This window comes from Coenobita brevimanus, chromosome 60 (assembly GCF_032717465.1).
Source record: "Coenobita brevimanus isolate Jiangsu-jjx chromosome 60, ASM3271746v2, whole genome shotgun sequence".
Lineage (NCBI taxonomy): Eukaryota > Metazoa > Arthropoda > Malacostraca > Decapoda > Coenobitidae > Coenobita > Coenobita brevimanus.
In genome coordinates, this window is record NC_137013.1 from 40,250,977 (window position 1) to 40,395,155 (window position 144,179).

The window sequence follows — 144,179 nt, forward strand, 5'->3', positions numbered from 1 at the left end:
CCTAGAATCTTATTACATTTCCATCCAGCTGTGTTCTCTTTAACTCAGTGAGTCAAAATTTACCTTCAGATTTCTTACCACATATGGAAATGAAAAATGGGATAGTGGATTGGAGGAGGACAGTTCCAGCCTGCAATCCACCAGGTTCAGCAACAAAAACAAACACCAGCATAACTGTACATTATATGACATTACCATTAAAATTATGAAATCTGATTCTGTAATGCCACTCACTGTACAGAGTTTTCCTGGCAAAAGGATGGCAGTTCTTGCCCTCTGAAGACAAAAGTACAGTATATTAGAAGTTTTTCCGAAAAACTGGAAATTTTGCAATATTTCTTGTTACTTGTAAATACAGTACAGCACAGTATTTTTGTCTGCATAGGTCAAACCAACAGGTTATAGTTACCTAATCTGACACTTCAATCTTGCCATGTAAAGACGGTTTATTCAGCTTAAGTGCAACATTTTGAACTGGAAAAGTTTGGTAATGTATAGCCTCCATTATTTCTTTCACTACAAGGGCATTCTTCCAAACTGGGTAAATCAGTCTGGATAAAGAAGGGAAAAAAGATGGGAGCAACTAGTTACCTCCAATGATGTACTTATGTTTTTGCTACCACCAGACGGTTTTATTCAAGCTAATCATGATCTTTCACAGTGAATTGGGATAATAAAGGCATTATCCAGCCCCTCCAGTTTGAAAAGTTTAGTTCCAGGAAAAAAAAAAAAAAAAAAAAAAGTTTATGTACCAAATCTCAGTGTATAGTGTGGCTAACCTTTGTTACTGTGGCAGTGTGTGATTATATGGCACAGCTCACAATGCAACTGCCTTGTTATTTGGTTCCTTCCATACAATGCAGTAGCACAAACAGCTCTGTACAAGTTTCATCTCAGTGCTTCCTAGGCTTGATAAAAATCAGTTTTATAATGTCTACCTCTACATACCAGAACCTCAGTGCATAGTAGTATGCAAAAAATATGAATACATCACACTGTATTCTATAAATAAATGCATTAAGATAAGATATTATACATCGTTCCAACTCAGTTCCACATACAAAGCTATTAGTCAGCACTTCCCTGGAGCTGCATAGTATTTATTGCATATGATGCTTATGGCGACCAAACGGCAGCCATTACAAAAATTAGTGAATTCTGGCATTATATATATGTATATAGGCCTATATATATATCATCTGCATACAACAACAATTAGTTTTTAAAGTGTTTTCTGTAAGCCAGAGTAAACCTGCATTGCTCTGAAAACCAGTGAACCATGTTTGGTTGGCAATTCATGGATTTTGCTAAAATATTGGATGTAATATTTTAAAAACACCAAAGAAAATTAGATGAACTGTATGTTTGAGTGATTATCAGTACTTTAAAATGCTGCTTCATCAGGTCTGATAACCAAGTTCCTAGGTTGGTTAGACTGATTCATCAGGTTTGCTAATCAAGATCCTAGGTTGGTTAGATTGATGGTGTTATGGTGGTGACATATTCAGTAATGAATGGGAACATCATGCCTGTATTAAGCATGCACTATTTAGTGTACATGATCACAATCTGATTAGCAGACTTTGTTTACTCTTAAAACTATCTAGACTGTAGACTGTAGACTGGCTTGGCTACAAAACACACAATTTTATCATGAATCAGGAGATATACTGCTCCTCCTCCCTTTTGGGGTAACATCTGGGAGTCAATACAAAAACACCAAGAACAATTATAATAATGATACAATATTTAAATTACAGAGCTTGATGCAGTGTGAGAAATGCAGATTTATCTGTTTTTGAATGGAGTACAGTAGTGTTAAAAATTAACGCTTGCCCTGAGAGATAGGTTGATGAAATCAGCTCATATTAAATTTTTCTATTCCACATCGACATTGTATGATTTGTGTGGTACAAAATACAGCAAATACTGTACTAGACAAATGTTCAGCTAAGGCTTACATGAGGGATGAATTCTCTAACTAATCACATACTGTATTACAGTAACACAAGCTACATCACGCACCTATACACACAATGTTTAAGCAATATAAAAGGATAATTCTGCTGTGAAATAGCAAATCATAAATAAATAACACTGCCATCTAACTTCATTTAGATGTTACTTTTGACAGCAGTACATATCCTTGAACTCTCTCTCTCTCTCTCTTTTTTTTTTTTTTTTCTTTCTTTAAACAAGGTACAGCATCATACTGCACTTTATCTCTGGCTAACACGGTATTCTTACATATCCCTCACATTTATTTACTCACAGCTTCAGGAAATTCTTTTTTATCATCCCCTTCAATATGATGATATTCCACTGAGTTGCTTCCTTCTACTTCCTGAGTTATATTCAGCTTAAAGTGACTTTTTGGACTGGAGGAGTTAGGTACGATCTTTATTTACCTCTTTATAGCAAAAGATCTCCCTGAAGCTGAATAAAATCATATGCAGGCAGCAAGCATAAATCAATAAAATACATACACTGTGTACCAGATTAAACTGGATTGATGAATTATTCAACTTAACATTTCTGCCCCATTGATTGTGTACAGTATTTAGAAGCTTATGTAAGTTTTGAAGTATGAGTATCTGATCTGTCCATCCGACCACCAAGTACTTAGAACAACATAAGCGCAAATCAGTAAAACATTAGTGTCAACAAGAGTGTATGAAATATCCACCACTCTTTGGGCCATAGTCTAATCAGCCTAGGAGGCTTTGTAGCAATTCTTCCTCAGCAGTTTATTTTTGTATAGCTTATTATTTACCTGCATATTACTTTTATTTTTTTCAATGTAGCTTATATTTGCATAAATAACATACAAGTCACTATTAATGAGCCATATGCAGAAATAAACTGATAAGGTAAAGGTGCTCGTAGGGCTCTTAAGCTGACAAGAATACAAACCTTTGGCTTAAGTAAGATTACCACCATCATACTGTATCAGCACTGGCATTAGAAAAACATGAGTCAGAAATTATGTACATGTTATACTGTATTTGTACTCCAGACGTAACACATACTTCCTTGTCCTTCTGTGTTCATAATTTCATGGATTACCACTGTTTTCATTCCTTCCATTTACTCGTACTTACGGTTACTTCTTTATTCAACCACATGCTGCTGCAGTAGCTCTTGTAACTGAAATTTGCTATAAAGTTTTTATTAAGTACCAGTACAGTACTGCACTGTAACAAAGATAAAAGCACGTCTAATTATATGTCTGTTGATTTATTACTGTAGTTTATCAAATGCTGTCAGTGTTAGTATTGTAACTTTTGTACAGTATACTCCATACTTATAAATGCCAGATTAAAATTATACACTGAGCGTTAGATGAAACACTGTCTGATCCCGAGCAGAAAAGTAGTATACTGTAGTATCTTTAGTTGGGTATTTAATGCTTTTTCTTTGAAAAATTTAAAAGGTTCTTCCTTGTTTATCAGTTTATGAATCAACCTCATCAGCATCAGTGTATTCCTGTTTTCCATGGCAGAAAAATATTTTTCAATAAAAACTTCAGGGGCTTACTTATAAACAGTGGTAGCAAAACCTAAGATAATGGGCATTCCAGTCAGTAGTTACCTATATCCTGTGGTAGAGGAAGGGAAAATGGAAGAGAATACAGATGATGTTCAATGTACAGCTGAATCTCCGCTTGCACTTCTTGGAGACAGAAATACTATATGCATGGAAAACTGCACACTTCAAACGTTTTGGGGGGGTGGGGGTTGGGGGACGACTGAGACTGTAGCTCAAGGGACCTTGATACATGTGATTTTGAATCCCCATTTACTCAAAACTTTAGCATCCTACAGACTTTCCTCATATATAAGTCATATACAAGACTTATGAAAATACTGGAAAAATTATTCCAACATATAAACTAATAAATGATGGGTAAATGGAAGATTTCCTTACTCACTGGAGAGGGCATGAGTGGGTGAGGCATTCCAAAGCAGACAGCTGACAGGATGGAGGAAGGGAAGGAGGAAAGGGGTAAGGGAACTTCCTGCCACTTTTGTGTTGGTGGGACAGTGCATCCCTACTACCATAAATCTGGAAGTAAAGAACTGTGATACAGGATAAGAAAAAAAGGTTGATTGCAATATTGCATATCCGCACAAGTGGGGATCTAACTGTAATTGTTTATCAGCTTTTTCTTGATGGTCTTGGGGTTCCTCCGCTTAAAACTGATGAGGGTTAAGGCTGTCACTTTCAGTATAATAATGAAATTGGGACATGATAAAATCTGAACAAATTCAGCAAAAGGACATGCATTATTCCTATTCTAAAATTAAGGACACATGTTGTAACTCCTCCACTGCAGGTCCTGTTTTTAATTGTGGTTCTGAAGGGCAAAAGAGTCCCGTTCCTAACCATTTGTAAAACTATGGGTAGCCTAGGACATAGGGCAGCATGACATGGCTGCTTAACTGAACAGAGTGCAAGTGAGACATGTGACAGGCCTGAGGTCCCTGCTTCATTCTGAGATGGTTAAAATGACTGAACATGTTATTTTATCTCCCACAACCCTGCTGTTACTTTACCTTGAGGAAAATGGTTGCAAACCCTAATGAGACTGAATAGATTTTGCTGGATTTAAGTGGAAAAAATTGTTCATTAGTAATGAACCCAAGACAGGAAATGATTGACATGGAAAATACTTGTTTATCTGTCAGAAGTGGCAGAGGGTAGCATGATGGGGAAGGGGTTAGTTGTCATGCCTGGGAACAAAGGAAACTTTATGTTGCATGGATGCCATATGATGGGTCAAATTTCATCCCTCCTAACTTTCCTGACTGACTGCCATCAACAAATAAACAATGTTTTCATTATTACTTATTTTTTGATAATTCAGGGTGAATTTCGTTGAAAACTATGATAAAACATATTGCGTTTCACCATGACATCTAAAAGTGTTTCCACAGGGTGAATTTGGTTGAAAACTATGATAAACCAAATTGCGTTTCACCATGCCATCTAAAGGTGTTTCCACAGGCTGCTGCCACACATGGTCTTACCTCTTGTTCTGGCCCCGAAGCAGCAAGTTGATGGTTAGCTGGTAAGTAAATGCATTTTCTTTTTAGTTCATCATCCCTAAGCAGTATATAAGCCCATGCAGCAACTTGAAATAATATTGTATGATAGTCTGAGACTGATTTATATTTAGCCTGCAGTGGAGGCATTAATGGAAACAAAGTGCTCAATTTTAATAAGTGACACCTTGCAAAGAGTACTGATCTGCCGCATGATTTGTTAAGTAGTGAGAAAACTTAAATTAGGTAAGCCACAACAAAACTCTTACCATATGTTCGTTTCTTACAGATTTTATAGTGTACCTTAAGCTGGGAACACCCTACTACAGTACTGTATATAATAACAAGGCTTCATTTACCGGAATGATATTGCTTAATTAAATGCAGTCATTACTCCATTACACTGCACAGCTTACAATGAAAAATTTACATCAAAGCATGAACCATACTGGTATTGGGCAGCAGATATTTGTAATTTACTCTTTATTTGTTGCAGTCTGTGTTTTTCAGGTGCTGATATATTTTTGAGTTATTTAGACTTCATGAATTCTATATGTCAGACTAAAGATTTATCTGTACTTCTGTCCACTGGTATTATTCTGACTGAAGTGGAACAGTAACATGTTTTGATGGCTCTAGAAATGCAGTACAGTACTGGAAAAAAAAAAAAAGGCAAAAGTACAGGGTTAATTATACAGCCCATCTTACAGTAAAAATGTTATACATAATATACAGATTTATGGTACATGCCATAACATCCATATGTAAAACTCTGCACACCAGGAACAGCTGCATTATTGAGCAGGGTTGGCAATGTGTGATAACAATATTGTAGCGAATGTAACTGATTACTTTATTACCTCCCTCGTTCCAGACATCAGTACACTGATACTAAAATCTAAGTGATTAACTACAAATGCAAGAAAAATAAAAACGTATTGGCATGGGTGATGGTAATGCATTTAACACTTTAAGAATGGTAGCTGCAGCTGTTTCCAGCATCCAAAGTCTTTCATCTGATATTGGCTTCTCTTATTACAAGTGTTCTGCAATAAAAGCTTACATTATTTACATTCATGGAGAGTGACAGAACACTCCCCATCCTATCCACATTATGGTATTGCTCAAGAGTCGGGTAGCCTGGGCTCATAAAGAGGGCAGAGGGGGATGCTGGTGTGATACCAAAGATGAGGATGATGACAGAATTGACGAGAATGTATAGTAACATCATTACACCCAATTTACTTATGACTTAATATTATTCAGGGCTGCATAAAATACTGAAAAAATTTACACACGTTACTCTGTACACTTGACAAGCTAGCATATAATGATTATAGTACACTGTTGCATTATTTATCCAAATGAAGGATGGCTAATTTCATGCCCATAATCAGTCACTGTTCCCAAACCAAAAACAAACTTTGGATTCTATTCTGGCTGATGTCATGACTTTATGTTTTTTCTCAGAGAAATCCACCCACTACTCAAATGATTAAAACCAATCTTCAAGCCTTTCACAAGTGGGTGATACACTCAGGATACTGCTTTAGTTCATACCAAATTATTTCATTCTGCTGAGAAATATTCCCAGTACTCAAAGAGTTAATATTAAAATAGTAACAACAAGCAGGAAAACTGTAGTGTAAGATAATACAGTACCACTACAGTCCGGCATTCATGTTGCCAATAAACCAACACCCTTTACGTGGACCTTATAAATTTGTCCTTCTTTTATAAAATTCTGAGACTTCCCTCAGTCTTATGATTACCATTATAGACAAAACTAGAACCTTGTGCCTCCGTTTGGCTCAATTATGTATGACTTCTATGCAGTTAATATTACCATTACAGTATTTTTAAAATAGTATACAATACTTATGCTTCAAAAGTTGCTATGTTATTATATAGGTCTGTCCATTCATATTTACTTCACACTGGTTTAAGTATTAACCACCTGTCAAGCCAATTAGAGTACGATTTTGGAGATGAATGGAAAGTTTATTTTGCAGTGGAATTATATATATATGCTGCAAAACATTATTTTGAATTGGATGATTTAGGGATACAATTCCCCCCCCCATGGAACTGAAAAAAAAGAACACCACCTGTGTAATTAGTTGTGCTGCCCAAGTGATTTCAGTGGCACAAGAGTATGGTATGAGGTTGGTATCCTCTCCTGTTTGTGTAATGATGTGGCAACCCCAACACAAAATATTGCTCCAGGTAATTTTGTAACTCCTATAGTACCTAAATGGGGAGAATGTACCTGGACTTCTCTTTTCTTCAGATACATTTCCCTATAGCCCTGTCCACATGAGCGGGCAATGCCCGCGGGCACAAGCGAGCAGTTTGCCTGTTGACGGGCTCACCACTTGTGCCCGCGGGCAAATGCGTAAATTGCCCGTGGCATTTTACGCATTTGCCTGCGGGCACAAGTGGTGAGCCCGTCAACAGGCAAACTGCTCGCTTGTGCCCGCGGGCATTGCCCGCTCGTGTGGACAGGGCTTAAAGTACCAAAGGAGCCCTGATGATCATGATGATGCTATTTCACAATGGTAGTAGCTCATAATGGTGTGATTCTAGTTCTGGTATGTGACTGGTTGAGGCTGACTGAGATGGTGATGGAGATGCTAATGGTTGTGGTGATATGGAGAAAGACAACAAAAGAAAAGATTGAAGATAGGTTGTGAATATAAGAATGAAATACTTGATGGCATGAAATATGATAAAATATAAATATAAAAATACATACCAGTATTGGAAAAAAATATAAACAAATATATAAATATAAGGAATGATGTGATGAAATAGCCCCCTCTCCCTTTAAAAAAAAAATAATAAAATAAACAAATTAAAAAAAACTACCTGTTTATATCATTCTGATACATGAAAATTTTTAGAACAGGTGTACTGCCACTACATTCAGTTATCAAAAACACTTGTAATTTCAAATCTAATTACATTTAATTGTAGCTTTTGTACATCATGCACACTGTATGAATGTATCAGATCAAGGAAGAAAAATTTATGATGAGAAGCACAGAAAACTTACAGATCACACATCCTGCCTTTGCAGAAATGCAAAAGCTCAAACCTCCGCACATGAATCCTGAACATTAATTCCTTGAGATTTCCAGCTAATATTGGGGTACTTATAGTTCCTAATGATTTATTTGAACTAAATTCCTGAAGTGGTACAAGGATATGTCCTGGTGTTACAAGTGATGCCTGTATTATAAACGACAAACAAATAAAGTACTGTAAACAATCACATAGTCCTGAAAATTACCATTTCTTTCTTGGGTACCTTATGGAACACACATTACGGCAGGTCAGGTTGTATAGATGTAATATTCACAAGTGAGGGAACTATGTAGGGGTTTATGATGCTGTATACTGTACAAGGACTGACTAATACAATTCATGAACCTGCCACATAAATCACAACTGAAGTAGGTGAGGGGAATGATACATGTGATTTGCCTATAATAACCCTTTAAAATAGTGATGAACAAACATGGTTTGTTAATATTACTTTTGGGGATCTAAGTTTATGTCTATCTTGACATTTCCCCGAGAGATTTCTACTCGTAACGTCTGTCGCCACTCCTTGGCACAACAATTAACAGTAAGTTAAGTTTTTACACTATACACAGAACTCTACCAGACCAATTATCTTTGATTATTCTTTACTCCTGATTTGAAGCAAGGGATGGGTAGTTTCTCTAGGACAAATATGAGAATAACTATACAAAATAATCCAAATACAATTTCAGGAGAATTAAGAATACTGTAAAATCCTAAAATCACCTGGCACACTTTAAAAAAATCTATTTGCCCTTGTGCTAAATGAGGCTATTCTTAAATTTCAAATGGCAAAGGGGATGGGAAGCCTCCAATGTTTTTTGAATAATTTCTTTGATGTGAACAAAAATGACCTTTCTGTATAATTAAATGCATTCTGCAATATGGGACGCATGCTGATTAAGTCTGACAGCCATTGGCATTCCACAAAAATATGTCTGTGAAGACCTGGAGACTTGTCTTCCCATGCACAATTAAACTTTAAGAATATGGCAGTACGCAACATACTGTAAGATAATTTAAAATCACTCACTACTCCTTCTGAGTAATTCATCTTTTCTGATTTTTGAACTATGATAAAAACTGTATACCCAGTATGAAAACCTGCTGGTGTATTGTGCAAATTGGTTTATCATTGCTAGCCAGTATATATGGTAATGTACATAAGGGTTAAACCCTTCAATTATGTATTTTATATTTTATTCTCACTATCTCCAGACAGTTTACTGAGAGAGGTTTCAACCTGCTGTAGTTAGTTATGGCCTTAATGAACTTCTTAAATACTAGAGTAGAATACGACAGTTGAATAAGATCATCTGGTGACAACAAGAATAAATTCATTATGTCCCTGGGATGAAGGGGGTTGGGTAACTTTATGGCACCAGGACATAACCTAAAAATATGGGTGAGTCAACAGCAGTAGGCAGTATACAAAACTACAACATTACTTGTATTAAATAATGACTCTCAACTCAAGACTTGCATTGGTCTATTTCCAGTCTTGCTCAAAACAGTTGCAACATATATTCCAAATTAACACTGTATGTACTTCTGTACAAAAGTTAAATGATTTTGTGAGAAAATATTCATTTTTACCCTCAAATCTGCAAGTGATTTTATATTAATTGCTGTATTCAAATACTTTCATCATTTTAAAAGGATCGCTTATACATGTAAATGTCAGAGATGCATGTGTGCAATTTACTCCAACCTGAAGAACTTCTTCCCATCAGTCTGGATTAAAGAAAAATAGTATCATTACACTGTGTATTAGCTATTCTGTGCTATTCAGCATTAACCCCTTCATTCCACAAATGTCATTTGTATTACATTAGTGCCACCTCCAAATGATTTTACTAATGTTAAAGACTTAATGGGCTGGAGAGGTTAAATATAAACAGCTTCATTTCACCCCCTAAACTACTAATGATCCTACTTAACTTTAACAAAATTGTCTGCAGGCATGAAGAATTTCATGAAGTAGTTGTCCCATGGCTGAATGGGTTAACCTTAGAAGGGGGAACATTTTACAGTACTGGATTTGATATAATTGGTGGGTATGCCTCAGTTACGGGAGTGTACGTCTGTTATGTTTAAACACTGTATGATGATGATGATGATCTGTTATACAGTATTCATTCATTCATTCATCCAATCCTACATTGCCCCATGAGGAGCGTAGGAGCCTGGGGCTAAGCAAGTTGGTCCTGACATTTAAGATGAAAGTGACCAGCCTCACTCATCCCTGAGTGGCATTATATGAGCAATAAACCCCAACCACCCCTTGGATATAAATCTACACAGGTTCAATTCGACTGATGCGCCGTAATTACTCACTAAACCAACAGGTGCCAAAATATGCTTATATGGTTACCACCCAGCATAGCAAATGGTTTCCTGGTGTACAGGAAACCATTTGGCTTGTCACTCAGTGTAGTCACCCACAGGCAGAAGGAAAAGGAAGGAAGGAAGGAAAGAAAGACAGAAGAGGGAGTGTAAAGTCACCTGTAGGCAGAAGGACGAGGAAAGAAGGAAGGAAAGAAGGACAGAGGAGTAAATGTTAATAAAAGGTTACAGATCTAGCCCTCATTAGTCTCACTACTATGTATACTGTAATACAGCATATACAAATATGAATGCTATTAAACCAATGAAAACCAATTTGCAGTAAGTTTAGATGTGTAAGCATGATACTAACAGGAAATATGGATCATATGCTGCGTTATCCCACAACACTTTTTATTTTCTTGCTATAGTAATTTCAGCCTTCAATGGTACATCACAACAATGCATGACAGTGAACAAAAATAGGAATGATACATGAAAACAGTTATATGATAATCCTACTAAAAATGTTGCCTTTTATCAATTTGCTGCCATAATGTTTAAAACAAACCAAATTTAATGTCAAGTCTTGAATGAAGTATGTAACAAAAAAAATAAAAAAAATAAATAAATAATAACAATAATAATAATAATAATGTCTGTCAACATGGCATAATCTCATACCCATACTTACTGAATGTATCTATGTATACCCTGATGTAAGTGTGATTTATGATGCTGAATGGTTTGTCAGAGATGAAGTAAACAATGATCACCACCCTCACCCCACAGCTCTATATTGTTTTTATCAACTTGTCTTGTACAGGTTTATTCACCAGGCAGCATTGCTGTTGGTGCTCATACAAAAATATCATAATGTGGTTAAGTATTTTGGTTACAGTGCTTTCTGAGTGTACACATTGGAAATCAGAACAAGTTCAAGAGGAACTCATCTAACCATGGTCATAACATTTGGCAAAGCAAGATAAGTTGCCACACTACTGCTGCGAAGAATGCTAACAAACTAAATGTAGTGCTTTAGCAATACTATTTATGATTTTTTCAGACTACTGTACTTTTATATAAAACAAACAAGTTCTGTTACGAAATTTTTAAAATCAAATATCAGGAAACTTTCACATGTTCTTGTTACTGAGGCACTTACATCATGTATGATTTGAGAGTTGCAGAAAATTTCAGGACTCCCATGACAAAATTATGCCCCCTGTTCCTCATTCAAATACTTCACACCTTGCCACTTAAAAAAAAATAAATAAAAAAAAAAATAAAATAAAAAAATAAATATTGAATAACTATTTCCTCTAAGAGTTCCTGCAATTTTCTGCAATTCAGTGATTATGTGTAATTTTCAACTAGTTTTGTGAACTGTTCAAAGAAACTGCCACTTACCCTACAATGACCGTCCACTGCCAATTAGCTAAAAATGGATAAGACTACTATAACATGGCTACTGTAGTTAACTGTGGCTGGTCAACTCCTTACCTGACTAGAAGTTTACTTACATGTGTCTACCCTACAGACTCTACCCTCCTTTGACTGAGGTGTTTGCCTGATGCAGTTTGGCTGTGGTGTTACATTTTACTGTAGCATTAAGTGAGGAGAGTGGCATATGCCTGTGGTGCTCTGTGAAATATTTGGCTGTACAGTACTGCACTGATTAGCAATCTGCAACAGAAATAGCCAGTGTACCCTGGAAACAATAGTACCTCATCAACAAAACTGTGTACACTTTCAGTTTTCCTTGGAATTATCAACTTTCATCAATATCCATGCTATTTTATAAAAGTACAGTATTTATCACCGTTACTTTCTTGAAAATATTCAAGCTAACTTGTTGTTAATACAATCAACTGTTCAGAAATTTAAAAATCTGGTGTATAGAGTTACTCGGGTGTCCTGTAATTTATTATCATACTCCAAATTTATTGAAATCTTGAATTCAATGGAGTATCCATACTAAAATAAAATTTCAGTAATCAAGATTTTTTTATGAAAACAAATTAATCAAGTTATTCAGAAAATTTCTACTAATGTACACTTAATCTTACTCCATTTATTAGCACTGACTGTAGTTCCTAACATACTAACCCATCACTTTCATAAAGATAATTCTAATTAAAAACTCCACAAGTCTTAAGTGCCAGAACCTGCTGGAAATTCATTCTTGGGAGCAAGGAAGTTGTGAAGAGTTGGCATAAAAGGGTGGGTTATTCAATGCATGACTCCTGGGGAGATCACACTGTCAAATGAAATATGAATTCACTACCAAAAAGTGGTGTGTCCTAAAGAAAAATTAACCTTTCTGTTTAGAGCAAACCTACCATAGTTTATAATAAAGCATATAAATACACTTTTAAAAATTGTTTGTAAAATTTTTTACTGCAAGTTTGTGCAATTTAATCCTAACCAAACTGGAAAAATTCTGTTAGGGAATGAGGAATGGCAGAAAATACTGACAGACTGATTAGCTGATCTTTCTCACCAATTTCAAGGGAATCACATCTCTCTTGCTGGAGGAGTAATTGGTTAAAGTTATCTAGGTTAACTCACTGTTGATAATACTGAACCACCACAAATACTTCTAGGGCTAACACACCTGACATCCCACAGCACTGGGAACTATCCATTTGATGTCAGACCACTGAGGCAACTGACACCTGATACACTGGCCTTAGCAGATGCAACTTTCATACAAAGCATTTGATGTATAACACCAAATCATATTAAGATTATACACTCATACATACTCCAACTTTCGATTACAGCAGGATTGACTGAACACATCTTTCAAGCTCTTTATGACAAGCCCAAACATACTCTAGGACAGTACTTCACAGACTAGTCTGTACGCCACCACGGATGCTTTACCTTGAATTAATTAATCAGTAGCAACAACACAACTGGTTTAAGCTAATTACAAGTCTGTATTTTAAGTATCAAGAGATATGCAGCTCAGGAGGATTTGAACCAACTGCATCACATGGCACTTGAACATGTCACACCAAATACTTTTCTCCCGACTTACAGTACCCTCAATCAAACATATCATGGGGGTTAGGTTGTTACAGTGTGTGTGGGTGTATGTATGTATGGTATATATATTACACCCACACCCATACACAATATATTAGCATCCACTATATGGTTCAACAGGGCAGTTACCAATCTGAGGTCAATGGGAGAATTTTCTGCCCCAGTAATATAAGTGATCACAGAGTATTTTGCTTACTATTACACTTATACAGATATTTGGCAATTCAGCAAACATGCTTTGGCCTACTTAACAGATTTTTCCAGATCACATTTTTCTCCCAAACCAAGCAACTGAAGCTTTGCACTTCACCATCATATCACTTTTCATATAAAACTTCAAAACTTTTCTCAAAACAAACAGATCTTGTTTCAAACTCAGGGAAAAAATATTTCCTTTTGGCAGTGGCAGTCAGTACATCACCTCATTCTCTAAGTATTAGTACTCTGAATTTTGTACACACACCACAGCAACAAATGGGATGCAGTGAGTTCTAGTTCAGAGTAATGATTACTTCTTTTTCACTGAATGAGTATCAATGCTATTGAAAGTAATGATAATCTTTTTTTCTAGAATGATCATCAATACACTCCTACATTCTTGCACTTCAAAAACCTGGCAACAATATCAACAAAATCATGTGCTAGGTGTCCAGTATGCTAGAAGTTCTGCTGCCTCTTGCGCTTCTGGTCCATGGCATCAAGGATGGGTTGCCTCTTGGCCTGGTAACGTTGCCGCAGCTCATCTATCTCACGCTCCATCTCCTGGTCAAGGGTGGCCATGCGCTGGTGCAGTTCATCATACGTCAGATGCTTCAACTGCAAGGTAGGGAATTATAGCAGTTGCTGGGAGGGCATGGGAAATTACTGCTGCAAAATAGGGAATTATAGTAGCGGTTAGCAGACATGGGAAATTAGTGGCTTTGAATGTCACATATTTCAGCTGCAAAATAAGGAATTGTAACACGTGGTTGGGTGGACAAGGGAAATTAGTGGTTATGATATACAGTAACATCTTGTTATAAGTAATCAGTCTATCTACAGCCTGATGACTTAATACCGTAAGGGGTGGCCACAAACAAATTGCCTTCATGTCGCCCTGTCCCCCGGTATTTCGCAGCTTTGCTCCCAGCTCACCCCCCCCTCTCTCATATACCTCTCCACTTCATCCCTCCATCTCATCCTTGGCCTTCCCCCCTCTCTCCCCCCTTCCGCTTCATTAGTGTACACTCTTGTTCTTGGTCTCACGCTCTCCTTCCTCTCCAATGGACAAACCTCATTTCTTCTAACAATTTCTATAGCATCAATATCCACACCACAATGCTCCTTCACTTCCTCATTTGTCAGTCTGTCTCTCCATGCAACTCCATATGCTCCTCTCAAACAACTCATTTCCACTGCTCTCACTCTTGACTTGCGTCCTTCCAATAATGTCCAAGCTTCACTTCCATACATTAGAGCTGGTATCACAATACTGTCATGCAGTGACTTGCTCACCTCCGTGTTTCTTATCACTGCTTTCAAAGAACCAGCAACTTTTCTTCCTTGCTGTACCCTTTCAAGCACTTCACTCCCCAAACTTCCATCCTTACTCATCACATTACCTAAGTACTCAAATGCACTCACATTTTCCATTTCCTCATCATCCACACTTCATTTCTCTCAAAGACCATAACTTTACTCTTCCCTACATTCACCTTGAGATTCTGTTTCTTACTCTCCTAAACTCATTCACCAAGCATTGAAGTTCCCCTTCGTCTTAACAATACAGTATCATCTGCAAACAACAGTACGGGCAGTTTCCAAATTCTGTGCTCTCTCATTAGGGCCACTCCAATATCCACTGCCTTACCTTGTATCTCTTTTATTACCCAATCCATATACAGATTGAACAACAATATTCACACGACACATCCCTGTTTCAATCCAACATTCAAACAGAAAAATTCACTCAATTCACCATCCATACACATTGCCTGAGCACCCTCATACATACTCTTTACAGCATTTACTCCATCCATCCATCATCCAATCCTACACTGCCCCATGAGGAGCATAGGAGCCCGGGACTTGGCAATTGGTCCTGATATTTAAGATGAGAGTGACCAGCCTCACTCATCCCTGAGTGACATTACATGAGCAATAAACCCCAACCATCCCTCGGATATAAACCTTCACCGGCTCAATCCGACTGGAGAACAATAATTACCCACTAAACCACCAGGCGCCAAAATTTGGTTATATGGTTATATATTCTTAATATTTTCCACATTCCATGTCTATCCACCCAATCGTAAGCTTTCTCTTAATCCACGAAAGCCACACACAACTTCTTTCCCTTCTCTAGAAACTTTTCCACTAAAAACCTGAGAATGAATATTTGATATACACAACCTCTTCCCTTCATAAAATCTCCTATTCCTCTCCAACTAATTCCTTTGTTATTTCTCTAACTATGTCAATAAGAATCCTACAATATATTTTTGCTACTACACTAAGAAAACAAATGCCTCTATGATTACCACACAATTCTTTTTCAGCTCTTCCTTTGTACAGGGGAATAACGATACCTGACTTCCAATTCTCCGGGACTCTACCTTCCTCCCAGGCCCATCTGCACAACATCCACATCCATTCTACTACCATTTCTCCCCCATGCTTCAGTATTCACCACACACTCCATCAATTCCTGAGGCCATCCCCATTTTGACTTTCTTCATTGCTTCCAAACCTTCCATCCTAGTGGTTTCTTCCTCTCTTCTGTCCTCCCTCCTTCTCCCAGCCATTCTCCGGCCATTTATACTTGCATTACATTCATTCTCTGTGCCTAACAGTTCCTTAAAGTTTTCTCTCCATCTGCTCACTTTTTCTCCCTTCTCCACAAGCAATCTATCATTTTTATCTTTCACTCCCTGACTAACTTCTTTATCATCCTGTTATTTCTGACATCTGGTGAGAGAGTTCAAATACCTGGGTACAGTGACAGAAAAGAGAGGAAAATGTGCAAAAGAAGTAGAATGAAGGGTGACACATGGAAGGAAAGTATCTGGTGCAATGAAAGCCTTGATAAGAAACAGAGGCTTGAGTGTTGCAACTGCACAAGGCTTACAGGAAGGAGGCGGTGGCTCAATCGGTAGAGAGGTGGCCTGCAGTCCCACCGGACCCAGGTTCGAATCCCGGCTGGGGCAGGGAACAGTTTAAGGATTTGAATTTCATTAAAATCAGGCTTTACTGATCTACCAGAAGACCCGCCGACATGTCGTAAAAATACCCCCGCTAATACCAACACACCACTCCTGTATGAGACAGCCCTAGCATGTATTCAATATGGACGGTGGGTGTTAGCGCCGAAGTGGTTGACATGTAGAGGTGTGTGGTATGTAGGAGGACTGCTGGGCCTTGATAGCAGGCTGTGAAGCCTATGCCCAGAGTCGGACACATAAAAAAAACAAAAAAAACATGGATGTGCGACTACGGTGTGGCATGAAAATGAAAAATCAAGAGTGACAGCAGTGGAGATGGGACTGCTGAGGAATGTACATGGAGTACAGAGAGTGGATATGATACAAAATAACGTGATTCGTGAAAGATGTGGAGTGAGGAAGTCTGTGGACACCAGAATCGAAGAGTGTACTGAGATGGTATGGTCGTGTGGAGAGAATGGATAACAACAGAGTGGTGAAAAAGGTGTATCTGAGTGAATTTGAGTGAGGGAGGTGTCAAAGTAGGCCGAGGAGAAGGTGGAGGGATGTGGTGGATGAGTGTGTGAGGAAGAGAAGTTTGGAAATTGGTGAGGCTAGGGGACTGACAAGAGATCGAGATGGCTGGATGAATATTGTAAGATGTGCATAATCAGGGATTTGGCACCCCTTTTTAACGTGACAGCGTCCACATTGACTCTATCGGATACGTTTATGTGAAGCTACAGAACATGGTGAATGTTTTTGGTGTATCAGATAAAGCCAGGATTCCAGGGGCTTGAATGGTGAGTGAATGGAAGCATGGCCCACTGGATTGGGCAAATAAAGGCTGCCTGGATGTTGCTACACCTCACCCTGCCCTAGGGTGGGAATGGAGGTCCAGATGATGCTGATGATGATGTTTTCCTGGTAATTCTACAGTTAATCTCAGATCCATCCATCCATCATCCAATCCTACGTTGCCCTATGAGGTGGGTAGGAGTCTGGGGCTAGGCGAGTTGGTCCTGACATTTAAGATGAGAGTGACCAGCCTCACTCATCCCTGAGTGGCAGTATGTGAGCAATAAACCCCAACCATCCCTTGGATATAAAACTTCACCGGCTCAATCCAATTGGAGTGCCAGACATTTGCTAATTACACTTCCACTGCTACCTACAAAGCTGATATGCCAGTTCTCCCAATTTACAATAATAGTAAACTATTACAGAAAATATATAAGATTTTGAAACACTTCTCTTGCTTATAATAATTAGTGCCTGTAAATACTGCTGATGATAATGGGTTATGCACAAAATAATATGCAGTATACAACAATTCCTCAGTTAAAATGCATCACATAACACACTTTTCCCAATTAAAGATTTAATTAACTTAGGATTTTTTCACTACATGCCACTATTCATTACTATGTGGTCAATACGTGCGGGAAATAGTAGGTATGGAATAACTTGTACAAATATTTAAACCACTCATTCACATGGTCCCTTCAAAATGGAGAGAATCTGGCATTTCAGAAGTTCATCACTGATGGAACCCCAAGGCACTGCCTTGTAAACTTGGCAAATGTTAGCTGACAGGCAGCAGATGGTACATTTATGAACCTGCAAAATCCCATACACGGGATCCTGGGCACTGATGGGTTAAACATTGACAAATTTATCAGTTTCTTTAACCCAATGGTCCTTTAAAATGGACAGAATATAAGAAAAGGTTCCCCCACCCTGCCCAGCTTTCTGAGTGTGAGATAATTCCTCATCATCATATCTAATGCCCATGTGCTATATGACATGAAACCTTGTTCTTGAGGGTGTCTCCAAATTCACTTGTTAAAGGAAAAATGAGTCTGGTCTTGCACAAACGGGTTCCACAAACATCCCCCAACTCCCTCCCTATCCTCTAAGAAAAGGACTAGGAGGGAGACTGAAGGATGCAGAAAGGCAATTTCAGCCAGCACTCCACTGATCCAGGTTCAGATGAGCCTATGGCCACAACAAGAACAAAGGAAAATTAATCCTAAGGATTTTCTTGTATAACTGCATCAGGGGATTATTTTGTCATTTGATTAGGGCTATTTTCATTTCTAGCACACACAGAAAACTTCTACTCACAAAATCGAAGTCTCCATCAATGAATGAGCGTTGGAATTTTGGCTGGTTCTCAGCTGCGACCCCTCTAGATGGTGGTGGCTGGTGATGTGGATGGTGTGGCAAGTGGTTGGCTGGGTTGTTCATCTGTACCAACTGTCTCTGTAGGTCATTCTGGGAAGCAGATACTGGTGCCTGTAGTTCTGCTATATAAACCTTTCACTCTGATTACATATTTTTCACACTTTTCATACTGTACTTCCTCTAAACACCTTAATGAGGGTTTGGATATCATCTGAGCTGGAGAGGTTAGTTAAATCCTTCATTAACTCCTACAGTATGAGACATCTTTCTTGCACTGAAAAATAAATTGTTCAATGGCAAGAATTAATTTTAAAAATGCATCACCTAGTCATCTGGTTTGGGGATTGTGGTCACGACTTTCTTGAATGAATGGTTAAAGGATGAATGACTGATAAGAATGAGATTTAGGAACCTAAAGAGAAAAATAAGAACAAGGCTTAACAATTTCAAGAGTACTGATACCACAGAATTAAGGGTCTACTCTATATAGATTACAGTACTCATTGCAAATAGTACTATCCTTAGCTGAATATGTGCCTGAATGATGGTAACAGATCCACTTCTATGTGTACAGCACTGTGCTACAAGACCCTGTTCATTTCAATATCACGGGCAACTGGACACCATGCACTTAAATAAATAAACTTTAATCATCATCATCCTGAATCTTTTTTCTCACCTAGAGATGATGTGAGGTAGGATCTACAGACAAAGAATGAAAATGTATGAATGTAAAGGAATTGTCGGCAACACATCCAACGGAATAGGCCACACAATCATTCAAGCCATTGGAATCCTGAATCCATGGGAGTTTCAATGATTAAGTGTACCATTTTACTGGTTTTGTGCTGCTGATAACTCTCCCTCTCTCATACTTTGTCTCTGTTTCTGACAAAACTAAAAGCAGGACTCACAAAATTAGACGTAATTTGTAAAGAGAAGATTACATCTTAAGAACAGAATGCTGAAAATACTGTACACTGTATAAACAAACAGTTGCTGAGTAATCATGAACTGCAAGAAATTTCAATGCTTAGAAATCATTCCAAAAATCTATCAAGCTTGCTATGTTTACATATTTCATGCTAACCCAAAACAACACCACCAGCATAAAAACAAATGTCTGAAATCAACAGACATCACACATAAACTTGGTAAAATCAACATAAAGTGCCATCCCAACATCGCACAACACTAGAGATGTATTTTCTACTTACATTTTTCTCCTCTACATCTGCCTGCTGCATCGATGAATAACAAATATACAAATTACCAGTCAGCCAAGAATAGCATGAGTTTTTCATTACACAATAATGACACTTCTTATTAACAATTATGATCAAGTAAAATGTAAAGCATAGCTGCAATGTATGACCTGGCAGTACAGGTGCAGGCTGCTCTTGAGCCCCACATGGTGATGCTGTATTATTCCATGTTAATATTTCCTGCGTCTAGATTTAACACAATGAGATTTGAAGGTGGACAGGTTAGATTTAGTATCCATCAACCCCATCACTAATGAATATTATCACCTGAAGGTAGTAAGGCTGAAATAAAGAATGACATCAGAGTGAAGGGGTTAAGAGTGGCTACAATGCCAGAAAACTACAATATCAATATACTGTGTATATTATTAACTGTCAAACTTGTCAATAATGAAACAGGTGACTTACTTTGTCTAGTTCTTCTCTGTAACTGCAATAGCATTCAGGACAGTGGTCGGAACATTTTGGTAGTCAATGGCACACTATTTTCCTTTCCACAAGAAAACCTCTTGTCATACATAGGTAAAAATATTTCTCAACTGACCACTAAATGGCTACTGATGTATTTATTTTACTCTGGTTAATGTTTGGTAATTTTACCTGCTACATTGAACTTCCTGTGGTTCCAGTCAATTTTAATTACTGTATTAATTTGACTCTAACTTGGCCCACATTTTTGTCCTTCTGCAGCTTACTTTATGTAGGTCACTGGTAAAATAAGACAATACTGTGGCTCTAATCCCTACCATTGCAATCTTTGCGATTATCCTCATATTCTAGTGTTCAACTATTGTTACAATTTTGCATTCACAATGGAGAGAGAACAATTTTAGGCCAAGTTAGCATAAAAAGGATGTAGTATTTTACTTGCAATACTAGAAGCTGATGAAAGAAAACTATAACATCACCTCCCAAACCTCAAATTTTCTCACTAATTTCAAGCTCCTGAGGTTTACTGATAATTCAGCCAACCCTTGATCAATGCTCTTATTTCGCAAAACAGACCCTTGTTTTACGATGAACCATGAACCAGTATGCGATGAAACACTTGTACAATGACTAAAGAGTTTTTTTTTTTTTAAATACTGTACAATATTTTCGTCTTCTACAAAGCCTCACTGGTCGATGCAAAATTGCTATTTTCACTATATGACAACCAACATGCAACAACCATCCAACTGTACGAGTCATTTATTTGCTCCAAGATGGTCTCTGAACACTGTAACTATCGGGTGTTAGTGTCCATGATGGAACAAATGTGGTGTTGGAGTTCAAGCAGCAAGTGAAGTGCAGTGAAGTAAAATAACTACCAGTTTAGGTGATCTGGAAACAAGTTTTTAGATTTACTTTTGGTAGTAAGCAGCAAGTGAAATGGAGAAACAAGAAAAAACTACCAGTTTAGATGAGCTACAAATTTGTTTAGACTCTGTTGGGAGGGTGGCCCTTGGCCAAAACCGTATCCCCAATGAACCCACATTATAAATGACTTGCTATATGATCAATCGTTATATAATGGATTTTTTTTTCCCCCTCCCCAAATGCATCCTCACTATAAAACAAATGAGTGCTGTATTGTACTCCTCTTGTTTCATTCAGTCATAATCACTGCTCTAACAATCAAGTACCACACTTCTCTTGCTCCACCCAAATAAGCAGTCTGTCTCTCTTCATAACCAACTTTAAACCTACCTCTGTTTCGTTCCTACTCTAATTCCAGCTCATTTCATACTTGCACTCTACTGACAGTGGTTCTTTATCTATCTCACCTCAAGCTTCCAACTAACCCTCAACCTTACATCTTTCTTTTGCTGACACACTCTCCCTTCACAAGTTCTCTCATATCTCTACTTTCTCCCCAATCTTCCAGTTCACTCACCTCAAACTTGCGTCTCTCCTCTGCCGACAGCGGCTTGGGCTGTGGGTGTATGAGCGCCGTGGGAGAATAGATCATCGTGTTGTCCCCTGTCCCTGTTGTTCCCACTTTCTGCTCTTGCTGTTGATGTTGCTGCTGTGACTGCTTTTGGTTGTTCTGCTGCTGTAATTGTTGCTGGAGGTGTAGTTGCTGCTGCATGTTGGACTGTGCTTGTTGTAACTGCTGCTGTTGTTGTAGGATATGTTTTTCATCTAACGTCAACTGTAAGGGTGGAAGTTTGGAAAAAGGTTTGTTTATTCCACTTTGATCAAACCACCAATCAAAATATACAATAATATAACTACAGTAATAAAAACATTACAGATACACCAGGAACCTGGTGAGCAAAACAATCCCCAGAAAAAGTTATACTACAGCAATCATCAGGTTGTCTCAATCAGTACGGTAATTAAGTTAATTTTTTTTTTCTCTCTCTCTCTCTCACACACACACACACACACACACACACACACAATGATTAGGTTCGTAATCTGTCATTGCTCGAGTTCTCTGTTCTCAACATGAACAACCAGTACCAGAGAGATAAATGTTCTACAGACTAAATGTACCATACATGTGACTACTTTCACTCAACACACTAAGTCTTGTGCTACAGTATACTATAGCTAATTTAAAGGCAGTCATACAAGGCACTCCCAGTGGTCCCCTCATCCAAATACTGTAATTCAAATGAAGACATGTAGTTCAAAATTTAAATATTAACCAATATTAACAAGATGGACGAGATGTAACATAAAATGGAAGGTATATTCAACATGATGGTCAATTAACCTCCTTTCATAGCAGTAGGGGTAAGGGTTGCAGATTTCAAATTTCAGAATAAGAGATAGTGTTTCTTGTTTGTAAAAGAAAGAAAGAAAATCTATTATCCTAGGTAAACATTTTACTATAAGTCATGAAGAGTGAGAATTCACAAAAGAAGTACCATAATGAGTTCATGCAAAATAAAATTTTCACATGTTTTTCCCCTTCAACTGTTTCCCTCAAATTTTCAAATGATATTCTCTAGCATACCGTACTTAGTAACTGACTGTATAGGAACAGGGTACAGTTAGTCTTTTGCAAAGCTGTTTCATTATGAAGTTTTGATGACTTAACATCTTTCCAGGGATTAAAAGTTGATTCTGATTCATTATTGGCTGATTTAAATTTCTTATTATTATGTTTTGCATTTAACCTCAATAAAGAACCAGAAGCATGTTTAATTTACAGTTCTTTCACCTAAAAGTAACACACTTTCTGTACACATCCTAAACAGTGTGAGGACTGACTAGCATAAGACATGGAAGCTGGGACAATCTCATACTGTATATACTTGATCTCTAGCAACTCTATTAAATTAGAGTGTTCAATTCCAATACTAATGGAAGAGCAGTGTTACTGCCTTTCTTCTGGGGTACAGTATAAGAAAAGCAATCCTCACACAAATGGAATGGCTGCAGTGAGCACACGAGTTTAAATGCACAAACTATATATATATATATATATATATATATATAGACAGTAAGAAGCCTCTGTGGTACAGTGATAAAGTGTGCATTTTCGTACACAGAAGAACAAGGGTTTGCACCCCGCCAGGGTAATAAACTTTGGGAGCGTTCTTCAGGCCATGTACTGCTTTGGCAGACATAAGGGGTGCTGTGGTTGAACCAGTGTCGCATACTATAAAGTATGCTTGCACCCAGTCGGCTTGCGCAGGCCGATTACATTTGAATCACAGACTACACACACATCCAAAGCCACTCCAACACTACACTTACAAGCACTTCTCACCCTACATACAATCTCTACCAGAAAGCCTAAGCCACTTGGTATAGATACACTGGCTGTATCATCCCCACTTTGGTCGGGATAGGCCGGTCCTTCAGTGGACACTCAAACGGCTGATGAGATGAGATGAGATGAGATATATACAGTATGTACAGTATATAGTTAAACCGTGTACTGCGCAATTACTCTTTTTTTATTCCGCCCTGTGGTGGTGGTGCACAAGAAATGATTTTTTGTTGTTGTTGTTGTTTATTATAAACTTGAAGACAAACATCCAGGGCATCATCTGGTGTAAAAAAAAAAAAAAATAAAAAAAAAAAATAATAAAAATAAAAAAAAATCCGTCTTTGCATAGCGCCTTGAGTAAGTTTGTGTAGGGAAGTAGTGAAAAATTTTTTTTCTTTTTTTTTAGTTTTTGTGTAATATAAACTTGAAGATAAACATCCAGGGCATCATCTGATGAAAAAGAAAAAAAATCTCTCTCTCACTCTCTCCCCATCTTTGCAAAGTGGCGTGCGTAAGTTTGCGTAGGGGTGTAGTTAGTGGTGATGCACAACCACTGGAAGGTTAGCACAGCCTGAGCTGTGGCTTGCAACGCAACGCTACCCAGCCTATGCTGCAGCACACAATCAATGGGTTAATAGGTGGGACAAGGAAAGACAGTGCACCCTTTGCAGTGCCTCAAATTATCACCAGACATTAGAATCTGCTTGTTTCAAGCACATTTACAAATGATTTAAGATCACAGGTTATTGAATAATCCCAAAACACACTTTACTTTACTGTATTCTGAGATGGTTTATAATAAAAACCAAAACTGGCAAAAGTAAAACCATGAAAAGTGGGAATGACTGTAACAGCAACCCTCTCAACTCACAGGGTTTGAACAACTCTAGTTCTCTCACTAACAACAATTTTATTCAGCCATGTGAGCCATAGAAGCCTGAGTGTTAAGATACCTAATCCTTATGCTAATGGGCTGGCTGGAGTAAGCAAGCCCAAACAGACTGTCTTTCTTTGTGTGGTATGGTAAAGGGATGTATGGTAATCCTAATGCAAATGAAATGACTGGAGTGAATGCATCCAAGTAGATCGCCTTTGTGTGGTAAAGAGACCTGATCTTCGTGCAAATGGAATAGTTGGAGTGAAGACATCTGTGAGAACTATCTTTCTTTCTGTGTGGCAGTATCATGGGACCCATTCCTTCTTTCTGAGAGTGCAATTGTTGGAGTCAGCATACCTGAGTAGACTGTGAGGTGGGATGCTGCTGTGAGATGATAGGCCGCCCAGTGCCAACATAAGGCTGGGCAGCAGATGTGACAGGTTCATTGCTCTCTTTTACACCTTTACTCCGCGCCTGGGGGGACATACGGTAGGTTCTCATTATCATCATCATTATTATGCCGACCCTTTCTCCATCAAGAGATCTTCATTACACACTGCTTTTCTTTCAACATTCCTTTTTGCCATTAACCCACAGAATCTTATTATTACTGATATTTTTTTTTTACTGTTCTTGCTATCTCCAAATGATTTTATTCAGCTTAAGGCAGACTTCTAAACTGGAGAGGTTAGAAACAGCCTCATAAACTCCTTCAATGAAATGGTCTTTCCCAAACAGAATAAAACTCAATGTAATAATAAAGAAAGAAAGAAAAAAAACATTAAAGTATGTTATCTAATTCAAGAGATTAATGTTTACTGGCCATAAGAGGTGTTGCCTGCAAAAAGAATGAGTGTGTTACTCTCTCATTATTCCATTTCCGGAGGATTCGAGTAGCCAGTACCTTCAATTTTTGTGCTGTGTATCAAGCCAGGCAAATGCTGCCCTTCAAGTGGGTGGAAATAACATCCAAAGTTACATGTGTTGGTAGTGTAACTTGGACAGGCACATTTTTCTCAAAACTACAAAAATGCACGGTCGCCCTTGGGGACGGCAAAACTTTACATGATGTCAACACTTCCAAAACCACAAAAAGCCATATACTGTACAAATATTTAAGATGAAAAAGAACATGAAGAAAAAGTATGGTACAGGTATTCTGCTGATGACTGGTGAAAAAAGGGCTCCAATTGGCTCTTGAGTTAACAATATAATAAGCACTTGCTCCACACAGTCCAAGGAGAGGTTCTTAAGTACAGTATATACTGTTCTAATCTCTGCCCCATAAGTCTAAAACTGCCATCTTTCCATGTTGAAAGCTGAGTTCTAACAAGAGATTACCATTAGAATACTGTGTTAGCCATAAAGAAGTTTTTGAGGTAAAGATGTAGAGCTGTAGTACTGCCACTGAGCTACAGGATATATGCTGCAACATGACAAAAATCTACATCAAGTTACTTACCCTTTTCTCCTGCTCTTTCTTATCAAAGTAATCAAGGAAAAGTGGCCGATCCACTCTTTCACCAGGGGCTGTGTCGTGTCCTAGGGAGAGATAAACCAAACCAAGAGATCATTATGTAAAACATGATAGACATATGTTGTTTGTACTATGCATAATGCTGTACATGAAGAATTTTGTTACTCAAACACTAAGACATATGATATATGAAGAAAAAGCTATAACTTTCCACCACATTCAGTCATTTATGAAGCTAGTGGTGTCAATAGGAACTTATCGATGCCTAAAATACTTCAAAAACAATAAAAATGGCCTAAATAAATATATACGTAACTGTACATAAAGATACTGTATCTTTAGTTACTCACTTTTCATTGTGGAATCTTCATCATCTTCCTCTCCTTCATTATCTGAATTTATGACCATTGTACCAAGGTCAGTGCTAAGAGTGCCAGTATTGGTGATGCCTGGGATATTTTGTGATTCCCGTAATGTGGGAGAAGCCTTGAGGGTGTCGGACACTGCATCAAGAGGCGCTCTTAGGGTTCCATTATCATCTACTGGCTTCAGAGTGCCGCTGTCTTCTCGAGGATATCTTACCATTGTGCTACTGTCTATGTCATCATCATCCTATGGAGATTGAGTAGTGAGAAAGAAATTACAATGACATACATCATCATCTTGACGTCTCTCCCCCAAGTATGGGGTGAGGTAGGCTCCTGAAAACAAGGCAAGAGAAATTACAAAAGCAGAACTACCAATAGCATTCATTTACAAGTCAGTGGTATTAAAATATATAAACGAACTCTTAGAGACAGAATATCTGGAATGCTTCCAGTATGTGTAGCAAAATAGGGAAATAATATCTGTTCAAAAATTTTTGGAACCTATATGGCTAAATATGACTATAACATGATAAGTGGGGAATAATTTAAGGAAACTTGGAGTACAATGGATGCAATTTAATCACTTTAAATGTGGTTATGGTACTGAAAAAGTACGACAATAAATTACTGTAATAAGTGCTTCCTGAATGACAGACACTATAATGATTAAGGCCCGCTAAGTGTGGCTTTAACCCCTTCAAGCTATCAAACATTTTACAGTATATTCTTGCTATCCATAAAACTGTATTCAGCATTGGAGACTTCAGAACTGGAGAAGTTAGATATGCACATTATTTACCACTTCATTACAAGAAGTCACCCACAAGCTAAATAAAAGTATCAAGAAGTAGCAGGAATAAAATTAAAGCACATCATTGTACTGAGACAGTTGAAGGAAAAAGGGAAACGTTGTTGAGTGTATGAGCTACAACAAAATTCTGCTCTAGGGTTAAAAGATGCCAAACATACAAACAAGGCTTAAATACAAGTATTAGAAACAAATTTTATGTAACAACACATTAACTTATCTACATTACATATAAAATGGATACTGGTAAAGTTAATTCCTTGTCATGGCTTAAACTCTTTAAGCTACAAAAGTTAGTAGGGAATTGGGATGCAATTAGTAATAATGATCTTCCTTGGAAAACAAAAAACATGCAGTTCACTGTTGGGCAGACAATAAATGTTAAGAAAAAACAATAACATACAGTACAACATGCCTAATCTGACATACTCAAATGCTTAATATTACTCCAAAAAAATACTTAAGTTTAACCCCTTGAATCAGATGACATCTTTTATTAGTAAATTCTTGCTACTGCCAGATGATCTGATTTTGTTTAAAGAGATCTTTTGCACTGAAGGGGTAATTTAAGGCTGTCTATGACCTCTCCAGTTCAGAAAGTATCTCTCAAGTTGAATAACATCACTTGATGACAACAACAATAAAGTATATGATACCCTCTGCTTCAAGGGGTTAATCACACATCTGAGAATTCTGCTGAAACTGAAACTTTAAAGCCTTAAACAAATATTGTTAGTACAAAAAAAAGGTACAAGAAAGTTCAACCTAAGTAGGCAAAAACAAAAATACCAGTTATTCATTTGTGCACATCCACCCACACTGGCAAGCTTAAAACTGAAGTATGAGCAACAATATAAAGAACCAACTCTTGGAGGACAACATGCACACATACAAGTACTGTACACTGTGACCCATGGTCACTTGCCCATCCTGGTTGAAAAGCAAGTGTAATCCATGGATGTTTCAGCACAGCTCACCCTGCCAATGCACAGACACGCAACCTAATAAGTAATAAGCCTCAACTGCACATCAATGCATGGTGGGCTGTTGTGTAGAAACACTCTGTATTCAACTCGCTTTCCGATTATGGCAGGCAAGAAACCATGAACATCACTGCACATACTAAAGCTATATACAGCACAATATAAATTCTCTATCCTAGATTCATAGGAGAAAATATTAAGCCACAATTAACTACTAACAAAGTCAACAAGTGACCGTGCTTTCCCAAGACAGGATATATATACTTGTCAAACCACAACCAAACCACCAAGATGGCCGCCACAACAAACACAACCTCACCTCTGTGCTGGCAAGGTTGTGGTGGTGGTGGGTGGTGGACTGGTGGTGCATTTGGTTGTGTTGGTTATTTTTGTTATCCTGTTCTGCTTGAGCGTTGGTTGTTGGAAGTTGCAGCTGCGGAGACAGCTGCTGTGAGAACTGCGACGGGTCGAGGGTGAGGGTGGAGGCAAAGATGGAGAGGTCAGGTTGGAGGGTAAGTTAGAACAAAGTGAAGCTGGAAGATGTTCAGCAAGAATGGAATGGAATGTAATACAATACATGACGGTATTCAAAACATTGAAGAAACAAAAACAGTAAATAAAAAATAATGCCCAAAAGCTCTCAAAGTTACATGTACATGACTGAAAGGGGTGAGAGTTGGGGATTAAAACCCCCTTTCACTACTGACACACAGGAATGTAGTGACCTGCCCCCTCCCCCCAAAAAAAAGGTGGTTTAAGCAGCTTCATAGCTCAGATAAAGGATGAAAGACTGTACTTGGAACTTCCTTTATATTCTGGTTATATTCTTGACGAGAATGGACAACAATAGAGTGGTAAAAAAGGTATATCTGAGCGAATTTGACGGAGAGAGGAGGCGAGGTAGGCCAAGGAGAAGGTGGAGGGATATGATGGATGAGTGTGTGAGGGAGAGAGGTTTGGAAGTTGGTGAGGCTATGGAACTGACAAGAGATTGAGCTGGCTGGATGAATATTGTATGGAGAAGTACATGATCAGGGATTTGGCACCCCCTTTTCAATGTGACAGTGTTCGGATTGACTCTATCAGATACAATTATGTGAAACCAGAGTACGTGGTGAATGTGTTTGCCGTATTAGATAGAGCCAGGATTCCGGGGGCTTGAATGGTAAGTGAATGGAGGCGTGGCCCATTGGACTGGGCAACTTTGGGCTGTCTGGATGTTGCTACTCCTCACCCTGCCCTAGGGTAGGAAAGGAGGTCCAGATGATTATGATGATGATGATGATGATGATGATGATGATGATATTGGCATCTATGAGATTTAAGATGTGCTCTAAATCTTCCCACCCATTACAAACATGGGAATCAGGTTTGGGGTGACACTGATGATGTGATGCCATGATAAGCAGGGAATATAACACAGAGGAGATAGCTAGGAAAAGAAAGAGGTAATCAAGAAATGCTAGGAAAAGAAAGGGATAATCAAGAAACGCATGGGCTGAAACCAAGATATGAAAGGAACTGTGATGTGATTAGAGGGCAAGAATCATAAAGACCTAGCATCAGCAGAAAGGGGGAAAAAAAATGGTATGAACTAAAAAAATAAAATGTCCAAGTTTGAACAGAGAAAAAAAAGTAAAAGAACTCGTTTAAACAGAAAATCTAGAGGAACATGTATACAGAAACAAGTAAGGTATACACCAGGAGGGAGTAAAGAAACTGAGACAGGAGTAAAATAGGACACAAAGGGTGTGGAGGACAGCAAAAATGGGGAAGGAACAGGACAACCTAAAGAGGAAACAATCCAAAAAGGAGCTGCAGATAAACTGGGAGAGGAAGAGCAAAACAGCATTAAAAAAATAAAGGTGAGAGAGAGAGAGAGAGTGTACGGTACAAGATTCACATGTTTCTTGTATGCCCAACCTTTATAAAAATCCTCAATGTCCATCAAGTCAATTAGTTTCCCTCCACATTTTTAGCTTACACATGCATCATCATCCAACAACCTCAAACCAAATACTCCATAAGCTTTACTCTACTAGTCAAAACCACACGACCTTAGTTAACACATAGTAGATGAAGTTGATTCCACATTAAAAACTGTTTTACAATGTATGTGACTATAAAAAAGTCTGTCCTGAATGTTCTGTATAAAAAATTATGGCAAAAATGCAATGATATGTAAAAACACACGTGAAATTTCCTTCATCTATTTTGTATTAGAAAAAAACACAAGATGTAAATACCCTCCTGAGTCCTCCTGAGTCTACGACATCTTTTTTCATTTATTCTTGTTATCCCTTGATAATTTTATTCAGCTTAGGGCAGAATTTTCAAGAAGAGGGGTTAGATGTAGCATTAATAAAGCTCTCCAATATGATACACCCTTGTATGTCCAATAAAATCATCCGCTGGCAACAAGAATAAATGTCAAAGGATGTTACCCAGTTTCAAGGGGTCCCAATTATATGATGACCCACCACCAGCTACAGTACTATTATTAGAAAATAATACACACGTAAGTGAAACATGTTCTTCTATACCCAAAATAAATACCTATAATCAGTAACAGTTCTGGAACTATTCCACTATCTAAAACAATTTTTTTTTTTTTTCACTTCATCCATATACTGTATTTAACTCTTCTTCTATTTCCTCTAAATCTTTTATTTTCCATCTACCCTTATACCTCCCTTACTTAACTCTTACAAACCAGTTGCCTTTCTGCTGCTATAGGGCAACACAACAGTATGGCTATCCAACTACTAACAAAATTTTCACAATCTGCAAAATGCAGCAGCAATCCACTATGAAATGATAGCATGCACAGCTACTACAATACAAATCAAAACCCTTTATTCCCATGTTATTCTTCTTGTTTTCTTTTCTGTAGTTATCACGACTCATAATCCCTCCATGTAACTATCACCTCTACCCATCTTTTCTAATCACTAACTATAAAACGAAAACCTTCCCCAACGTTTCACAATACTGAACTAATGATAACAGTGATGGCAATTCCATGTTAACCCTCTCAGGAATGATGACGCAAATTGCATCATATCAAAGTTAAGCTGAAGAGTAACCGATGATGCAATTTGTGTCATTATTAGTTTTGGGCTGAAAAGATACCGATTAGGCAATTTTTGACAAAAATATTCACCAAAACTTAAAATTTAGCATGAAGTGTGTCAAACCTTGGTGAGTCATAGGGGAAAGTGCCTACTTCAAGGTCAACACTCTCCAACAGTCAGTGTCCTCATGGCTTTCAGTAGTGTGTGTGTGTGTGTGGGGGGGGGGTGCATACACAATTTTTGCCTATTTACTCGAAAAATATTGGTTGCATTGAAAATCTGAAAACACCACAGGAAAGCTTGTGAAATTCTGTGACTAGACATATACTTTGCTCTTGCACAGTGCTGGCAAAATTTTGCGCTAAGAGGTTTGGAAGCTATTTATACTCTGGAACTAATTTATTTTCACTCCATTTCGGTACATTTACTCATCAGTTTTGTGTGTTTTTATTACCTTAGTATACACATAAGCAATGATGATGGTATACAATTTATACCAATATAACCAATTTCCAGGGCAAATAAAATCCATGAGAATGTTTTCCTTGGTACATGGTCAAAGGCTGCCTTCACTCCATTCTCTCTGATCATGTCACAGAAACTTATCAAAAACTTATGGTTCCCATGAAGGTTAAGCCATTCATGACACATGAAGCTGAGGTTAATCTGCCCCGTCCCGACCGACTTTCCATCACTGACTCCCCCCAATCCCAACCAATTTTGGAAAAAATTTTTTTTTGGCTCAAACCTCCGCTTTTGGTGAGAAACATCGAAAATTCATAGAGAAATCGCTCACCTGAGGTTTAAAATACTCGATACAGCTATGGTCCTTTCACAGCAAGAAGTCCGTTCAGGGTGTGGCAGAATTTGGAATTCCCCCGAGTGCGACATTGCCAATTTGACCACCAATTATCGGATTATCACTCTGTCTCCCAACCTACCCCCATCACACCTGTTTCTCGCTCGCTCGCTCGCTCGCTCTCTCTATCTATCTATATATATATATATATATATATATATATATACATATATATTGTATATGTATTATTTATTTCCAATTTTTTTTCCACACCACTTATGAGGTAAAAGTCTAGGCGCGTTTTATTTTTAAGAGGTTTCCCCTGTAGGCCTAATCCTCTCTCTGATCTTTAATCATAATTTTCTTCGTCATCAGAACTTTCTGTTATATTGACGAGAGAGAGAGAGACAGGTGGGATGGCGGTAGGTGATAATCCGATAATTGGTGGTCAAATTGGCAACTCTACGGCGTAGCAAAAAAAGCACTGCCACGTGTCATAGAATTCATTCAAATCGTTGTTATAATTCTAAAAAGTGATACTCAATGTACTATATAGTTTCCTTTACTATATACAGAATATAAAAAACAATTTCAAATAGCACATAGATGGGAAATAAGAGAGAGAGAGGCATGTACTACGGCTGATTTGGCAGCATCGCTAGAGGTGATTCACCAGGTGGGCCCCACCCTGAACAGACTTCTTGTGGTGAAAGGACCACAGCAGTACTCCTTACCTTACTGGGTTTTCTATCAGGCTGGCTCCAAAGAAAACGAGTTCTATGGGAGGGTAACTATTCCACACCACTCATAAACGGTATTTATTTATTTATTTGTTATGAATTTATATGTAGTACGAGAGTATATTGGTTTTAAAACAGTAATATAGGCAATATAAGCATTATTTCACTCACTAACATATCAAAATACCTGACCTTTTTTGGCAAACATTACCTGATCATCATTTCTGACTGTTTCTTCCTCTAATGCTACGTAAACTTTGTCCTCCACATTGTCATCGATTGGGGAATCACTCTGGCTCTTAAAGTCTTTATTGGCCAGGTCACTGATAACAGGTGAATTGCTGAGACAATGGCGTGGGGGGGGTCATGCAGGGTAAGGCATTGTCTCTGCCTGGCATCTTGTAAAGGTGTCCCGTGTATACGTACCAAAAATCACGCGCGAAAATTGAAATCGTGCAAATTATGAACCTTGCAATTTTGCGACGTACTGGTACATCAATGGGACTAGCTGTGACAAAACGTTGCGACATACCCATACGTCAACGGGACGTCTCGGGTTAAGCTACCATAGTCCAGAACATATATGGGTAGGTGGCCAACCTACACCCCTCCTAGCACCTAAGTGATCGAAAAACCTAAGGTCACTTCTGAGAGTGTTCAACTTTGTGTGTTACACAAGGTCATCCAATCTGACATAAATTCTAACACCAGACCATGAGGCACCTCCTCAACACTGCATTCATTAAGCTTCTTTCTGTTTTCTCAATCCCTCTCTCTTTTTTTAACCATCTCTCTTCTCTTGCCATGCTGTACTTTCTCTAATCCTCTGTCTTAAACCCAACTTGTTACCTACCTACGTTCTTATTTAATACCTGATATGTAACCTATATCACACAACCTCTTTCACTAATCCCAGTTTCTTTCCCACTGTTCTATACCATTCCTTTCATCTACCTGTAATATACTTCTTTAACCCTTACATGTTATTCAGGCTAAAACTGAGGGATATTGCTCAACTGAGAGAATTCTTAGTAGATAAATATAGATGCTTTAACAATTACTCCCAAGTAATTTTTTCTGTTATTAGAACACAGAGGGATTATATTTAGGATAAACCAGATGATTCTGTACTGCTGAGAGAGGCAGTCATTGAGTTAAACACAACTTCTAGTCTCCTCTACCAACTATGTCTATGACCAAAACCCTCTTGTCTCAACTACCTAATCTTTAATCCTATCAGTATACTGACATTTTTCCTCCTACATTCCAAAATGATTGCTTCTGTGATGGTCTTGATTTAGTTCTGTTGATCAGAATTTCAACACTCTATTTCAGATACCTCTACTTACAACCCAATCTCTTCCTCTTTTCGACTGTATTAATTTTTCACTACCTAATCTCTCTTCCTATAAGCATCTCAACGTTTCTTTCACACATTCTCAACTAACCGATTCTGTGATAGTCTTGATCTGGTTTTGTCGATTAGAATTTTGGCTTTCTCTGATCTCCATAGCCTCCTCCAGCATGGTGCGCAGAATGGATGATGGTTGTGCCCCTCGGATGAATGGATGTTGTAACAGTTCGGTCGCTGTTGCTCGCTCTTCAGGATTTTTCACTAAGCATCTGTTGTATAGGAGAATAGAAGAAACTGTGATGGAGTATGCTGGGCTTCAAAGGAGGGTAAGTGGATAAATGTCATGATTTCTTTTTAAAAATCAATAAATAAAAATATCATACAGTACTGAATAAGTATAGCTATCGTGTCTGTTCACACCTGACAAACATAATACATAACATTTTTAGCTAAGCTGGTGGCCAACTATAGTAATTTTAGAGGGTAAATTCATTTTTCATTCAATCCAGTGTTGCCCCATGAGGAGAATCTGCCTAATAATCAAGAAGTACCATTCCTACTTTCTAATTAAGACTTGATGAATTTCATGCACCATGAGCTAATAGTACAGTCATTGCAGTAAGTCAGTTCCATCAGGTAAAAACAAGCTGGCTATAGAACTGTGCCAATGAGAGGTGGGTAAGTATACAGCTGGTCTAATTTTCAAGAACATTCCAGAACACAAAACACCACACTGACCAATCTGTGGCAATGAAGTAACATTAAAACATTTGAACACAAAGCTAAAGTCCAAAGGTTACATAATACTGTAATTCTATTTCTGCAAGCTTGTAAGGAAAACTCATTCTGCGAGCGTGTTGAGTGAAATGTTGCCTAAATCAGTTACCAGGAGAAGATGGTTCATGACACTCAAGGCACTCAAAGAACCTGCTAATATGCCAACAGATTCCCATATATTTGCAATAATACCAAGGAAGTTAGTACACTCTGCTTATTCAGTTAATTCATGAGTGTGAGGAAGACAATTTGATGCAGAGTAAACATCATTATAATCTAATCCTGTGTTGCCCCACAAGAAGCATAGGAACCCCGGGCTAGGCAAGTTGGTCCTGACATTTAAGATGAGAGTGACCAGCCTCACTCATCCCTGAGAGGCATTACTTGAGCTATAAACCCCAACCATCCCTTGGATATAAACCTGTACAGGCTCAATCTGATTGGAGTGCCTTTATTACCCACTAAACCACCAGGCACCATAATATTTGGTTATATGGTTACCACCAAGCATAGTTAATGGCTTCCTGGTGTACAGGAAACATCAACTTCAGTTAAAAAGTGAGATGACCATATGTGGTGAGGAATATCTTGTGTATCTATATCTGGATTTTTTTTTTTTAATGCTATCTGCAACTAGCATCAAGGTTGGTGATTTTTTTTTTTTTTTATACAAAAAATACAAAATCAATTATTTTTTTATTTATTTGATTTATTTGATTTTTTTTTTCTGTTTATAATATAGCTAATATTTCAAAAGCAGTATAATGAATACTGTTAACTTCATGTCCTATCTATCCACTGGTGGTTCAGGCTGAAAGCCACTGCCCAGAATCCATATACCGTACATACCTTTTCAAGTCCTGTCTGCACACTACTGGTTAAGGCTGAGTTGCCAGTGGTAATCAAGACAGTATATTCCAAAGCTGATTATATTACCACACACAAAAATCTTAAGCTATTATTATTATTATGACATGGCCTTAAGTGACCAAGCATAGCCTACCTAGTCTTATGGCTTTGCTTTTTGATTTATGGCTCATTATTTCAGATGTACAAATACATTCAATACTTAGTTACACAAATGTAAAAATATTTTTTCTGTCATACAATGCAGCAATTCCTAATGGCACCATTCTCCAAAAACTGCTAACTTAATGCTTAAGTATCTGAATAAATGAATGCCAACACAAAGTTATACACAACTTTTACAAACCTTCAGATTTTATTTTTACCTTTTGGATTTAAAAATCAATAAATAAATAAAAATATTTTTTAAGCAAAAAAAATCAATGGTTTGATCAATTTGATTTAATCAATGCCAACCCTAATTAGCATACAGCTTCAGAATCTCAAACTCATTGAAGTCTCTCATTATGACAGACAGCACATGCAAAGATGTTCTTTAGTGCCAAGTAGCACTGGTAGAAACTGCCTGGCATTGTATGGAATGCCTGTGGATGATTCATATTGTTTGGATGAATTAAACATTTTTACCAATTAATACCTCTTCAATCCACATACAAAGTTTTCCTTACTACCTCCAGACCATATTACTGTATTCAGTTTGAAAGAGTACCTCTGCAGTTAAAGACATGATGGATGCTATACCTAACACCTAACTACTGCAGTTAGTAACCTATCAAGAACTATATGACACCAATATTACTGAGAAATTTGGAACACAGAAACATTAAAGTTATTTTATATCTACACTGGCTCACCTGGACACAAAGTCTATAAATTCGGGTTGCCACTGGTCTGGTTCTCTAAAAGAAGGTGGAGGTTTGGTGGGGATCATAAATATGGCTCTCATAGGATGGATGTCCCCATATGGTGGTTTTCCTTCTGCCATTTCTAATGCCGTAATTCCTGCAATGAAAAGAGCATATGTAAATTACTTTCTCTTCCCTTGTTTCTGGATCCTACCTCACCCTATCCTTAGGTGGAAAAAAAGGTCAGGATGATGATGATGATGATGATGATGATAGGTTGGGGAAACAGTACTGATTTATGTGTGTGAGATCGATGTCGATTAAAAAGGGATGACTGAAAATTAAGAGGACCTGAGAAATAGAGATGCGATGTAAACATGACACATAGTTCTCCATTAATAACAAAGAGATGTGTGATAGAGAGATGGCAGACAGCTCTGCTTTAATGCTTTATTTTTCCTATTTCTTGATCTTGCCCACCCCAATGTTTTGTGGTTATGATGATGATGACGATGCTAACAGAGATTTGAATTGAATGAACTGAATAATACAAACTTCATTCATCATATTTAAGACTGACTGTGATTTAATAACTATGCTGAAGTTCTTCTCGCAAACGACAAAATTTACTCTGCGTAGAGAACTCTCTATGGATGAATATTTAAATTTCTGTCCCATCTTCATATGGTTTTGCTTATATAATCTAAGAAAATTTTGCTGGTAATTCCGAGTCAATGAATGTGTCAAGTCAGCAAAGAAGACAATATCATGGCACAATGGCCTACAACTAATGGTGGAGTATGGCACAAATGAGAGTCCCACTGACCTAAGCTCCAGATGTCTGCTACACAGTCATAGCCAATTTCCTGTATCACTTCTGGGGCCATCCAAAATGGTGTTCCAATCACAGTGTTCCTCTTTGCCATTGTGTCCTGCCCAAGGGGGAAGCATTAAGTTCACAATACATTCCATATTACAAGGCTATCTAATTTCTGAGGAGTGGGTCATGCTCAAAAGCTACTTATTTTGTTGTACTTCAACATTATTAGAGCTTGCTCCATGACATTACTGCCCAGACTCTGTACTGGATTAAGAGACTGGAGTCTCAAAAATGTTAATGATGACAGCCAATTAATATTGCCCCTTAAAGAGGTTAGGGGCATCTAAGGCAAAGCTACCAGTTGAGATCATCTATACCATAGCAGTATCACTGTATGCAGTGCTGTGACTGATTCTGTTAATATATACTGATAGAGTTCAAAAGGCAGAGTTCTGTGCATGGTTGGGGGGGGGGGAGATGAACTCTGACGCCTTTTCTAACAAGTGTATACTTACCGAGAGCTGTCCCGCAACTCCAAAGTCTGCTAATTTGGCATGTCCCTGAGTGTTTAGTAAAATATTCCCGGCTTTGATATCTCTGTGAATTTTTCGCCGCAAATGTAGGTACTCTAGCCCACGTAATGTGTCATGGACTACTGTGGCAATCTCTTCTTCCGTCAGCGTCTTCTTCCGGAGTCGCATAATGTCCGACACTGACCCCGCACCACAGTACTCCATGACAATCTGGTATGGAGACAGAGGACAGTGTTAGTGTGATAATCATGTCAATACACTACTCTCAGCAAAATATGCAGACTGTACTTCATCTAACCTCAATTTTATTGCCCCTTCTTTTCCGTCACCATTTCATAATATCTGTATGGTATTCTTCTTCATTCAAATCTTACACTGACCAACAAAACATCTCTCCATAACTCTTTCTGCATGATAAAGTTTAGAGTTAAACTCCCTAAATTATTATTATCACTGTCTATTCAACCTTCCTAACATTTCAGGTGTACTGTACTGTCAAAGTATAATTCGTGTGTGTGTGGGCATGTAATACCTAAAACAGTTTACACTGCACATGCTTTTCAGCATGTGTCCCTAGACTGCTGTTGGGAGCTCCCAGATTCAAGCACAGCCACTTCCAAATGATAAATGTTTTCTTTCCCCTGCCCTTCATGGATGCCCATGCCTGTCCCTCACCTTGATGAGGGATATGTACCAAAATATCACTTAATTTTTCATACAACTCGCAAATCAGCTTTACAGACAGCAATGGAACTTTATTAGTCAAATTTTCTGTAGCTTACCCTTAAGGGAAATGGATGGTTGTTGCTGATGAAGGTACATTTGTTTTTCTCAGATTTGTCTGATTTTTAAAAATGTTTTGTTACATTATATGAGCAATAACATCCCAAAGTTTGAATTGATTTGGTCAATTAGTTTTTACAGAAAAAAAATTATATATGCATAATACATATAAGAAAAGAGACGTGAGAAATGGGACACTAGGGGAAGAGCGTTCATCTGATCTCTATGATATTTGGTAGTTTTACCGTACTAATAAAACCCTCATTAATAAATTGCCCTATCAGCTTTACAATATTCTTCACCATCGCTGAACAAAAAAATTCCCCAAATGCCTATATATTAATCCCAAATTTTACCCCCTTTTTGCCATGTTCAAAAAAATAATTACAGTCATGTTTGTCAGTCTCTGAAAAAAATATAAGCACAAAATATTTCCCTTTCATTTCTCTTTTTGTAGGTATTTTGCTTTTTGTCTTACGTTGAAAACTAATGCAGTTAAATCACTCCAATGGACAGTAAGTTTAGTTCTGAGATATCACTCATTTTCTGTTTACTTGCAGTGTCTGTACAATTTGAAACACGATTAGAAACAATTTCAGTACTTTTTTCTTATTTTATGAGTTAGGATTAGGGATGGCTATGAAGGGGTAGAGGATGTTGGAGAAGACAAAGTTGAAGAAAAAGACGTAGATGGTTGGGAGTCATCAGGTGAGGGGGGGGGGGGGGTGGCGATGGTGGAGAAAGAACTGCTGCTTCAGACATGTTTTTCTTCCCTCGAAATGGCGTCAAATACTTCTCTACTGCTTTCTAACGCTGCAGCAGCTTCTTAGACAGTCACCCCATCTTCAAAAAGTGTCCCAAAACGATGAGAAATGGCCAAGATTGGCGCAGACTGAGAACAGGTTGAGACCGAGGCTGGCATGTCTCACCCCTCCCAGTGTCATAGCATCTCTGTCGTTTCCCGCCTCGCTGCCACCCCCCACACACACACACACACACTCCCACTGCCAGACGTATGACATAATTTTTGCAGAAAAAAGGGGAAAAAATCTGAAAAAAGGTGTTCATACTATACATTGCATAGAAAATGGAGATTTCTACAGGTAAGTGACCTCAAAATTGGAATTACAAAATAATTTTTTTGAAGGGGAAAGAATTGTCATACAGATGCCAAATTTTTACAGAAATGAGTGATCCTCAGAGCTATCTTATGGGATAACTTTTGCAAAATGCCTTTGTCAGTCGAAAATCAATCCCTGCTGGCGTCCACTCCCCTAATACACTGTAGCAAACAGTAATTCCAATTAAGCAGCTTATAACAAGGACTTATTGTATTTATCTTCCTAACCCAATTTCTATCTATCTATCTATCTATCGCCAGACGCCTCAATCCCGTTTGGGGTGGCCACAAACAAATCGCCTCCAAGTCGCCCTGTCCCCCGCCATTTCACTACCCTGCTCCCAACTCACACCCCCCTCTCTCATATACCTCTCCACCCCATCCCTCCATCTCATCCTCGGTCTCCCCCTCCCTCTTCCACCCTCCACCTCGCTCACATACACTCTCTTCGTCAGTCTTTCACCCTCCATCCTCTCCACATGGCCAAACCACCTCAGTGTGTTCCTCACAACGCTTCCTATCACATCCACATCAACACCACAACGCTCCTTTATATCCTCATTCGTCAGCCTGTCTCTCCACGTGACTCCACAAGCTCCTCTTAAATAACTCATTTCCACTGCTCTCACTCTTGACTTGTGTCCTTCCAACAACGTCCAAGCTTCACTTCCGTACGTTAGAGTTGGTATCACAATACTGTCATGTAGTAACTTTTTTACTTCCATGCTCACTTCCCTGTTTCTTATCACTGCTTTCAAGGAACCAGCAACCTTTCTTCCCTGCTGTACCCTTTCAAGCACTTCACCCTCCAAACCTCCATCCTTACTCATCACACTACCCAAATACTTAAACGTACTCACATTTTCCAATTCCTCACCATCCAACCTCGCTATACATTCACTGACTTCACCTCTCTCAAAGACCATCACTTTACTCTTCCCTACATTCACCTTTAGGTTCCGTTTCTTACACACTCTCTCAAACTCATCCACCAAGCCTTGCAGCTCCCCTTCATCTTCACTCAACAACACAGTATCATCTGCAAACAACAGTACAGGGAGTTTCCAAACACTATCCTCTCTCACCAGGGCCACTCCAACATCCACTACCCTACCTTGTACCTCTTTTATTACCCCATCCATGTACAGATTGAACAACCATGGAGACATGACACATCCGTTTCAAACCAACTTTCAAAGAGAAAAATTCACTTAGTTCACCATCCACACGCACTGCAGCCTTAGCACCATCATACATACTCTTCACAGCATTCAACAACTTCCCATCTACTCCATATATTCTTAACACTTTCCACAATCCTTGTCTATCCACCCTGTCATATGCTTTTTCCAAATCCATGAAAGCCGCATACAACTTCTTTCCCTTCTCTAGAAACTTTTCCACTAAAGATCTAAGAATGAATATCTGATCTACACAACCTCTTCCCTTCCTAAAGCCTCCCTGTTCTTCTCCAACTAATTTCTCTGTTCTTTCTCTAACTCTGTCTATAAGTATCCTACCATACACTTTTCCTATTATACTAAGAAGACAAATGCCCCTATGATTACCACACACTTCTTTTTCCCCTTTTCCTTTGTACAAGGGAATAATTATACCTGACTTCCAATCCTCCGGGACTCTACCTTCCTCCCAGGCCAATCTGCACATCTTCCACATCCATTCTACTACTATCTCTCCCCCATGCTTCAGCATCTCACCACACACTCCATCAATTCCTGGGGCTTTCCCGATTTAACTTTCTTCATTGCTTCCACAACCTCTATCCTACTGATTTCTACCTGTCTTCTCACCTCCCTCCTTCTCCCAGCCATTCCCCAGCCACTTATACTACGCATTACTTCCATCCTCTACGTTCAACAATTCCTTGAAGTGTTCTCTCCATCTGCTCACTTTTTCTCCCTTCTCCACTAATAATCTACCATGTTTATCTTTCACTCCCCTGCTAACTTCACTTCCACCCTGTCTTACTCTTTTCACTTCTCTCCAGAACATTTTCTTACAGTCCCTCCACTTTACACTCAAATTCCTTCCAAATTCCTGATCCACTCTCTTCTTACTCTCTCTTACTAATCTTTTCACCTCTCTCTTCCTTTCCACATATAACTCTCTCTTCTGCCTCTCAACTTCTTCCACGCCCCTATTTCTCATCCATTCATTGTATGCTTTCTTCTTTTGTGCCACAGCCTGTTTCACCTCTTCAGTCCACCACGCTGTTCCTTGCACCCCCTCCGTCTTCTCTTCCTTCCACACACCACATCACATGCTGCACATATTTCTTCTGTAAATATCTTACACACACCTTCCACGTCTCCCATCTGCTCCAATTCATATTTGCCCAATCGTTCCTCCACTTCTCTCTTATACTCTGCCTTTTTCTCATCCTCTTGTAACCTTTCCACTCTCCTTGCAACTACTCCTTCCTCTCGTCTTTCCCTTCTTCTATTCCTCCATCTTACTTGCATCCTAATTCTGGCCACCACCAAGTAGTGGTCAGAAAGGCCACTCCCCCAACCTCTATAAACTCTTGCATCCAATATACATCTTCGCATCCTTTCATCCACACACACATAATCAATCATTGCCTTCCTTTCATTCAGTTCACCACCCACCCTTCTCATCACTCGCCATGTATACCTGTGGATCATTTTATGCCTGAAGAGGGTATTGGCTATTACCAACCCCTCCCAGCACAGATGTCCACTAACGCACTCCCATTCTCATCTATCTCAGCAGGCACACCCCACTCACCAACTATTCCATCCACCTTCACATTACCAACTTTACCATTCATATCACCGATCAAAAACACTCTCTCATTCCTTCCAAACTTTTCCATGCACACTTCCACATTTGTCCAGAACTCTTCTCTCACTCTTCTAGCACGATCTTGCGTTGGCGCATACACACACACAATCGCCCACATTTGTATTCCAACTTTCAACTTTACCCACACAATCCTTGACCCAACTGATCCATACTGTCTTATGCTCTTCTTCCATCTTTTACTCACAACTATACACACTCCTTCCTTTGCCCTCTCATTCTCATCTACTCCTGCACATATACCCCATCCATACTCCCATTCTCTCACACTTTCTCCTCTCCATTTTGTTTCAGTTATTCCACATACATCCACTTTCGCATCCACAAGCACCTGGACAATCTCTCTCTCTTTCACCTCATCATTCGCTCCTCTTACATTCCATGTACTCATTACCAAGTCCTTTGTCCGGTCCTGGGTCGTCAACGTTTGGTCAGTCCACATTTCCCCTCCCTTCTTTCCTGGTCTCCTCCTTGCTCCCTCTGTGCTTGACTCACAGGTTTGCACATTTCTATACCTACTCACTGACAACCCTTCTTCCCAAGACAAACCACCTTTCTTAACATACCATACTTTCACACTCATTTTCCCCTTCCTTCCTTCTTTCGTCACTTTTTCCTTCTCTCCTTCCTTCATCCCTCCCCTTTCTCCCTCTGTGCATGACTCATTTTTCCCTCCTTCCCTCATAACTCCCTTCCTCCCTGTGTCCATGACGTACCCAAAGGTCGGAGTCCTTGAAATATGAGCCATAATACTTGACAACATGGTGAGAGTCACATTGCTGCATAATAGAGATTTCCTTAATGATCTCCTGCAGGTCAGTGTCAATGGGCACCTGCTTGATGGCCAGCACCTGCCCCGACTCCTTGTGTAATGCCTTGTAAACACTGCCATACGACCTAGAGGATAAAGGAGGCTAGAAATACAGTACTGCACTGAAATAAAGTTAGTAGTAACAGAATCAACAATATGGAAAAAAAAAAAAAAAAATAATAATAATAATAATAATATACAAGCAGGAAGACTACGTAAAATCTTGTACAGTATATCTATCTATACTGTATCTAAATCATATACATATATCTACCTATCAATGAACTCTTTATTGCCCAATCAGAAGCAGAGGGACCAAGGGCTAGGTTAAGATATTTTAAATGAGGGTGAGTAGCCATTCTTCCTTGAGCAGAACTGTGTGAGAAATAACCCTTGATCACCTCCACACATATACCTATAAGGGCTACATACAACTGGAGTATCTTAATCCAGCTGGCCACCTAGCATCCATCTGTTAGTGCCTGTATATGGCAACTTAGTACAGTAAATGTTTCATTGGTTCAAACAAATGCAGAATAGAAAATACAGCAAAAATGATATACAAAGAGAAACAGGGTCTTACTTATTGTCTTAAAACTAGATATACTGTACAGTGGAAGATGAAATATGCTATGGAATACACCCCAACCCACATCATGTACGACAATTCATTACTATATATCAAATAGCTATGAAGACTGAGTAAAATCACATACAAAACTGACAATAAATGTACTGTACAGTTCAAGGTAATGTAACAGAAAGTTTATAACTGCAATGTGTTAAAAAAAAAAAATTATTTTAAGAAACAAATAAATAAATAACACATACCCTTCTCCAAGTTTACATATGATATCAAAGACTTCTTCAGGTTGTCGCATCAACGACTCCTCACTCAGCTTCACTAACTCCCTGCAAGTGTAAATTGGCATTAAAACTCAAAATGGCAAAACCTTTAACTTTCTTGTTGTGTCTGAAACCCTAAGAAGGGTGAACAGCTACAGCAATACGGTACTGCCATACTGTACTTGCCAAACTAATATCAAAATTTTTATCCCAACAGACCCTTAACGAAGATGCAGTTTTATGCCATGCAGTTCCCTCTTGCAGAGGCTACAGCACTGCTCCTATTAAGGTAACCCTGACGGATGCATGTATCCATAACTGACAGCAAAGAATGGCCTCTCAATGATGCCATTATATTACAGGTATACAGTGGCATTGTATACAGTATACTACATTCCATAGTGTAAACACATTTAAATATGCCGGTACATACATTTTAAAATTCAAGTACTGGTATTTTTTCATCACTAAGTCTCTACATCAAAGATTGTTGTGCTATACTTACCGTACCAACTATTACTACTATTTATACAGTAGTAACAACATTTAAAAATACATAGGTAAGTCTATCTATCTATCTATTGCCAGATGCTATAACCCCGTACAGGGTGGCCATTTGACTCTGAGTTATTTGTTTTACAGGGAGGGGTACTAACCCTCCACCAACCCACTTGACACGTAGGGAGCACGTATGGTTTGGTTATATGGTTACCACCCAGCGTTGTAAATGGTTTCTTGGCTTACAGGAAACCATTTGGCTTGTCACTCAACGTAAAGCCACCTGTAACGGAAAGAAGAGCATTAAGTAGTGACAGGAAAGATAGGAGAAATAGGAAGAGAGGAGGGCAGGAACAGAAAAAGAATGATAAAGGCTAAGGAAGAAGTAGGCAGCACTACATCAAGTGAGTGGATAATGGTTGATACCACCTACCACTAGGAAATAAATAAATATGGTGAATAAAAATAAAAGATGTACAGGCCTAAGTTGTGTATAATCCTTTGTTCACTACCCTGAATAAAAAAAAAATAATAATACGGGTAATGTCACATGAGTAAAAGAATTATTGTCCACTCTATGAGACATCATCATTCCCAAGCTGTACGTCATGATTTCCTGCCCAGGCTGTGATGTAAAAACCCATTGTAACATTTACTATAAAGTGTATACAGTCCTGACGTCACTTGACTGCTTCAGGATCATTTCAGTCCCAGCCCTGAGAATTCCAACACCAGTAAAGGCGCACAATGACACTGTTTACTTGAATACAATGCTATATTTGCATGTGTGTAATATACAGTATACAGTATATCTGTCTGTCTATCTATTGCCAGATGCCTTAATCCTGTAAGGGGTGACCACAAACAAATTGCCTCCATGTCACACGGTCCCCTGCTATTTCACTGTCCTGCTCCCAGCTCAGCTCACATCCCCCTCTCTCATATACCTCTCCACTTCCCCCCCTCATCTCATTGGGGATACTCCAACATCCACTGCCCTACGATGTAATTCTTTTATAACCCCATCCATACACAGACTCAACAACCATGGAGACAAGACACATCCCTGTTTCAATCCAACACTCAAACAGAAAAATTCTCCCAATCCACTATCTATACACACTCCAAACCTAGCCCCCTCATACACACATTTCATGGCACTCAATAACTTCCCATTTACTCCATATATTCTTAATATTTTCCACATTCCTTGTCTGTCCACCCTGTCATGTGCTTTCTCCAAATCCATGAAGGCCGCATACAACTTCTTTCCTCTCTCTAGAAACTTTTCCACTAAAAACCTAAGAATGAACATCTGATCTACCTAAAATCTCCCTGTTCTCCACCAATTAATTCCTCTGTTATTTTCCTAACACTGTAAATAAGTATCCTACCATACATTTTTCCTATTACACTAAGATGACAAATGCCCTTATGATTACCACACACTTTATTTTCCCCATTTCCTTTGTACAGGAGAATAACTATACCTGACTTTCAAGCCTCTGGGACTCTACCCTCCTTCCAGGCCAATCTGCACATCTTCCATATCCATTCTACTACTATTTCTCCCCCATGTTTCAGGATTTCACCACACACTCCATCATTTCCTAGGGCTTTCCCCATTTTGACTTTCTTCATTGCTTCCACTACTTCCATCCTACTGATTTCTTCCTTTCTTCTCACCTCCCACCTTCTCCCAGCCATTCCCTACCCACTTATCTTAGCATCACTTTTGTTCTTTATGTTTCTTCCTTTCTTCTCACCTCCCACCTTCTCCCAGCCATTCCCTACCCACTTATCTTAGCATCACTTTTGTTCTTTATGTTTAAAAGTTCCTGAAAGTGTTCTCTCCATCATCTCACTTTTTTTCTCTACTAGCAATCTACCATTTTTATCTTTCACTCCCTAATTTTTTTATCACCCTCTCTAACTCTCTTTACCTCCTTCCAGAATAATTTTCTTACATTCCCTCCACTTTACACTCAAATTCCTCATCCAGTTTCTTCTTACTCTCTTTTACTAATCTTTTCACCTCCCTCTTCCTCTCTACATGTAACTCTCTCTTCCATCTCTCAACTGCCTCCACACCCCTGCTTCCCATCCACTCACTATATGCTTTCTTCTTTTGTGCCACAGCTTGCCTCACCACTTCATTCCACTATGCTGGTCCTTGCACCCCTTTTCGTCTTCTCTTCACCCCTCACACCACCTCACGTGGTGCACAGATTTCTTCTGTGAATACGTTACACACACTTTCCACCTCCCCCGGCTGCTCCAAATCATATTTACCCAATCGCTCCTCCACTTCTCTTATATTCAGCCTTTTTTCCATCCTCTTGCAACATTTCTACCCTCCTTGTATGGACTACTTCTTCCTGTCCTTCCCTCCTTCTATTCCTCCACTGCCTTTGAACCTTGACTTTCACCACCACCACAAGGTGGTCAGAAAGTTCACGCCCCCAATCTGTGTATGCTCCTGTATCCATTACACACCTTATCATTCTGCCATACACACACACATAATCACTACCTTCCATTCGTTCAGTTCACCACCCACCCTTCTCATCACTCGCCATGTATACCTGTGGATCATTTTATGTCTAAAGAGGGAATTGGCTATCACCAACCCCCTCCCTGCACAAATGTCCACTAGAGCACTGGCACTCTACTCCACTTCTGCAGGTACACCCCACTCACAAACACTGTATAATACTATATTAATACTCAAAATACTTATGACTACACACACACACACACACACACACACACAGTATGGTAGGTATTAACTCTTTTCTTAGGTCTACAGTAGATTAGTAAATTTTCTAATGTAGCAAATTATAATAATGGCATACAGTACAGTAGAATGTGTATTCCAAATCCCTAAATCCATGATATATATATATATATATATATATATATATATATATATATATATACAGCATGGAAGTGAAAAAGTTACTACATGACAGTATTGTGATACTAACTCTAACTTTTGGAAGTGAAGCTTGGACATTGCTGGAAGGACACAAGTCAAGAGTGAGATCAGTGGAAATGAGTTATTTAAGAGGAGCCTGTGGAGTCACATGGAAAGTAGGCTGACAAATGAGGATATAAAGAAGCACTGTGGTATGGATGTGACAGGAAGTGTTAGGAGGAACACACTGAGGTGGTTTGGCCATGTGGAGAGGATGGAGGGTGAGAGACTGGCGAGGAGAGTGTATGTGAGTGAGGTGGAGGGGGGGAGAGGGAGGGGGAGGCCAAGGATGAGATGGAGGGATGGAGTGGAGAGGTATATGAGAGAGGGGGGTGTGAGTTGGGAGCAGGGCAGTGAAATGGAGGGGGACAGGTGACGTGGAGGCGATTTGTTTGTGGCCACCCCGTACAGGATTAAGGTGTCTGACAATAGATAGATAGATAGATACAGTACTTGTAGTTTTCATTATAATACACAGGATACCATTATTTCTTCACTATTAATTTATTGATTTACCAATTTTTTTTACAATCCAGCTTCCTGTTTTATATCCAATACTGTATGTTAAAACTTTGAGTTAGTAAGCATAATAATGACATGGGATGATGTTTAGTATGCATTATGGTAATACTATATCATATTCTTGTGCTTTAGAGTATATCCCAGTTCTATACACTGCAAAATTATATTACAGACTACATGAGTATTACTGTACAAACTGAAAACCTTTACAACAAAATTATTTCAACTCACCCATTTTCATTCTGTTCTTCACTGTGCTTTGTGTGCTGGTCACTGCAATGAAAGAAAATGCATATTAGCAATCATACAATGAAGTACAGCATTAAAGCTCCAAAACTGTAGCTCTGGTATCATACAAGAACATGAAATGTTCAACACAATCAGTCTGTGGATGTACTGAGGTTACTTCAATCATCCTATCTCCAGACATCTTTTTTTCTGCTCTGGAGAGATTCTGAAAATGAAGGGCTGGAAATAGCCTTTATTAATCTCTGCTACACAAGATCGACTTTAAATCATCCAGGGGAAGCAAAATATGATAAAAACTCCATCATCAGAGTTAAGCAGTTGAGTACACAAATAAATGCAATGGAAGTTCTACCACTAGTATCAGTACCTCTGCTTAGCTCAGCAAGGTAACTCCATTTACACACATTTTACATTTCTGAAAAGCATGATGTTTCCATTTGTAAACCTAGTTCATTCTTAGTGATAATGTTACTGTAACAGCAGACAGCCCACCCATCACAGTAATATAATAACAATAAAAGTATGCAACTGCAGACCCTTTCTATGCAGCAAAGTATTGGAGTCTTAATCTCTACAACCAAATGGTGTACTTTTCATTATATTCTTGATACCTTCAAATAATTTTATCCAGCTATGGTAGAGAACCACCTTGTGAAGGTGTTAATGGAGATTTTTCTCTAACCCCACCACTAAAGATACTGTAGTTTCTCCAAAACTGATAAAACCTAGTGCTGGCAACAATAAACTAAACACAAATAGATGAATGAATAAATAAATAAATAAATAAATAAACAGCTGGATTCAAGGAGTTAAAGACATGCAACAATGATAAAAAATGAAAGAGAGAGAGAGAGAGAGAGAGGGGGGGGGGGAAGCTTGTGGGAGGAAGTAACTGAGGGTGGAATGGTTTGTAGGAGGCAGTATCCAAGGGAGAGAAGCAAGGGTAATGAGAGGAGGGAACTAAGAGAGGGAGGGAATGGTGTGGGAGGTAAGACTATACCCACATCCTTGTGTCTCCCCCACCCACCTGTCCCTCCTCCTCACCCATCCTCTCAACACCGTCATTCATTTCAAAACACAAGACTTCATACAGGTGGATCGTTAAAAGGTTCTCTCTTTCTCTCACATGTACACACACAATTCTCTCTCTCTCTCTCTCTTTCTCTCTCCTGCATCTGACTTTGAATAGTGCAATATCATTATAAGAATACTGTGCATTTATATACCCTCCCTGCACTACAAGACTACCTGTTCTGTCCAATGACTTTTTGTTTATTCTTGAACCCATCAATAAACAGCATATATCATACTCGAGTAGTATATATGTTACAAAAGGCTAAGAAAGACATAACCTTCAATATGATAGCAGAGCAGAAAGTACTACACATTTCTAAAGCTGAAGTGTCAATTGGTCAATTTAGGTCTTACCTGGAACTACCACGGAGGAAACTGATCCACAATGAATATACAGTATACTGTAAATAAATACACTACTATGCACAGGCTATACTCTAAAAGGTTTTCTACCTCACTTGAAAATAAACTAATAAACATACTACTGACATGTACCGGTACCTCTCAATGAAGTCTGTGGTCAGCTCTTGGGTAACATGGACAAAAGCACTTTTGTCAGATAATCAGTCACATTTGAAAGTGTATCATACATATCAATAAAATCAACCAGTTATGAATAAACAAATGCTACAGAAAATGACAATAATATTCTGCCTTACTTTGAACTGAGGAGAACTGAGATGTTCCCTGAGATGAAAGTAATACCAGCTACAGACTTTTCTTTTATTACTTTGATAATTTGTTTACTAAAAATCATAATATACTGTACTGGGAAGCTGTACATGCAGCAGCCAATGTACAGTACAGGTATATGAAAAAAGTGTGGTGTGTTACGAAAGTCTGGGAAGTTAAAGTATACAGCCTCAGCCAAAAGATGTCACTGCTAGGATGCAAAATGTTTTGAAGGAACACCAAAATATGGTACAATAGTTTATTTGGACTGACAAATAATTAAAATATCTGGCTGAGTGGTTCTTGTACATACCGTATGTAGGCCATTACTAGACACAGGAGGTATATACATTTATAAGTTTCAGGTTAAAACTGTATTACAGTACTGTAAAGGGAAAATACCAAAATGCACATTGTTTTGCTTAACCTTGAATTATTACAAGCTTTCTCTGAAAAAGTTACTGGTATTTTCCGAGCATATTTCAGACATGGTCAAGATCCAGAAACAGTACTTTCAGGTTGCTTTGATAAGAATGGGAAGTGGATTAAAACTAAGTTGAATTATCCTGACATTTAGCTACTTTTCCAGTTGCACTAGAGATTATGCATGAAAATAAGCAAACAGTACTGGCAGCCTATACTGTATAAAATGACTATGCCATGTAAATATACCAGGTTTCAAAAACTGCCATTTTTCACCTATAAGAAAGCAAAGTGAAATACTGTACTGTCCAGTACTGTAATTTGTGCCCTCCAAAGAAGATGGCCCTTTCAACTTCTTAGAGGCGACCCACAAAAATATTCTTTTAGTAGTAATATATCATATTCTTCCACAATAACAAGTAATGCTCAGTATCAGTTTGTTCATTTATGTTGTATATCTGTAAATGTTTCAAAACTCCAATGGCATGTCCATTTACTACAGCTAGAAACATATATTATCATCATCATAAATGTGCTGATCATGTTTCCCACTGGGTGAGGAGATCCTTGGTATGGGTCCTTGTTTTCTCAAAGGACATGAGTCACAAATGCCCCAGTTCATATCTTCCTTCCAACAATATTCTGTAACAACTATAAAGTTCCTTACATTACTAATGATGAGTCGTGGAGTTGCTATATCGTTAAACTAATACCTGGGGCTAGGAGGTTTCTAGTCCTCTATTCTATCCTCTTCTACAAGATGAAAGGAATATTACATAAGTAACTAGCATTCCTTTTCCCTTAACACCAAGGCTATCATAATACAGTACATTATATCTATAAAGGTACAATAATTATGTACTTCCTAGGTCAAGTGTACATCCTATACTTGTACTATTCATATAAAGAGGCTGCCAAATTCATAAGTGGTGCACTCTGTACTTATGGTACTAAACAATTTATGCACTGGAATGTGTTTTATCATAGACTGCAGAAATTAAGTGCTATTATAAACACCAGCAAATGAGTAATATGTCTGTATTAAGAGCAAACTACAAGTGTGTGTGGGTGTAAGAGACAGAGCAAGAGAGAGAGAGAGAGACAGAGACAGAGAGAGACAAGGCGTAGAGAGGAAATACCCCAAGCCAGGCATTATCATCGGATGTACCGCTATCACACGAATGTCCTGTCCCTTCTAAGGCCCCATGGGAGTGGGAATGGTGGACTGTCTACCTTCTGTTTACTTTGCTGTTACTCTACCTGTCCGTGTAAGTATTTCTTTGTTAATGTTTTGTCATGTTCATCTAATTACAACTGAATGTGAGTACTTGTATGAGTATTTGTTTATATCTTTAAGTAAAAAATAAAGCTACATTATGTTTTGTACAACTTTAATTACCATGATTGTATACCGTACTGTACTGCTATTCAACTTGATTAAAATTATCTATACAGATGGTACTGTACCATATTCATATGTATGCAGTCACCGGGATACTATTATGGATGTAATGACATTATTTTTGAAAATATATATCCTTTCATATTTCCAGACTTTTAATGTTATTAAAGATAAGCCCAATAGTTACAAATCACATGTAACCATCAAACATGATTAATATTCTTAATTTCCCTGAACACAGCTGACAAGCATATCATATCTCACATCACATGCAAGACTGAATAAACCAAGAATGTATTGTGAATCTAAGAATTTTTGTTTTTGTTTTTGAAGGATCCAACATGCTTGCATGCATCGGCCTTGGTCGCCTAATGGCAGCTCTCCAGGCTGCTCAATCTCTGGCAGCTTCCCTATGTAGTTTAACCCTGAGGTCATACTCAATAACCTCATCGGAGGTCTTTTTCGGTTACCTCTAACTACCCTACTCCAACATTAACACTTCTCACTTTCTGCATCAAATTATCATCTCCCATCCTCTCCACATGCCCAAACCGTCTCAATCTCTCTCTCCTCATCACAACACCGATACACTCCAGTCCCATCCTACCTCTCAACTCTTCCATTGTAAACCTAGTCCCCCCAAGCCTTGCACTCAAGGACGCACTGCACATCCACCTAATCATTGCCATTTCTGTATGTCTGAGCCTGTGAATATCCTCTTCCTTTATTGCCCAGGTCTCACTACCATACAACATTACACTCCTAACACATACTGCAACAAAAGTTCCCTTAGGACGGAGGAAGAGCCCTCTCAATGTCAGGAGAGGCAACAGCTCCCTGAACTTCTTACAAACACAGAGCTAGCTCCTGCCCCACCTTCAGCATATAAAGTCTCCCAAATAACAACTCTTCCACACACTCAAGAGACTCACCAGCAAGTTCAATCCTTTTATGCCTTACAATATCCACATGCTCTCCCCGATACACTGCACACATGAAATCAGCATTATCTCACAGTCTACCTCTAATAGCATTACATCTCATCTGCACCCACTTATCACAAACACTGGACAAGATGGAATTACTTCCCACGCCCTTGTGACAAATCGCACATGGCCACTCTCCCTATTCTTTGACAGTACCACCTCCTGCCCTAGATATCATCATTTTTGTTTTATGTGCATTTACTCTTAAGCCCTTGTGCCCCACACCATCTCTCCACTTCCTAAATCTTTCCTCAGCTTCCCTTTCATTTTCTGCAACCAACACCAAATCATCAGCATACATCTCTCAGGAGTCCATTTCTGAAGCCACATGAGAGGGCTTCAAGTACCATGATAAACAACAAGGGGTTCAAGACTGACCCCTGATGCACACCAACATTCACGGAAAACTCAGCATTCAAATCTCCATTCACCCTTACCTAGGTGTGAGCATCCACATACATGGCCATATCCATCCTAACCAGCCACTCTTCGATCCCAAGCTTTCTCACTGCCCACCTCACCACCTCTCTAGGGAGTCTTTCAAAGTCCTTCTCCAAATCAACAAAAACAAAGTATAGTTCCACTTTCTTTCCTATATAATTTTCATGAAGCTGTTGAACAATGAATATGGCATCAGTGGTCCCTTTGCCTGGCATAAATCCAAACTGTATCTCATCAATATTCACTCTTTCTCTGATCATACCTTCTAGAACTCTCTCTGTTACCTTCGTTATCCGGTAAAAAAAGATATATGCCTCTATAATTTCCTCTTTCCAGGGTATCACCCTTCCCCTTGTAAACATTTACAATTACACTCTTCAGCCAGTCGTCTGGGACAACACATGCATATACTATATAATCATATTTATCAAGTCAGTGACTAACCTCACTCCTGTATCTCCTGAGGTTTTCAATATTTCAGCAGTCAACCCAGGCACATCTGCTGCCTTCCCCACCTGCATCCTGCCTATTGCCCCACTCACAGTAGTAGCGTCAATCAAAGGCCAAGAGCCAAACACTGGATCTGCTGGATCCAAACCTTCCCTGTCCCTGTCATACTCCCCATTCAACAACTGACTGTAATGCTCTCTCCATACAGCTTTAATATCCCCACTGTTCACCACAACCCTTCCTTCATCATTCTGACAAGCATATCATATCTCACATCAAATGCAGTACTATTTAAACCGAGAATGCATTGTGAAGCTAAGAATACGCACAGCAGTATACAGTACATCTATCAATCTGTCCATGTATCAACTACCATGCGCCTCAATCCCTTAAGGGGTGGCCACAAACAAGTTGCCTCCAAGTCATCCTATCCAATGCCACTTCACTGCCTTGCTCCCAGCTCACACACCCTTCTCTCACATACCTCTCCACTCCATCCCTCCATCTCATCCTCAGCCTCCCCCTCCCTCTCCCCCCCTTCCATCTCCCTCACATACACTCTCCTTGTTAGTCTCTTGCTCTCCATCCTCTCCACATGGCCAAACCACCTCAATGTATTTCTCCTAATGCTTTCTATCACATCCACATCCACACCACAGTGCTCCTTCACTACTTCATTTGTCAGTCTGGCTCTCCATGTAACTCTACATGTTTCTCTCAAGTAACTTTAATGTTCACAGTCAGTCTCACACTACCCACTGCAAGGCACTGGAGCCCACAACTGAGCTACGGTAAGAGCTATCTTAGTTCCGAATATTATTGGGTAGGTAAACTGCTTACATCCCTGGTGACATTACATGAAAGAAAAAAAAACTTCAGCTACCTCTTAGAGATTAAAGCCAGCCCACAGTACATACCCATCATCCTTCTCAGACCACCACCCTGACTGGTGCTTTACAGCCATTTCTACAGCTGACTTCTTTTTCATCTCAAGGGTTAGAATCCCAACTGCACTAAGCTTCTCTGATGAGGTATGGAATTCACCATGGAGTCCATGGTACTCATTGTAATAATGCCTATCTTAGCGATTCTTGTGTTCCCCAACAACACAACCGAGGGTGGCCATGGGCGCAGAAATAGAGGAATAAAAGTTTTGTTGTTTACCATCACAACAAAAAACAGTGACTGGAAGGAACTCTCAGACCACTATGGCACCAGTAACACAAAACCAAATCCGGATCATCCATCCATCCATCATCAAATCCAGACAACCATTATAAAAGCTTACCCATTCTGTGCTCCGTACGGATATGGTGATGAGAGGGGGCGTGGTGGGTTCTGTTGCTTAACCCTGCGGCGAGGCTTGCACGTGTTGCAGTGGATGGTAGGGGTGATGCCGGGGTACAGCAACTTCTCACGAAATTCCAGGCTTGCCATCATCTCTGGCCATCACACGAGCACTACACGAATATACAATCAGTCTTCACTACAAGTCAGGATGTGCTCCAAAATATCACTTTTTTTCCATAAACTAGAGGATTTTGGCAAATCAACATTGTAGAAAGCAATGATTGCGTAACAGGCAACTTTTCTGTACCTAAACTTTATTTGGACTTGATACGAAAGAGCACCAAAACAGGTGACTTATAATGAGGACTTACTGAACTGGCACCCTCAAACCTTTTCCAGAACAGTGAACAAAATGAATGATGGAGGCTGGCACTTCTTAACGATTGTAACTGCAATGCAGAGGTACCGGTATTACAACCAGCTTGTGATAAATTAATTCTTACTTCGATCACACGGTTTTCGCTCAAGTTTTCTGCTTTGGTCATCAGAATGTGAATTGTTCTTAATTCTTGACTACACGTCACTACTGTATGTACACAAAGCAATTTTCTGTTTTTCTGTTCCTTCTCCTTTTCTACAGCTTTACATGCAATGTACTATGGCACTTCACTACAAATTTGTTTGCACAGTACAGTATACAGTAAGCAGAAAATGTTCCAGATATTGACTGAGCTCTGAAAATTAATCTTGTTATACTGTACATAATTCTTTACAATGAAGCCCTGTTATACAGTATCTATGATTCCTAAAATATATCACTGTTCTGATAAGACATAACATGCAAAGACCAGTAACAGAAGTCTGTCGTACACCTTTACTCTAGCATTTCACGTACAATTTGGAATTAAAACAGCCTTCACACTATCCTGACTTTTTTTCTTACTTTTCTGACAAATATAAACTTTTGCTATTTTATTTTTCTTTTATTTCATTCTTATCACTCTCATCTTAAATGTCAGGACCAACTTGCCTAGCCCCAGGTTCCTGCGCTTCTCAAGGGGCACTGTAGGATTGGATGATTAATGGATGGATGGATTACTTTATCAGCAGCAAAGGGACACAGGGCTATGCTACTCAGTCCAGACATTATAGGCAAGAAACCAGTATCCTATCCATAGACTGTAAACCTTCATGGACCACGTCAGGTTGGAATGCCTCAACCCACCACACTGTGAAAAATCCATTGTTGGGTATACTGTTATCACTCAATATATTACATGGTTTCCCGGGTTATAAGCAACCATGTGGTTTGTACAATAATTACAGTATTTCAAACAAGCACAAATATTCCCTCTTCACCCCCAGCCTCATCTGCCCATCACTATGCTACTCCCTGGCCACAAGCTCTTGCACACACTGGCAGGCAGGCTATCAGTTACTGTAAACCTTATCTGGTCACTTGTTTTGCAGCTCACATACCCTACCCAGTGCACTAACAATACAATGCTCAGTATGTTGTTAAAGATAAATAAGGCTTTACAACACAACAGTTTAGTTATATAAAGAAAATAATGTTAACAATAAAAATAATAATAATAATAATAATAATAATAATAATAACCACAATAATAATACCAAGAATAATAATAATACCTAATAATAATAATAATAATAATAATAATAATAATAATAATAATAATACTGTAACAACAATAAAAATAAACTGAAAATCACTGTAAAGATTAAACCAGCAGACACATTTCAGCACAACAAAATCACAATCTTACCAATGCATCTACACTATGTATAGAACTAGAACACCAATTATACAAGCAGGAGTATGACTCAACTGACTGGTCTGGGGAAGGGGACAGCAGCATCAATCATCCTCATCCAACTACACACAAAATAGTAACTAACACAGGAATATACATTACCAGCATAACTAGCTTTTGTAAAGATTCAGCCATCCATCCATCATCCAATCCTATGAGCCCAGGGCTAGGCAAGATTGTCCTGACATTTAAGATGAGAGTGATCAGCCTCACTCATCCCTGAGTGGCATTACGTGAGCAATAAACCCCAACCACCCCTTGGATATAAATCTGCAAAAACTCAATCTGACTGGAGCACCTTAATTACTAAGCGCCATAATTTGGTTACATGGTTACCACCCAGCGTAGTAAATAGTTTCCTGGTGTACAGGAAACCATTTGGCTTGTCATTCAGTGTAGAGTCACCAGGCAGAAGGAAGAGGAAAGAATGAAAGAAAGACAGAAGAGGGAGTGTAAAGTCACCCGTAGGCAGAAGGAAGTGGAAAGAATGAAAAAACAAGGGCAGAAGAGGTAGGAAGGACATAAGGAAAGGGCAGACACCCGAGGCAGCACTACACTGAGTGAGTGGATGGTGAGTGCCTCCACCTACAATCTGGTAAAAACAATTAGGCCACACACACACACACACACACACACACACACACACTATAGTATGTGTGGAATAGTAACAGATGTATCGGTACTGTTGGATGCAGACGTAGAAGTACAAAACAGGGTTGAACACTTATTTATCCAGTGTATAAAACAGAAGAAAATTCCCAAAACATGGTGTAATGCAATAGTCATTTTACTTTACAATAAAGGCCACTCAAAAAAAAAAAAAAAAATCTTGGTAACTATTGACCCATTAGTTTACTATCAGTTATTTAAAAGCTCTTCACTAAAGTCCTTAAGAACAGAATAACAACTAATTTGGAAGAATTCGTGAACGGCAGGATTCTGAAGCGGGAATTCGACTACCAATCATCTACAAACAATAAATCAGCTGAGAAAACTAGAGACTATAATAAAAAACTGCATTTAGGTTTTTTTGATTATGGAAAGGCTTTCGACCAAGTGGAGCACCAAGTAATGATAAATTCACTGTGAGAACAAAGAGTAAATGAGCACACCGCAAAAGTGCTCGAAAACATAATTATATAAAGAGGGAACTGCTACAATTAAATCATGGTACATAAAGACTCGGAAATGATTAACACTGAGAAGGGCATCCATCAGGGAGATGCATTTTCCCCAAAATTACTTACAGCATGCCTAGAAAGTACTTTCATAAAGTCAGACTGGGAAAACAAAGGAGTAAACATAGATGGAGAAATGCTAAACCATTTTAGATTTGCAGAAATGTTAAACGACCTGAACGTAGAAAGTCTCAAAGTAGGGCTTAAGATGAACCAAAGTAAAACTAATGTTTAATTCAAATACACCAAACAGCGTCATCAGAATAAGCAAAGAAGTTCTTGAAGAAGTCGAGGAGTACAATTACTTGGGGCAAATACTAAAATTAACGAGAGGCCATTGATAGCGAAATAGAAAGACACATTACAACTGGATGGAAAGCTTTCTGTAAATACAGACATAATGAAAAGTAGCTTACCAATATGTATGAAATGAAATGTATATAATGCATGTACCGGTATAATTCCAACTACAACGTACAGTTGTGGGACCTGGAAGTTGACAAAATCAATGGAAAATCCACTAATCCATTCTCAAAGGGCAATGGAAAGGTCATTGTTGGGAATATCTTTAAGAGACAGGAAAAGATCAAATTGCGTGAGAGAGCGGGCTAAAGTAAAAGCATCACAGAAGTTATAAAAGAACAGAAATGAAGGTGGACAGGTCATGTAGCAAGAATAAGAGATAACCGATGGAGCAACAGGCTGACTGACTGGACTGCAAGAGATAGTAAGCACAGCAGACAAAAGCCAGACAAGAGGTGGTGAGATGGGATAGAGATGTTTGCACGAAAAACATGGCAGAGATTGGTTCAGCCAAGGAGTTCGTGGAGAAGGTTGGGGGGAGGGGGCTCTGTTCAGCAGTGGACATGCAATGGCTGATGATGATGATGATGATATACTCTTTGTGTGTGTGTGTGTGTGTGTGTGTGTGTGTGTGTGTGTGTGTGTGTGTGTGTGTGTCTCTCTCTCTCTCTCTCTCTCTCTCTCTCTATATAACAAGGTTAAAATAAAATTGCCTTGGGTCAAAGACGTATGTGTGGGAGGGTGGGTGTATATATATGTATATATATATATATATATATATATATATATATATATATATATATATATATATATATATATATACACACCCACCCTCCCACACATACGTCTTTGACCCAAGGCAATTTTATTTTAACCTTGTTACAAAATCGTGCTCACTTTAAAAGTCTTGATATGGGTCATTCTGTTCTCCGGAAGTGTTCAATTCGATGCAGACACCGGGAGAGATCCTTCCCTCATTCCCCATGTCGGAAAGATGGGAAATAATGGGTGATAAACTGTAAATTTATTTTTGGGGTTCGGTAAAGTCTAGATTAAACTTAGGACAGTTCAATTACACTGGTATACAGTTTGGTCTGTAAAGTGCATTTATCAAGACGTGTGTAGGGCTTGAACGGGAGGAGGAAAGACGGGGTACGAGAGCAAAAGAGGTGGACAAGGGGTTAAACGAGAAAGTGTTGAGGTAAGAGGGGAGGGGTGGGGTGGAGATTTGGGCAGCTGACTCACCACACACACACACACACACACACACACACACACACACACACACACACACATCAATACCACCCACCGACCACTCTTTGTCCTCTATACAGCAACGTGGTCTGTGTATGGGGGGGTGTATGTGTAACTGGATAGGTGTAGATTCTTAGGTGTAACTGGGTATCCATGAGGTAAATTTACGCTCAAAAATGAAAATACATGGATATTTTTATTAACACACCTGCTCGCTTCTCTCTCTCTCTACAGTATACTGTACAGTATATATATATATATTCATTATTCCTAACGTCAGATGATTTTATTTCGACATCCACAAGGTTCAGGATGTTACTACTGTCGCCATTAACCGTCTCATGGTCAGGACAGTCCTTGTATTCTATGCCTACTCACACCAGACGATTATAGGTGAGTCAGGAGCCTGTGTGTGATAATGGGTTGGCTACAAGAGTGATGCATGGGATGAAATGATGAAAAAAAAGAGAATGCGGAAAGACGAGACTGAGAAAAGGAGAGAGGATGGATGGATGGATGGAAGTATACAGTATATGGATGGAAGGAAGGAAGGAAGGAAGGAAGGAAGGAAGGAAGGAAGGAAGGAAGGAAGGAAGGATGGACGGAAGGAAGAAAGGAAGGATGGAAGGAAGGACGAATATATGGATAGAGAAACGGTACAATGGGGGAGTAGAGAAGAATTAAAGAAAGGCATGAGTAAACGCAGGAGAGTAATAAAGGAAGAAAAACAAGGAGACTGAAAAGAGGGGGAGGGAGGGATTGTGAGGGGATGGAGAGAAAGGGAGAAGGTAAAGGGATAGGGAGAGAATCACGTGCTTTTGTGAGAGCATCTGCGAATGTGTGGGAGGGTGGACCCGGTGGAGGAGGAGGGCAGGGTGACTCAGGGTAGGAAAGAGGGAGAGTGTGTGGGAAGGAAGGACTGGGGAGGGAAGGAGGGAGTGGGAAGAAGGGGGAGAATGTGGGAGGGAAGGATGGGGGAGGGAGGGAGGGAGAGAGGGAAAGATTTGAGGGGGAGTGGAGGGAAGGAGGGAGGAGGACGGAGAAGGGGGAATGTGGGAGAGATGGGGGAAGATAAATGGAGGGAGGTAGGGAGGGAAAAATTAGAAGGGGAAAGAGGAAAGGATGGGGGGAAGGGGAAGGGTATGGTTGGAAAAATATTTAGAGGGGGAGAAAAGAGGGATCAGAGAAGAGATGACATACAGGAAAGATGGAAAGACATATAAAGGGAAGAACAGATGCTGAGAGGAAGAAAAAAGATGGAAAGAGAAAAAAGAAAAGAATGAAGGGCGGGAAGAAAGGACGAAGAAAGTAGCAAAGGCAAATGTACAGTGGGAAAAGGACTGGAAAGAAAATAAAATGGGAAATGAAGAGACATGGGGAAGGAACGAAAGGCAAAAAAATGAAAAACTGAAACAAGAAAGGAGAAGATGTAGGAAAGGACAGAAAAAAGTGAGATGAGTGAGATATAAAGGGAAGAGGAGGCAAACAGAAGGAAAGAAGGAGATAACGAGGACGTAGAATGGGGACATGAAAGGAGTGTAATAATAAATGGTGAGAGAGAAATGAGAAGGAGGGAAATCTATCTATCGATCTATTGCCAGATTCCTCAATCCCGTAAGAAGTGGTCACAAACAAATCGCCTCCATATCGCCCTGTCCCCCGCCATTTCACTGCCCTGCTCCCAGCTCACACCCTCCTCTCTCATATATCTCTCCACTCCATCCTTGCATCTCATCCTTGGCCTCCCCCTCCCTCTCCCTCCCTCCACCTCACTCATATACACTCTCTTCGTTAGTCTCTCGCTCTCCATCCTCTCCACATGGCCGAACCACATCAATGTATTTCTCCCAACGCTTTTCTATCACGTCCACATCCACACCACAACGCTCCTTCACTCATCATTTGTCAGTCTGTCTCTCCATTTAACTCCATATGCTCCTTTCAAATAATTCATTTCCACTGCTCTCACTCTTTGACTTCTGTCCTTCCAACAAGGTCCAAGCTTCACTTCCATATGTTAGAGTTGATATCACAATACTGTCATGAAACGACTTTTTTACTTCCATCCTCACTTTAGTGTTTCTTATCACTGACTTCAAAGAGCCAGCAACCTTTCTTCCTTGTTGTACCCTTTTAAGCACTTCACCCTCCAAACTTCCATCCTTACTCATCACACTACCCAAGCAATTAAATGCACTCATATTATCCATTTCCTCTTCATCCAACCTCATTGTACATCCGTGACTTTATTTCTCTCGAAGACCATAACTTTATTCTTCCCCACATTCACCTTTAGATTTCGTTTCTTACACACACTTCCAAACTAGTTCACCAAGCCTTGTAGTTCCCCTTCGTCTGCACATAACAATACAGTATCATCTGTAAACAACACAGGGAGTTTCCAAACGCTGCCCTCTCATTGGGGTTGCTAAAACATCCACTGTCCTACCATGTATTTCTTTTATAACCCCATCCATATACAGATTGAACAACCATGGAGACATGAAACATCCCTGTTTCAATCCAACACTCATATAGAAAAATACTCTCAATCCACTATCTATACGCACTGCAACCATAGCCCCCTCATATACACATTTCACGGCGCTCAACAACTTCCCATTTACTCCATATAATCTTAGTATTTACCACATTACTTATCCACCCAATCATATGCTTTCTCCAAATCTATGAAAGCCGCATACAACTTCTTTCCCTTCTCTAGAATCTTTGCCACTAAAGACCTAAGAATGAATATCTTATCTACACAACCTCTTCCCTTCATAAAACCTCACTGTTCTTTACCAACTATTTCCTCTGTTATTTCCCTAACTGTCAATAAGTATCCTACCAGACACTTTTCCTATTATACTAAGAAAACAAATGCCCCTATGATTACCACACACTGCTTTTCCCCCTTTTCCTCTGTACAGGGAAATAACTGTAACTGACTTCCAATTCTCCGGGACTCTACCTTCCTCCCAGGCGAATCTGCACATCTTCCATATCCATTCTACTACTATCTCTCCCCTAAATTTAAGCATTCCACCACACATTCTATCTATTCCTGGGGCTTTCCCCATATTGACTTCATTGCTTCCACTACTTGTGTCCTACTGATTTCTTCCTCCCTTCTCACCTCTCTCCTTCTCCCAGCTATTCCCCAGCCACTTATACGAGCATCACTTTCATTCTCTTTGTTTAACAGTTTCTGTAAGTGTTCACTCTATCTGTTCATTTTTTTCTTCCTTCTCCATTAGCAATCTACCATTTTTATCTTTCACTCCCCTACTAACTTCTTTATCACCCTGTCTTACTCTCTTTACCTCTTTCGAGAACATTTTCTTACATTCCCTCCACTTTACACTCAAATTCCTTCTAAATTCTTCATCCACTCTCTTCTTAATTTTTTCACCTCTCTCTTCCACTCCACATATAACTCTCTCTTCAGTCTCTCAACTTCCTCCACATTCCTGCTTCCCATCCACTCACTATATACTTTCTTCTTTTAAAGGAAAGAGGGAAATACGAAGGAAAAATGAAGGTGGGGAAAGGAGAACAGATGAAGAAGGAGAGCAGAGGAATGGAAGAATAAGGGTGGTGAAGTGATGGGAGAAAACGACCTATAACAGCCTCAAGCGGACCAAAAAATATGTTGGTGTTTATTTTCGTTTGTAAAGGAGGGGAAAATTTAGCAAAGGAAAGAAGAAAGGGGAAACACAAGGGAAGAACAGAGGAAGGGAAGGAATGGAGTGGGGAAAAAATGTTGGTAAGGAAGGCAGAGACGGGAACCAAAGAAGAGGTTGATGAGGAGGGAATAATGGAGGGAGAAGGGGAAGGACAGATGAACAGCATGATTAAGGAAAAAGGGTGCAGGGAGGAAGTGTAGGAAGTGGGGAAAACAGGGAGAGAACTAGGGAGAGAGGGGAGGAAGGAAGTAGGAAATGGGGGAGAGAGGGAGGGAGGAAGCAGAAAGAGGTAATGCAGGATGTGAACGATGAATGAAGAGAGAGAGAGAGAGAGAGAGAGAGAGAGAGAGAGAGAGAGAGAGAGAGAGAGAGAGAGAGAGAGAGAGAGAGAGAGAGAGAGAGAGAGAGAATTGAAGGATGTTAAGGGTAAATGAGAGGAAGAGAAATTATGTTGGCTGGGTGTGGGTCGCTTAATACACCATGATGGAGAGAGAGAGAGAGAGAGAGAGAGAGAGAGAGAGAGAGAGAGAGAGAGATGGGGAGGAAAGACAGACGGAAAATGAGGAGGGAAGAGAAAGAGGGAAGAAATATAAGTACACAGGACTGGAGAAGGAAAAAGAATGAATAGGAAAGTTGAATGAAAAAGTGAAGAAGAAACGCTGTATATGAAGGAAAATAAAAAAGCTCAAGAGGAACAAAATGAATGAATGAATGAATGAGTGAATGAGTGAAATGAAGGAAGAACGGACGGACGAACGGGAAGGAAGGACGGAAGGAAAAAGGTTGACAGAAGCAGAAATGTTTAAAAGAGAGGAGGATGGAAGAGGAAGAGGAGGAGGAGAAGGGTGGGAGGATGATTTGAGAGAGAGGGAAAGCTGAGAGGACGGGAGGACGATAGAGTGACAGAGGGAGGGGAGGAGGGGAGGGGAGGGGAGGGGAGGGGAGAAGGGAGGGAGGAAGGAGGCTGAGAGGGGAGGAAAGGATGACTGGACAGACAGCAATGAGAGAGAGAGAGAGAGAGAGAGAGAGAGAGAGAGAGAGAGAGAGAGAGAGAGAGAGAGAGAGAGAGAGAGAGAGTCATACATACATTCGCATGATTTAAAACTAAGACCCCTTCCCCTCTGTTAAATCCCTTGATGATATTTCCTGGGTCTAGTGTCAGATTGTGATTAGCGGTGGATAATGTTGGTAGCTGTGGTAGATGCTGGTAGTTAGGGGTGGTGTAGTGGTTGCAGTACTTGTGGTGGTGGTGGCAGTGGTGGTGGTTGAGCTGGTAGTTTTATTATGTAGAGGTAGATGGTAGACGGTGGTGGTAGTGTGGCTGTGGTGGTAGAAAAGCAAGTGTTGGGGAACGTACAGGTGGCAGGACAGACAAAACTTCGTGGGGTGGATGGTGGTTACTGTGGTAGCTAGGGTGCTGATGGTGGTGGTGGTTGTGGTAGCAGCTGTGGTAAACGTTGTGGTAGTAAATGGGGGGTGAAGGCAGTGGTATTCACTGTGATGAAGGCAGTGGTAGTAAATAGGGGTGGGAGTGGTGGTAGTAACTGCGATAATGGTAGCTGTGGTGGCGGGTATGTACAGCGAGGAACATAAGTTAACACACCATTCCACTGCGTCAATTTCACACTCACCGTAGACCGTAACTTTCCTCCCAACGTATAACACAGGCTATACGGACAGAGAAACACAAAAACCTCTATCAATGTAGGAATATTTGCAAGAAGACGACAGCAAAAAGCAGAAGAGGTGAGACATGTTGAAAGAATTTTGTTCCGTACTGTACTGATACTGGCAGTAGTCTCTTTAAAGTACCCCCCCCCCCAAACCTTGGCTACATACACGCGACCTCAATGACCTCACACCCAACCTATCCCAACTACTCACATCGTCTTAGCCACTGCTGTTGGGGGGATGATGATGATGATGATGATGATGATGATGATGATGATGATAAGCGGTGATGATGATGATGATGATGATGATGATGATAAGCGGTGATGATGATGATGATGATAAGCGGTGATGATGATGATGATGATGATGATCATGATAAGCGGTGATGATGATGATGATGATGTCCTAAGCCACAATGCTATTTCCTGAGAATGTACAATTGGCCGCATATAAACCTGGGACAGCATCAATGTATAGCAGAGGTCTACCAATTACCATTCAATACACCTGGCAGCCTTGACGTAATGACATGTTTGTTGGTGGCAATGACATGAATAAAGGACGGTGTCAAGTGTCTGCTGAAATGGCCAAGTAATTGTGATGCATGAACGTCGTAAACTGTCATTATCCCAAGTTCACGTGTGGCCAACTGATTTCCCTTCACCTCACATGATCGCGACCTACCCACCCCTCCATTAGTCACACTGGTGGTGGATGGACAGAATGTGATCTGGGTAGAGGATAGGGGCTGGATGGTGTGGCAAAGGGAGGGATGGGGGCTGCTGATCCCTCATTGTGGTCTACCTACACAACCATCACAACACAAGGCTTGGCGAATCTCAACTTCCAGCCAACGAAACACACCAAAACATTGCCACCATTACCTCATACACTGCCATACATACTGTGCTTCTCCTGCCACCATTACCTCATACACTGCCATACATACTGTGCTTCTCCTGCCACCATTACCTCATACACTGCCATACATACTTTGCTTCTTCAGTACGGTGATGTCATTTATTATTCTTAATATCACCAAACACATTTATAAAGTTTTGGTGAATACATGATAGTGAAGATGGTCCCAATAATCTCAATTATGCCTTCAGCAAGATATTTTCCTCTCTCTCTCTCTCTCTCTCTCTCTCTCTCTCACACACACACACACACACACACACACACACACACACACACGTTTTCTTCCAACCATCAGACGGCTGTATTCGGTTTTGGGTGCAAAGGGGGTTACATTTTGCACACCAGACCAATATTCAAAAGCACAGCATCGGTATCATATACTGTGCACCATTTCTTCCCGCCACTAAGTTAAATCCTTCCGATCCATAAAAATCCTCGTCCCTGTTTCAACACCACGACCACTGAATCCCATACAATCCTGGACTTTCATGCATGCTGTGTACCCTACCACCCTGAAATCCAGAAAAAAATGTAAAATATATATATACAAAATTCGCGGGACTTGTTTGCCAATGTCCATGGCTCTTTAGCAAAATAAATATTGGATGCCGAGAGTAATATTCGTGGTAAAGACAAGGACTGTTGCACTAATCTCTGTATATATACCGTAATATTACTAACAGCAGCCACTTCGCAACACAGTCTGAAACGAGTAAAAAGAGTTATATTCTGGATACCGGTACGAGAAATAAGAGAAGTTATATTTTTCATTGGAGTAAAGAAAGAAGTTATATTTTTGATACGAGTAAAAAGAGAAGTTATATTTCTGATAAGGTACAGAGGTAAGTTATTTTTTTAATGAGATAAACGTTACCGGTATATTTCTAATACAAGTAAAGAGATAAGTTCTATTTTTGATACGAGTAATAAGAAGTGATATTATTTATAACTCCTTCACTGATCTAGGTCCACTTTAGTCATTCTTTCAAACTAACGGTCAAGCAGTTCTCGCTAGGACACTCATATTTCATATTTTTCAATCCCTTCTAAGCTGATTTCACTCTTTAGAAACGTCGTTCCTTTTCTATTATCCCTAAAAAAAAAAAAAAAAAATCCCCATTCCCATATAAGCTCCTAACCATCCCCTTACCTACATGACGTGCCACCCCCCCCCGTCTCTCTCTCTCTCTCTCTCATACACACACACACACACACACACACACACACACACACACACACACACGACTACAGACAGACGGAATACATAAACCCTCCCAGCGAACTTCGTCCCCGCGCCAACGCTCGTCAACCTTCCTAACCTCCTTTCCTTTTGCCCCTGAATTTCCCGCCAGGCGTGTCAGGAGTGCGGTAGCGTCTGTCCTAAAAGTTTTATCCTCACAACTGTCCACCCATTGTCAGAGGCCCTTTCCTTCCCCTCCCTCTCCCCCCCCACCCCCTCGTCTTTCCCCAGCTTTGTGGCGGGTGACGTGGGGAAGGAGGAAAAGGTTGGGGCTGAGAGAGAGAGAGAGAGAGAGAGAGAGAGAGAGAGGGAGCGGGAAGGGGAACTAAGCTGCCGCAGGGTCAAGCAAAAAGAACAAAAGGCTGTCTGCAAAATCTGTTCCTTGCAAAATGAGACTGAACAAAAGGAGGCATAATCAAGATCCAGTCCAAGTGACGGTATTAGGATGTATATTACGCCATAGTTTATGTACAGTGCGGAGCTTATAACCCAGTGATGTATGCTTAGTCAAAGATATTATCCCCTTCAATATGGCGACGTACTAGTGACTTGTTCTTGATACCAGCAGATGAATTTATTTTGATTTTTTTTTTTTTTTTACTAAGCGAGCCCTAAGTAATCCCTTTGTGAACTTCTAGAGGCCTTTCCTATACTGTACTGAAAATAGCCGAGAGCCACCAAGACTGCAACATTACAAGCACCCTCTGACAGAACACGCTAGCTACAGGAAACAGCGAACACCGGACCAAGAGATGTGCGTGTGGCAAAACTGTAATCGGTGGCCAGATCTCGGGGACGGTGGGAATGTGCTGCAATGCTCTCACGTCCCCATCAAAAAAATATTAACAGACACAAAAACGCATCAATGACTTACTTTCACCCAAACCCGACAAGATCACTGCTGGTGGCCCAAGGTAGGAGGGAGAGGGAGGGGGAGGACGGGGAGGGGGACGGGGAAGAGGGAGGAGGACGAGATGACAAAAACATATTTATACATACATATACATACAGAGGAGAGAGAGAGAGAGAGAGAGAGACGACAATGTAAGAAATATCCACATTAGTAAAATTTTCGGCCAAGGTAAGAAAGAATGGACAAGACAAAGGATTGAAAAATTAAAATACAAGGAGTGAATGAGGGAAGGTAGAGGGTAGAGGGGAGGCTGTCTTAGAAAAAGGGAAAGGAGGGTGGTGAACAGCTGGCCACACACACACACACACACACACACACACACACACACACACACACACACACACACACACACAAACGTATCAAGCACTCTTAAAGCTTAAAAAAAAACATACGCAGAACTGAGGAAGCTTCTTATGTGCGCGTGAGACTAAACCCAGAAAGTTATTTTACTAGGTTTGGTGTGGGGGAGGTTCAACTAAGCGGCTTAATTCTGAGACAAGCAGTGACAAGCTGACTCACTGCTCTACGACACCACACAATGGGTTGGCGATACACACACGCATCACTACACATACCTGCACGCACACTGACTTCACGGTAACACACACATACACACACACAAGATGGACAGAACGGAGATAAAATAGTTAAATGGACTGATGTGTTATAGGCTACATTAAGTAAAATATTAAACTGCACACACACACACACACACACACACACACACACACACACACACACGGACAGAAGCGAGACAGAGGATTTGCAAATGAATAGGGCTAACAGGGGGAGCTTGTTCATGAGTAGGGATGGGGGTAGGCCTATACGGTACGGTAGCCTATGATGATGGGATAAGGATGTGACAACGCTACTTGATTTATAGGAGGGCTGGCACCAGGATCACTTACGTTATTACATACACAGGCCGTCGGAAAGTTACACACACACACACACACACACACACACACACACACACACACACACACACACACACACACACACACACACACACACAATAACGGAGATATGACTGCAGGCCTAGCTTCTATGAGACTAGTTATTAATCTGGCGGTGGGGGATGGAGGTATTATCTGCATATATATAATGAAGTCACGCTCTCTTTAGGTACGGATCTGTAAAAAGCTGACTGGATATAAATGTCAGTAATTCTTTTCATGTGTTCATTATTTTTAGCCTGAAGGAGTGGCAGTAATGTGGCGGCATGCTGGCAAACGTATGACGGGCAAGCTTTACCTGGGTCTTAAAAGGGTAACTGTTTCAAAGGACCAAGAGTACACTTCGTCTGTAAATAAACAATCCATCCAACCCCAATGTTGCAATGGTGGGTATATAAGCAACAATGTCTGTACATGACATCAAGGGATCCTAAACACAGCGAGAACACGAGAATATACGTTAAGCACACACTACTGCACCCACTCAATTGTCTGCCCCCGACTGAGACAACTGGTGAGATATAAACTATACATGCGACAACCGGAGTCAACTAATCAGTGTGTATGATATTCATTTACGCAAGAGGCAGCAATTCTAGTGTATGTAAAGGATCAACAAGAATAAGGAATTAGCTGGCGCCCGTTCAGTGCATTCTGTGGCATTATTGCATCTGCATACAATTTATTAATACAAGCGAGGCCATGCCCCGACTTTACCATGAATGGCGTGAGCACTGCCTTCGCGTGCCAAAGCGTACCAGACTCAGGCAAGGTTTTTGTCATGGCGGTGCCGCGGTGCCAGACGTCAGGCACCTCACGGCACTTCCCCACACCACCACACTACCATGCCAGCAATCCCTAACACACCACCAACACCAAACCTTCTCACACCATCAAACCAACAACATCTTCTCACAAACCAACGAGTCTGTCTTAACCTGATGAAGATCCCTAACCTCTTTCACATCAATTGATGGCCATGTCAACAAACAAGAGGGATAACTTGACTGATAATTATCAAGGAGTATACATTTCTACCATAAACTAAGGCTCACTGAATTTCATGCGATCACTATTTACTAATCAAGTTGTGGGACTGGTCCAGTTCCGACAGGTGAAAAAAAAAGTCCCTCACATACCAGTCTGAATACCTCCCCCTTATACACTACCTCGCACACCAAACCTTGCCTCTCACATCAATCCACACACACCAGTCCCTCGCATACCAGTCAGCATACCTACTCCTCACTCCCCAACACAGCTACCAACAACTCTGCGCTGTACCACCAAATCCTACCGCCTTACACACCAATTCTCATTTCAATCTTTCACATAATAAACTGCGTATCAGCCCCTCATAACATCGGCCTGTACATCCACCTCCCCGCACACACCCCTTCCTCACACACCAACTCTCACATACATCCACCTGCATTCTAACCCTTCACACATCAGCCTGTATACCAACAACGCATACATCACTATACAAACAAATTCTACCATCGAACACATCAACTCTCATACCAACTTCCAACATAGCAGCCTGCATACCATCCCCTCACACACCCATCCCTCGCACAATACACCACACACCTCTCCCCCGCACATTACATCGCACACCCCTCCCTCGCACATTACATCACACATCCCTCCCTCGCACATTACACCATACACCTCTCCCTGGCACATTACATCGCACACCCCTCCCTTGCACAACTCACACACCTGCCCCAGCACTCACTCCCCCCCCCACACACACACACACACACACACACACACACACACACACCAAAATAGAGAATCATGCCTGTCCTAATGCTCCCTTCCTTGTGCATCGCGCCAGATTCTCCAAGGACACTATCCATAATTTTCACTGGAGCTTTTATTGCCGTCTTCTTTAAATAGAGAGTGAAAGTGTATGCAGGTCCACAGTTTCTAACAATCATTTATGGAACAGCTCGGTGTGGTTGGCCTATCATGCTTGCAATGTGACTGAGCTAATTTTGCAGGGAGGTATGAAGTCAAACATGCGTGTCTCTCATCATAGGTTTCACAAATGGGGTGGGGGGTTGCGTACATTTTTGCAATTTTAGCTACAAATACGTCATTATGATGGCGGCTCTCCAAGTCTGAACCAAATCGTCTGCCGGTAGCAAGAACAGAATACGAAAAGACGTCATCATTGTGAAAGGATTAAAAATAAGGTGGGTGGTGAGGAAACGAGAGGAATGTCAAATGTGTGTACGTGAAGAATGTTGTGTAAATGGCGGTGGTATAAAAGAGCCTTATCGCGTGTGATAAGCAGGTGGCGACGCACTTCCCTTTTCACAGTCGCTTCTTGCTTAATTATAGCCAACACGTTACATAAATACAGTTACATGACAAATTAAATCCAAACCATTAAAATCACACTTATAAATGAAGCTACACCACAACCATAAAATCAAATAAATGAAGCTACATAGCAAAGGCCAAAGCCAAGCCAGAAAATTAACAAAATAGCACTACTTGATAAAAATTTAAATCATCATCATCATCATCATCATCCGGACCTTCTTTCCCACCCTAAGGCACGGTGAGGAGCAGCACCGTTCAGACAGTCCAATCCAATGGGCCAAGCTTCCATTCACTCATCATTCAAGCCCCCGGAATCCTGGCTCAATCTGATACGCCAAAAACTTTCACCACATGCTGTAGCTTCACATAAACGTATCCGACAGTCAAGTTCAAATCACTACCAGTAAATTAAATAACTGAAGCAACGCGGCAAACAGTATTACTCTACAAAATACTAACTCCAGAACAGCTATCATAATTTTTAAGTAGCTAACAAGAAGCTCTCATGGTCGTCTAAGGTGGCTCACTCATACACTAATTTTAAGAGCACATAAACCAACTTTACAGGCTACAGTTACCAGTCAAGTCGATCCTTATGTCAACCAGCTTAGGGGAAAAAATAAAACTCCAAAAAATAAATGCATATGATTAAAAAACTTAAGCAGTGGATTGAGAGTAGAGGTTATGGGTTGGTTGAGCAGTGATGTGGCAGTTTATATATCTCTTCCTGCTCCTTGATGATACACTTATCAACCTTCCCTCTGGTTGTATCTCGTAAATCCTCATTCCCCTGCCAGCTTTGATCCCGGCCTTCCTCCATCTCTCTCCTCTCCCCTCCCTTCTTACCTCTTCTTCCCTCCCTCCTAACCTTCCCCCTTCCTGGGTTGGCACTTCCCTAGCTCCATACACCTTTTCTTCTTTCAATCTCTCCTTTCTGAACGCTCAATCAGTTCATTTTCTTCTCCCTCCCCCTCGGTATCTTCCTCCACTTCCCCTCCCCAACCCAGCCTCTATTCCTCTCCTGACCATCTCTCAACACTTCCCTACCACCACATTCTTTCCTCCTTGTATGGCCGTCTCTTTCCTCTCCCCCTCCTCACTCCTCCCTCCTAACCCTGTTTTTCTCCCGTGCCTCCTTCCCCCCTCTCTCTCTCTTCTCTCTACTACCTCTTTCCTTTCTCCTCTCTCTCTTCCTCGCCCCTCCATCCTCCCCCTCTCCCATATTCCTACCTCTCTCTCTTCTCCCTTCCCCTCTGCTCCCCTCGCTTGGCTGGCTCGCGTGTTAAGTCTGGTGGTGTCATCTGGGGTGTAAGAACTGCACATATTTCAGCCCCCTGCCCAACACGCCTTCCCTTCCTCTCACCCCCATCTCTCTCTCTCTCTCTCTCTCTCTCTCTCTCCACCTTTCTCTTCCTCCTCCCTTACTTCCATCTCTTTTTGTTTATTTTATCTAACCCACTACTCTCTCTCTCTCTCTCTCTCTCTCCCCACACACACCTGTCTTCTATCTTCCTCCATATCTCACTCACCCTACTACTCCAATACTCAGCTGTTGTTTAAGAGTACCTCTTACCCCACGCCCCCCCCCTCTCTCTCTCTCCCTCCCTCCCTCTCTCTCTCTTTCTCTCTCTCTCTCTCCAGGTAATGGTTGCGTTAGAGACTCACGTAACATTAACGAATACGGCAGCATGGTAGTTACAGCAGTGGTAATGGTGGTAGTTACTGTGATGTAGTAGGTATGGGAGCGGAGACAATTATGGTAGTATTAGGATAGGAATAATGGTAGTGGTAAGACATCAGTATGGTAGTGATATGCTAATCCCATGTACGGTATTGATGGTCTATCTATCTATCTATTGCCAGACGCCATAATCCCGTAAGGGGTGGTCATTTGACTTTGAGTTATTTGTTTTCCGGGGAGGGTAAGAAGTGTTATACTCCTTTCATTTTAACTTGGCCTAAAACTGTCATGTCTTCCTCTTGAATGCTGAGTCGTAATAAGCACTGGAATATGACAGTCAAGAAGTGCTATGGAACGAATGGAATGGACAACCGTAGCATTATTTTATTTTCCCTGGGATTTACGTGAAATATGTTGCAAAGAAGACGAAAATCTGGACCATATTAAGGTGAAAGAACTATGGTATATCTGCTCTCGACCCCTTCACTACGATGATGACTTCTGCTGCTACCGGCATTTTTTTTTTATATAACAAAGGATGATAAAAAAAAAAGTAAAGACACCCCACAGACAAAACATTCAAAAACCTCCTCTAGTCCACCCACTAAGACGATGACCATCTCTTTAATTCATGTTCTCATATGGCGACTATATAAACATTTAGAAAGGACACCTCGGAGTGGAAAAAAAAATCTAAGTGAAAGGGTTGAATGGGTGATACTAGAAGAGATATCCACGTAGCTATTTCCGCCCCTCCTAAGTAACATGCCTTCCTTCCTCCTTCGACACACCAACCTTTCTCATATCACAAATACAACTTCCAATTGTAAGGTGTGGGGTCATGGTTGTGTTTGTGTCTTGAACTCTTTACGGTATCAGTAGAGGTTATTGTGCTGATCTATTTCAATTTGCCTTCATCTGTCTGTCTATTTATATGGCCGTGTCTATCAGTCTCCCTCTTACAACCTCCAAGTGGTAAGGCCGAGTAATAATATTTGCATGGACATATGGGAATTGTTTATAGATGGGGCAGATGGCACGCAGGTGGAATATTACGTCACCTGCCGCAAGGGTCTCTCTCTCTCTCTCTCTCTCTCTCTCAATATTTGCAGGGACATTCAAGAATTGTTTATGCCTGGGGCATATGGGGCCCAATTGAAATATTACGTCACCTGGTGGAAGGGTAAGTCCCTCCCCCCCTTCTCTCTCTCTCTCTCTCTCTCAACATTTGCAGACAGGGAGCCAGGTGAAATATTATGCCAGCTGGTGTAATGGTGGGGTGTCAGTCACAGGTGTTGGGATGCAAGTGCCTTTACTCTCTCTCTCTCTCTCTCTCTCTCTCTCTCACACACACACACACACACACACACACACACACACACACACACACACACACACACACTGTCCCCTCCCCTAAACAAACAGTGTCATTTATCATTCCCCTTACGGTTATCACTTCTGCTTCCAACAGATATAAATTCTGCTCTCTCTCTCTCTCTCTCTCTCTCTCTCACACACACACACACACACACACACAAAAGCATCCTTCCTATTTCTATTTGACAGTCCCCCCCCCTCCTTCTCTCTCTCTCCTGACACACAAGACATATGGAGGGAGAGAGAGGGGAACGGGGGGTGAGGGGAGAGGAAGGCTACAAGCAGGCTCCAGACAGGCATGGCACCTTCAAACACCCTGCTCAAAACTATAGTACGTCCACCTAAACTTGGCAGAGATATTCGTCCTTTCCCACCTTATTTCCCGTAGCTCAGTGACAGAATAAGGCAAAACAACGGCTCTACATACCTTCCATAGCACTTCTTCGTGATTAGCATTATATTTCAGTATTAATCTCTTGTTCCATCTCACTTCAAGATGGAGGATAATTTTTGGCCATATTGATGTGATTGGAGTGTAGTAAAATTTCTGCCCCATTAAGTTAAAAAACATTTCCCATTATTCACCACCCCTTTAACCTTTTGAATCCCTTATGTATTTCTTGCTTGTTCTTGTCAGTGTCGGACAATTCTACTCAATCTATGAATATGCCACTTAAAGAGGTCAGTGAAGGCAACATCTCTAACCCCTCCGCCCATAAATTTCTCCTGAGTAGCATAAAACTGCATGTCTGTTGCAAGAATAAAACAAATTACGTCCTGCGGCTGAAGGTTAATCGGTTTTATTTCCATCACCTGCATAAAAAAAAAAAAAAATAAAGGACTGCAAGGCTCTCCCTCTACTGAGCAAAACCATCTGCGGTTATGTCTAGATATAATTCATCGATGTATCAGCAGTAAAGCAAGAGAAACTCGATACGGTACCATAGATTCTGATGGCTCTAGCTGCTAGGATTTCTCTCAGTAGAACACATTATAGTAGGGGCAGCCTCAATAATGTACCAAAGTGCACCAAACCGCACGGAAATGGTTACAGATTCCTCAAACTCATCAATAATCACAATAAATAAATACATACATAAACAAATAACACCCAAATATATAAATCAATGAACATACAAAGGGACGGAAAAGACGATTCTAGTAACAAAGTGATTAGCAAACTTTTCCAATAAATAAACATAAATAAATAAATAATGCTACCCCTGGAGGACTTTACTCAGCTTGGGGAGGCCTCTCGTAGTGACTGGGTATAAAGCTGGCATGGTAACAGGTATTTAGGCAACTTTCTATAATGTTACTTGAGACACATGCTTTTATTCACCTTGGCTTCACCCTATTAATAGCTTGGATATAAACAGCTAGCCTCTCTCTCTCTCTCTTCAACCTTCATCTCCCTCCCCACCTTTCTCTTCCTCCTCCCTTACCTCCATCTTTTAGTTTATTTTAACTAACCCACTACTCTCTCTCTCTCTCTCTTCAACCTTCATCTCCCTCCCCACCTTTCTCTTCCTCCTCCCTTACTTCCATTACTTTAAGTTTATTTTAACCAACCCACTACTCTCTCTCTCTCTAACACACACACACACACACACACACACACACACACACACACACACAACGTCTATATATAAACTAGTATCTCCCCCACACAAACACACCGTACACGATCGCTTACGGCCATCCCACCACCAGTACAGACGCGCCCGTAAGCATAGGCCTACGTAATTCATTATACACACCTGAACACGACCATACAGGGATAAAGTAGCTACCAAAGAAAGAAGCAGTGAAAATATTAATACATCAAAATACCACCACCACCATTACCACAATCCAATAACCCACTGACAGACTTTATAAGATGGGTTCCTTTCCTCAACTTACACTTTTACCCTACCTATGAAGCAGGTGTAATTTGCATAGGAGATTAGTTTACGTATGCAGATGACTTGAAATGCTCCACTTAACCCGTCCCCTCTCCACGCCCTCTCACCCTCCACCCTATAACTTGTCATGGGCTATATCCCTCCCAACCATTCCTTCCCCCTCACATTTTCTCTCCTTTAATCCCTTCCTCCTTTCTTTTCCTCTCCTTTTTTTTTTTTTCACTTCCCTCGTTCACCCAATGAAATCCTTCCCACTCCATTCTCTTATACTGCTATGTTTTGTATCAGTTTCTTCCATTATCATCATCCCATCCTTAGGTGGGAAAGGGTTATGATGATGATGATGATGATAATGATGATGATGATGCTGTATCGATTTTTAACGTTATTACAGTATTATCTCTGGTGGTCGAAAGATAGTGGTGGTGCTGGTGGTGATGATGATGATGATGATGTGCACTTAGAAATTGTCAGTGGCTAACATCAGACGATTATCTCTAGCTGATGGGGAAGAAGTCCAAGACAGCAGCTAACTCAAACGTTCGGGCTTTACGATATGCATGCTCGACTCCTTTACTCAAATGACATATTTTACGGGTTCATTCTTACCATGTCCCTCAAAGTTTTATTCACATCACGATAGAGTTCTAAGACTGAAGGGGTTTGCTCTATTTTCATTACTAAGCTCTGAACAGCATTCATTATCCTCTACATAACTAGAGGTCGGGCGTAACCTGTATGAAATCGCCAGGTAGTAGGGGAAAAAAAAGTCAAAGGAGCAAAAGGGATAACCTGAATAAAATCGTTTGGGGGGAGAGAGAGAGAGAGAGAGAGAGAGAGAGAGAGAGAGAGAGAGAGAGAGAGAGAGAGAGAGAGAGAATATCAGTGAATATTTGAAGAAGGGAAAGTGAGAAATGGCGACTGAGAAGAGGCACCTGGAGAGAGAGAGAGAGAGAGAGAGAGAGAGAGAGTTAACGGTTTCAATACGGTACTTGCAACAGGCAGGTAATTTCCTAGGCATTTACCACTCCAAAGAAGGTGTTGAAAATAGGTTGCAATGGTGATTAATCTGGGTCAGGAAGAGTACCAAGGTCTGTGTGAGTCAGGTGTGGACTAGGCAACTCTGGTACCGTTCTCTCTCTCTCTCTCTCTCTCTCCAGGTGCCTCTTCTCACTTTTCCCTCTCCTCTTCTCAGTCGCCTTTTCTCACTTTCCCTTCTTCAAATATTCACTTATCTCTCTCTCTCTCTCTCTCTCTCTCTCTCTCTCTCTCCAGGTGCCTCTGCTTACTTTCCCTCTCCTACCCTCAGGTGCCTCTTCTCACTCTCCCTTTTTCAAACGTGCATTCATCATCATTTCTCTCTCTCTCTCTCTCTCTCTCTCTCTCTGCCAAAAGATGCGCCATAACCCTCCATTCGGCATCCCCTCACTGTACTATAACATGGAGAGAGTAAAGGGGAGGAGGGGAGCGAAGTGACTAAAAGAAGGGGGCAGCAACCACGAGAGAGAGAGAGAGAGAGAGAGAGAGAGAGAGAGAGAGAGAGAGAGAGAGAGAGAGAGACGTTCCCTGAATAAAGGTGACGTATGAGCAGGTTCCAAACATGTTAGGGCAAAGAAAAATACGGAATTACGACAATAATGATAAATAACATGTAAACATCCATTATTTTTATCCCCAGTGCTAATAAACGAGAAAGTGGCAAGAGACGAACGCTTCTTTTATTTACTTATTTATTTTTTTATTTTTTTTCCCGGACTAAAGGTGACATTTGATCCAGTCCCTCTTCCTCCCGCACCGACCTTGACCTCCCCACCGTGTACCAATTTGTGGACAGCTCTTGTTTTGTGTGTGTGTGTGTGTGTGTGTGTGTGTGTGTGTGTGTGTGTTAGAATATAGGTTAAATGTATGTATGTGTGCTTTATGATGGTAGTGTACAGTATGTATGTATATATGTGTGTTGATTGTGAAGTGTGTGTGTGTGTGTGTGTGTGTGTGTGTGTGTGTGTGTGTGTGTGTGTGTGTGTGTGTGAGAATACAGGTTAAACGTATGTATGTGTGCTTTATGATGGTAGTGTATGTATGTACTCGTATGTATGTGTGTTGATTGTGGTGTGTGTGTGTGTGTGTGTGTGTGTGTGTGTGTGTGTGTGTGTGTGTGTGTGTGTGTGTGTGTGTGTGTGTTTTCTTCCACAATCCTCAACGCTCTCTTCTTTCCTCTCACAGAGTTCTGTCCTTCTGTCTCTCATCTTTAAAGGCCACATATTTTTTTATGTATCTTCCAAAAGAAAGACGAATCTCTCTCTCTCTCTCTCTCTCTACCAATTCTACCAATTAATCAATCTGAACGTGTCTGATTTTTATTTTTTTAGAGAACTGTAAACAACTGCTCTCTTGACAAATGATTAAAAAAGTTTGAGAGAGAGAGAGAGAGAGAGAGAGAGAGAGAGAGAGAGAGAGAGAGAGAGAGAGAGAGAGAGGCACCTGCACTAACCTCTGGCACCTGATGACGTCACCAAACACCTGTGTCGCTTCATACCTTCTACCAACATTATCACCTGTCTCCCCATCTACCAACATTACTACCAACATCACAACATAACTACTACCAACATCACAACATAACTACTACCAACACTACAGCTGAAATAATATCATCTGCACCACCACTATCAACATCCGTGCCTGCCTCCTCATCTACCAACATTACCAACACCCCTACCAACATCACAACAACCACCAGAGCTTCGTACCTACTAACATTACAATAAATACCATCACAACCTCCATTACCAACATTATAACCCGTCTCCCCAACTACCAACATTACGAACATCCCTACCATCATTACAACTTCATCACAGCTACCAGCATCTCACTAACTACCAGCATTACCAAAAATATTCATAGCTACCAACATCATAACATCAAAACTAACCAACTACAAACATTACCATCACAACTTCACTACTACAAACATTATCTCCCAACCATCGTCGCCACTACCAACATTACCTCCCAACCCATCAACATCGCATCCACCACCAAACCTACCAACATTAACACAAACAGCTACAACCACACTTACCAATATTATCACCTAGTCTACCAACATTCCAACCACCACAATCACACTAACCAACAATACCACCCAATCCACTAACATTCCAACCACCATCACACCTACCAACATTACCACTCGACCTATTAACACTGCAACCACCACCACCAAACCTACCACCACCATCATCATCAACCACCACCATCACCACCACACCTACCATCATTATCACCCAATCCATCAACACTTCCACAACCTGTTTCTCTATGACTACCAACATTCCAAATGATTCGCCACAGCAACTACCAGCCAGCCTACCACAACTACCACAATTATCTACAGCAGTGAAGCAACCACCACCACCACCACTACCACCACTACTGCGACATTTTAGTTATCTGTGACAAAAATAACGCAACTTACATTACCTCACCACAGCTTCCACCACCACTATCAACACTTTACCACAACTACCAACATTACCCCATCTCGCAACACAGCTTCCACCACCACTATTAACATTTCTACGACAACTACCAACATCACCCCATCTCGCAACACAGCTTCCACCACCACTATCAACATTTCTATCACAACTACCAACATTACCCTTCTCACAACACAACTTCCACCACCACTACCAACATTTCTACCACAGCTACCATCACCCCATCTCGCAACACAGCTTCCACCACCACTGCCAATACATCTACGGTACCACCACTACAACAATCTCTACCCACACAACAAGTATCCTTCCACCACTACCAACACTAACACTCACTGCAACACCCTATCTACCGTACGTTTCCTACCAACATTCTTATCGTTACTACCAATATCATGTCTTCGTAACACGCCTCCTACCACCACTACCAACATTTTCTCGCCTCACAACACAGCTTCTACCACCACTACCAACATTCCTCCCACCACTACCAATATCATCTGTTCTCACAATAGCCTATATACGCTTTCCACCACCACTATTCTTCACAACATACCTTCTATAACAACTACCAACATTTCTGAAACTACTGCCAACACCTCAATCTCCTACCAACATTTCTACCACAATTACCAACATTATCTGGTCTCGCAGTAAGCGTCCTAGTGTACCACAACCACCATACCTAGCACAACCACAAACACATTTCATCCAGTACCCGAAATCACTGTTAAAGTACATGTGTCCTTTCTCTCTCTCTCTCTTATCATTATCACCTCTCCCCTCACCAACCCACTCCCCCCTTTCCCGAGGTATATAAACTCCCCATCCGGTGTGGAGAGAGAGAGAGAGAGAGAGAGAGAGAGAGAGAGAGAGAGATGGGGGGGGAGGGGAGGGATAAGTGGGAAGAGGATGGAAACGGAAGAAGTTGGAAGTTGGAAAGAAAAGGAACACAGACTTTACACTTTACGACCACTTTCTCGTTCTCTGTGATGGTAGTGGTGGTGGTGGTAGACGTAGTTGATGTGGTGGTAGCAGTGGTACGTGTGCTGGTAGTTGTGGTAGGATTGGTAAAGTGGTGGTAGCAGTAGTATGTTGGCAGTAGTGGAAGATGTGATGTTAGCAGGGGGAGGTGAGGAAGCAAAAGTGACAAGTACGGTACGTGTATGTTGGCAGTCGTATGTATGGTGGTGGTGGTGGTGGTGGTAAGAATAATTTTGATACTATTATAGTATAAGGATAATTTCATTTGGTAGTGTTGATGAGGTGGTAGTTGCAGTAGCAGAAGCAACGCTAGTGATGGATGCAGATTTGGTGGTACAGTACTTGTGGTGACAGATATGGTGAGAGTAGTGGTACTGAGAAGGGGTGTGTTGGTGCTTATTCTAGGTGAAGAGAAGTGTAGTGCGGTGGTAGCAGTGGTTATGCAGTGTAGAGAAGTTAGTGTGTTTGTCAGGCTGGCAGTAAGAAGTGTGGTGTGGTGGTGGTACTTATACAAGGGGGGTCGAGGGTCGTCACCACGCTAACAATAACATAGGAAACACAGGGGTGGAGGTGACCTGGGGGAGGGGGGGGTGCCAGGCCTTCCGGTGGTGGCTCAGCCCTTGTCCTTAACGCCTCTCTCTCTCTCTCTCTCTCCAGACAGACAGACACAAGAGAAAGGGTAACAAAGAGAGCAAATGTGAGAAAGTCAGCGTGTGAGTGACACTGAGTGAGTGGGGCAGTGAAAGGCAATGTGACAGCTTGTGGAGATGAGAGAGAGAGAGAGAGAGAGAGAGAGAGAGAGAGAGAGAGAGAGAGAGAGAGAGAGAGAGAGAGAGAGAGAGAGAGAGAGAGATTGTATATGAGAGGGAAATGACTCGTTAACATTGTAATATATCTAAACGGTGTGGTTGAGAGAGAGAGAGAGAGACAGACAGACAGAGAAATGAATAAAGGAAATGACTAACATTGGTAAGGAAGGAAAGTGTGTGTGTGTGTGTGTGTGTGTGTGTGTGTGTGTGTGTGTGTGTGTGTGTGTGTGTGTGTGTGTGTGTGTGTGTGTGTGTGTGTGTGTGTGTGTGTCTACGGGCCTGCTGGAACTTGTCGGGGCATTAAAGCAAGCGCCAGTCATGCACCAAACTGACGATGCTTGTACCAGTCACTCTCTTGCCCACGCCACCTCTATCACCTTCTTTAATCTCTCTCTCTCTCTCGTCTCCAACACCACTTTCCCAACCTCCCCCATGCTCCTGCATACCACCCCCCTTTCCTCCCTCCCCCTCCCCCTCCTTTTTACCCACACTCCCCACCCCCCACACCGGAAGTCCCAGCACCCCACGTGGCCAGACTGACACAAGCATCACAATCGATAATTTCGTTACGTATACTCAACGTCAACACGGCGCATGAGCCCTATTTCAAACCTACGTGCACTTTCCTTAGTCTTGTTGAAATTAAGGGTTGTAATCTTAGTGGCTCGGGAGATTTTGTAACATTTCCCTTTGTGATTTTTCCTGCATACTACAGCTCAATGTCTAAATATATTTCACTGATACAAACTATGTCCACATAAAAAATTATATACCGTAAATATATAAAGAATATACAAAAGAATATTTCGGTGCAATACGCGAAAATCGCCAAGGAAGCCTCATATGGCACGCAGAATACCGTACTTTATTCTTGTTGCTGGCAGATGATTTAATTCAGTTTAGGCATGACTTCTTGTGTTGATGGGATTATGGAAGGTTAGCTTATTATCGAATTCCTCCAAGACGAAATGTTACTGCGAAGATTGAAAAAAAAAAAAAAAAAAAAAAAAAAAAAAAAAAAAAAAAACTCTTCCGGAAATGGCGTGATAAAATCATGATACGTCAATGCTGTGAAGCCGTTAGTTTCTTTGTCAAATGGATAGGTAATATATACCGGTATATATATATATATATATATATATATATATATATATATATATATATATATATATATATATATAAATCCAATTGAAGAAGGAAGACTGGATACACTTAAATCAGGGTAAGTCTGTGCCCAAAACTTTTCCTTTTCATCGAGCCATGTGCTCAAATACTTTCTGGCCCCAATTTATCCAGTTCTGTACTCTAACTCTTTACATTCATTCAGTTCATATCCTGAACACAGTTCATACAGTATAGATTTAACATATTACAGCGTTTTATATCAGTGTCCTCAGTTTTTTTTTTTTTTTGGTACAACCAAAAAATTTCTGGTCCACAATTAAAACTGTGCCCTCAAAATTCAAGTACATCACAATACACAAGACAATACCACCTCTACCACCAACACAAAAACACGTCTACACAGCACTGATAACAATGTCCAACGTTCCACCACACGGGAGATAAAAGTGATGCCAGCAAACTCATTCAACACAATCGCTTGTTTCATGAATACAGCTCTCTTTTACGTTCTCTCTCGGTCTGACTCACTAATAAACTCACAATTATTTCCCTCTCGTACTTCAAGATATATTTCTGCAGGAAGAACAAGAACCAAGGGAAGATTATAGACACCCTTCGCCCTTCCTGCACACGAAAATACGGAGTTACGTTGTGGAACTGGTCGTAGTGTTGTTTGTGAATCCGGATCCTGGTACACGTAACATTGGCGTGTTTGATGGGTATACAGTTTTTTTCCCCTTGTGTGTGTGGCGTAATAAGCGTGAGAGAGCACACATGTTACCTCCACGGGTGTACACGCGAGACTGAGGTTGTGAGTCACCCTGAAGCCCCCCTCCTTAACCCCTCCACCCTGACTCACCCTTCACCCTTGCCCTCTCATCCTCAGGAACCCCAACAAAAACCCCTTCGTTCACCTTACCTCACTTAATTAACCTGCATCCCCTAGCCTCTTCTTTTCATTCCCTTAATCAGACATCATTCGTGTGTTATTATCCTTTCTACCTCCACACGATTATATAATTAGTCGTACATATTTTTCGAACTGTGGAATTTAGATATAGCCTTCATTATGCCATTTACTACAACAGATCTCCCTCCAGCTGAATCAAATCGTCCGTTGTGGCCTATTAAAATGTCATCAGGCTCAACGGATTAAATCATCTCCCCTTCATTCCCCTCTCACCTTCCCTCATCTCAACCTACACTCCCCTCCCCCCTTGATCTTCACTTCCAAAATTTTATCTCCCTGCTGGTGCCCCTCCCCTCTCCTTTCCTTCAGTGCCTTCCCCTCCTCCTCACCTCATTTTCTTTCCTCCCAGTACCTTCCTCCCCCCCTTTCCCATGCGCTCTCTCTCTCCTCTTCCTTCTCCCATCCGTTGCTCTTCCTTTCTGCTCCATTCCCCTCCCTCACCTAGTACATCCCTCTCTTCCCCCTTTTCCCCCCAACCCCTTACCTCTATCATCCACCAATAACACCTCTCCCTTGTTCTCCCTCTCTCATCCATCCCTTAGCTCCTTCCCCCCCACCACCATCTCCCTCTCTCCTCCCCTAGTGCATCTTTCCCACTTGCTCCCCCCACTCTCTTACCCCCCGGGCTCTACTTCCCTCCCCACCTCCCCAGCCCTCACCCCTACCAGCATCCCAACCATACAGACATCAACTGGTACAAACAAGCGCACACACACACACACACACACACACACACACACTTCACGACCAATACGTTCGAAATACGACTCATATCGGTTTCATAAACATACATTATAGACTGGGTAATAAAGAAGTTAGTAGGGAAGTGAAATACAAAAACGGTAGATTGATATTGGAGAAGGGAGAAAAAGTGGGCAGATGGAGAGAACACTTAGAGGAACAGTTAAATATAGAGAATGAAAGTAATGCGAGTATATGTGGCTGGGGAATGGCTGGGAGAAGGAGGGCGGTGAGAAAGGAGGAAGAGATCAGTAGGATAGAGGCAATGGACGCAACGAAAAAAGTCAAAATGAGGAAAGCCCCAGGAACTGATGGAGTGCGTGGTGAAATTATGAAACATGGAGGATAGTAGAAGAACGGATATGGAAGATGTGCAGATTGGCCTGAGAGGAAAGTAGAGTCCCGGTGGATTCTAAAGTCATATTAGTCTTCTATAGCTAACTACTGCTGCCAGTATGATGGCTTTCACTGGTAATAGTGGTTCTATAATACAGCCCTTTAAACCAAGTACACCCAGCTCAACAAGAACACCATGAGACAAACTGAATACTAAACTAACATTAGGTTTCAGTAATTATACTAATACATCTTTTTACACTGCTTCACTCAGGCGATTGTATTCAGCTTAGGTCATGCGACGTCTTAAAAATGCCACCTCCAGACGCTTTCCCCCCCTAAGTCTCGTGCTTAAGGAGTCATACACCTTGGAGTTCGCATTTTTTTTTTTTTTTCATATAGGTCTATGCAAGAATTTTACCTCAACTTAGAAAAGATCTCTCGTATTGAAGGTGCTGAAGCATAGTGTAAACAATCTTTTTAGTCCAAATAAACACACGGATCATCCTGCTACCATCTCTGCCTCAATGTCGCACTTCCGGATAGGTAGGTAGGTAGGTAGGTAGGTAGGTAGAGAGAGAGAGAGAGAGAGGGAGGGAGAGAGAGAGAAAGAGAGAGAGAGAGAGAGAGAGAGAGAGAGAGAGAGAGAGAGAGAGAGAGAGAGAATGTCACTCTCACCCCGGACACACGACTCTGACACTCCACCCTAAGACAACAAACACATCTCATCGCAAAAAAAAAAAAAAAAAAAAAAAAAAAAAAAAGTCTCGCCTCTGGGAGTGTGGGCATGAGGGATTTTCGTCTAAACCCCCTTTACTGTGAGAATAAAATCGTCTGGCTTCAGAAACATCATAAACCTCTTCACTTACGACGACGCATTTCCAAACTATTTTATTGAAGTTGGGGGACACCTTTAGTAATGGATTTATCCATCCATCCATCCATCATCCAATCCTACGTTGCCCCATGAGGAGCGTAGGAGCCCGGGGCTAGGCAGTTGGTCCCGACATTTAAGATGAGTGACCAACCTCACTCATCCCTGAGTGGCATTACGTGGGCAATAAACCCCAACCATCCCTTGGATATAAACCTTCACCGGCTCAATCCGATTGGAGCACATTACCCACCAAACCACCAGGCGCCAAAATTTGGTTATATGGTTACCACCCAGCGTAGTAAATAGTTTCCTGGTGTACAGGACACCATTTGGCTTGTCACTCAGTGTAGAGTCACCCATTGGCAGAAGGAAAAGTAAAGTATGAAGGAATGAAAGACAGAAGAGGGAGTGTAAAGTCACCCGTAGGCAGAAGGACAAGGAAAGAATGAAGGAAAGAAAGATAGAAGATGGAAGGAAAGAAGGATGGAGGAGAGGTCAGGGCAGACACCCGAGAGCAGCACTACATTGAGCGAGTGGATGGTGAGCGCCCTCACCTACCACGATAGTAATAGATTTAATGAATGCTATACTTCATCTTGCCTCACCAGTTTAAAATGTTCATCCTAATCCGAAAATAATAATATCCTGGGAGTAGGAAAAAAAATTACGTCATTGGAGTGATGGGGCTAACGAGGCTGATCATGAATGTGCAATATTCAGTACCGTACCATTACGTCTTTTGCAGACTATGTAGAATAAATTAAAGGAATATTAAATCCAATGGCAAAATAGAAAGTATTTTAAGGCAGGTGTGTGTGTGTGTGTGTGTTACGAAAGCAATCTGCATCTGGCTAACGGGCTATTAAAAAAATCTAGTAACATTATGACCTTGAGAAATGGTGTTACTAAGCACAAAGCATAAGAAAATTATTGATGTCAATAAGCATAAAGCATTAAGAAATGGTGTTACTATACACAAAGCATTATGACGTGCTGTTACTAAGCACAAAGCAACTTCACAAATTACACAACCCGAACTGCGCATTCCATTCCAGCTCGCTCTTTAAAAATTGTTCAATCCTCTCTACAACATTCAAGAGGAACACGCAAGCCAACCCAGAATGAAGACTGACTGACAAACTTACTAACTGCGACTGGGAACTGCTATGCAAACACTGAATTATTACTGTAATCACCTGAAATCAACATGACAAAAAGAATAACATGGTACCTTCTATGGGTTGCCCCATGAAAAATTGCCATACTTCTTGTACTTATGCTTCTGCTAATCTAAGTTATCGATGCTATTTAAAAAATGGTTAACTTCTCAACATGACAAATGAGGAAGACCATATATGAAAAATAACTGGAAACTTGCATTCATCACACACACACACACACACACACACACACACATTCGAGTTCATGGTTCACATAATTTTTAAAGGTTTTATCATTATCACACTTCCTTTTCTGAAGAGGAACCTTTAAATCGAAATGGATTAAATTGAGACGGGAATGGAGTGTGGGAGCACTAAACATCAATACGATATATATAATCTTCTTGTCCATTCATATCTACATAAGTATAGCTGTTAGCTGTTCCTTTATATATATATATATATATATATATATATATATATATATATATAACAACACTGAATTACTGTATTTTATTGGCGGAAAGCAGTACAGTACCTTAATGAACCTGGTTTTTTGTCTTTTTGTAGTTTTATATCACATAGCTCAGTGCAATATATATATATATATATATATATATATATATATATATATATAGCTCTGCATCCTTTCCATGTAAGGAAAGTAACTACCGCAAGTAATCTCATCTGACGAAGTTCCCCAACTCCTCTCTGCTCAGCTGAGAGCCAGGTGTAGTCAGACTGAAGGGAAAATCTCACTAGTAACCAAGGAGACCCATTGCTACCTTTTAACTTTAGTTCCTCATTTCATGTAACCTCGAATCAGCATTTAACTTGGAAGAATGGCTCAGTTCCCTCAGATGAAAATAAACTGACTACAGTATCATATTCTAGCAATGATTTATTGTTAAAACTTAGCATTTGAGATGGAGAGTGAATTTTTGGCCAAGTTACAGTACTGTAGTTAAATAATCTAACACCAACATTATTATTGTTTCTATTTAACAACCTTCAATAAGTTTCAAGTGAATGTACTACATGGGCTATATTCTAAAGTTATATTACTCTTTTATTGCTAACTACTGCCGCCAGTATGGTAGCTTTCACTGCTAATACTCATGATTCTGAATATCCATGATGCCTTAAACACCACATACAGTATTGCAATGTTGAGGTGATTAACATTTTCCCTCCTTCCCATGGACTTTCAAACAGATGCATATAAAATACAAAGACACAAAAGAGGGACAGGGATGAGTAAAAAGCTACATATATACAGTAATTATATCTATCTATTGCCAGACGCCATAATCCTGTAAGGGGTAGCCATTTGACTTCGAGTTATTTGTTTTAAACGGAGGGGCACTAACTTTCCACCAACCCACTTGCTGACATGTGGGGAGCACATATGGTTTGGTTATATGGTTACCACCCAGGGTTGTAAATGGTTTCTTGGCTTACAGGAAATCATTTGGCTTGTCACTCAATGTAAAGCTGCCTGTAAGGGAAAGAAAAGCAATAAGAAGTGACAGGAAAGATGGGAGAAACAGGAAGAGAGGAGGGCAGGCACAGAAAAAGAATGATAAAGGCTAAGGAAGTAGGCAGCACTACATGAAGTGAGTGGATGATGGTCCCCACCACCTATATATATACACACTGTATATACACTATTTATCTATATATATATAGTAATAGCTCCATAATCCGAATCGCAGGGGACCGAGGGTCTTTCGGACTATTGGGGGGGCCCTTTGAAAACATAAAAAATATATACATGATCATTAAATAAGCACTTAAAATTATATGGGTTTTTGTTTTACTCACTGGAAGTGTACAGAAGTGTAGATGAATAGTTTCAGGCAGGTACATCCAAGTCCAAGGGCAAGTCCATGCCAGATATATCCTTGGATAAGGCTCAGTGAAATTGGAAAAATCCCAGAAAAAACTGAAAAATTTTGCCATGAATAATTCGGAGTATTGGGATTTTTAGATTATTGGTGGCTGGATTAGAGGACTTTTACTGTGTGTGTGTGTGTGTGTGTGTGTGTGTGTGTGTGTGTGTGTGTGTGTGTGTGTGTGTGTGTGTGTATATATATATATATATATATATATATATATTTATATAATACTGGTATATATATATATATATATATATATATATATTTATATAATACTGGTATATATATACTGTATATACACAGTATTTGTTGTGAATACAACAGCACACTCCAAACATGAAACAGCAACTGGTAAATGAAAAAGTCAAAGGAGATAAGAACACTTAAATGTTAGGCTTGATGTGGTAAAAGCTTGATAAGACGTGTCATTGCGCACTTCCTGCCTTCTGGCACACTAACTTAAAACACAGCAGTAATCTATCTATCTACCTATCTCTATGTATATAAATACTGTATATAAAACTGCAAACTGGATGCTGATTTTTGACATTTGTGGACGTGAAAAGTAAAACATCCAAGGATGCAGATATAAATATAATTCTGTGCAGGAGGATTTTTTTTTTTTTTTTTTTTTTTTTAAGCTACACTAATGATGCATCTTATCAAGATAAGGATACTGGACAGGAACACAGCTTACCACAGAAACCAACCCAGCTACGAAACACTCCCTAACAATGATGCCATTGTTGAGAAGCAGTTGGCCATCAAACTCAACTTCCTGTCTTGAGTGAACTTTCCTAAAGATTATAAACTAAAAGAGAGAATACCATAAGTCTACGAAAATACTGTATATAAAAGTAACTAAGCAATATATAATTACAAAGCTACAATAAATATACTGTAATGTACAGGTAACCTAGTGTGAATTCTGAATAAAACTCAAGTACCGTACTTGCTGCTATCCTCACTACCATGTATACCCGGTAGTGAATTTTCCCTCAGTATACTACAACAGATCCTAGTTTTATGATGAACTGGAATGCACTGAATCACTTATACAACTGCCAGAAAGTTAGGACTCTTTTTTGACATATGATCATATTTTCACTTGTGCTGTACTGTACCATCACTATAATCCCATACAAAGCCCCACTGGTCCATGTACGATGACTTTTTTCAGTTATGTGATCACTAACATGCACGCTTACAGGCATCTGTCTGTTCCGAGATGGCCTTTGAACTCAGATACGGTACTATGTCAGCAATGGAACAATAATGTGGTGCTGGAGTTCAAGTAGCATGTGAAATGCAGTAAAGTGAAACAGCTACCAGCTTAGGTGAGTTAGAAACTTATTTTTATACTTATTTTTGGTGGTAAGCAGCCAGTGAAGTGAAACAGCACAACAGTTTGGGCAAGCTGCAAACTTTTTTTTTAGATTGTTGGGTGGGTGACCCTTGACCAAAAACATATCCTCACTGAGCCCACGTTATAGTTTACAGAATAGCTACAGCATATGATAAATTGTTATGCAATGGATTTTTTCCAAATGTATCTTCATTGTAAAATAAGGACATGCTGTACTGCCATTAGATTTAACTCAGGTTGCGAACACATGACCACAAGTTACTGATGTACTAAAAAATTATACATGTAACCTTATACTGTACATGCATTTGCAGCTCCTTTTTTCAAATACAAGGGATACCTGACCCACCTAGGCTAAGTATTTTCCCCTTTATGGTTCAATTCTCTGAAGCATGCAGATCAAAGCTGGGCCTTTGTACTGTGTCATGTGTAGTGCTTTAGCCCTGCTGCTCTCATTCAATTTTCAGATGCCTGGTGATCTCGTGGGTTAAGGCACTCCAACAAGATGTGTTCCATGATGATCTACTTCTGACAGGAAGTTCATGCAATGATGCGAAGGGACGAGAAACTGGTCACTCTCACTTTATATGTCTTGATTAGAAAATGATGGATAGAAGGATTATACTGTACAATGAAAGCATGTGCAAACAAGTAAAAATAACTACTATACTGTTTTTTTTTTTTTTTTTTTTTTTTTTCCCCTTCAGGGGGTAGGCTTGTGGTGTTGGGGGTTAGATAAAATCCCTTAAATAATAGTGACCTCAAATGGGTCAGCCATATAAAGAGTTTGCACATAGTGGAAACCCTGGGGCTTGTGAGGTATTAATCTGTGAATTTACTTGTAATATAGCCTTCATAAGTAAAGTACTGAACAGTGTGAAGAGCATTAACAAAGGTAATGAAGCACGTGAATGTCTGAGTGAGTGATTCAGTATCAGAATTAGTAAAACATGGGTGTGCGATGTCCCCATGGTTATTAAAAACATTGGATATGAATGGTGAGATGTGAAATATATAAAATCTCATGTATGTAGATGATAATACGTTGATTGCTAACAGTGAATGTAAAATCTTAATTGACTGCCTGTTTCATACTTCTGAGCAATGAAGTCTGAAAGCAAGCTTCGATAAGAGGAAAACATGGTTGCTGGGTGAGAAGAGGAAACAAAATAGTTATGTTAATGAAAGGGGAGAGACTGGAAGAGTCAGAATTTAAGAAGGCCTATTTACATGCCACATCAGAAAAGGGATGTATATAATCTGAAGGAAGTTGAGAGTACAGTGACCCAAGGAAGCAAAGTGGTTGGTGCTATGAAAACCCTGATATGGAGTAGAGATCTGAGTAATGAGGCTGCAAGAGGACTACATGATGGTGTGTTATTAGGCTAACCACATTACTGTTAGAATATGGATGTGAAACCTTGCAACTGCACGAGCACCAAAAATTATAAGTACCAGTAGGAGCTGGAGAAAAAGAACTTCAGAAATGCAGACGGTGCCCTCAAATAAGGTAAAATTTCTAAGACTTTCTCTCCCACCATAACCAAGCACATTCTTTGAAAGTGTCCATACTATCTCAATGATTTGCTCTTTAAACATTTCGTAATTCTCCCACATATTCTCATACAGAAAGTACAGTACTCAAACTCAGTACCAGACATGGGGCTGAAGCCAGCTCTTTGGCTTCGAAGCTGAAGCCCTTCAAAAGTCAAGAAGCCAAAGCCGAAGCCCTTGGAAAGTCGTGAAGCTGTAAGCCGAAGTCTGGTAAACATTCACAAATACTAAACCAAAGCTGTATGAATCAGCTCTGTGTCACCCTATCCCAGTTGTAACCAGCAAGTATGAAAATCATAACTTCAAACAGGATTAAGAAGCATTGTTTCCACTGACCCAACATGTAAACATATTCTGTTCCTGTAACAAATTTTCTGGCCCTGGTGCTTTGGCCAGCAGTTGGGGCTGAAGCCAGCCCCTTGGCTTCAAAGCCAAAGCCCCTGGAAACTTACAAAGCTGAAGCCAAAGCCACGAACTAAAAACCACAGCTTCATAGAGCCGCAGCCGAAGCGGGCCTTGGCCCCATGTCTGCTCAATACGTTCAAATCTTACGAAGTACAGTAACTGAATCAAACAATTTTTCCCTACTTTTTTATTATTTTTCTGTGTTAAACTTACTATGTTGCTTATGCTTGATGTATCCTTCATAAGTGAGGTATGCTGATGTGACAAGATGAAAAAAAAGACAGTGGACAGTGCTTTAAAAGTCACACATGAATAGGCTCCTGTGATCGGCGGTTGTAATTAATATTCCTCACACATTATTAATATTGGTTTGAATGATTTTGGCATGAACAAAGTTTTTCTGCGTCCTCAAAATCATACATGTACAGACCCAACTGTACTTTCCTGAACAATAAAATTCACCAGTAAGTGATGCATTATCAAGCTCTAAATCTACTCCCCATGATAACATGATCCCAAGAGCCAACATACTAGTACTGAAGATTTCCCCCCCCCCTCCACCACACACACACACACACACACACACACACACACACCTCTCTTATCACAGGTAAGGTGATTTCACAAGATTGTGTTACTGCTGATTTGACAAACATGACCTTCAGTCATCGAAATGTTACAACTGTTTGGACAGTGCTGTATACTGCAGAGTGTACATTAGTCTACTGTTGTTCCTTTTTATTTATTTTTTTTCTCTCTCTCTAAACCTCATTTTGTCACACGTCGGACAAATGATGCATTGTGCATCCTTGAATACAGGGCCTGGGGGGGGGGGGCAAGGATTGCAACCAAAGAGTTGAGAGGAAGGATGGAACTTGAAAGTATTGGTGTTGTGATTGGAGGGGGGGGGTGTAGACTGAGATGGTTTGGGCAAGTTAAGAGGATGAAGGACGACAATTGGGTGCAGAGGTTGGGAAGTGTGAATGTCGGTGGCTGGGTTGTGAAAGGCACACCAAAATAAAACCTGGGACAAGGTGTTAAAAAAAAAAAAGAAAAAAAGTGTGACCTCAGGGATAAGGGACTGAACTGGGAGACTACTAGAGATCGAGCAACATGGACAGCCACCATTAGGTGACCAAGACTGAAGCATGCAAGCGTGTTGAAGCCTTTATAAAAGATTCATATGATATGAACACTCTCAAGCAAGTAGCTAATTACTACGCAGTGACTTTTGCCTAGGCTATCTTAATTCTTTTATTCCCCGAACTGCATCTCTCTGGAACTCGCTTCCTTGGAGTTGTTTCCTCCCAAACTTCAACCTACAGCTGTTGAAGGCCAACTGTTACAGATATTTTATGAATGGAGGATGCCAGTAACCCGGTGTATGGATTATTTTTTCTTTGTTCATTTGTTTTTACTTCCTCTGTTGTAATTTAAAAAAAAAAAAAAAAGGAAAAAAAAAAAAAGAAAAAAAAAAAAAAAAATTTGGTACTACTGAGCTATACTGTATGAGACTGGTGGCAGGTGGTGGCAATCATCCCCTGATAAAGTGTTGAGGCCTATAGTCTCACCAATCTAAAACCAAGGTTTGGGTGGGGTCTGGCGCTGGGTGCAGCCATGCCATACTTCCTAAACGTGCGATGAGTAGATTCTGTTATATATGTAATAGGCATCACAGATAGGTACACACATACTAATACAATATAAACGTAAGTATTCTAGCATATCAAAGGAAGGTAAACTTGTAATGCATATGGCTCTTGTACATCAATAAAGAAATGTGGCATACATATTGTACAGTGGTGCTGAAAAAAATGTAGTTACTTTTACCGACTTTCACGGTAGTTCTAAGTTGGGTAAGTAATGTAACAATTACGTTTATAATATAATTTGAAGGAATCAGTAGAACATACGCTATTTTCTTAATAGAAATAAATAAGTTAAAACACTCACGAGCGGCAACATCCAGGCCCATACTGGGAGTTAATCCATTGGAGGGAGATTAAGCTTCTGTCACGTGCTTCCACTGTTCACTTTGTTATATATATAACTTAAATTATATTTATAACTTAAATTAGTTTGTCTTTACACACACACACAAAACACACACACACACACACACACACACACACACAGAAGTGGGTGAAGTCATGTCAGGCCAGGTGGTGAGGTGTGAGCGGACAAACTCTAACGGTGTCAGGTCAGCCACTACCCAATCAGAGTATAGGAAACAAGGCAACGCTGTACGCCGGGAAATCCCCGGCTGGACTCCACCCAAACCTTGGTTTTAGATTGGTGAGACTATAGTGGTACTTTTTCCTTCATCTTTATCATTCTTGTTCTGTTTGACTTCCTCTCTTCCTATTCCTCCCATCTTTCTGAGGGATTTGCTGTGAGAAGGGCTTGATTTTTTTTTTTTCTTTTTAATAAATAATAAGATGCCCATAATGGTGTGTGTCTACACTGCCTGCCTGTGATATGGCATCCAAGTGAGACCTGGGTAGGTTAGTGCCATATCTGACTTCACATTTCACTCATTTCCCAATCTAGCCTATTAACACTGTCAGGGATGATACAGTAATGCCATATTGTAAACATTTTTTATGAAAATCAATACCAGTACCAGAACTGACTGAATCACACCATAAGCCATCAGAAAAATATGTTCCATGTAGCCCACAAAACCATCGTGGGCAGCTTTTGTCAATTAACCTCTTTACCGTACTGCGATGATGTAAATCTCTATCTTACACTTGCTACAGGATTATTTAATTTAATTCAGGAGAGTGTCCAAGGAGGAAAGGGGTACTGTAGCTATACTGTATATATGGTACCAGTACAAAAGCTACTGTAGCTAAATGTACATCCTCATGTTCAAAAGTCTATCTTAAGGTGAATAAAACCAACTGAAGACAGCAAGAATACAACAAAATTATAGGTCACTGGACTGAATGAGTTAATTGTGTGGTATGTAACATAATTGTGGACTGATTTGCTATCTGCTTCCACTTGCTGGTGGTGGTGTTGCAGATCTTGTGCAGTACTGTAGTAACTTACTGGGGTAATACCATACCTGATATTTATTTTCCTTGATTGTGAAAGTGTGGATGTGTACAGTATACTGTGACATGACTGTTGTGTTGATGTAAAAAAATGTTTCCCTTATATCTGCAATATTGACACCTTTTGTTCCATATTCTATGGGGTATGGGTGTTGGCTGTATGGTTCCAATAATGTTGCAAAGTGCCTTACTGTTTGGAGTGGGTTGTGATAGTTGTTTTCATGGCTGACACAGTCTATTGATACTGACCATATTAGTTATTTTCTACTTAATCATACTGTATGATTTGTTTCATCACATTCCCCTCCCCCCCCCAACAGGAATGACTCCCCAGGGTATTTTTTGGTCCTACCCTTCTAACATCCTTTAGTTATAACCATGGCATCATAACAAAGGGTATTTATGGGAATCACTCAGACTAATGCAACTGAACACAACCTACAGTTATGAAAACTGGGATCTCCAATGGCAAGCCTTTTCTCTACATAAATCTGCCACACACTTGTAGCTATAGGATTACGCTACTTCCTGGAAAATAAATTATACAACTTGTGGGAAAAAATTGTCATTTTAAAAGAAATTCTGACATATACCATACATAAAATATGCACGAAATAACATGAAATGAATTGCAAAGCTCCACAGGCAGTCTTGGAGAGATCTCATTAGTTACCAAATGTTGAAAATTTTATGACAGCAATCTGGTACAATTGTATAATTCATATATGACATTCCAAATCAATGCGAATAACTTATATTTAATACTAAGGGCAGTGGGATTAGGATTATGTATACCATCAGTGATGACCTACAGAGAGAGCAGGTTAATTCTTACCCAAAACTCATTTGTCTCCATGTTCTTCTGATTAGGTAAGAATAGGTTAGGTTAGAATAAATCATGTTAATTTTGGTTTGGTTAAGCCAGATAACATTAGATCAAATTACATTAGGGTATGCTTTTAGGGATGAAACAATTAGCCTAGTGACAGACTGAGCTTCAGGCCAAATCAACCTACAATCTGAACATGGTAAATGCCAACTTGCCACTATTTGTGTGTGAAACTGACGGGGTTGTTTAACTAATACCTTCAAAATTATGCATTTCCACACCTTGTTCAATCTATCACTATGATGATTAGGTTACATTTCACTGAGAATAAAATACATGGAGCTATCCTAGATTTTCACCAGGGCAACATAGAAAATTTTACACTAATGCCACTGGCTTCTGCAACTGTCTCATTTGCAGCACACTTGGTGAGGTTTGTCAGAATGAAGCAGCCAGAGGATTTTTTTTTTTTTTATGCAAGGAAGAAACAAGAAGAATGCTAGTCGTGCTTTAACTACTGTTAACCCACTAAATCAGGTGATAAATTCTTAGATTCCTACATTATAAATTATTCTGTTCAGTTTGGGGGGGATATTTTTTGGTAGAGGAGGGGTTAGATGATGACCATAAGATATCTTTAAAGCTGAATATAACTGACTTAATAGCAAGAATAAGATGAAACAAATGTCATTAGAATGAAGGGGCTATCATGCACCATTCATTAACAAACTTCACATTTCAAGATATACCAAAAAACTGTTGAATAGAATTCACGATTCTAAACACTGTCGCAAATTCATTTCTTGAAACTATACCCGTAATTCAAGTGTACAAAATACTGTAAGTGGAATACAGTAATTAAAAACTACCGTACTGTACACTATCCTCGCTCTGTTTAACAGCACCGAATACCCGATACTTCTAATATTCATAAATAACCTATTTAGACTGGTACATTATAAGACATGGCTAAAACTCTGCAAACCTGGATGATAAAAATATTACATGTCCGATAAACACAGGATTAAGGCGCGAACATGAAACCAAACGGGGCAGATCAAAACAAGAACCACATTTCCTCCATACATACCGATAACCAATGTTCATTTCCATTTTCGTTTTATCAATAATCATACCATAGTTGAGGAACATACAAATTATATCATACAGCGTGAATCCAGCCGATCAAAACAATCAACGAAATCAAAACAATCAACATGGCCACTTTACCTCTTGTTCTCCTGAGCCTCCTTGTTCTCCACGCTCGTCATCTTGCCGGCTATGGTCCCTAAATCCTCTACCAGCCACAATTTTCACCTGGGCAGCGCACCCATCCACGCTGTACGGCTTATTTCACCTTATCATAACATCGTCGGCACACAAACACTAACTTCTGCAGCCATTACCCACAATGCACTAGAAGGGAGTAATGGAGGCGCGAGTTGCGTCGTCCCGCTTAATTTTTCTTACATGTTTCAAAAACATTCATCAAAGTAAATCGCAATGATATTTGACTTCATTGTTTTCATCGTATACTGTCATTTCTAAGATTGCTCCTATGTTGCAGCCTTTGTAATCCCATATTTGCTAGCAGTAGTCTATTGTTAATAATGATTAACTTCTTGTTCATCATGTCAACTAGTAAATAATAATAATAAAAAAAATCAATAACGTTATCATATGGTACCATAGCAGGATTGATAGCAAACAGAAGTGCAAAACAACATATTTCAATATAGGCAAACTTATCACCATTATCAATTTGTGCTAAGAACAAGAGATTATACTGTACTACAGTAATATGGAGGATGCCACCTGTAAGAGATGCTACTGTTCTAGCACTGAATCTGAATTGGCAGCTCTAACTGCATTAATCTCTCCTGTCCCTCTTTGGCTGCAAATATGGGGCTCTCATATTATGAGGATGCATGCATTATTTCTCGGTTAAAACTGTGTTACATATGACCAATTCAACCATCTAGACGGAAATTTATCGTTCTGATCTTTTTCCTGTATGATGATTGTGTGAGATGTTGTAATACAGATAAACCTTCCTTGATTTTTGTCACACAAAAAGTAAAGGAAGGTGACAGGTGGCATCAGGAACTCCTCTGTGCTTAGGCGTGTTAATCCAGTAAGTTTTTGCTGGAGGCTTTGTCTTATGTCTTTCAATTTGGAAAGGACTTGTGCATTAGTACCATAGGGTCTAAGATGCATGATCAGCCTGAGACTGGTTCTGGTGTGTGATCCCACAAGATATTCTGTAATTATATGTACATAGCCATGACTTGCAGACCACCCCATAGGGAAGGATCCCAAAGGTTACCTATGTGACAAGGGACGAGATTTATCATGGGGAACCACAGTTGACACCTAAAGAACTGGGACACCGTCACTTTCAGTAGTCACAAAAATGCTACTCTACTTACTGGAGGAATACCTCTTTCACAGTCTGTTCTGAACAGGGATGACAATCAGCCGGTAGACCTAATGAGCTACTTACAGTTGTCACTACAGACACTAATGACCAATGGCAATTTTCAGCCTAAATCAGAGGTAGTCTGCAACTTATAGGCTGGTTGCTGGCATTTCATAAAACTACACATCACTGCTCACAAAGCTTCCCAACAGTTAACTTACGGAAGGTGATCACTGCCATCCTACAATCCTTCCTTCCTCCCTACAAATCTTATGAATGCTAAACCCTATTCAATGCCTATTCAAATACCACTTTAGAACATTTCAGATAGAGTAAAACATCTTTTTCCTGGAATAACAGTCTTAAGGGGATGGCAGATATGGTTATAAACTTCAATATACCCAAGACATTACAGAGTCACGGTTTAAGATAGGTGCAGCCTCACAAGGGTGTGACAACATTGCCAAAATGTTCAGACTGGCAGTCGAAGGGCTTCATTTAAATTTTTTGAAATAAGCACTGTCCAGCTATGTATCTATTGACCTCAAGACTTAAGAGAGGAATATTACACCTGCATAAAGGCTTGGATTCCATTTCAGGATCTTGTACCCTGAAGATAAATCCAGAAATGATGTGAATTACAAATTTTACTTACATGGGGTAAACTGTTGCCCAGATTATCATCTTCCCTAGTATCACACTGTATTTATTACTGTGCATGAGTCTGGTCCCCTCTGGTACCAGTAGGTCCAAGATTAAGTTTTCCAATTCATCAAATGAATTTGCTGCCATGGACTGACTTTGGTATTTTATTTCTGACTAAACCTACTCAGATGAAGAAAAAAGGGAGCATTCCAAAGGTTAATTCAGACTGTTCTGAACTTTCTGACTACAGTACTGTATTAGAATTTTCCTGTTCAATAAAATCATCTTGTGGTAATCTCAAAACATCTTAATGTGTCAACAGAATGCAAAAAGGTCAGCAGAAGCTAGTCCAAAATTGTCCCACAGGATTCTGACTAAACATAATGCAATGAACAAAACATTCAGTTGAATGGGTTGTGGTTTATTGTGATAAAGTATATATATAATTAAAAAAAAAAAAAGTAGGCTATTGGGAATTAAGATGAATTACTGGAAGAAATGTATTCTTAAAAGAACAAATAAAAAACTATACAGTAGTTATAAAGAAAAGACAACAGAATCAAGAGTTATGTGTTTTCAAGAGTTCACTGGATGTACTGTCAGAATTCAGTTATTTCTTTAGTCTTACTACTTCAACCCTTAAGTCTGGTGACATATTTTTCAATTTATTCTTGCTACCAAAAGACAATTTATACTCAACTTCAGAAGGCTCTCTAACTGTGAAGTTTCTCATAGCCTGAATAATCTAAAAGTAGCATGAATACATTTTGAGATATGTCATCAGAGTGAAAAGATAAACATTTACTGCTTATAATGGGAGATTGCAAATGCAATAACTTTCAAAGAATGTATTAAAGTTCTTAAAAGAACTAACACATAAACTATCCTTCAAAACTGCATAGCAGACTCCCTGAAAACTCCATAAGGTATATTCTAACGTAGTAAAATAATCCTACTGTATGTAGATGAAAATTATATATTTACAAGGTGAATACTGAGTTCAGAAATAATATGTATACAGTACAAGTCCAGTTGCTTCAAAGCATTCCATTATCCCCTGTGATTTTTAAGCATACATGTGGCAGCAACACATAAATGGTTATGTTCACTATGAACTGTGCAGACACGTGTAGCCGTATTCATCAACACCATGATCCCCCCCCCCCCCACCTAAGGACCAGGTATGTAAGGTTTTGAAACAAGGAAGAGAGGGCACAAAAAAGGGAGAACTATCAACCTGTATTCAATCATAGTTATTCTAGCACTGTAACTCTGCCACATTTACATCAGTCATCACAAGAGGAGAGGAATAACTTGAGGAAATTTAACATAAAGCCATATGTATAGCAAAGACAAAAATTTAGCGGGGTAATTATTGACCCCCCCCCCAAAAGCAATATATCTGATAGATTTCTACTCAGTTAACCTTAGAAGCAAGTGTAAATACAACAAAAATGCTAAAAACAGACTAATGCTACAACATACAAACATAACATTAATGGCAGTTTGTGTAGCTGGCTGACACAAATGTGTACCTTATTCTAGTGATTCTACAAACTAAAAAAGGAAACTATATACATCATGGCACTCATTCACTCTGACCTTCAAAGTAAATGGCAGGAAACACATGCAGTCTTAAACATTGCATTCTTACTGTCTTTTATCAACTTTGCTTTTAAATGCCATATAAGAGAGAGAATCTCAAGAATGGCAGATTATATGAACATATGAGGGAATGGTCTGCTTAATACATTATTTACAACTCAGGTTATAAGAGTGGGGGAAAAAAAAAAAAAAAAAAAAAAAAAAAAAAAATTGGCTGGCAATCTGAAATAAGTATTATAAAATTTATATGGGATTCAGTTAATAACAATGCAAAATAAATATGTAAACCACTCAGACATTATATTATACTGGAGTTAGAACATGAAACCTGCTACCTCCCAAATAAGCTTGTACAGTAAACACTGTACAGACCATACAAACCAGCAGAAGCTTCTCAGACATCCTCTCAGTTTGGTGGTTCACTAGAAAGAAACAAGGTGCCAGAGCTGATGATAATGAAGAAGAAATACCATGTCCACGAAAAGGCTTAGCATATTTTGTTTATGCTTGTACTTCCTAAATGGTCTTTACGACTATACATGCACGACACATCAACACTTAACCATGCACGCCAATCTCTTAATAAAAGCGCAAGTTGTACTTGTACTATTTCCATTTATAAAGAAGATAAAATATGTACAAAAGTGTATCATAAAAATATAGGAAGAAAAGTAGCATGATCCACATACTACATATGAAGTTTACTTGTTACAGTATATACAGTATACAGTACATGACAAATGTTTTATGATTCCTGAACTGAGGCAGGATGTTCACAGACTGGCCGGAATGTAATGACAGTTATCACTTGTCCATGAATGACAGACATCACACTCCAATCTGAATCATTAAGTAACACAGCCAACTGCACACAGACACTACACAGATATTGGTATCTTACATGTGGACAAGGAACTGCATCAGTTCTGTGAAGATAAGACAATTTGTTCATTTGATGAGTGAATAGTGGGGAGAAATATGCTATCAATAATGACTGGACAACTTAGAAGTACAGCTATTCATAATTTTTGTAAACGTGACTAAAGCTGAAAACGTCATTAGCACAGTGCAGTGTTCACTTTTGTTCTGTTTATTCATAACAACTATATACTAGAAGTTTGTGTACAACAGTCAACTAATCAAATAGGGACTAGATGATTATTTGACTCAACTTTTATAGTTATTCTAAATACTTGACTCATTATTGTTATAGTTTTTACACGTGGAAGATTTTGATCTTATTTTGTTCACAAGTGCTGCAAAATTAATACTACCCTAAAATGATATGACCTATCCTAACCTAGTACTGTATCACAGTTGTTGGGGGACTTTCAGAATTTCATTACTATATAACTACTGATGCCTAACTCAAACTGTTCATATACTGGTACTTCATGCAAAATATCTCGTCAACCATGCTGTCTCACACACCTACCTGGTACAATCATCAGCTATGACATACCCATTAATCTCCATTAATTCCTTCAGTCTGATGACGTCTCCTCCTACCAGATGCCTTTATGCAGCTTAGTTAAGATTTCATGCTGAAGGGGTTAAAGAAAGCTATATCTAACCCCTCTGGCTTGAAAAATCTCCCTTGAGGTGAGCAAACTTATCTGGAGGTATCAAAAATAAGGTAAAAAGCACACCATCAGACTGAGGGGATTAAAGGTCCCAACACATAGTCTGTCTATACTGACCTTTCATAAACCATTCCAAAAATCTACAGTTCAGTCAAAACATTTTTATCAAAGGTACTAATATAACCAATCACAACCTATATAAAATCCAAGCTTAACCCTCTAGCTGCATGGATAAAATCAGAGCTATACCCTGAATAAAATAAAGTACATACATTAGCCCAACATAGTGAGTTACTGACCCTTTCAGCATGATGATGTCATATTTTATGTTTGCTACTTCTAGATGATATTATTCAGCTTCAAATGAGCCCTCGTACTGAAAGGTTTGCAACTATTAATTTTTCAGTATGATGATATCCTTTTCACTGCATACACATATGAATCAACTGACCTTACATGAGATCCCTCTTATTAAAAGTGCTAAAGTGATAAGGCAATTTTCTATCCTTTTTGCTATGAGGAACTTCCTTATCTATCAAAATCATCTGGGGGAAAAAAAAAAAAAAAAAAAATAAAAAAGAAAAAAAAAAAAAAGAGTCCAGCACACTAGAAGGGTATATCTATCCATCATACAATCCCACGTTGCCCCATGAGGAGCATAGGAGCCCGGGGCTAGGCAAGTTGGTCCTGACGTTTAAGATGAGAGTGACCAGTCTCACTCATCCCTATGTGGCATTACGTGAGCAATAAACCCCAACCACCCCTTGGATATGAACCTTCACCAGCTCAATCCGACTGGAGTGCCATAATTACCCACTAAACCACCAGGTACCATAATTTGGTTATAGGGTTACCACCCAGCATAGTAAATGGTTTCCTGGTGTACAGGAAACCATTTGGCTTGTCATTCAGTGTAGAGTAACCCACAGGCAGAAGGAAGAGGAAAGAATGAAGGACAGAAGACAGAAGAGGGAGCATAAAGTCACCCAGAGGCAGAAGGACAAGGAAAGAATGAAGGAAAGAAAAACAGAAGAGGATGAAAGGAAAGAAGGATGGAGGAGAGGAAAGAGCAGACACCTGAGAGCAGAACTACATCGAGTGAATGGATGGTGAGTGACCCCACCTACCACATTATCATTACTCAAAAATGCATATCATACATTACAAGCCACACACTTGCCACAACACACCACATACTGGTGCACTTCCCATTGAACTTTATGTCATAGCCTCCTTAAACTCTTCTTGCACTTATTAGAGAAGATACCGCCACCACCTGCCCGTGTCCGAGGTTTGAGGACAGGACACTCCTTGGGTTTGGGATGGAAGGGTAAGAAGCAGCGAGTACAGTAATCATAGCCACAGCTACACATGGCACGCTGCTGACCTTTATTCACTCTTGCTGGTGATCGGCACTTGGGACACTTCTGCAGCTGCTCATCTTTAGACAACTTACGACCTTCCTGCATAACAATGGGAATATCAAAATAAAGTATATACAGTACTATCAATGGAAACTTCAATATCATTCCAATCTCTTTTTACACTTAAGGATGGGGTGAGGTATGGTTCAGAGAGCAATTAAAAAACCTGACTAAGGGAGAACTATCAAATGCCTGCCCAAGTAAAGGGACCACACTCATTCACTCAACATTCAAGCCCCTGGAAACCTTAAACCCCACAGGCATAACATCCACAATTATGTACTTCACATTACCTAACTACTGTATCAGTTATGGAAAACTACTCCATCTATCTATCTATAGCCCGACGCCCTAATCCCGCAAAGGGTGGCCACAGACAAAACGCCTCCAAGTCGCTATCACCCACCATTTAACTACCCTCCCCCCAACTCACCCCCCCCTCCCTCGTATACCTCTCAACTCCATCCCTCCGCCTCATCCTCGGTCTACCTCTCCCTCTCCCTCCCTCCACCTCACCTACATACACCCTCTTAGTCAGTCTTTCATTCTCCATTCTCTGATACTGGTAAAAGGTTTACATCTCTTTTATCATGTTAATGTCCTACCACTCCACAACCAGCCTTAAGGATATTTAATTTAAAATAACGAGGATGTATTAACAACACAAACCTTAATCACAGTTACTAAAAGTACTCTCTCACATTATACCCTGTCGGCCTCAAAGATCCAACCCTAATTCCCTCCTAGGAGATGGAATGAAGTAGGATCTAGTACCAAAGCTACTACACAGTATAGACAGTGAAGTGGACAAGTCATTCTAAGCCTTTGAAATCCTGGCTTCACCTCAAAAACAAAACCTTTTCAATATTTGTATTTTTGCTTCATAGATGGTCATTCTGTTGACTGCAAAGTAAAACAGGGGTACCACCTCATCTCATAGGTATCTCCATGCATGCTTCATCCATACATGTCAGCCCTTGTCTATTTTGCTTCAACCTCACTTCTAACAAAGTTGAACATAATACCGTATAATATACAATATTTAATAAAAACACTGGTTGAAAAAGTACTAAAATATTGCACTGACCTCTATAAATTTTTCAGACTGTGAAGGCTGAAAAGTTAGGGCTGCTGGTGCCTTTGTGGGGCTAGGAGGGTGGAGGTTTTGGATGGCCGAGAGGTGCTTGCGTGGGGACAGTGTGCCATATGATCCTGGGCTCTTAGTCTCACCTTCACACTTCTTTGAATTGCTGTAGTTTTCCTGCAAGGTATATCATGGCAGGTATATTATGACAGAGAAAATAATGAACCATCACTATTTTATCTACAGGTAATATCAAACAAATCTTAAAAGTACCCAGTATTACAAGTCATCACAAAACAACAAGTAGAACTAATACTGTATGCAAATATAAACTAAGAAGAAATTGTGAAATCTACAGTATAACTATTCTGAGGAAGATGTTACCTGAACAAAATTAAATATGCAATCAAAATCAGGGAAAAGCAAAAAGGCATATGAGAAACCATGAGGTTTCTTCTCAAACCAATTATATGTTAAACAATGCCACAAGACAAGCACAGGCACCTTGCCATTATGCTCCTTCTCCTTTCTCCTTCTGGTAATGTAAACTGCCCTTCTTCCACTGAGCTCTTTATCTGTGAGTATGAGCGTACGCAGTTGAGTGTTGACATGGCTCAGATGCAGAAGATCTAACCCAGAAAGGTACTTCAGCACTCGAATAGCCAAGTAATCAGCCTCTTGAAGCATCCGCATAAACACCAATTGTGAAGTTTTGCGTCTGGTTATAACTCTAGAAAGTGTTGCCTTTTGTCTCTCTGCAAAAGCCTTAATTTGCTCTTTGATGGGTGAGGAATGTCTGCGACTTTGAGCTACTTTACTTCGTGGGACGGAGGTTTCCACACACACCACATTTAGTTTAGGTTCCACTGCTCTGACAGAGGATTTTTCAGGCTCTGGTACTGAGTGTTTGTTGCTCTGTGGTATTCTGGAAGGGAGATTGGAGGAACCCAAGCATGCCACCTCCAGCTCACACACAGCCAAGGCATTGTAAGGGCTGGAGAAAGAGGTCCCTGTAGCTGAGTTACTTGGGTTCTCCTGGCTGACATCAAGTCCTTCAAGCTTGGGTATTGGAGGACAGAACACTTCCTGGCTAGCTGAGGAATGTGGTGTACTGGTCAGTCTGAAAAACAAGCAAGGAATCAAAGTCAATGACGAAACCTTGAAATGAATAAAAGAGTACAGTAGAATAATTTGGTAATGCAATACCAGCAATATTAATGCTATCATTAAGAAAGTGATCAGCAAAGTACAGTTTCAATGAAATACCTGTTGTAGTTCACTTGTAAGATATTATTGTACCAAATGTTCTGTACTGCACATTGCTGTATTGTGAATTTGAAATTTGTACCGAACATAACAATGAATGAGCTAATTACTGAGTGGTATTATACAGTACTGGTATATTCTGTAATGGACAATATTTCTTACAAGCTTTCATTAACCAGTTTCTCTGTAATTCAACTTAAAATATGATATCTTTCACCTACATTTTTTGAGGGCATAATTATGTATGATGAGATATGTAATTGCATACTGTACTACAGTAAGTCTTATAACCAACCAACATTTGTTCCGCGTGTGTTAACAAGTGGGTTGGCAGAGGGTTAGTGCCCCTCCCCAGAAAACATCTAACTAAAAATAAAAACAAGAAGTCTTGGATCAGGACAGACAAAAAGATGTTGACCAATGACCGGACAAAGGACATGATAGGGATTGCAACATGAAATGTATGAAGTGTGAATGATGAGGTGAAAAAGAGAGATTGTCCAGGCACCTGAGGGTACAAAAGTGGACACATGTGGATTAACTGAGGTGAGAGTGTGAAAAAGTGGGAGTATATGTGTGGGAGTGGATGAGAATGAGAGGGCAAAAGAGTGTGTATGTATTGTTGTGTGCAAGAGATGGAAGGGCAATATAAGACGGTATGGATCAGTTGGTTTATGATTGTGTGGGTAAGATTGAAAGTAGGAATACGAACGTGGGCAACTGTATGTCTGTGTATGCGCCAAAACATGATCGTGCAAGCAGAGTGAAAGAAAAGTTCTGGGCAAACATACAAGCATGCATGGTAAAGATTGAGAAGAATGAGAGTGTTTTTGACTGAAGATATGAATGGAAAAGTAGGGAATGTGAAGGTGGATGGAATACCATAGTTGGTGAGTGAGGTGTGCTTGCAGAAGTGGATAAGAGTGGCATTGGTCTAGTGGACATATGTGTAGGGAGGAGATTGGTGATAGTCAGTACCCTCTTTAGGCACAAAATGATCCACAGGTATACGTGGCGAGTGATGAGAAGGGTAGGTGGTGAAATGAATCAACGAAAGGCAATGACTGATTATGTGTGAGTGTGTGGATGACAGAAAGAAAAGGTATGTAGTGGATGCAAAAGCATATAGAGGTTGGGGAAGTGGATTTTCTGACCACCACTTGGTGGTGGTGAAAGTCAATGTTCAAGTGCAATCGAGGAATAGGGGGGAAGGACAGGAGGAAGTAGTCCACACAAGGAAGGTAGAAAAGTTGCAGGAGGATGGAAAAAAAGGCAGAATATAAGAGAGAAGTGGAGGAGAGTTTGGGTAAATATGATCTGGAGCAGATGGAGGAGGTGGAAGGCAGGGTTGCGGAGACAGTGATAATATTTCCCGACTCCGACTCCAGAAATTTTACAAGTTCGACTCTGACTTAAGTATATACAGTACTGCACTAATAATACGGCAGATGGACATGATGCAGATAACTGAATAATATTAATGAATTTTGGAAGATGCAATTCTTAAATCTTGATTTTAAATTCTCTACTTATAGTGTTTGCATAACAAATAAACCATTATACATGCTTGTAAAATAAAATGAATAAAGTATTGAAATGATATGACTGACACCATTTCAGAACCAAAAAGCTCGGAGTTGGAGTCATGGGAATTTTACTGACTCCGACCAAAAACAGACGACTTCGCAACCCTGGTGGAAGGTGTGTGCAATATTTTCACAGAAGAAATCTGTGCAGCATGTGAGGTGGTGTGTGTCATAAAGAGATGATGAATGGGGGTGCAAGGAATAGCATGGTGAGGCAAGCTGTAGCACAAAAGAAGAAAGCATGTAATGAGTGGATGGGAAGCAGAGGCATGGAAGAAGTTGACAGATAGAAGAAAGAGTTACGTGTAGAGAGGAAGAGAGAGGTGAATAGATTAGTACAAGAGAGTAAGCAGAGAAGGGATGAGGAATTGAGAAGGGATCTGAGTGTAAAGTGGAGGGAACGTAAGAAAATGTTCTGGAAGAAGGCAATGAGAGATAGACAGTGTGGTGAAGAACTTAGTGGGGGTGAAAGATACAAATGGTAAACTGGTTGTGGAGAAGGGAGAAAAAGTGCGCAGATGGAGAGAACACTTTAAGAAATTATTAAACATAGATGATGAAAGTAATGGGGAATGGCTGGGGGTAGAAGGGTGGTGAGAAGGGAGGAAGAGATCAGTAGGATGGAAGTAGTGGATGCAATGAAGAATGTTAAAATGGGGAATGCCCCAGGAATTGATGGAATGTGTGGTGAAGGGAGGAAAGTAAAGTCCCAGAGGATTGGAAGTCAGGTATAATTACTCCCCTGTACAAAGGAAAAGGGGAAAAAGAAATGTGTGGTAATCATAGGGTCTTCTTAGTTCAACAGGCAAAGAATATGGTAGGATACTTATTGACAGAGTTAGAGATATAACAGAGGAATTAGCTGGAGAAGAGCAGGGAGGTTTTAGGAAGGGAAGAGGTTATGTAGATCAGATACGCATCCTTAGGTCTTTAGTGGAAAAGTTTCTAGAGAGGAGAAGGAAGTTGTATGCGGCCTTCATGGATTTGGAGAATGCATATGACAATGGATGGACAAGGATTGTGGAAAATACTAGGAAAATATGGAGTAAATAGTAAGTTGTTTCATGGATTTTGAGAAAGCATATGACAATGGATGAACAAGGAATGAGGAAAATACTAAGAATATATAGAGTAAATAGGAAGTTGTTGAATGCCGTGAAGAGTATATATGAGGGTGCTAAGGCTGCAGTGCATGTGGAGTGTGAACTAAGCAAATTTTTCTATCTGAATGTTGGATTGAAACACGGATATGTCATGTCTCCATGGCTGTTTAATCTGTATAAGGATGGGGTTATAAAAGAGATACAAGGTGGAGCTGTGGATGTTGGGGTGGTCCTAATGGGAGAGGGCAGAGTTTGGAAACTACTTGTATTGTTGTTTGCAGATGATACTGCATTGTTAAGTGAAAATGAAACTTCGAAAGCGAACTGCATGGCTTGGTGAATGAGTCTGGGAAAGAGTGTAAGAAAAGGAATCTAAAAGTGAATGTGGGGAAGAGTAAAGTTAAGGTCTTCAAGAAAAATGAAGTCACTGAATGTACAGTGAGGCTGGATGGTGGAGAATTGGAAAATGTGAGTGCACTTACATACCGGTACTTGAGTAGTGTGATGAGTATGGATGGAAGTTTGGAGGACCAAGTGCTTGAAAGTGTACAACAAGGAAGAAAGGTAGCTGGTTCTTTGAAAGTACTGTAGTGATAAAAAATAGGGAAGTGAGCATGGAAGTAAAAATGTTGCTGCATGACAGTATTGTGATACCAACTCTAACGTATGGAAGTGAAGCTTGGACCTTGTTGGAAGAACACAAGTCAGGAGCGAGAGCAGTGGAAACGAGTTATTTGAGAGGAGTCTGTGGAGTCACATGAAGAAACAGACTGCCAAATGAGGAAGTGAAGGAGCCTTGTGGTGTGGATGTGGAAGAAAGTGTTAAGAGAAGTACACTGAGGCAGTTTGGCAATGTGGGGAGGATGGACAGCAAGAGACTAATGAAGACAGTGTGAGTGAGTGAAGTGGGGAGGGGAGAGGAAAGGGGAGGCCGAGGATGAGATGGAGAGGTACCGGTATATGAGAGAAGGATGTGTGAGCTAGGGGGAGGGCAGTGAAATGGCAGGAGACAAGGCAACATGGAGGCAATTTGTTTGTGGCCACCATTTGCGGGATTAAGGCGTCTGGCAACAGATAGAGAGACTAAAGTAAGTCTGTAGTAAAGTATTAGTTGCATATTATCCACACATTCTCAAATTCAGCTAGACCTCACCTGCTGACAGAATGATTGGTGATGTCCGGAGTGTTGCAGGGATGAATGAAGGATGCTGGCCCCTTCACACCGTTCCTGCTCACCTCAGGGGTTGCAAACACATCAGAGCTGTAGCCAGAGTCATCTGTGGCTAGAGGAACTCTTGGGATCACATGTGGTAGTTTGTGTTTGTCCTCTATTTGTTCACCAGCTTCTTCTCCCTCCATCTTCCTGCATTATTTAGCAATTTAATGACACTTTCTTAACTAAACTTAAAGTCCTGAAATATCATTGATATAACAGAATTGTTCCAATATGAGATACAATCTTTTATATCTACATTATTACCTTTATTTCTCAGTGGTAAAGAGTGGGCAAGATCCAGACATGGGAATATGAAGGAAGGTACTATAGCAAACTAGTGCCCACTGAAATAAGCCACACATCCTTTCATAAACCATTCAAACCATCAAAATTCTTGGATCAGTCTCACAGACCAATGATCCACACAAAAATAAGCTTCACAGTGCATGTGGCACAGAGACCATTACACTGACTATTGTGTTATAAAAGGTTTGCCACCCTTCTCATGTGCATCACCATACATACATTACTGTGCTTAATTCATCTAACAGCTTATCATACTGCACTTTGTACTTGAAATTATTACTGTATCAGACCTTCTGCACCTCAGTGTCACAAATGCACCCTAATCACCAATATGAACTTGCTGAATTCGCCAACATAGCACTGATTTTAATTCAGTGCAATTATTACCTTGGAGAAAGACAAAAGAATAACATCAGAGTAGAGGATACACTACTGAAGAAGGTGCTTGTGTGTACTAGTATATGGTCAGCTCTACCATATGGATATAAGCCTATCAGTGCCTCCACAAGTAGGCATCCCTCTTGAGTTCTCCCAGGACTGTGGATACTTTAGTGCTTTGTCTACTTTAACTTGGCCTAAAATTTCCATCTCTCCATCTTCAGTGCTGAGCTATAATGAGATTAGCCAACACTAGAATGAGGCACAGGTAATGAAAAAGTGCTAAGGAAAACATGTGCAGAGTGCTGTTTTATTCTACCACTTGGCTATATGAAGTAACCTGCAATAGGACAAAAATCTTCAATATGTTAAGTGGATGAATTACAGTAAACTTCCTGCATGTATGAGCCTGGGAACTGTGAAGTAGAGCTCCAATCATTACTGTTCTCAATGACAACTTATCTGTCATCAAAACCACCGAGTAAGCTACAAGCAGTCCTCATCATTAGTCAGGATTGGCTTTTAATATCACAGCTTTCTCAGTATCTCATACTATTTAACAAAAATTTAAGAAAACCTGGCAGATTGGCCCTACAGGCAGCACTGTCAATAAACCCTTCAGTTTGGTAATGTGTTTTTCCTTTTATTCTTCCTGCTTCTGGACAGTTTTATTCAGCTCAGGGGAGACCTCTTGCAGTAATCATTCCAACATGAAGTCTGCCCTAAGGCAAATAAAATTGGCTGGAGACAGCAAGAACAAAATGTGGTAAAATGTTAGATTAAAATGGAATAGATAAAACAAATGTCAAAAAGGTGGCTAAGAACCTGGTAACCTAACAAGTGTTTACTAACCTGTTTTAACTTAGCTGAACATCCATACCGGTACTTTAAAATAATAAAAACTTTTGTATACACAAGATGCACATTATACTGGCTGGTTGAACTGAAACACAGAACAGTCCACTTTATCCTGCACTTAAAATGATAAGATGTGGCTGAGTTTTGCCCATACATAGCCTTCCGGTATAAATGTTTTGCCAACCATATTATAACTTCAGCACTGCATATAGAAATGATCAATGAAGTTTACCTTTAGCCTTCTGGCTGATTATTAGTCTTATCCTGGGCAATCTTAAAACTCCAGGGGGTAAAAGATAACGATCATTAGCGGGATAAGTGCATTCACATTACTCAAACCAACATAATATTCCTGGCTTTTCAGACTATTCTAAAAGTCTAAGTTCTAGGCTAACGGCTATAATCAACACACATCTTACTTAGAGACAGTAATATAAAAAGAATATGTGCGAATATATGCATAAAACAATTCAAATTTTAAAATCTGAATACTTTCGTCTTGGAGGCGGCCATGAAGAACCAACAGTCATCTGATTACATTAATATTATACCATATTTTGCTGGTTACTTCAGGATACATAAGCATCAACTAATAACTGATACTATTCTCACACTATTACTTACTTGAAATTGTGTCAAAGGCTGAGTCAAAGTGAAGACATGAAGCCTTGACGTGAAGGCGGGGACCCACGTCAGTTCAGTTCAGTTCAAAACAGACAGCGGGAGTGACGTCACAACCAACACATGACACTGTCCGAATGTCTTACTGTTTATTCTCGGGAGATTGCGCTTATCCAAATAAAGCTAACTTATATTTAAGATTTCACACACCTATTTCTATCTCAAGTTCAATATAACAGCGTGACGACGTGAACATAATAAAGCTATTAATCATGCTGGAGTAAATATTAAGGCATAGATTTCTTTTCAATAAAATGCTTGTATCATGATCTATAATTTTCAATTAGAAATATATGTATCATAAAGACTTGAATACTTAACATTTAGGGTCATATTTTCGTATTCACAACCTTTTACAGTAAATATTTCAATTCAAACAGAGCGAGAGAATACGGACGTCGATGACCCATGTTTCGTCTGCAGGACAACAACATCACGTCCGTTGTGTCTCCTGCCGACCGAAGTAACAACCTTATCATTCCCGATTTTGCAGGTTGGACAAGGACGCGACACTTCACCACGGATAACTCTCATACAACTACACAGTCTTTTCAAACGGTACGTCAATGCTGTAAATTAAACAGCTTACCTCAACTCGCTCGATATCAGGAGGTCCATGCTAAGGCTGCATCCATCTCTTTTGTAGTATGTGATGAGGTGCAGTTTAACATGCACTATAGCTTGTTACCGGAGATTAATCTGGGCAGCCTGTGATGCTTCTTACAACCATGAGGAGCAAACTGAAAATCTTTGGGTCACTTTGTGATAAACTGTCGGCAAGCAGGGCCCTGATTTATTAGGGGGTTCCGTTTGTAGGTGGGGCATTTCGGTAAAATTATTGGCCGCCGCTCAGGGCCGGTAAAGTGCGGTGGAAACCAGCGTATGCACGCACTCATAACTCACCAGATCTGGCTGCGACAAGACCATCTTCTGACCAAAATTTCAGAAAAAAAAAAAAAATGTACCGTACTGCCATTATTACTGAGTTGCGGTGGTAAGTGTTTGTACCAGTACTCAAAGTTTTTGTCATTGAAAGAACTATCCATTGGCAAACAGAAAATAATGAATTTTATTAGGGGTTGGAACGAAAACAGAACAGGCATTTCTTTCACTTGTGCCAAGTGTGGTTTTTTACTAATTAGGCTGAAGTGCAGTGGAGCAGGGTTTGGCACTATAGTGCCCCAAATTTTCCCACTCATATGAAACTGTTGTGAAAGGGAAGACTACCGTAATCTGTTAGCTAAAATAATTTATCCAAAGTTGGATAAAAGTCTAGATAGCAAAAATTAAATTTGTCATCAGGCTTAGTGTGCAGTGGGACATTTGATAGTAAATAATTATAAGGTGTTTTTTGTATAATTTTCTCAGTAATTTGTAATTTTTGGTTAATATCCTACTTGCTGCTAGTCAGAGAACTTTCTGATTCTATTTAAATTATTCCTGCATGATGAATTGATCTGTTTCCTGGACCCTGTTTAACTCCATCCTTAAGTAAGAAAAAGTCATTATGTTGGTGATTAATATAATCATCTAGTAGTGGAATGAAACAGATAAAAACACATTGTTGTCATGAGGCTATAAGACCCTTGAACTAAAGGAAATAGAAAACATGAAATTTATAAAGTGAAATGACACAGTCTTTTTTCACAGGTTGGTTCAGAACTATTGGTTCCTGCAATGAGAGGATTATGGTGGCCAGTTGCCCATCAGCTGTTAAATCAAAATTCAGTCATTACTCTCGCACGCAGATTCTTCCCTGAGCGTAAGTTGCTAAGTACAGTAGCTACCAGTATATTGTTACGGTATTGTGCAGTGAGTGACATGAATGGGAGAGGGACACGGAGGATGAGATGGAAAGATGGAGTATATGATTGTGTGGGGAAGGGAGGTATGGAAGTTGACAGTCTTATCAGTAATGGCAATGTAAAAGATCAGTATGGTGTCTGCCATATAGAATACATGTTCCATTAATACTGATATTGCAAACACCTATTATATTTCTAAATTTGTTTTACACACCAGCCTCTAAAAATGGCCACAGAGAAGATGCAAGTACAGCACAGTAATTACCATAATACTAACACAGTGAATAGTTTCGTATTTGGCATGGATGCTGGCATAGTACGATTCTCCCCCCCCCCCCAATGTGTCCAACTCAGGGCATAGGCTTCACACCCCATTACCAAGGCCCAGTAGTCTTCCTACATCCATACACCTCCACCGCTCGCTGGTGCAGTGGTAACGCTCTCGCTTGCCAACTGGTGGACGTGAGTTCGCGCCTCGCTCAGGTTGCGAAAAGTTTCACTGACGAAGTGGGTGGTTACTGTCCCCCTTGAGCAAGGGAACGGGTGTGTGCGTGTGTGAAGGTCACAGCCTTGCCCTTAGGTCGGACTATATGAGCTCTCAGCTCCCTTCCGGGAGGGTAAAAAGCTGACGATCACGACCATCAAGTGATCCTGACCGACCCGGTGACCGACCCGGTGAATTACATGCCACCACTTCGGTGCTAACACCCACCGTCAATACTGAATTCATGCTGGGGCTATCTCATACAGGACTGGTGTATTGGTATTAAAGTGGAATCTCCTAATTCGTGGCCTAATGAGACTGGGCACATGCCCAGTTTTGAGAATTTTGTGATTTGGAAATACTGTAACTAATCTTATGGGAAAAATTACTTATGAGTCTGTCATTTTGGAAAAGCTGCCCCCTTTACACTCAAACCAACATCAGACTCTTAACAACCTGGAAAGAAATTAGTAAAGTACAGTATTTAATGACACACACACACACACACACACCATAGCATAACAGATGTTCTAAAACTCATTGGGAAACCTTCAGTTTCGAAGTTAGTCTCAGATTATGTATAATTTCAGCAAATTACTGATCTTGCAAACTGTTGCATGATGTTTCCACATATTATGAATTTGGTGTTTAGAAATGCGGATTTTAGGAGTCCACATATTATGAATTTGGTGTTTAGAAATGTGCGTTTTAGGAGATTCCACTGAATAGTAAAGTAACTGTCCATTGGCTTGAATTTGGTGGTGTAAGAGCTTTGAGCAAATTTTGTGAATTTTCCTCATAAATCCAGTATCTCTTCATGGCTTTGTTTATTGATGCTGCAGTGTTACCATAAGAGGGTATGTTTTTTTTTTGTTTTTTTTTCCCCAGAAGTTTTGTTTCACTATTTTCCATTTCCCAGAGTACATTATGGTAATAAAGGTACCAAACTGCATTCTTTCACTTTATTATATTTTACAGTCTTTACTCATCATTCATTCATTCGTTGCCAAACACCATGTATCCCAAACGGGGTGACCAACGGCTTAGAGTTAATTGTTTTACAGGGAGGGGCACTAATCCTCCACCAACCCCACTTGACACGTAGTCTTTACTCAGCTATAGTAAAAGCTCTTTAATAATGATATTTAGAACAGCTCCCATAACAATGCACAATTCTTTCAGCTGCAAAACGTTTCTTCAAAAATGTAACGGTGGCTGGCAGCAGCAGCTTGTATGAAATTAATTTAGATCACCGTAAACTGAAGACACCTGGTGGGAACATAGTACAGGTAACAGATTAAGTTTTGCACATATAACAGTTTACTGTACCCTATGTATCATACTCAGCATTTGTACTTGTATGTACAACAGTAAATATGTTTTACTGAAATATGCCTTTATAATGACGTTTGTTTCTGTATTCATTCTTACTATACCGTAGTATGTGAAAGTCACTAACCTTTTATCATTTTTAAGTTCTGTTTTTCTGTTCTTTACTAAAACAGTGAAATCTTGAAAAAACAAGTGAATGGTCTTTTGAGGGGCACACCTGTAATTACAGTACAGTATAATGTATGTCAGCATATAAGAGTTCATGCAATAATGAATAATACAGTATTTTGGAAATACTGTACTGTACATGTACTTTAGTTTGACTGCCAAAACATTTTGCTTCCTTATCATTTTCTTATGCAACACAGAAGTTCATTAACAGAACTATCATTATCAGTTCTTAAACTTGTTACTTTCTTGATGTACCATATTTTATCAGCTTTATGGTAACATACTGTATATAACTCTCCACAGATACCAAACTATGGCTTGGCATTGGCTGTTGCAAATGAGTGGTCAGCTGTGAGTAAGACTATTAAGCCCAGTCTCATGCATTTGGTGAGTCAGTGTGCCTTTTAGTTTTTGGTGTTGGGTAATGTATTGTTATCCAAGGTAGGAAAACTTTATGCATGATTGCTTAAGAAATTAGAAATTTAATCATGACACAAGGAAAGAAAGTAGCTGGTGCTATGAAGGCCTTGATAGGAAACAGGCTTAAGTGTTGCAGCTCCATGAGGCTTACATGAAGGAGTGTTAGTACCAGCTTTAACATATGGATGTTAGACTATGGTGTGACATGAAAATGAAAAGTCAAGAATGAGAGCAGTGGAGATGGGACTGCTGAGGAATGTATGTGGAGTACAGAGAGTCAATGGGATACGAAATAATGTGATTCGTGAAAGATGCGGAGTGAGGAAGTCTGTGGACACCAGAATTGAAGAGAGTGTACTGAGATGGTATGGTCATATGGAGAGAATGGATAACAATAGAGTGGTGAAACAGGTATATCTGAGCAAATTTGAAGGAGTGAGAAGGCGAGATAGGCCAAGGAGAAGGTGGAGGGATATGGTGGATGAGTGTGTGAGGAAGAGAGGTATGGAAGTCGGTGAGGCTAGGGGACTGACAAGAGATCGAGCTGGCTGGATGAATGTTGTGAGAAGTGCATGATCAGGGATTTGGCATCCCACTTTAACGTGACAGCATTTTAATTGACTCTGTTGGATATGTTTATGTGAAACTACAGAATGTGGTGAAAGTTTTGTGGTGTATCAGATAGAGCCAGGATTCTGGGGGCTTGAATGATTAATGAATGGAAGCATGGCCTATTGGATTGGGCAAACTTGGGCTGTCTGGACATTGCTGCTCCTCACCCTGCCCTAGGATGGGAAGGGAGGTCCGGATGATGATGACGATGACATTCACTCATTCATTCATCATCTAATCCAGTGTTGTCCCATGAGGAGTGTAGGAGCCCCGGGCTAGGCAAGTTGGTTCTGACATTTAAGATGAGTGACCAGCCTCACTCATCCTTGAGTTGTCTTTGTGTGAGCTTTAATAAACCCCAACCACCCCTTGGATATAAACCTGCACTAGCTATGTCCGACTGAAGTGCCTTAATTTGCCCACTAAACCACCAGGTGCCATTATTTGGTTATATGGTTACCACCCAGTGTAGTAAATGGTTTCCTGGTGTACAGGAAACCATTTGGCTTGTCACTCAGTGTAGAGTCACCCGTAGACAGAAGGAAGAGGAAAGAATGAGGGAAAGAAAGACAGAAGAGGAAGGATGGAAAGAAGGAAGGAAGAGAGGAAAAGGCAGGCACCCGAAAGCAGCACTACATCAAGTGAGTGGATGGTGAGCGCTCCCACCAACCTCTGTATATTGGATACAATATCGTAAATGATACTCGGATGTGTAGGCACCTACATTAACCTGTGGTTTTGGTATGGTATGATTGTTAATGGTCAGGACTACAAGTGGAAATTGGACTGTTACAGAATTTATGTAGTGTGTGGAGTTGATGGGATAAGAATGTGTCATTAATGAAAGATGTGGAGTAAGGAAGATTATTGTAAATAAGGTAGAAGAGAGTGTACTGTACTTTGATCGTATGGTCATGTGGATGAATGGACATAGACAGGATGCTGAAATTAGTATGTGTGAATGAATGTGAGTACGTTTAAGTACTTGGGTAGTGTGATGAGTAAGGATGGAGGTTTGGAGGGTGAAGTGCTGGAAAGGGTACAGCAGGGAAGAAGGTTGCTGGTTCTTTGAAAGCAGTGATAAGAAACAGGGAAGTGAGCATGGAAGTGAAAAAGTTACTACATGACAGTATTGTGATACCAACTCTAATGTACGGAAGTGAAGCTTGGACGTTGTTGGAAGGACACGAGTCAAGAGTGAGAGCAGTGGAAATGAGTTATTTAAGAGGAGCCTGTGGAGTCACATGGAGAGACAGGCTGACGAATGAGGATATAAAGGAGCGTTGTGGTGTTGATGTGGATGTGATAGGAAGCGTTATGAGGAACATACTGAGGTGGTTTGGCCATGTGGAGAGGATGGAGGGTAAAAGACTGACGAAGAGAGTGTATGTGAGTGAGGTGGAGGGGGAAAGAGGGAGGGGGAGGCCGAGGATGAGATGGAGGGATGGGGTGGAGAGGTATATGAGAGAGGGGGGTGTGAGTTGGGAGCAGGGCAGTGAAATGGCGGGGGACAGGGCGACTTGGAGGCGATTTGTTTGTGGCCACCCCAAACGGGATTGAGGCATCTGGCAATAGATAGATAGATAGAATGAATTTGATTGTGGTAGGTGGGGGCGCTCACTATCCACTCACTTGTTGTAGTGCTGCTCTGGGTGTCTGCCTTTTCCTTTCTTCCATCCTTCCTCTTCTGTCTTTTCTTCCTTCAATTTTTGCTCTTTCTTCTACCTACAGGTGACTTTACACTCCCTCTTCTGTCTTTCTTTCCTTCATTATTTTCACTTTCTTCTGCCTGTGGGTGACTACACTAAGTGACAAGCCAAATAGTTTCCTGTACACTAGGAAATAATTTACTGTGCTGGGTGGTAACCATATAACCAAATTATGGTGCCTGGCAGTTTAGTGGGTAATTAAATGTGCTCCAATCAGATTGAGCCTGTGTAGGTTTATATCCAAGGGATGGTTGGGGTTTATTGCTCACATACTGCCACTCATGGATGAGTGACACTTGTCACTCTCATCTTAAATGTCAGGACCAACTTGCCTAGCCCCAGGTTCCTACGCTCCTCTATGGGGCGAGATGGGATTGGATGATGGATGAATGAATCTGAAGGTGGGAGGAGGTGTCGTACGCCAAAGTGGATAGCTTCGGTAAACTTTTTAGAAAGTGAAGTATGGAGGTTGATGAGGCATGGGAACTGGTGGAGAAGTGATTGAATGAGGTATGTACAAAGAGGCACATGACAGGGATCTGGGACTTTTTTTTTTTTTTTTTTTTTTTTTTTTTTTTTTTAACGTGATAGCAGATTGACAAGTCAGGAGTCCTGGGCTAAACATTATGTTGATGATACTGTGGTCTATTTCACTGGGCATACCATTGATAGTTTTCCTTCTCTGCACTTTCTCTTTTCTCATTTTTGGATCCTTCCTGACCCTTCTGTAGATGGGAAAAAGTGTCAGGATGATGATGATCATAATGAGTGATGTGGTTGCTGTGGCATCAAGCTCATCTGGATGTGAATCAAGTGGACTACAGGGTGAAGTTTGCCATCTCCTGCAGTCCACCATCCTTTTCTTTGGGGATAGGAGGGAGCTGAGGATAGATTGCTTACCCTGGCATTAGAGCCATTTGCTCATATTGGTGTCACCTTCTAAAGGTGTCCCAGACTGGCACTTTGAGTGTAATAAATTGCAGAGATGGCTTTGTGTATGGGTATTTTTGTGGATGAGCTGTCTCTTCCTGCTCCTTCTGTTTCATTTTAAAACTTGATTTTTTTTTTTCTTTTCCTGATCCTTCCAGACTGGATTGACATACACCGTCATTGACAACCCCAGTCGAGTGACCAAATGGGATATTGCTGCAAAGATTTTAGATTACCTTGACACTGATACAGTCCTCTTTAGGGATGATGTGAGTAGAAATTCATTCACCAAGTCCTTTTCATTCCAATGAAATACTTTTCATTTATGCATGCCCATTTCAGATGGTTTTATTCAGTCAAGGAGGAGTTTTTTGACTTGGACAAGTTGGATATCGTCATAATTGTTCCTTTCACTATGACACATTAATTATTTTTCGAGTTAAATAAAATTGTCCTGTAGCAAGAACAGACGAGGAAAATGTCATCAGATTCAAGGGGTTAAGTCCACAGTAAATTAGAAAATGTTCCCTGTTGAAGTTCCTCTGCTACCTATATGGTAAATCTGATTTGCCATTTCACCCTTGTTAAAGCATAAGTTTTATGAAATAATTGGTGATATTATTTTGAGATGGATGTAGTGGTTGTAACTTAGATGTCTTGCTTGATGAGTGAGTGGGTTGCACTAAATGGCTTTTATAATTAGGCATGTCTGATAGTCTCCTGCTTTATCATTTTTCTTTTCTTGTAACTGGAGTCTGCCTGTCCCACTGTAACATTGAGGGGGAAAAAAATTATAATAGCAAATCCCTGTAATGCCATGTAAAGCTCAGGAAGGTAACATATTCCATCTCTGTGTAATGTTAGTATAAGTACCAAATATTATGCTAAATGACTAGATGCTGCCGTGGATGTCTGATCTTCTAGTGGTTAGAGTGCCCCAATCAGAGTGACAGTCTTGCTTAGGTTCAGTTCCCAAGAGATGGTTTAAGCTTATTGATCATAGCTGTATAATGTTGCAAAGAGTACCAAGGGGAGTAAGCTGGTCATCTACCCTTAAACATACTGGATTCTTGTAGCCTAGCCTAGGTTCCCTGCACTTCAAAGGTGGTGAAATGGGATTGGCTGTTACTGTTTTTATCGTAATACATAACAGTTTTACCCACTGAGGATGCCAATTTCCACCAAACAGACCCCAGAGGAATTAAAGGAGTTGCAGGCACAAGAGTGGGATCCAATTCTGGAGTGGTTTAATGAGAAGTTTGGGACTGACCTCAAACCTAGCAGTGGGGTCCTGGGTGCAGAGATTGCAGTGGAAACAAAGGAGACTGTGAGACGTTACCTCCTCTCCTATGACATCTGGGCTGCAAATGGTCAGTTTGGAGAGGGTGAAAGTTCATTATAGTTTTATAGTAATAGGTAAAGATGTTTGTTTGTTGAATCATCATCATCATCATCATATGGACCTCCTTTCCCACCTTAGGGCAGGGTGAAGAGTAGCAATGTCCAGACAGCCTAAGTTTGCCCAGTTCAATTGGCCATGCTTCCATTCACTCATCATTCAAGTCCACAAAATCTGATAGGCCAAAAAAAAATTCACCACATTCTTTAGCTTGAAGATATCACATAATGATATGCTGAAAATCCCTGAAAATATTAGTTAGACAGTTGCTTATAAGCCCAAATTATGTTATCTTTTCAGTCCTTTTTTCCCTTATAGTCATCAGTAATTTGCAGAAGTGCCTTATATAATATTTTCCATCATTATCTATTATTTAGCCTTGTTTTATATTCATCAATAAAATTACATCACCCTACCATGGGGTGAGAAAGGTCTACATGATGATGATGAAATTACAGAATAATTGCTCATAATATTTCCATCATTACATATACCAGTAGTATATAAAATATATCATCTAACATCCCACACATATAACAAGGACTGCCTGTGTTTTTTTTGCATTGTAACAAAAGTAGTAATGGGATAACTGTGTTAATACTATAAGAATTTTGACAGTTTGTGAATGTTGTCAAAACTCTGTTCATGTCTAGTAATAAATTTCATCATCATCTGTTCCACTCTTGAATGAGGTGAGGTAAAAAAAAAAAAGCCCAACTGATTGGGCCACTGTCATTCACATACCATTTTTTTTTAAATATAAAATAATAGTGGTTGGTGGAGGCACTCACCATCCACTCACTCAATGTAGTGCTGCTCTTGGATGCCTGCCCTTTTCTTCCTTCCTTCTGTCTTTCCTTTCCTCTTCCTACTGTCTATGGGTGACTCTGCACTGAGTGACAAGCCAAATGATTTCCTGTACACCAGGAAACCATTTACTACGCTGGGTGGTAACCATATAACCAGATTACAGTGCCTGGTGTTTTAGTGGGTAATTAAGGCGCTCCATTTGGATTGAGCCAGTGCAGGTTTATATCCAAGGGTGGTTGGGGTTTATTGTTCACACAGTGCCACTCAGGGATGAGTGAGGCTGGTCACCTTCATCTTAAATGTCAGGACCAATTTGCCTAACCATGGGCCTCTACACTCTTCATGGGGCAGCACTGGATTAGATGATGAATGAGTGAATGAACACTTTAAACCAGATAAACTTGCTTCTCATTAAAATTCTTGCTTCTACCCTGTTTTTTTAACAGTATTATGCAACTAATACTAAACGTGTTGATTATTGCTATATATAACTCTTCCAGTTCTAAAAGTTTATCCAGTGATTAGAACCATAAAGATTCCAAGAATAAAGAATACAGCACATCATTGGATTCAAGAGATTAAGCCGTTATACTGTACTATACCAGTACCCATTTTATTCCAACTTGGCCTAAATTTGCCACCTCTCCATCGTGAATGCAGGGTTGTAATAACAGATTAACACAGTAGTAGAATATGATGATCAATCAATCAATCAATCATTTCCTGTGGCACCCTCGGGGATGCATAGGGCCTCCATGAACTCACACCACCACATCCTATCTTGTGCTAACTCCTCAAGATCTCCCCAACACTCATCTCCAGCTTCCCGTCTCATTGTCCTCACCCACGTCTCTTTTGGCCTTCCTCTACGTCTCCTACCAAGTGCCACCCACCCTGGTGTACCTCGTACTATTCCCTGTCTCCTATACACATGTCCTAGCCACTTCCATCGTGAGAATCTAACATATTCATCGATCGGCTGCACTCCCGTTATTTCTCTAATTCTACTATTTGGTATCCTTTCCCACCACTTAACTCCTAATATTCTTCTGAGTGCTTTATTTTCAAACACCAAGAATTTATTTTCCATAGTCACTGTGCTGTACCAAGACTCGTGTCCATAAATTAAGATACTCCTAACCATTACCTTATAAAGTTTGATTTTTGTATGCACAGAGAAATTGTTATTATTCCAAATATTTTTAAGCATTCCCATTGCCTGATTAGCCTTCTTTAACCTTTCCTCGAATTCAAAGTTCAAAGAACCATCCTTGGCTAAATAAGTACCTAAATATTTAAACCTATCAACTTGCTTTACAACCATACCTCCAATTACACATTCCTGCGCATTTTCCATATTCATATTGATTATTTCAGTTTTTCCACAATTAATAACCAAACCCACCTTGCGACTTTCACTCACCAAACAGTCCAACACTCTCTGCATCTCTTCTGGCCCATCACAAATCAAAACTATATCATCTGCATAATCTAAATCCAAAAGTTTCCTGTTCTCTCCCCAAAGTATACCTGCACCGGTTTCTGTTCCAACGCGTTTCATAATGTAATCAATGACCAATATAAATAGTAAAGGCGATAGAACACCACCTTGAATTACTCCGGACTTGACTTCAAACAAATCACTCAGACAACCATCAACCATCACTTTACAAAATGTGTCCTCATGCATGTTCATAATGACCCTCACAAACTCCTCTGGTATTCCATAATGTCTCATGATCTTCTCCATAGTCTCTCTCGAAACACTATCAAAAGCCTTTTCAAAATCAACAAAACAAAGACTTAACGGTACTCTCATTTCATTAACTTGCTGCATCATGATGAAGTACTAGAATATCATGAAGTGTTATGGAAGGTGTAGAGCTGCAGTATTGTCTTTCTGCCACTCAGCATTGTGAAAATGAGCTGCAAAATGACAAAAACCTTGGCCAATTTAAGGTGAATATAATAAAATATTTGCACTAATGATCATTTAACACATGTTCTTGGTTAGGGTTGCTGTATGGCACTGAAGCCCTCAAGTCTGTCATTTTGACCATCGCAGCAGCTGAGCGTAGGATCTCAGCAGTCAAGGCAGTGGAGCTTTCTCGATTGGAAACCATTTTTCAGGTGATATATTGATTTACCTATAGTTCACGTTTGCTTAAATGTCATTTTTATCATTCTGGCGTATCAAACTTCAATATAATCAGACAATTCAAACCTGCCAAACTTTCTTCTTGCATCAGACCTTCCTCATGCAGTTCTGTAATAAGAATTCAGATAGAATGAAAACTCTACTAAGTCAGACTATTTCCTCTAAATATAGTTTTATAGTGAGGTTTTACTCTGAGTTTTATTATGTTGAAATATATCTATTTAGTATGTGGTTGTACTGTATTAAACTAGCATTACCTGGAATTTGTGTTATCTTGACACATGGATAATAACCAGAATAGACCCATAAATCCAAGTGTAGATGTAATGCTATACCAGAACGTCTCTCTCTTTCTCTTGTAGACATCACGCTGGGGGTCAGTGGAATGGGGTCATGACTTGGAACGTTATGATGCACAAGCCAGATTCTCTGCAGCGCTGCTGTTCACTCACTTCAACACCTGGCAGGCTAGCGTTAGACACAAATCAAAGCAGAAATGAATCATCTACTGTTATATTTGATAACATTAAGTGCTGTTGAACTGTACTATAATTTGTATTGATTTGTTGATACATAATACTGTATTTATGTATTAGCTAAATTTAAATACATTTAAATTGCTCAGTAGGATCTTTATTATGGCTGCCTAATTTTTTTCTTCCCCTTAAGCTTATGAAAAGACCTTTGGTAGGGGATGACAGGAAACAGTCTCAGTAAATCCCTTTAGTCTGATGAATCTCATTATCATTATTGGTAATTATCACAGTATTGTTCTTGCTAATTCCAAACATACTTTATTAGGTCTTCAGACATCTATGAATGGATGGAAAAAAAAAAAAAAAATTGCATTTAGGTTGAAAAAGAACTGCAGTCAACCTTTTATTGATTAAAAATATACGGTAGTAACCATAACAATTCAGATTCTGTACTGATAACTAAGATCTCTAACTGTAACTGACTCATAAGGGACACAGAATATACTTAAAAAATACAGCACTTACTAGTAATTGCCTACAGGACTCAAAATACACTGTATATCTATAACTTCTACATAACTGCATATGTGCGATGGAAATATAATCAGTAGTACAACAAACCATATACAGTTGTGACACCTTGAAGTAGGGGTTGCATATGTACACAACAAATAGTTTACTTCATAATATTCTAAACTATTATGGCAATGTGAACAGTCCGCAGCGATGCAAGGCTGATGTCAAGGTAGAATAGTGATGACAAAATTGCTGACACTCTTAAAGCAAGAAATCTTATGCAGTATTTGTAGTGTAAGTCAGTAAACAAGCGATAATCTTTCTGGTAAGTATAATTTGCAAGGAGAGCACCAAAAAAGTTGTCAGAAAGGAGAGGAGGACAGGAAGAAATAATTAATAACATGAATTTCAAAGGGAAGAAAATTTCTGCTTGACCAAACATGCATGGGCAGTATTTTGTAGATAGGACACAATTACAAACACACATTAACTAATTCTCTCAGAATACATATCCAGTAAGTACTATTTCAGAAAGATCCAACTTGCAACTGTTGTCTTTTCTGTGCTGCTAAGAATTCTCATGTGTGGATATTAAAATTTGGTCCTTCACAGCCTTTGCCCAAGTCTCTCGTGTAATTTAATAACAGACTGGAATTAAGAGTATCAATGTTATGTGGTACTGGTGTATAAATACTGCTTTGTTATACAGTAATCCAGGATCCCCAACCACCTCTACCACAATCACCACCACTCTCTTTGTCATTTATCTCACTCAGATTATTTTCCTACCTCTACTTTTATAATAAGTATTTCACTATAATCATGAAAACACATTGTTACAACCTGAATATTATCTTCCACACACCAACAGTTATAAAAGTATGAAAAAAATAAGCATATTAGAGTGTGGGCATGAAGAAGCATGGAATCCCTAAAAGATTATGGCTGGAACATAGGCAATCCTCACTATAAGCAATGGATGTGTTCTAAATTATCGCATTCTTTCTATGCAACTGGTGCTGTTTATGTGGGGAAACTATGAAATCAGCTTGAAACTGGCACTAATAACTCAGAGGAATTAGAAAATATGTTTCAGTTACCAAGAGAACATTAATCAACAATTTAACTTTAGTTTTTCTTGACTGCAAACCCTACCCTTCAATGTTGGGACTGAGTAGCCTAACCTCAGGCCTCTATCTTCTTGATGGGTGAAAAAAGGACTAGATATGCAAAAGGGTGCAAAAATGAACATCAAAAAAAGGCGACAATGAGGCTTACTATAGTCTGACGTACAGCTTGCAGGCAATGGGAAAGGCCATCCTGTGTGATATCACACATGCTGCAACAATATACTCTCGGAGGAAGACTGGCATACTGAAGTTTTTACATTAATTTCCGGTCAAAGAGAACTGATTAACTGTAAACCTGAAAAGCTGTAATATGGTATTTGTAAATAACCTGAATACTGTACAACAAATCAACCCCTACTTTAAGGGACACTTACCAACAATGATGACCATGTGAACAGTCCAGTCTCTGGGGAAAAGATTATCAAATAAGAAGCATTAACTCCCTCAGTCTGATGACATATTTTTCATTTTATTCTTGCTATCTCTCAGCATGAGACTTTTGAACTCCTGGGGTTAAATACATAGCTTTTATTTACCTCTTCAATACAAGAGGTCTCTCCTAAGCTGAACAGAAGTATCTGAGAGTAACAAGCATTAGCTATGAAAAATGCATCATAGGACTGAATGGCTGAAAAGATTTTAGTGTTACCAGGAGATTTAGGTAAAGGAACCAGACATGTGAAGAAAAAAAAAAAAAAAAAAAAAAAAAAATGTAAATGACTTTCTGGCACCAATATTGTATTCCAACGGGGTTTCAGAAACCCAATATAGTAAGCTAAATGTAAGTCACAATCATAGCTAAATTAAGTCACTCAAAGTACATGACTGGACTGATGCTTAACCCTTTCACTGCTATGGATTAATTATTATTATTATTATTTTTTAGGGGGTGACTACTGCCAAACCATTTTCTTCAATTAAAGGAAATACTCAGTAGTCAAATGGTTAAGCAAGAATTCAAAAGAACACATTTAAGATTCTGACAATACATAAAAGAATACTGTAATTACACTATATTATATATGGCTAAACTATTTTAAAGAAGACCAACTGTTTTGATACCTTTTGTTGCTGATTATTTACAAGGCAGAGTAGTGGTTAAACTGCTTGCTGACATGCTATAGTAAGGATATGCTTTGTGCTCATTAAAGCTTTTTTGTGGGGGCTGGAGGGGAGTTGGAGGGATGAAGGTACTGGAATGGCAAGGAGATAAATACACATGAAAAACAGTAATTAGTTGCCTGAAAAGAGAAGTGGGAACAAGATTACCGAGGGTGGCTGAAACAGTACAGATACTTATAAGGAAAGGTATGAATAAAGCAAGCAAGTGTTTGAGGATATACTGTATAAGGAAAAATATGCCACTAGAATATAGGTAGTCCTCATTATAAGCTTGAGATATTCTTCAAAATATCACAACTTTTTCTTTTTGACTGATACAGTAAATTAGGGGGTAACTATACTCCTTTCACCTTCGCTTGAGTTAGATTTCATTCATTTACAACTAATTCACAAAGCTTGATAGCAAAATAAGATGCTACTTCAGTTTACACACTTTCCATGGCACTTCTTTGTGACTAGCATCATATCTAGTGCTATTCCGTTGTTACAACTGAGCATTCAAGAAGGAGAGATGTCAATTTTAGACCAAGTTTGCATAAAAACAGAATAGCAAATAAGATTTATAGCTAGAGATGAAGCCTACAAGAACTCTCTCCCCCTGAACATTAAAAAAGGGCAACTTATAATGAGGACTTGTTAATTCCAGAAGTGATGGGGAAAGAGAAGAGGTGGAGCACTGATACTCTCAACTACATAGCATTTGTTCCATATCTAAGTAATATATATATATATATAAACTTCATCCAACAAAACAACTGCAGAATTGTAAAGAAGACTGCTCTTCATTTCCAAACAGTGATAGCTACATTTATCACATCATTGCACTAGTATTTCATATCCTATACTACTAATCCTATCATTATGTGGACAAGCATGGTGAAAATGGTATGGTAAGCTGGCCTTGATGAATAAGTCAAATGGCAGCTATATTCAACCAGTAAGTCCTCATTGTATGTCAGGGATGTGCTCAAAATTATGACAATTTTCACACAACTACAGTACATTTGCTCTAACTAGGCTGAAATTTTCATATATTTGCAGCTTATGTCCTTTAGTTTCATGGCAAAACAAACAATAATGTGGCCTTGCTGCCTTTTCATAGCACTTCTTCAGGACTGGCATCATATTTTAGTGCTAATCTCTTGTTTTGTCTCAGCATTCACTATGAAGAGATTGCAATTTTACATCCAGCTAAACTGAACAGAGTATAATACTCTATACTGGGGGAACAACAGTAAATCAGCTTTGTCGGTAGCAATGTCAGTCTTTTTGGAATATACTGAGGACTTAACTGCAAAAAAAATAATTACACACGGCAACATATAATGAGGACTTACAGTACTGGCAGCAAACTTATACTCTGTGAAGTACTGGAACACCTCTAAAATTACATTTAGCCTCTCATGGTTACTCCTTTATATTTGATTGCAGCTAACTCCAGATGATTTTATTCTGATGAGTAAGTCACAGGAGACTGTGTTAATACTGTCTCCGGTAATCCTCAAATGGTTGGGATAACTCCAGCTACCTCAAGATTGTATTATGCAGCTGAGAGTAATGTCAAAGGAATCTGAGGGGGCTAAAGAATTTTCCATTATATTCCCAGCTCATCATTGGTACAGAACTGCATTAGATGAAATCTGTAACACAAAAAGTAAGAGCATTGTACTGCAACACTGAAGCTGTTACTACAGTATTCTTTGGTTCAGACTGTCTTATCTCCAGTTAATATACCACAATGCAAAGATTACATGAAGCTGAATGACTGCCTTGTGGACAACAATACTGTAATTATTCATCTTTCATATTTTTCTTAAGATAGGCCATATGTATTAATGACAGATAAAGAATATATTACAGATTAAAGTCTGCTACAATAAATAAACTATGATAATCTAATCTCAAATAAATACTGTATGGTTAACTTATCAAGACATAAACTTACAGTAAGTATTAATGACATAATCAGGTTTCATAACAATTAAAAATACCTCTGTGGCTGCACTGGCAAGTTTAGCAATGGCTGGTGCTTAGGTAGACAAGTGGTTTACACAATCAGCAGAAAATTAACCCTCTCATAGTTGGGCCAACTCTAGTACAGTACTCTATTCCAGTTTACACCAGTTTCATTCAGCTGAGTGAGTCATAAAAGCCTGAGTGCGTTAATACTGTCACCACCAACTCTCATGGCTGGGACAACTCTTGTACCCCTGTAGCTTATGCCGTATGATTTTATTCAGCTGACAGAGTTCAGAAGTCTGAAAGTGTTACTTCCAGTTGAATGCCCAGTTTTCGGTGAACATGTGTAAATAAAGGCTCTAACAACCAACAACCCACAATCCTAGGACCCGAGAAAAAACACTTCAATCCAAGAGTCCTATACAGTATAATGCCCCATGATGCATGCTAACCCTTCAGTGTGATTATGGCTTCCTATTTTCATTATTTCTACTGCATAAATATATGGATTGTTTAATTACTCCCTGAATGCCAAATAAGCCAACATCAGCTGAAAGTAAACCAAACCAAATTATTTTTTTCAAAACAAATCAAGCACAATTAAGCAACAGGAGACTTCTCAATGTGAAAGATGACAAATGAATGATACTAAGTGACACCAGAAAATGTGTAAGAAAAGATTTATCAAAGCTATCTCTACCTGTTTTCCTGAATTCATATATGCATCAACATCTTTGAGATACACATATTCATACCATCACAGCTTTTAGCTCACTAATAGAACACTTGGAAGCTGGAACAAGAAACATATCACAGTATAGTACTTTTTAAAGGTGCATCATTCCTAGTGCCTGAACAATGCAATTATTAAGAAGTACTTTACAAATTACAATAGAAGCTTCTGTTGGTTGTCTGCCCAGTATTACTACTGCATAATATTAAAGGGGTAAGTGACTTGTTAAGGCTGTGCATAAGCAACCACTAAGAAAAACAGTAGGTTATTATGGTTACTTCTATTGTGCAGAGACGGATGATTAAAAACAAGGTGCAAGCTATAATTGTCTAATTATAAACTACCTGTTCCTGCAACTACCTTCATCCTAGAAATGCAGTGGAATGAGAGGCAATGAATTACTCTACATAGCCCCTCTGAAAACCTACATTAATTATAAATGCAGCAGTAGTGTAAATAAGTACATGCAGTTTCATTAAAACTTCTTCATTAAAATATCTTCCAGCTACAGTCTCACTATAGTAGTGCTCTGCATTTTCTTTTTTAAATTTACTTTTAACACACTACCTTCAACACTCACAACATATCAAATAAAATTTTGCCATGACTCCTAGTACAGTATTATAAAAATATACCAGTACACCATACTGTACCTGTCATTTGCAAATATGTTTACATACTGGCAAAATATTTCAAATTAAATTAATGTCCTTAGAAAATACATTAAAGATCATATACACAAAAAGAGAAAAGCATATCTGACATGACAGTGAAGTAAATCAGATACAGTATATTTACTTCCTTAAAAACATACAGGCAGGAACTTTCAAAAGCCATATACTATATACACGTTCAGTATAATAAAGCAAATATCAGATTCCATAAATAATTCTTTCATTCCTCAGAAAATGTTAGTCAAGAATATCCACAAACACAATGGTAAAACCATACTGACAGCATAACCTGATATGGCTGGATGATTTTTAAACTCCAGCCAAGGTTGTCCAAATGCATTATAATGAACCTATATTTAAAGGTATGCACCCTACTGATATTAACCTTCTGGCTACAAATTAACTACTTTGTATTTTATTTAAACTGATGTCAGATGATTCTGCTATGCTTAACAGAAAACTATGACACCAAAAATGCAAAAAACTGGGGTAATTAATGTTCTGGCCAAAAATGAAAGGAATCTATCTCATTCCAGCTTACAACAGACAACATTATATTACCTTGCCTAAAAGAAAGAGTTAAATACTATATCGATGCAGAAAAGAATATTTGCCTTTGTCTGCTACCCTGGTTAGAAACAGACTATGCTATCAGAGCACAATACAATTGCTGCTGTTCTAGAGTCGTGTGAATTTAGGGCTGACATACATACTTTTTTTTTTTCTTGTGGTGAATATACTGTGGCACACTAGTAACATTAACCCCTTGTCTCTGAGAAGCAAAATTTTCATTATTATTATTTTTTTTTCCCAGATACATCCAAATGATAAGCTTTAGAGAGCCTGTTTGTAGTGATTGAACTAGTCTTCATTAACTCTAAAACCCAATTTCTCCAAAGATGATTGAAATTGTCTTGCATGTGGCATGGACAAAATTGGAGAGGGTGCTCAAGCAGCACAACAACATTGTATCCAAGCTTTGACCCTGAATCTTAATCTTACGTCTAACTAATCTGCACCAAAATACAATATCTTTTTCCCATCCCCACACATAATGAATAAGTGAATTATGATCCAAATCAAGCATCAACGAGATTATATTGCACCCTGAACTTTAAACCGATAATTGATCTGTGACCACTGATCAATCTGCATCAAAACCAAATTATTTCTTCAAGATGCAAAAAAAATTTAAGTGATAGTTTTTCATTCTAATCTGATCAGGCATCAATGAGATATTTTGTTAACATGCATATATACAGACACATACAGATAAATCCTGTGCACAGGAACTGACTCGATCATAATAGCTATTTTTCTTTGTCACTAATGAAAAAAATATCATTGAAGTGAAGGGGTTAAAGTGGTACACTAATGTCCCACAGCACACCAGGAGCAAAGCACTACACAATAGGGGTAAATTTTAATTGTAACATTCTCGTACAGTTACAACAGTCCCTGTTCCACATCAGGTAAGAGTTCCAAAATACTGCAACTTTTTCCAATACAACTGAAGCTGTAACTGGAGGAAACTGGTAAATCACCTTCATTAAGAAAGTTTTCTGTAACTAGTAAGAACTAAAGAGCATAAAATTATCATCATAAAAGGTGACTTATAATGACGACTTACTGTATGCATCAGAGTCACTAAAAATAAACCTGATCAAGCCACAGTACAAAACTACGTTAATATTTCAACTGAACTTTGTTCAAAGTTACTCAATCGGTCTTTTTATTTTCTATGTACAATGAAGCTCTGCCACTTCAAAACACTATCATTCAGACATCTTGCCAGTTTTCTTAAAGCTACTAAAAACAAGTTATGGTCTTGAACACAGCAAGAGATATGAATGATGACTTCTTCCTGGGCTACACAAAAGACGCAGAAGTGTGGCTGTACCACAACTTTCAACACAATACTGGTGGTTAATAGATTACCAAACAGATTAGTACTATGATGTTCCAATAAGCTCTAAAATTATTTGTGATGTTGATCTGCCAAAACCAATTTCTCCAGTGAAGATGACTGATGACACCTGTGGTTAAGGGTGTGCACCTCCACTCAGCTCTTTACCTGCCCCTACACTCTTGTGCGCGTCTTGATTTATTGATGATGGCTGCTGAAAAATCGTATAATCCTTCAGGCTTGATGGATACTGTTTGGTTAATAGTTCCTAATAGTTCCAATTATCCCTAAATGTGTGAGCTAAATATAAGTGCACTATTCTACATACTGTATAACTGCCTGACACTGTAATTGATGAACTCTGAGTATCCATACCAGATGAAATGGTGTTGATGGATGGCAAACTATGAACCATTTCACATTAAAAATGACTTTGTAAGTTGCTAATCCTGAAGCATTTTTTTTTTTTTTTTTCTCACTTTACCCTGACCTAAAACTACCATCTCTCCATTTCGAATGCTAAGCAGTGACAAGATATTAACAAGAGAATATGCAGCTACTGCAGTCAATAAGAAGTGTTAAGGAAAAGGATGTTGTGCCATAGTACTGGCTTGTTCTGCTAGTGATCTCAGTGAAATACAATAAAAGGATGACAACCTCTGCCAAATTAAAGTGAAAAGACTAGTAAATAGTTGTGGATATCTAAAAGTGAATTCAAACAAAAGAAATGACTGTAGAGAAAGAAAGCAGAATAGACTCCTGCCACCTGCAGATTATTTACTTGTGATTTTTGGTTACTTGTGATTGGATTGCAGCAACTTTACTGCATATTCAGCAGTGGATCCAGCAATTAATACAAGGGGAGGTAGGGGTGCTCCAGCATTTTCTTACCTGCCACAAAGACTCATTATGTTCATACAAAAAACAAACTGAAACTACTTTTTCCTTTCAGTTATTTTTGCCTACTTACTGAGACTTCTGTAACAGCTGTCTGTACTATTCATAAAAAAAAAAAAGGGGGGGGAGGGGGGAAGGACAGGGAAGTAATGGCACAACTTCTAAAGGAGAGAGGTCCAGACTCCTTGGACCTCCCCTCTCTGGATGTGCAACTGATGTTTTTACCTCATTATGGTTTCCAAACATCACGTACCACCTTCTGCCGAGGCTGGTAATGCACTTTCATTACTGTATGCAATTTATGGACTCGGGATGATTTTTACATGATTTTCTCTACGTTACGGGATTGGGAGTCAGTAAGATATTCAAAGGTTTGTTTATTCCCACTGGTGCCTTGAGCTTAACCCTTACAAATACTGATGGTTTACAGAAGCAGGAACTGCCACCCGGTGTGTACTGGACTGCTAGGCCTCAGGGAAAGGACTGTCTAGTCTGTGTCCTGGCTCAGGAGGAAAAAGGTATTGTACAATGGTGAAATTATAGGGGAAAAAAAAGTTCGAAACTGAGAATATGAGAAGTGAGTTGAAAAGTGACTGCAGACACTGTAACTAGGTATGTCAGTATGGGCTGTATGGGTATGGGTCTGATAGTGCTGCTGTCTTGACTGTAAGAGTAGGAGTCTAGGTGTCAATGAGTAAATCAAGACTTTTAAGAAGAAAACACCATTAGACCAGATGGACATCTCGTTACCCAGTATAGCTCAGCTGACAGTGCAGTCCAAGTCTCCCTCTTGTGGGAAGCAATTAAGTGTGGCAGCGACAGCACGGATCATGTAAGACATTGTGCCATACGACCCTGAGGGAGCACTGTCATAGAAGTGAAGGCAGATGTACGCTGCCCCGCCACATGACAGACCCCCACCTACACCTGGCTCACGCTTCTCCCTCGCACAGCACAGTGTCGCATCACCATCCTGCTGTTTCTGTAAGTGGCACATGTGAACAAGTGAAAAACTGTCTCCATTAACTCCTCAAGTCTAAGCACAAAAGGGTCATGAAACAATCTCCATTAACCACTTAACCTCTTCACTCCAGTGACATATTTATTACTGTGCATCTTGCCACAAGCCTTCATTCAGCTTGGAGGAGACTTTTGAACTAAAGCAGCTTTCATTACAATCTGTGCAAGACATCTCCCCTCAGCTGAATAAAGTTATTTGGGGGTGGTCTGATTAATATTGAAGACACCATTGGATTTCAGTGGTTTAGCCTGGAGTCTGGAAGGGTTACAATCTCTGCTGTATTAAGCTTAGTAGTCTGATTATTTCTCTTTCAGTTTATTCTGGCTAATGCCATACAATTTCATCAGCTTAGATCAATTTTTATCCTAGGGGTCAAGGAGTTAATGACTTCTTATCAGAGTAGTATATATATGATACAGTACATGGAATATTTATTTGTAAGATTTCATCCATTCACCCATCCATCCAATTTTTGACTGCCACATTATTAGTGCTAGATCCCAGAGATAGGATACTTAGTTCAGAAATTTTAGAGGCCAGCCATTCATTCCCAAGAGGCATTATGTGATCAATTAACTCCAACCACCTACATGATTAACACCTATAAGGGTCACAACTGGCTGAAGCACCCAAACTCCATAAACCACCTGGCATCTAGGTGTTGGTTGTGCAGTTACCAATCACTTATGTCACTCAGTGCAGATTCACCTCAAGACAACAATGAGCTGAGTAAATGTTGGTACATCCCCTCCCCCCAAAAAAAGTGCAGCAATTAGCAGAGGAGACAATGCTGACATTTGAGAGTTTACCTGATCTGAGAGGAAAATGTTATTTGCAACATGTACAATGTCCTGAGCAGACACTATATCCCCAAGGTGCTCAGTGTTGTGGTACTCTCCCACCAGTGACAACACCATCAGAGCCTGGAAAGAAGCCATTGGAAAAGAGCCATTTACTCACCAATATCATTAACCACTTTCATTTACCTTAATAATAAACAAGAAGAACTATAAGACTTACAAGACTGTATGATAATACTGCTCTTCAAAACACATGATCAACAATAGCTCTCAAATTTTCTTTACAGAGTCTGTTATGTAGAACTGTATACTACAGTTTAAAAATACAGGCAATAATTTTAAGGTGTGTACCACTTCCGTAACAATAAATCATCTAAAATATGAACTACTTGAACATTTCAATGCAATAAAGTGGATTAATATACTGTAACAAGCACCTGATGACAGTGAAACAGAATGCACCCAAACAATCCTGCAGACTATGACATACAACTGCTATATTACAATTCTAATCCCTATTTCAGTTCCAGGTATAAAATGATCCTGTCCAATGGTCCTATGGTTGACCTGCAAATCGAACACAAGACCTTCCGGCTATGAGCAGAGTATGCTACTGATTACACTAATGCCAGCCAGAAGCAAATCTATACGAATAACTATTTCTTTAATACAGTAATCAACATGCTGTGAAAACACTTCCCCAAAACTGGCACAATATTCTGGGAGGAAGGGTGAGACAGGAGTGGTATGGCATGAAAGGTGGGGCAGTGGCAGGATGACGGAGGAAGGGTGAGCCAGGGGCAGACTGAGACAGGAAGGGTGAAGCAGGGGAAAGGTATGGCAGACAAAGAATTAGGCAGGGGACGAGTGAGGCAGCAGACGCACCTCAACCACCAACTGTCGGTACTCTGGTTGAGGGATGGTGTTCAATACTGTCTCAACCTCCAGGGCAAACTTCAATTCTCCAGCAGTCATCTAAAACATGGTAAAAGTATATTCTTAAAAATTAATAATATTAATAAATAACAGCTTTCTTTCTGATTCAGAACACATCTGTAAAATCAGGATGAATGTTTATGCTTGGTACTTTCAGATGATATCATTATACTTTGAAACAGCCCCTCATACTGATAGGATTAATTAGGATTTTATGTAACCCCTCTGGTCCAAAGTCTTCCCTAAAAAAAAATAAAATAAAATAAATAAATAACTGTTCAAGGGTAGGAGGCAGAAAGGTATGTGGACTGAAAAGTTATACAAAAATCTACATAAATTATGACGAAAATGTCAGAGGAACTTCTGTTGAAAGGTAAGATGTATAATACTTCAATTTCCATAAGTAATTTTCATACATTTCTCTTTACAATGCTCAAAAAATACTGATGATTTAAAGTGTTCTACAACTTACCTCTTGTGTAAGACTTTGAGGAATCACCTTTCCCTCGATGTTGATTCCTCGGCACTGGAAGAAAATAGTTAGCAGGTATTAAACTATAAGCAATAATGCTGTTGTTAATCAACCCCAATCCCAGAAGCAGGCAGAAGCTTCTATTCTGACTGGTAGGAAGAGAGAGAGAGAGAGAAACTGGCCTATTGTTCCACTGTATTACTTTGCATTAGGAATGTCCATTACTTTCCTCCCTGACACATCACATCACAGATAATTATCTATGGACCAATAAAACATAGTCTCTCTCAGCTTCAGATTGTTAATCAGCTTAGAAAACTGATAAGTGACCAAATATTAGGAAAGTTTCTCTCCTTCACTCTACCATCTACAAGTAAAATAATAAATTGTAAACAATTGAAACACTGCAGTATTTGTACTGATATCATCACCATTTATCCCTAATTCCCATCCAAGAGATAGGGTGAGTTAAGCCACAAAAACAAACAGTACTAAAGTATCAGTAAACAAAGGGAATCAATGACTCCTACAATTAGCCCCAGTCTGGGACAACTCCAGTATTCTATTTTAGCTATGCCAGATGATTTTTCAGATGGGAGTCATAAATGGCTGCTGTGAGATAACTATCCATTTACAAATGCTAATTATAACTTAATGCACTGAAACTCCCACACACCTGATAATTATGCCCACCTTTTCCAAGATATTCCAAATGCGTGGGTAGAAGTTACGAGGGACACGGTTGAGCGCTCCATCAAGCCTGCGGCGACGAAGCCACTGACCGTGTCGCTCCAGTTCTGCTTCCTCTACTCCTTTACCATCAGCTCCAGCTGCACTACCCAGGAAGCTACCAATCGTACTCTTCTGCACAGACCCAGGGAAAGGTCGAGAATTTTACTGTTTGCATGTTACTAGCTACAGCCACATCAATAATTCCTTTCACACTCCCTCAATTGAGACCTGGGGAAATGGAAGTACTCTTGCATGATATAATTTCTGCTTACCATCAAATAATACCCCTGACTGGAGGAAGTAATTTCCAAAGTTTTGGGCCAAACTGTAACCTACTGTTAGTTCAAGGCCTTTTTAGACGTCGCAAGATTATCAGTGCCGTCAAGAATTGATCTTTGCATAATCTTGCAATTCAAAGTACCTCCGTAACACTACAGGCCTTCATTCAGTGTGACACCCTGGTTATAACTGCATTCTGACGAGACAGAACAGTGAGCAGAAACCATGATTCACACCTACTCCTGCACCATCCAGTTTATAGCATCTCTAGTCTGGAGTCACCGTTTTCAATATGAGGCATCCAGGGACAAAGGGGAAAACGCACCAAAATACTGAAAACAGGATTTTTCTAGATTCAAGGTGTCAAGATTTATAAGCTCCACGCGTTTTGAAATGCCAAGTGATAGTTTTTTTTTTTTTTTTTTAATACTTTTGTCAAAAATCAAGGAAATGGTTTACACACATGGTTTTGGTATAATTATGTTCACTGTGTAATTAATTTTAATTGTGTTTAATAACTCAAAAAAAAAAAAAAAAAAAATTGGGTTGTTATGTAGTGTATTTTTCTTCAACTCGCTTTTTTCCTAAATTTTAAAAATTTGCCAAAAATCAAGGAATTTACTTGTGACCAGTTGTTTGGTATCAATGAGTTCAGTACATTTGCACCTTTCATCTGCATGCTACAACATAGCAATATTGCAATATTTTCTGCACACTGCAAACTTGGGGGCTTGCTAGGCAAAAACTCTGGAAACAAAATTTGTATGAACATACCATTTTTTTTTTTTTTTCAGGATATTATTCAACTAGATCATAAAAATCAAATGATACCACATATGCATACTTTTCATACACATTAAAGGATAGTGCAGACCTTTTAACTTTAAAGTGCAACATCTCAAAATCACTTTTGGTGTGGTCGTCCTTATCACCCAGAGTCTCATGTAAGGTCTGTTCTATGCAGCAAAGGACACTTTGTAACACTTCTTCCTTAATAATTTATTTTCTACATTACACCTTTAACTTTCTTCTGTATCCTAATGTTACTGCTTTATCATCAACATTGTCCACATATTAAAAAAAAAAAAGAGAATTGTGAGGAGTAATGTGCAAAATAAATCACAAAGGAAGAAGAGTTATTAAATTTTCAAAGCTTTGTAGAATGTGATCTATGAACTCCCATATCAGTGGAGGAATTAATGAATGACAGTTCTCAAATTCAAGTTGTGATCACTGCATTATAAGAACATTTAAGTCTTGGCATAAAATAAAATTTATAAAAAAAATAAAATAAATAAATTATTCACATCTGTAAACAAACTACTTAAAATATGAATCACTACATGGCATCTTTTTTTTTTTTTTTTCCCCCCACAGCACAATTTCTTGCACGGGCAGTGTACTTTACTGTATTAGAAATAACAGGGTATACTCAAAGTTTAATAAAATCATTAAGAAAATTCAAAGCCATGATGAAATTTGTCAACTTTGCCAGTCTATTTCACAAAGCAAAACTGTATTAATATTGTATTTCTTTTAATCATGAGCCAATGTTGGATTGATACGGTACAATATTCACAAACCAGAATGCATCTCCCTTGTCCTTCTGAAATTGGTTATAAAACTTTAATGGTAAAATTTTTTGTTTAGTTAGAACAAATCAGCATAATGTACAAAAAGCAATTAGGATAAAAGTGGATCAACACATTAACATGCAATCATGGATACAGTAAATGCAATCCATGCGAGATTATTTGGAACCAAACGTTTACCATATGACAAGCACTGATATAACTAGGGGAAAGGGATAACTAGGGTAAAGGTAAATCACTTTAACAGGATTTCAATGGAATAACAATAAAAAATTTGTCTTGGACAAATACTTGCATATTTTAGATAATTTGTTACCTAAGTACCCAGGCACTGCCGTGAGCACAGTAATCAGCAAAGTACAGTATTGCTTCCCAATCTAACAAAAACATAGTTACAGGTATTCAGGAATCTGTAATGTTTTTGCTGGTCCATCAGAATGATGGGAAAATGTGATGCCTGAATAAAGTTAATGAAATTCCATTGGTAAACCGCAACTGACAAAGTTTACATACAGTGTTGTAGTCTAATAAATACAAAGATCTGACACTCAATGTAACTACAGGCTGTGAGTGATATGAAATAATTAGTAAGAAAATATCCCCCCCCCCCAAAAAAAAAGGGCTTGAAGAACGATGTGAGATCAACAAACTTAAATAATACTTTACATACAAATGACAAAGACAAACAATAAACATCACAATTGTATAATAACAACGACTCCCAGCGAAAATCACATATGATTCACAGCATGTGTAATTTTTACAGAAATCTGGAGGTCAGACAGAAAGACAAAACGTGTTAACCCCACAGTAACTTTTTTTTTTTTTTTTTCTATCACCAGACAATTTTCCTTCATTTATAAATGAAGATGTTAATAAAAACTACAGTATGTCTAACCCCCCTGGTTCAAAAGCTCTCTCTTACACTGAACAGCATCTGATGGTATTAAATAAAACAGAAAATATAAACTGCTGGAAAGATGAAGTCAACCATTTCACCGCAATGATAGATTTTTCATTTTATCCTTGCTAACTTCAGACTATGTTATTCAGCTTGAAACACTCAGAATCAATGGATAAAATTATATCTGCTACACTCATCTTAAATGTCAGGACCAACTGCCTAGCCCCGGGCTTCTACGCTCCTCATGGGGCAACGTAGGACTGGATGATGGATGGATGGATGGATCCACTTGAGTACTTTCCCCTTCCTACAGCAGTTCTCTGATGCCCACACAATAAAGGATGGGCCTTCAGGCCATGTACAGTAATGATGTAATGCATGTACTCCACTGCCCTCAAACAATTCTGACACAGCTGGTTGATACGGAGGGTTAAGGGACTCCAACCAGATGTGACTTGTTAGGATCTAATTCCAGGGGATGGTTGGGGTTTGTTGTTCACATAATGACACTAAAATAATGAGCAACTGGCCACTCTCGTATTTCGTGTTTGGACTGGATAGCCTAGCCCTAGCCTCCTCTGCTCCTACTGGGGTAACACTGAGATGGATGAGGGGTGGATTGATAAAACTGTCCAGTGGCAGCAACTGGCACTCTCGTATTTCATGTTTGGACTGGATAGCCTAGCCCTAGCCTCCTCTGCTCCTACTGGGGTAACACTGAGATGGATGAGGGGTGGATTGATAAAATTGTCCAGTGGCAGCAGGGATAAAACAAAAGGTATGTCATTGAATGGAGGAGATAAAAGAGGAAAGAAAGCAACAAAGAGACATTTACAGAAATGACACAATACTGTACTCTTCACAGAGAATATACACTACAGTACACCATCACTACAAAAAAGGTGAGGAGAACAAGAGTACATGGATCCCTTGTTTAACAATATCTCTGTTAATACTGATTCAATTTAGCAACAACAATTTTTTAGCACCCCTTTTTGGATAATGATAGGCCAAAATTTGCAACTGATACTATACTTTCCAATATTTTACTGATCAGCAACAAAACTTTCCTCAGTGGTAATTTAGTTCACTAAAACATGGACAACTGCATCTCACTAGGCTCATTTGTCTATTCAAAATGGCCACAAAGTAATAAACCAGATTTCTTCTTACTAAGGTCTGGTCATCTACATCATCACACACATCCGATATGCACTGCACTGTCCCCATATTTACATTTAAACCAAGTGTGTGAACTGACGTGTTATGTTACTGACACATTAATAATGCACTGTAATATATATGCACCCCTTTTTCTTGTTAAGTGTGATCCTGTAAGGACATCTGCCACTAGTAACTGTGAACACTGAAAATGTCTTAAAAGAAGTTTGCAGATGAGTCACCTACCTATTCAGGATGCCCAGGAGTTCTTGTATGTGGTTTTTATGTATCAATCTTAACATTAAACCGGGTACTGAACTGTATTGGCAGCTTTAACTCTGGTAATGACCCAACCTCTACATCTCAAAGCCATCTCTATTAAACCATATTACAACATACAGTAATATCGAGATATAATGTGATTTTAAAAATATATATACATATTTCACGAGACCCCGAATAATTAGAATATTTTCAGGTACAACCATGAAATCAGCGCAAACTATTATGATTTACAAACATGACAATGCATTATTTGCTCACTCAAGGCGCTACTGTGGCATGGCTCACCTGTCCTGCTCGCCTCACAATATGCCAGCACACATGGGGTAGCTATGGCTCAGTATTCATATGTTTATCATGCTACTCTCTCTCTCTCTCTCTCTTTCCCCAATCAAGATGTCTGAGCTTCCAAGTACTGCATCATCTTAATTTATATTAGGGAAAAAAAAAAAAAAAAAAGTACAGTTCAAGGATATGTAGGACCATCTCTTATCTACTTTTGAACTGATTCAGACACTTTGTAACACTGTACAAAAGTGCTTCACATATATATATATATACTGTATATATATATATATATATGTAGATAGATAGATAGATAGACAGATAGATAGATAGATAGATATGAAGCTACAGAACGTGGTGAATGTTTTTGGCGTATCCAATAGTACCAAGATTCTGGGGGCTTGAATGATGAGTTAATGGAAGCATGGCCCACTGGATTGGGCAAATTTGGGCTGTCTGGACATTGCTACTCCCCACCCTGCCCTAGGGTGGGAAAGGAGGTCCAGATGATGATGAGGAATATATATATGAAGAGGATCTGTCAATAAACACAGAAAATAAGATTTATATAATGAATAGAGGGACCAGGCCTCCAGCATTGCAGTATAATGGCGTCACAATTTTAAACTGGCCATGTGCAGTTTGCCACAAGGGCGTGGGAAGTAATTCCATCTTGTGCGGTGTGTGTGATAAATGGGTGCATAAGAGATGTAGTGGTATCAGAGGTAGACTGCGAGATAATGCTGATTTTATGTGTACGGCGTGCCGGGGTGAGCAGGTGGAGATCGTCAGACGTGAAAGAATTGAACTTGCTGGTGAATCTCTTGAGTGTGTGGAAGAGTTTTGTTATTTAGGAGACATGTTGTGTGCTGGAGGTGGGGCTGGAGCTAGCTCTGTGGCTAGGGTGAGAAGTGGTTGGAAGAAGTTCAGGGAGCTCTTGCCTCTCCTGACATTGAGGGGGCTCTCCCTACGTGCTAAGGGGTCTTTGTATGCAGCATGTGTTAGGAGTGTAATGCTGTATGGCAGTGAGACCTGGGCAGTGAAGGAGGAAGACATTCGCCGGCTCAGACGTACAGAAATGACAATGATTAGGTGGATGTGCAGTGCGTCCCTGCGTCCAAGGCCTGGAGGGGCTGGGTTTACAATGGAAGAGTTGAGAGGTAGGATGGGACTGGAGTGTATTGGTGTTGTGATGAGGAGAGGTAGATTGAGGTGGTTTGGACATGTGGAGAGGATGGGGGATGATAGTTGGGTGAGGAAGGTGAGAAGTGTTAATATTGGGGGTGGGGTTATGAGGGGTAGACCGAGAAAGACATGGGACGAGGTCATTAAGTGTGACCTTAGGGTTAAGGGACTGAACAGGGAGGCTGCAATGGATCGTGCAGCATGGAGAGCCGCCATTAGGTGACCAAGGCCGACACATGCAAGCATGTTGGAGCCTTTAAAAACGAAAACGAAAACGAAAATGAAACCAGCAGGTTAGGATGAGGTTAGGTTAAATTAGGTTAAGTTTAGGTAGGTTAGGGTAAAATAAAGTATATTAGGTTGGGATCATTTAAATAAGGTTAGGTATGGGTAAACTAGAATAAATGAGGTTATGTTAACTCAGGATAATTTGGGTTGGGTTTGGATAAATCAGCAATGATGAGGGTAAATTAGTGCTGAAATGGCATTCTAAGATGGCATCCGTCAGTCTTCAGCTCAAAAGATGGTGTCTGTCTGTCTTCAGCACCACTGCACTGGTAAACAAAGACTGCCGCGTCAACTGTTTACTCACGTTCTCACTACATCAACTGTCTATTCAATTGTCCCCGAGTCTTGGTTTTGCTCAATTTGTCCTTTGGTCATCAGAAAATAAACTCGTTATGAC

At 39.6% G+C, this 144,179-nt stretch overlaps 4 protein-coding genes across 4 annotated transcripts in view; 1 reads left to right on the top strand and 3 right to left on the bottom strand.

The window, feature by feature from the left end:
• Window positions 1-13,994: 13,994 nt before the first annotated feature.
• Window positions 13,995-97,786, bottom strand: hpo (serine/threonine-protein kinase hippo). The gene is made up of 16 exons (XM_080275063.1): window positions 97,679-97,786; window positions 48,806-48,847; window positions 44,563-44,643; window positions 43,637-43,817; window positions 38,156-38,383; window positions 37,647-37,752; window positions 36,830-36,977; window positions 34,426-34,600; window positions 28,684-28,812; window positions 26,556-26,817; window positions 26,191-26,270; window positions 25,086-25,202; window positions 22,019-22,276; window positions 20,095-20,118; window positions 18,818-18,967; window positions 13,995-14,327 (listed from the first exon to the last, which is right to left on the bottom strand). Exons 1-16 carry the CDS (start codon window positions 97,717-97,719, stop codon window positions 14,169-14,171), a joined length of 2,181 nt encoding a protein of 726 aa, XP_080131189.1. The 5' UTR covers window positions 97,720-97,786; the 3' UTR covers window positions 13,995-14,168.
• Window positions 97,787-103,923: 6,137 nt separating this feature from the next.
• Window positions 103,924-110,522, bottom strand: LOC145403389 (uncharacterized). The gene is made up of 4 exons (XM_080275172.1): window positions 110,317-110,522; window positions 105,713-106,328; window positions 105,212-105,385; window positions 103,924-104,163 (listed from the first exon to the last, which is right to left on the bottom strand). The coding sequence occupies exons 1-4, from the start codon at window positions 110,520-110,522 to the stop codon at window positions 103,924-103,926; spliced, it is 1,236 nt and encodes a 411-aa protein (XP_080131298.1).
• Window positions 110,523-113,010: 2,488 nt separating this feature from the next.
• l(2)k14505 (ATP synthase mitochondrial F1 complex assembly factor 2 homolog l(2)k14505) lies at window positions 113,011-124,973 on the top strand. The gene is made up of 8 exons (XM_080275173.1): window positions 113,011-113,160; window positions 114,253-114,364; window positions 116,074-116,180; window positions 116,698-116,781; window positions 120,224-120,334; window positions 121,255-121,435; window positions 124,289-124,404; window positions 124,795-124,973. Exons 1-8 carry the CDS (start codon window positions 113,011-113,013, stop codon window positions 124,930-124,932), a joined length of 999 nt encoding a protein of 332 aa, XP_080131299.1. The 3' UTR covers window positions 124,933-124,973.
• A 7,464-nt stretch (window positions 124,974-132,437) lies between these two features.
• The window catches only part of LOC145403244 (putative phosphorylase b kinase regulatory subunit alpha), a 114,981-nt gene continuing 103,239 nt past the window's right edge, over window positions 132,438-144,179 (bottom strand). The window contains exons 23-28 of the mRNA XM_080275059.1: window positions 137,768-137,938; window positions 137,075-137,128; window positions 136,552-136,641; window positions 135,676-135,789; window positions 134,596-134,827; window positions 132,438-133,159 (exon numbers count right to left, since the gene is read on the bottom strand). Of these exons, the coding sequence (XP_080131185.1) occupies window positions 134,606-134,827; window positions 135,676-135,789; window positions 136,552-136,641; window positions 137,075-137,128; window positions 137,768-137,938 (651 nt within the window). The 3' untranslated portion in view covers window positions 132,438-133,159; window positions 134,596-134,605. The remainder of the gene's footprint in view (window positions 133,160-134,595; window positions 134,828-135,675; window positions 135,790-136,551; window positions 136,642-137,074; window positions 137,129-137,767; window positions 137,939-144,179) is intronic.

Bases quoted from the DNA above. Each gene is read 5' to 3' on its own strand.
- LOC145403389 (XM_080275172.1), bottom strand. From the start codon at position 110,522: ATGGAGGGAGAAGAAGCTGGTGAACAAATAGAGGACAAACACAAACTA. The intron at 106,329-110,316 runs GTGAGGTCTAGC...CTTGTTTTTCAG, and splicing joins ACCAATCATTCTGTCAGCAG to ACTGACCAGTACACCACATT. The intron at 104,164-105,211 runs GTCAGTGCAATA...ATTGTTATGCAG, and splicing joins AGTCTGAAAAATTTATAGAG to GAAGGTCGTAAGTTGTCTAA.
- hpo (XM_080275063.1), bottom strand. From the start codon at position 97,719: ATGACGAGCGTGGAGAACAAGGAGGCTCAGGAGAACAAGAG. The intron at 48,848-97,678 runs GTAAAGTGGCCA...CTTTCATTGCAG, and splicing joins GAGGCTCAGGAGAACAAGAG to TGACCAGCACACAAAGCACA. The intron at 44,644-48,805 runs GTGAGTTGAAAT...TTACACTTGCAG, and splicing joins GAAGAACAGAATGAAAATGG to GGAGTTAGTGAAGCTGAGTG.